The sequence below is a fragment of the Aulostomus chinensis genome, chromosome 4 (genome assembly GCF_037954235.1).
Source record: "Aulostomus chinensis isolate RoL2024-O1b breed Wild chromosome 4, RoL_Achi_v1.0, whole genome shotgun sequence".
NCBI lineage: Eukaryota > Metazoa > Chordata > Actinopteri > Syngnathiformes > Aulostomidae > Aulostomus > Aulostomus chinensis.
This window is the reverse complement of record NC_141323.1, coordinates 22,265,595-22,397,845: the sequence shown is the minus strand read 5'-3', so window position 1 is coordinate 22,397,845 and position 132,251 is coordinate 22,265,595. Positions and strand designations below refer to the sequence as shown.

The following is a 132,251-nucleotide window of genomic DNA, read 5'->3' as shown; positions in this document are numbered from 1 at the left end:
TGAAGAAGACAGATGGCAGATGCAGTACTTTTCTCTCGATGACATCAAAATTCTTTTGTTTTATTGACAGGACACCGATTTGGCGTGTGAAAAGACCCTGAGGCTGTTGCGCATCACTTTTTTTCTGAGGTTGTAAATTATGTGAAATGGATATAGAGCCCATGTGTGTCAGAGTCAAGGGCTTACGGCCATACCACTCTGAACACGCCCGATCTCGTCTGATCTCGGAAGCTAAGCAGGGTCGGGCCTGGTTAGTACTTGGATGGAAGACTGCCTGGGAATACCAGGTGCTGTAAGCTTTTTTGTTTCATTGTGAGGAAAGGGCAGCTTTGAGTGTTTGGGGACCAGCATGAGCGAGCTTCCCTCACACACCTTTTCTTGAAGCGCCCTCCACAGCTTTGGAATGGAATGTCATGCAGTGGTTAATTTGAAGTAGACAGATGGCAGATGCAGTACTTTTCTCTAGATGACATCAACATTCTTTTCTTTTATTGACAGGACACCTATTTGGCGTGTGAAAAGACCCTGAGGCTTTTGCGCTTCACTTTTTTTCTGAGGTTGCAAAGTGAGTGAAATGGATATAGAGCCCATGTGTGTAAGAGTCAAGGGCTTACGGCCATACCACTCTGAACACGCCCGATCTCGTCTGATCTCGGAAGCTAAGCAGGGTCGGGCCTGGTTAGTACTTGGATGGCAGACCGCCTGGGAATACCAGGTGCTGTAAGCTTTTTTGTTTCATTGTGAGGAAAGGGCAGCTTTGAGTGTTTGGGGACCAGCATGAGCGAACTTCCCTAGCACACCTTTTCTTGAAGCGCCCTCCACAGCTTTCGAATGGAATGTCATGCAGTGTGTAATTTGAAGTAGACAGATTGCAGATGCAGTACTTTTCTCTAGATGACATCAACATTCTTTTCTTTGTATTGACAGGACACCTATTTGGTGTGTAAAAAGGCCGTGAGGCTGTTGCACATCACATTTTTTTTGAGGTTGTAAAGTGAGTGAAATGGATATAGAGCCCATGTGTGTGAGAGTCAAGGGCTTACGGCCATACCACTCTGAACACGCCCGATCTCGTCTGATCTCGGAAGCTTAGCAGGGTCGGGCCTGGTTAGTACTTGGATGGAAGACCGCCTGGGAATACCAGGTGCTGTAAGCTTTTTTGTTTCATTGTGAGGAAAGGGCCGCTTTGAGACTTTGGGGACCAGCATGAGCGAGCTTCCCTCACACACCTTTTCTTGAAGGGCCCTCTGCAGCTTTGGAATGGAATTTCATGCAGTGGTTAATTTGAAGAAGACAGATGGCAGATGCAGTACTTTTCTCTCGATGACATCAACATTCTTTTGTTTTATTGACAGGACACCGATTTGGCGTGTGAAAAGACCCTGAGGCTGTTGCGCATCACTTTTTTTCTGAGGTTGTAAAGTGTGTGAAATGGATATAGAGCCCATGTGTGTGAGAGTCAAGAGCTTACGGCCATACCACTCTGAACACGCCCGATCTCGTCTGTTCTCGGAAGCTAAGCAGGGTTGGGCCTGGTTAGTACTTGGATGGGAGACCGCCTGGGAATACCAGGTGCTGTAAGCTTTTTTGTTTCATTGTGAGGAAAGGGCAGCTTTGAGTGTTTGGGGACCAGCATGAGCGAGCTTCCCTCACACACCTTTTCTTGAAGCGCCCACCACAGCTTTGGAATGGAATGTCATGCAGTGGTTAATTTGAAGTAGACAGATGGCAGATGCAGTACTTTTCTATAGATGACATCAACATTCTTTTCTTTTATTGACAGGACACCGATTTGGCGTGTGAAAAGACCCTGAGGCTGTTGCGCATCACTTTTTTTCTGAGGTTGTAAATTGTGTGAAATGGATATAGAGCCCATGTGTGTCAGAGTCAAAGGCTTATGGCCATACTACTCTGAACACGCCCGATCTCGTCTGATCTCGGAAGCCAAGCAGGGTCGGGCCTGGTTAGTACTTGGATGGAAGACCGCCTGGGAATACCTGGTGCTGTAAGCTTTTTTATTTCTTTGTGAGGAAAGGGCAGCTTTGAGTCTTTGGGGACCAGCATGAGCGAGCTTCCCTCACACACCTTTTCTTGAAGTGCCCTCCACAGCTTTCGAATGGAATGTCATGCAGTGTGTAATTTGAAGTAGACAGATTGCAGATGCAGTACTTTTCTCTAGATGACATCAACATTTTTTTCTTTGTATTGACAGGACAACTATTTGGTGTGTAAAAAGACCGTGAGGCTGTTGCACATCACATTTTTTTTGAGGTTGTAAAGTGAGTGAAATGGATATAGAGCCCATGTGTGTGAGAGTCAAGGGCTTACGGCCATACCACTCTGAACACGCCCGATCTCATCTGATCTCGGAAGCTTAGCAGGTTCGGGCCTGGTTAGTACTTGGATGGAAGACCGCCTGGGAATACCAGGGGCTGTAAGCTTTTTTGTTTCATTGTGAGGAAAGGGCCGCTTTGAGTCTTTGGGGACCAGCATGAGCGAGCTTCCCTCACACACCTTTTCTTGAAGCGCCCTCTGCAGCTTTGGAATGGAATTTCATGCAGTGGTTAATTTGAAGAAGACAGATGGCAGATGCAGTACTTTTCTCTCGATGACATCAACATTCTTTTCTTTTATTGACATGACACCGATTTGGCGTGTGAAAAGACCCTGAGGCTGTTGCACATCACTTTTTTTCTGAGGTTGTAAATTGTGTGAAATGGATATAGAGCCCATGTGTGTCAGAGTCAAAGGCTTATGGCCATACTACTCTGAACACGCCCGATCTCGTCTGATCTCGGAAGCTAAGCAGGGTCGGGCCTGGTTAGTACTTGGATGGAAGACAGCCTGGGAATACCAGGTGCTGTAAGCTTTTTTATTTCTTTGTGAGGAAAGGGCAGCTTTGAGTCTTTGGGGACCAGCATTAGCGAGCTTCCCTCACACACCTTTTCTTGAAGTGCCCTCCACAGCTTTCGAATGGTATGTCATGCAGTGTGTAATTTGAAGGAGATAGATGGCAGATGCAGTACTTTTCTCTAGATGACATCAATATTTTTTTCTTTTATTGACAGGACACCTATTTGGCGTGTGAAAAGACCCTGAGGCTTTTGCGCTTCACTTTTTTTCTGAGGTTGCAAAGTGAGTGAAATGGATATAGAGCCCATGTGTGTGAGAGTCAAGAGCTTACGGCCATACCACTCTGAACACGCCCGATCTCGTCTGATCTCGGAAGCTAAGCAGGGTTGGGCCTGGTTAGTACTTGGCTGGGAGACCGCCTGGGAATACCAGGTGCTGTAAGCTTTTTTGTTTCATTGTGAGGAAAGGGCAGCTTTGAGTGTTTGGGGACCAGCATGAGCGAGATTCCCTCACACACCTTTTCTTGAAGCGCCCTCCGCAGCTTTGGAATGGAATGTCATGCAGTGGTTAATTTGAAGTAGACAGATGGCAGATGCAGTACTTTTCTCTAGATGACATCAACATTCTTTTCTTTTATTGACAGGACACCGATTTGGCGTGTGAAAAGACCCTGAGGCTGTTGCGCATCACTTTTTTTCTGAGGTTGTAAATTGTGTGAAATGGATATAGAGCCCATGTGTGTGAGAGTCAAGGGCTTACGGCCATACCACTCTGAACACGCCCGATCTCGTCTGATCTCGGAAGCTTAGCAGGGTCGGGCCTGGTTAGTACTTGGATGGAAGACCGCCTGGGAATACCAGGTGCTGTAAGCTTTTTTTTTTCATTGTGAGGAAAGGGCAGCTTTGAGTGTTTGGGGACCAGCATGAGCGAGCTTCCCTCACACACCTTTTCTTGAAGCGCCCTCCACAGCTTTCGAATGGAATGTCATGCAGTGTGTAATTTTAAGTAGACAGATTGCAGATGCAGTACTTTTCTCTAGATGACATCAACATTCTTTTCTTTGTATTGACAGGACAACTATTTGGTGTGTAAAAAGACCGTGAGGCTGTTGCACATCACATTTTTTTTGAGGTTGTAAAGTGAGTGAAATGGATATAGAGCCCATGTGTCTGAGAGTCAAGGGCTTACGGCCATACCACTCTGAACACGTCCGATCTCGTCTGATCTCGGAAGCTTAGCAGGGTCGGGCCTGGTTAGTACTTGGATGGAAGACCGCCTGGGAATACCAGGTGCTGTAAGCTTTTTTTTTTCATTGTGAGGAAAGGGCCGCTTTGAGTCTTTGGGGACCAGCATGAGCGAGCTTCCCTCACACACCTTTTCTTGAAGCGCCCTCTGCAGCTTTGGAATGGAATTTCATGCAGTGGTTAATTTGAAGTAGACAGATGGCAGATGCAGTACTTTTCTCTCGATGACATCAACTTTCTTTTCTTTTATTGACAGGACACCTATTTAATTTGAAGTAGAAAGATGGCAGATGCAGTGTACTGGGCTTCTCTCTACTCCTCTCTCTCCTCCTATATGTGTCATACATTAATTATACTCATAGGTATTACTAACTTGTCTCCTTCTCTGGAGCCTTTTTGGCTCCTCTCATTCCAGATCTGGGTGCTGCTGGAGGAGGCTGCAGAGCTGAAGAGGCTCAAGCTGCCACCCGTAGCTCCACCTACTCACATCACCGTCTTTCCATCAGTCTCTCTCTCTCTTTATCTCTGTCCCTCTCTTTCCTTCTACATATCCGTCTTCCTCCATTATCTGTTTTGTTCCTGTTCTCTTTCCCCCCAATCGGTCAAAGCAGAAGGCCGTCCCCATTGAGCCTGGATCTGCTCGATGTTCCTGCCTGTTAAAAGGAAGGTTTTTGTCGCCGCTTTTGCAGGATGTGCTTGCTGATGGAGAATTGTTGGGTGTAGATTCATTGAAGCAGTTTGGTACTGGACCTGCTCTACCTGTAAAGTGTCATGAGATAAGTTTTGTTGTTATTTGGTGCAATATAAATAAAATTAACTTGACCAGTGTCATTTGTGGTCTTTCGTTAATTGCATGCCACATGAAATTATTATTAGTCACTTTTATCTCACATTTGACCTGCAGCTACAGTCTCACAGTGGCAAGACGAGAACACTTCTACTTCTGATGATAACAGTTTGTTCAACAATGAACTTCATCCAGTACCATGTTGTTAAACACTGGAACACCAGCATAGCACCTGAACAGGGACTTTAACCCTGGACCCTCAGATTAAAAGTCTGATGCTCTACCGTCTGAGCTACTCAGGCTCTTCCTTCAGCATTTAGACAGGAAAAGAAACACCTGTGAAGGTCAAACTGCTGCTTTCTTGACTTGTTCAATCCTCCATGTTCTAGTCCACCATGCTTTTGATTGGTTCTGATTCTCTGTGGCAAAATCCAACAAGAGGCTCCAAAAATGTCTTGAATGTCATAAGAATGCACAGGACAAGATGTTCGTTTCCTTCATGTCTGCAGTTCCTCCACTGGAAAGTAAAGTCAATGCTGTTCCTCTGCTGAAACCTGGGATCGGACCAGGGACCTTTAGATCTTCAGTCTAACGCTCTCCCAACTGAGCTATTTCAGCTCTGAGGGAGGGCCCTGCTTCTCTCATTTTATAATCTCTTCCACTCTCACTAGAACTTAGAGAGGATTTGAGCTTCTGAAGTCATGACACATTGAACAGTTCGACAGGACCATTTTTGATGAATGTCTGAATCAAACAAGCCTCTTTTGTTTGTCTTCTTCCCAGTTGCCTCAACATTGTGTGAGCCAATAATTCCACATCTGTACCAGACACACCTCTGGTTGGTGGGTTTTATGGATCTTTCTGTTCTAACAGTGTCTTTTATCTTAAATATGCCACTTTCACATGAAAACATCAATAACAGGACAATATCAAAACTATTATTGCTGCTGTTGCTGTTGTTGGTTGTGTGTCTGTCTTCCATCCCCCTGTCCCCCTGTCTTTCTCTCTGCTTGTCTTTCACCCTCATCTTGTTCCCATCTTTTTGTCATTCTCTCCCTCATTTCTCTCTGTCTTTTGTCTTTTCTTCTCTATATTTGTCTTCTGCTGCTCCAGGATCAGCTCCTATCACACAGTGGTCCAGAACCATTATGAAGCCTGATCATGAATGTGAGCAAAGCTCTTAGAACAGGCCTGCTGCCACCACAACTAAGATCCTGCAGGTCACTAGAAACTCCAGTGTCCAGCTGACAAGTGGACTTTCCTCTGATCTGTGGTGGTGCTGAGTTTAGCAAACATCTCCAACAAGAAGATGAAGGAGGCCATCAACTCCTCCAAGCTCAACATCTATACTGGCTTTACTGGGAGATCAGGAGGTCAAAGCAGATCTTCACCCTCCACCTCAGATGGTTTCTACTCACAGAGATGAGGGACCAGTTCAAACCAGCTACCTGGAGCTCCCTTAAGCCATTGTCCCCATCAGCTAACATCTGGATCTGGACCTGCACCGGTGCTGATTTGTGTCTTGAGTCCCCAGAGTTTGTTGAACCAGAGAAGCTTCAACTGGTGACGGTCGTACAACCAAGCGTGAAGGTGAGCCTGCATTGTCTGATCTGGAGCTAACAGGGGAATTAGCAAGTGCTCTGACTGTTCTAGAGTTGCTGCTTAGTTGAATTTGAATTTATTTGTTGAAATGTTCCAGTTTCTATGAGGTCAGGGAAGATTGGTGTGGATCTAAAGGTCCCTGGTTGGATCCCAGGACATTGTTTTGGCTCATTTGAACATTTTCAAACCCTCGTTGCTCAGATTTTACATGAATTTGATCATGACTTTTGGACAAATGTCTTGTTTATTAATTAAATAATCACTTCAGTTATGAATTTAGTGAGTCACCCAGACTTGGTCAATAACAAAAATAAGTCTGGTTATTATTCAGTTTCCAGTCAGTAGGGACACACGCACACACACACACACACACACACACACACACACACACACAGCCTGTCTTTGGTATAAAATGGTCTGTCACGTTCACGTTGGAAGATTTCTCTGACTCAATTGTGAATAAAGAGATTCTTCATCTGACACCTGAGTCTTGATCCACTGATTCCTCTGATCCACCTCTTTCTGCTCCAACAAGGCTGACATGGATCAGGTGGGTCCATGTCATCCAATCAGTAGGTTTCTCTTCTCAATTAATTTTCTTCATCCCAGTTTAGATTGATTCTTCTCAGCCTCATGAAGGAGCATCTGATCAGGTGTTTGACTGCTTGTTGGTTGTAATTCCATAGATTTTAATCTCAGATGTTATAGAATTAATAAGAACATCTTAAAGACCTTTGTCCAACACTTGAAACTCACCTGTCTGTGGAGGCCCAACTGGCCTTTGGTCGTGAGGTGGTGGATGCATGTGAATGAAATGAGGCTCGTGTTGCTGTGAGGAGCCACTAGAGGGAGACACCTGTCGTTCCTCCCAGCTGACAATGAGGCTTCACAGCTGCATTTGAAGCTGTCCTTTATGAGTCACAACTGTCTTGAGCTCAGGAGCCAAACTCACCGAAAAAATATGCAAGTGGCTTTGGACAAAAGCGTCTGCTCAATGAAATTGTAGGATTGTAGAATTCTATAAATGTATAATATAATTGTAGAAATGCTCTCTCTCACCACTCCCCAAAGTCTGTGCCAGGGTCTCTGGCCAGTGGTCAATGGCTCCTATCACCTGCCCAGGATGGATCCAGCTTGCTTGTCTTTGTAATTCTGCACTTATTAGAGACCTGGAAACAAAGGAATGCGGAAAAAGAGAAAATAGGACCTCACACAAATGGGCTTGTGACACAATTTTAAAGAGTTGTGTCAATGTGAATCTTTTACAAATGTGTGTGTGAATGTGGTTGTTGTGGCCGAGTGGTGAAGGCGATGGACTAGAAATCCATTGGGGTCTCCCTGCTCAGGTTGGAGTCCTGCCAACAACGTTAAAGTGTTGATGTTCTGGAGGAGACAACATCTGATCTTTTTAGATCCACGAGTCAAAGGTTTTCTTTAAAGTGCTGCAGCAGCTGAGGATGAGGGAGAGACAGAATTTCAAACCATCTTCGTGAGGACATTTTGAAAAATGATGATATTTGCCACAGTTATTATTGACTTGGAACACTGCAAAAATATCCCCTCTCCAAAAACCCTCCTCTTCAACTTTGTACCCAAGTTGTCTCCTCATCAGGCACCACAGTGTCCAGGATGTTCAGTCAAAAAGTCATTAATGATTTTAAAAATGTCCATCAAACACAAAATAAGGCTTCAAATAGGTAAAATCACCATCTGTAGACTGGACCAATATGCTGATGTGATCCTTTGATTAGTTTAGGATCAGTCAGAGATCAAAGACTGAAGCAGGAGATCAATGCTCAGAACCCAGAGATCAAAGACAGAATTCAGACATCAGAGAAAGAATTCAGACATCAAACACATACCTGATGGAGGCTCCACCCCCCCCAGACAGTTTCCATGTAAGTCGTAAGTTTTATTTTTAAAGCGCCAAATCACAACAAGTGTTATCTTCTTTTTATTCTTTTTATTAAAGATTGAAGCTCCATACAAGACAGTTTGTAGACAAGAACATCACAGCCTGGGAAGCTTTCACTTCTTTTGATGGACAGCTTTGATTTCAGGTTCTACCTCTGTAAAATTGAAAGTAAAGTAAATGAAGCACCTGTGAAGGTAAAACTGATGATGTCATGACTTGTTCAGTCCTCCAACGTTAAAGTCCAACAAGCTTTTGATTGTCTCTGATTCTCTGTGGCAAAATCCAACAAGAGGAAACAGAAAATCTTGAGGTTGTCTCACTTTTTTTTTTTAAAGAAACTCTGCATAGGACAGTGATAGGATGCTTGTTTCCTTGGATGAAAAAGTCTGGTACTCTCATCTTCTTAAACATTTACTTGTTCAATCAGGACAAGAGAATCTGAGCTTGGATGTCATTTTGTAGTAAAAGGTGAATTAAACTTGTAAACATCAGCTGGTGTTCACTCTGATGATGTGTCGATGGTCTGTATTCTGCCTTCTGTAGCACGATGCTGCTGGGAAGAAGCCTGATTATGTCAGAGTTGTGTTCAGTGGCTCCTGCTGGGTCCATTTCTGACAAATAGGCTCCAAAGAGTTCAGGTGTTTAAAAGCTCAGGGTTGCTGTCAGCAGACAAGGTGGCCGAGTGGTTAAGGCGATGGACTGCTAATCCATTGTGCTCTGCACGCGTGGGTTTGAATCCCATCCTCATTGTGAGCGACTCTGGTTTCTACTCCAACATTATGGAATTACTGTGAGGCTTTTAACTGACACAGATACCAGTTGAGTCAACTTCCCTTTCACAACCTGACCAAAACAACTCAGACACCCAGAGCTCACATGTGTCAATCACCTCTGTAGAAGGTCCCGCCCCCACAGAGCTATAAATCCTCCCATCAGTGAAGAAAACTGAAGACGCCTCTTGGATGAGAGCTGAAGCATCTTCAAGAAACCTGAAACAGTCCACTTGGTACATTTAAATAATTCTACAATTTCTTTCAGCTTTCGTCCAAAGCCACGTGCATGTATCACATGTATATAATATATATGTGATACTCTTTCATCTACTCATGAACCAAAAATGCAGTCTAATACCAGTAAATTTGTGCAGAAAAATGTCATTTGTGCTCCTTCTTTTATTTATTTGTTTATTTAGTATTTTTTAATGTATTTTCTTTCAATTCACATTTTGTCCATTAACTTCATAATCACTCTTCACAGTCGCCATCTCATCACATGACTAAAGTTTGGGTTCTGTATTGGTGGTAAAATATCCTTCCATGCCCCTCACTAGTTTGCACACAGAAAAGCATATTTTACTGGTTTCAAATCTCTTAGTGTGTTCTCTCTCTTAAACCAGCTGTGGCAGCTTTCATTGTGTGATTGATTTTAAAATATAAATATGGAACAGAACCATTGGAAGAAGATGTCAGGACATTTGAAGGAATGTAAATCTCCTCTTGAAATGTTGCAGTGTGCAGCTGAGACTCTCTGGCAGTGGCACAAGGAGCCACAATGGCAGAACCTGGACCCTCCTGGAGGAGAACCACAGGTGAGGGCCTTCTTGGCTCCAGATTGATGGAAATCAAGTGTCTGAGGCTGTTAGCAGCCATGAAGTTGATCTGGTTGGGCACTGGTATTTTTTCTTGCTGCAGCTCAGGAGTGATTCAGGAGAAGAGTTTCAGAACAGCCAAGGTTGGGGACTGGAATTTTCAAATTTCCCCTGGAACCAGACAAACTTGGGAGGTAAAACCTCCAATCATAGCCACTCAGATGCAGCAGCAGAAAGAAGCTGTCATCTACCCTGACAGTCAGAGCATCAAGTCAAGAAAACATCAACCATCTTGTAGTTCCAAACCTTCACCTGTCAGATTCAGCTACTTCTTATTGTGGGACTTTAAATTTGAACACAATGGAATTTGGACAAGGAGTTTTCCTTCAAGTCAGAACATCATCGTCCAGCCTCCAACCAGAGGTCCATCAGTTATCATGGGAGCCACATGTGGAGTCTGGATTCTTTTCTAGAATGTGACGGCAATGACAGTCCTGCCAAGTGACATCACTGACATGAATGGATGACTTCAGTCACATGAATGGATGACTTCAGTCACATGAATGGATGGCTTCAGTCACGTGACTGGATGACTTCAGTCACATGACTGGATGATTTGAAAATTTTGTTGTGGGCCTCTGGACCTTTTTTAAATCAGTAGTTGACCACAGGTAGCTTAGCCAACTGTTAACTAATTAACTTTTAGTCCAGACAAAGAATGTGGGTTGACAGTTATTCATACACAGTCTTTGGTTTCAGATGCAGCCTCAACTGAGACTCCTGGTTCAGAGGATGGGTTTGTTTGCTGTCAGGTTGCCACCTTTTAGAAATGAAAATCAGGGACGCCCACCACGGCTCCTGGGGGCCATGACCACCAGGGGCCTGACTCCCATGAGGTGGGTGCCCACAGCAGTGGTGTGTTTTATTTTGTAGGTGTTTTTAGTCAAGGGGTGATCAAGAAAGCAATTCCTCCTACTTAATGCTTGAAATGCTTTATCACCAATAAACACATTCTTTATTGTTCAACACTGAACTGCACATTTAAGTTTTAAAATACAAACTCAATAAATGGAGAACTTTATGTGACTTAAGTTCATAACACATCAGCAGGTTTCCCTCCCTTCTTTTTCCAAGTCTCCTTCTTGTTCCTCCTTGCAGCTCTGGGGAACTCTTGGTCTCTCAAAGCCCTGTTGGAAAACTCTGAACAGGACTGCTCAAAGTTGAGAGTGATCACTCCTTTGAGCTCCATGGAGCTCCTGTTCCTGCAGTCACTCCATTTCTGCTTTTCATTTTGTGTTTGTATTAAAGTTCTATTGCTGAAAAAAAAGAGAATTTTTTGCCTTTTTGTTGAAGTAAATATATGAGGGTCGAAACTGACCCATAACACCATGGATGTTACAATAGTTAATAATATTAAAATGAATAATAAATCAAACCAATCCATGTCAGAGATGTGTTCTAACACCCCTCAGTAATGGTCAGGAAACACAACAACATTTTGTTTATTTCTATGATTTTCTGGAGGTTCATTTGATCATTTTTTTAACTGAAATCGAGGGTTTACTGACTAAAAAAAGGTCCAGAGGCCCACAACAAAATATTCCAATCAATATTTCCATGGATAAGGAAGCCTAACAAGGTAACCGGGAGATGGGAAACAACTTGGATGATAGAAAATTGTTTTTAGTTTATTTGACAGCTGGTTGAAGACGAGGGTCAAAACTGACCTGTTAACATCAGAGATGGGAACAGAAAGCTAACACAAGAGGAAGGTTGAAGCTATGAAAAAGGAGTTTGATAAAAATCTTGAACTGACAGTAGAAATATCCTTTTGTATGTTTACCTTTGTTGACAGAAGTCACTTTAGCTTGGCAGTGAAAAGAATCTCTGCTAGCTTGACAAATAAGTGCACAAACTGGGTTCAAGCTGGACTTTGGACACTGGTATCTGCAACAACTCCCATCAACTCCTAATCTAGCATCTCTGCTGGGTCAAACTATTTTACAGAACATTTGACAGACCTGTGGAGCAGTGAGGACAGACATGAGTTGATGCACATGATCCACTGAAGCGCCATTTTACCCTGCCACTGAGGTCACCAACATGAGCTGGAGTTGGGACTCTTGAACTGAACCTGGGATCACAGCGACACCTACTGCTGCAAAATGGAACAGCAACATTGAACCCAAGTACAGGATTGGAGGGAGACTGATGGTCGCTGTTTGGGTTTTTGAAGAACAAGGAGGGCGTTGGTTCAAGCTGGATTCTCAGAGACTATTTCCCCAACCTCTACATTGGCATCTACACTGTCATCCAGTCATGTGACTGAAGTCATCCAGTCATGTGACTGAAGTCATCCATTCATGTGACTGAAGTCATCCATTCATGTGACTGAAGTCATCCAGTCATGTGACTGAAGTCATCCATTCATGTCAGTGATGTCACTTGGCAGGACTGTCATTGCCTTCACATTCTAGAAAAGAACCCAGACTCCACATTTCCTCCTATCTATTATTGTGTCCCACCCTCCTGGTCCTTACTCTGAATTCTCAGAGTTTATATCCAGTTCAGTCCTCAAAACAGATGAAGTCATGAGTGTAGATAAATTTCCTTTTCTCCACTGATTATATGTCAAGGTTTGTGTGTGGGGGTGGAGCCTATCCAAGCAGCCTTCGGACAAGAGGCGGGGTTCATCCTGGACATGTCACCAGTCCATCACAGGGCCAACACATACAGGCAGACAACCATTCACACTCACAGCCACACCTACGGTCAATTTAGAGTATCAATCAGCCTCGTCCCCTCTTGATGTCTTTGGACTGTGGGAGGAAGCTGGAGTACCAGAGAGAACCCACACAGACACAGGGAGAACATGCAGACTCCACACAGCTGGGGCTCGAATCTGGAACCTTCTTGCTGTGAGGCCACAGTGCTGACCACTGCACCATTGTGTCCCCTGAAAATGCCACCAGATCGTTTGGATTGTCTATAAAATCAAGTACACATGAACATGAAGAGGTTTTCACAGGGCTGGTGGTGCAATGGATAGCATGACTGACTACTGTCAGAAGATTCTAGCTTCAACTCCTGGCTTGCTCACTTAAAATTTTATACTCAGAAGCTTTCACACCTGAAGTGTGAACCACTGCTTAAAGTCCCTGAAATCCTCCAAGGTTTCCTCCTTGTCTGCTGTAAACATGAACACATGCATGGATCCTGCTACCTCTCACATGTTAAGCTGGCACTTGACAGTGACAGCAGGAGAACAAAAAATCCCAGTGTGTCATCAACATTTCCTGGAAACTAAATGACAGAAGCCAGTGGCGGCTGGTGAAAAAAATTCTTGGTGGGGCTGGTGTGCCAAAAACATTTCCGTGCCTAGTCTAGTATAATCATTCAAAAAGAGCAGCCGGACAATTATTAAATGTTTTAAAATAGTATTCACTTTCCTTCTTAAAATCGACAGTTTCAAAGACAAAAAAAACAACAACAATTTACAACTACAGTCAATTTTATGAGATCAAATATTATACAATGATGTTAACTTTACAGAAGGTGATTTGAGCTTAATCTATACGATACAAATCAACAATGTGTGTGTCTCTCTCTCTCTGTCTCTCTCTTTGTTCATCTGTGTCTGTCTCTGTCTCCTTCTCTGTGTCTCCGTCTTTGTGTCCTTTTCTCTGTGTCTCTATCTCTGTTTGTTTGTCTCTTAGTGTGTCTGTCTCTCTCTGTCTCTCTCTCTTTGTGTCCGTCTCTCTTTCTCTCTTCGTCTACCTGTCTCTCTCCCTCTGTCTCTCTGTCTATTTGTTTCAGTCTTTCTGGGTGTGTGTTCGAATTCAGCAGTCATTTGTACAGGAACTTTGCTCGTCTCTCTTTCTGGGAGGCAAATTTCTCAATGACCCTGGTGTTGAAACCAGGAATGTTTCGTGTCAGTTTTTTCTCAGTGGAGAGCATAGCCAGAGCGTTGAGCCGATCTTGTGCCATGGTATTTGTAAGAAAAGTTTTTATCCTCTTCAAAGTGGAGAAGCACCTCTCAGATTCTGACGTTGTCATTGGTGTGGTGATGAGGATGTTGAGCAGACTTACAGTTTCAGTGAACGTGTCTTGAAGGTTATTTTCCATCAAAACCTGATAGAGAGCCAGTGCACCACTGCAACTCTGAAACTCTTCGTTCCCGTAGATCAGAGACAGCTCTGTTTAAAGTCTGGCCTTGTCCAATGAGGGATAGGCTTCCACTGTGGTTTTCAGTGCTGAATCTGGGAACTTTCGGCTGTGCTGTGGGAACAGGTCTCCTTGCAGGAGTGTGGCGCTGACAAAATGCTTGGTGAAACTAAATCTCTCCTTGGCATGGCTCACAATGGTGTCACATACCTATGCAATGATATAATTATACAAAATAGGAATTATTGCATCTTCACTTGTCTTAATACATTGACCTGATGAGCTAGCCTACATTATGTAATAAACATACTGTAATGATTCACATCATCATAAAACAATATACATTTAAGTCTGGACCACTGTATCATTTGGCCAACATCTTATTTTGATTTTATTTAATAATGTGATTCAAATCACACTAAAAAGCAAGTTCTTACCTCCAGTGCCAAATGGTGCAGTGTGTCTTCTCCCAAGGTTCTGCGTCTCTTTGCGGGTGGCTCCTGAGCAGGTCCCCTGAACTCCTCATCCTCAGCCAGAGTAGGCACATCCTCCCTGACCCAACACATAAGTTTCATGAGTAAGTTCTAAAAACTGGTTAGGGATACATTAACAAAACCAAAGGTGGATGTCATTACTGTCAGTTATATTATACAGATAAATCAATTCTTTAAATAAGATGATATATAAGCATTTAAGTCTACATATACAGAGAAATTTAGGTTAGGCTACAAATTAATTAATTTAGCATACCTGATAGCCTGCATGTGGTCAATGAATGTCTGGGTGACTCCTGCCATGTAGACAGCATCAATGTTTCTCTTCTGCAGCTGGTTGTAAAGGATGTCCACATGTGGCATGATTTTGTGGAACAGGGCCAGTAAAAAACAAAAAGTTTCATCTTCCAGCATTCTCACATAGCCACCAGCTTCTCTCTTTGTCTGGCTATCAAACCCTTCACTGTTCCAGATAGCCTGAAAGCAATTCACCAGATCCTTCTTGTGCTCATAAACTGTGTTAACACGACTGTTGAAGTTCCAACGTGTTGATGATGCACTTGGAAGTCGGTGCGCAAACTTCTCATCAAGCACTGCAGTTCTCTTGCTTGACTTAGAGAAAAGAGAAGCAAATCCCCCCATGTCAGAAAAAAAGTGACTGATCTGAGGGATGTGGGAGGTTGCTTGCTGCAGTATCAGGTTTAACTGATGGGCATAGCAGTGAACATAGTGAGCGTTTGGATAGATGTCTTGTACCTTTCGCTGCACTCCTCCTTTGGCACCCCTCATCACAGCTGCCCCATCACAGGCCTGGGCAATCAGCTTCTTTTCTTGTCCCTCAGAAAGGATGCTGTGCAGCCTCTCCAATAAGGCACTGGCTATTGCATCCGCACAGGTGTTGGGCAGTTTCAGAAATTCAAAGAACCGCTCTTGAATATTGTGGCGGTCGTCAATGTATCTCAGAACTAAGACTAACTGACACTGTGTTGAAACGTCAGTAGTTTCATCAGCCTGGATCGCTAAAAAGTCTGCCGATTTAACTTCATCCAGGATCTGTTCTCTCAAAACTGCCAGCATACAGTCCAGGAGCTCGTTCTGTACTGTCTTCGAGGTGCCTTTAAAAACGGTTGCATTTTCAAGGTGCTCCCTCAAGTACCGATCAATGGATGCCATCAAGTCAACTGGACCTCTGAATATTCCAGCGTTGTCAGAGGAATCACTTTCGTCATGTCCCCGCAGAGCCAGTTCAAAAGCACCACGGAATTTAACAGTTAATTATCTTAGATAAGATGTTACGGTTCTTATCTACGTCATCATTGTGCTTCCTTACAGCGATGCGGTGACTGTCATCGAGCTGCGTTGCTATGCTAATCTTCCCAAGAACCGCTAGCTTCACGCAGTTTTCCATGTGAATTTTCGCTCTTTCGTGTTTCTTAATCCGCTCGGAGAGGTGCTTTAGGTCAGTGATTCCTGTCTGTGTCCATGCTGAATCACACCGGTCACTCCTGAAAGGGATGTAGGGGAAGCAAAAAAGTGCGTTGGCTGCTCCACAACCCGTCAGCCACGGCTTGCGCTGAAACCAGCTCCGGCAAAAAGTCCTGTTGTAGGACTGCTGGATGTTGATTTCAGGCTTGTCCGGTCCCAGCTCCTTAACGCGGATTTTTTCCGCCATGGTCCTCCTCGCAAAAGGGAAATTTAAAAGGGATCTCACCGAAATCGGTGGAAACTGCTGCTCTTGAACTTCGATCGTTGTTGTCGCCATTTTCTCTCTCACTCACTTCTCGCGGTATTTTTTTCGTAGGGATTCGGAAATCTGGGAATCTCACTACGCAAAAAGAATATCGCGGGCTCCTCAGCTAGCTTTAGCAATCCAAACCTTCACGCATTTTACGTTGGCGTAGGGGCGACTTTTCCAGCGCCCCTACGCCGTTAAATTTGGCGATGTTGATTGGCCAATTATTCATTATTTTTCCCTAGCAACCATACAGGATTGGCTAATTAATTGCAGGTCTGGGGCGCTTTGACGAGCGCCCCTAAAGACAAATTATACAGTCTATCAGAGTAAATTCACTATTAATTGAATGAGTCAGTTGGCGTAAATGTTGTTTAAATGACCCATATTGCATGTAGACACACACAATTAAGTAAGGCTGACACTGACGATACAAATTGTAAACATATGCACATATATATGTATCAATACATGTAGGGATTTTCCTCTCCACAGCTGGTGGGGCGGCGCCCCAGCGCCCCCTATGAGCCAGCCGCTACTGATACTGGCTTTACTGGGAGATCAGGAGGACAAAGCAGATCTTCACCCTCCACCTCAGATGGTTTCTCCTCACAGAGATGAGGGACCAGTTCAAACCAGCTACCTGGAGCTCCCTTAAGCCATTGTCCCCATCAGCTAACATCTGGATCTGGACCTGCACCGGTGCTGACTTGTGTCTTGAGTCCCCAGAGTTTGTTGAACCAGAGAAGATTCAACTGGTGACGGTCGTACAACCAAGCGTGAAGGTGAGCCTGCATTGTCTGATCTGGAGCTAACAGGGGAATTAGCAAGTGCTCTGACTGTTCTAGAGTTGCTGCTTAGTTGAATTTGAATTTATTTGTTGAAATGTTCCAGTTTCTATGAGGTCAGGGAAGATTGGTGTGGATCTAAAGGTCCCTGGTTGGATCCCAGGACATTGTTTTGGCTCATTTGAACATTTTCAAACCCTCGTTGCTCAGATTTTACATGAATTTGATCATGACTTTTGGACAAATGTTCTGTTTATTAATTAAATAATCACTTCAGTTATGAATTAAGTGAGTCACCCAGACTTGGTCAATAATAAAAGTTAGTCTGGTTATTATCCAGTTTCCAGTCAGTTAGGACACACACACACACACACACACACACACACACACACACACACACACACACACACACACACACACAGCCTGTCTGTGGTATAAAATGGTCTGTCACGTTCTCTCACATTGGAAGATTTCTCTGACTCCATTGTCAAAAAAGACATTCTGCATCTGACACCTGAGTCTTGATCCACTGATTCCTCTGATCCACCTCTTTCTGCTCCAACAAGGCTAACATGGATCAGGTGGGTCCATGTCATCCAATCAGTAGGTTCTCTTCTCAATTCATTTTCTTCATCCCAGTTTAGATTGATTCTTCTCAGCCTCATGAAGGAGCATCTGATCAGGTGTTTGACTGCTTGTTAGTTGTAATTCCATAGATTTTAATCTCAGATGTTATAGAATTAATAAGAACATCTTAAAGACCTTTGTCCAACACTTGAAACTCACCTGTCTGTGGAGGCCCAACTGGCCTTTGGTAGTGAGGTGGTGGATGCATGTGAATGAAATGAGGCTTGTGTTGCTGTGAGGAGCCACTAGAGGGAGACACCTGTCGTTCCTCCCAGCTGACAATGAGGCTTCACAGCTGCGTTTGAAGCTGTCCTTTATTAGTCACAACTGTCTTGAGCTCAGGAGCCAAACTCACCAAAAACATATGCAAGTGGCTTTGGACAAAAGCGTCTGCTCAATGAAATTGTAGGATTGTAGACTTCTATAAATGTAGAATATAATTGTAGAAATGCTCTCTATCACCACCCCCAACGTCTGTGCCAGGGTCTCTGGCCAGTGGTCAATGGGCTCCTATCACCTGCCCAGGATGGATCAAGCTTGCTTGTCTTTGTAATTCTGCACTTATTAGAGACCTGGAAACAAAGGAATGCTGAAAAAGAGAAAATAGGACCTCACACAAATGGGCTTGTAACATAATTTTAAAGAATTGTGTCAATGTGAATCTTTTACAAATTTGTGTGTGAATGTGGTTGTTGTGGCCGAGTGGTGAAGGCGATGGACTTGAAATCCATTGGGGTCTCCCTGCTCAGGTTGGAGTCCTGCCAACAACGTTAAAGTGTTGATGTTCTGGAGGAGACAACATCTGATCTTTTTAGATCCACGAGTCAAAGGTTTTCTTTAAAGGGCTGTAGAAGCTGAGGATGAGGGAGAGACAGAATTTCAAACCATCTTCGTGAGGACATTTTGAAAAATGATGACATTTTGCCACAGTTATTATTGACTTGGAACACTGCAAAAATATCCCTTCTCCAAAAACCCTCCTGTTCAACTTTGTACCCAAGTTGTCTCCTCATCAGGCACCACAGTGTCCAGGATGTTCAGTCAAAAAATCATTAGTGATTTTAAAAATGTCCATCAAACACAAAATAAGGCTTCAAATAGGTAAAATCACCATCTGTAGACTGGACCAATATGCTGATGTGATCCTTTGATTAGTTTAGGATCAGTCAGAGATCAAAGACTGAAGCAGGAGACCAATGCTCAGAACCCAGAGATCAAAGACAGAATTCAGACATCAGAGACAGAATTCAGACATCAAACACATACCTGATGGAGGCTCCACCCCCCCCCCCCCCCACAGTTTCCATGTAAGTCGTAAGTTTTATTTTTAAAGCGCCAAATCACAACAAATGTTATCCTCTTTTTATTCTTTTTATTAAAGATTGAAGCTCCATACAAGACAGTTTGTAGACAAGAACATCACAGCCTGGGAAGCTTTCACTTCTTTTGACAGACAGCTTTGATTTCAGGTTCTACCTCTGTAAAATATAAAGTAAAGTAAATGAAGCACCTGTGAAGGTAAAACTGATGATGTCATGACTTGTTCAGTCCTCCAACGTTAAAGTCCAACAAGCTTTTGATTGGCTCTGATTCTCTGTGGCAAAATCCAACAAGAGGAAAAAGAAAATCTTGGGGTTGTCTCACTTTTTTTCATAGAAACTCTGCATAGGACAGTGATAGGATGCTTGTTTCCTTGGATGAAAAAGTCTGGTACTCTCATCTTCTTAAACATTTACTTGTTCAATCAGGACAAGAGAATCTGAGCTTGGATGTCATTTTGTAGTAAGAGGTGAATTAAACTTGTAAACATCAGCTGGTGTTCACTCTGATGATGTGTCGATGGTCTGTATTCTGCCTTCTGTAGCACGATGCTGCTGGGAAGAAGCCTGATTATGTCAGAGTTGTGTTCAGTGGCTCCTGCTGGGTCCATTTCTGACAAATAGGCTCCAAAGAGTTCAGGTGTTTAAAAGCTCAGGGTTGCTGTCAGCAGACGAGGTGGCCGAGTGGTTAAGGCGATGGACTGCTAATCCATTGTGCTCTGCAAGCATGGGTTTGAATCCCATCTTTGTCCCAAGTGACTCTGGTTTCTACTTCTAGATTATTGAATTACTGTGAGGCTTTTTTTTTTTTGGAACTTATTTTTTATTTAACATACATACAGCACAGATAGAACATGACAGAGATGCGCAGACAAATATTCCAGACAAGTGTTCAGATACTTATTCCAAGACACACATGAAAAAAAAATAAATAAATAAAAAAATTTTAAAAAATGTTGATGTTTATAATTCCAATACTGTTTTCACTGGTGCCCATCTTTCAGCAAACTGTCCTGTTTTCAGCTGTAACCTTGCTGTGATTTTTTCCATGATGTATACATTTTTTACTCTATTCCTCCATTGTGATATGTTTGGAGGTTCTGGCTTTAGCAAGCAGGCTGTTATTGTCTTTTTAGCGATCAGAATCAAAATCCTCCACAAAGCAATCAGGTTTCTGTCTGTCAGATTCTCAGGTGGTATGCCAAGGATAAACATTGCTGCGTCCAAAGCAAAATTAATGTCCAAAATTTGCCCAATCTCCTTCCGACCATTCTCCCAGAAGTTCAACAGCTGTGGGCAATCCCAGAATATGTGCGTAAAATCTCCTATTAACTGACATCCTCTCCAACACAGTTCAGATGTGTTGCTATATTTTGAAGTCTTAGATGGAGTGTTGAAATATCTCATCTTCACCTTCCAGTCAAACTCCCTCCACATTGGGCTGCTTGTTAATTTGTGTCCTGCTCTGAATGTTTCCTCCCAATTTTCATCTGGTATAATCGTATTTGTTTCTAATTCCCATTTTTCCTTAACATCCAAATTGTTGTCCTTACTTTCATGTTGTAGTACTCTGTAGATTTTTGATATTAACCCCTTTTTAGTCTCCCCCTCCAAATACGACAACAGCAATTCCTCCAGCTTAGATGGTGTTCTACAAATATTTTCCCACTCTCTGTGCTTCTGAAGGTAGTGTCTTCATTGTAGAAATTTGTAGAAGTCATGGTTCGGTAAGTTAAACTCTTTTTTAAGTTGCTCAAACGACTTCATATACTGTCCATTGAAAACTTGTGCAATATAAATTAACCCCTTACTTCTCCATTTGTTGTACCCTGCATCCATAACAGATGGTAAAAAGTCTGGATTTCCTGCTTTTTTGGTGATTCTACTTATTGAGTTCGATATTTTCAGTTTTTTTCGCACTATTGACCATACTTTTATTGTTACCCTAATCCAGTCATTACGCAGCCCCTCTTTTTTCTGCATCTTCTCTTTCAAAAACGGGAGTACCTCCAAAGGTGTTTTCTGACAGGAATTTTGTTCCATTCCCACCCACATTGTGTCTGTCTCCTTCGTGATCCACGTAATAATCGCTCTAAGTTGTGCTGCCCAATAATAATTTTTTAGACCAGGTAAATTTAACCCTCCCTTCTCTTTTGGGCAAAGAAGGATTTTGTATTTGATTCTAGCTTTTTTATTTTGCCAAACAAATTTAGATATGATTTTGTCTAACATCTTAAAAGTTGAACTAGAGACCATAATTGGCAGTGACTCGAACAGAAACAACAATCTGGGTACAATGTTCATTCTCACTGTTTCGATTCTTCCCACCATCGACAGGGGCAATATCTCCCATCTGGCCAAATCCTTCTTTATTTCTGTAATCAGTTTTCCATAATTTTCTTTAAATAGCTGTGATATAATGGGAGTAATAATGATGCCAAGATATCTAAACCCTGTGGTGGTCCATTTGAAATTGAACTTTCCCTCTAATTCAGTTGGATATTTGCCTGAAAGCATCATTGCTACTGACTTAGATTCATTAGTTAAATAACCTGATGATTCTCCATATTCATTCAGATTGTTCAATAAAGCTGGTATAGTTAAGGAGGGTTCACTTAGATATGTTCATATATCGTCAGCAAATAAAGATATTTTATGCTCCACTCCCCCTTCACCTCTTATTCCCTTAATATCCTTATTTTGTCTTATTGATTCGGCTAATGGTTCAGTACTTAATGCCAACAGCAATGGACTCAGACAATCCCCTTGTCTGACCCCTCTTTTGAGGGGAAAGAAATCTGAACAGCATCCGTTAACTCTAATCCGTGATTTGGGGTTTTTATAAACCAATTTTACCCAATCTATAAATGTTGAATGAAACCCAAAAACTTCTAATGTCCGATATAGAAAGCTCCATTTTACCCGGTCAAATGCCTTTTGTGCATCTAAACTGAGCATCAAAGCGGGTTGTCTTTTGTTTTTAGTACATGATATAAGATTTAATGTTCTCCTAATATTGTTAGCTCCTTGTCTACCAGGGATGAACCCTGTCTGATCTGGTTTGATTAATTTTGTTATATATATCTGTATCCTATGTGCTAAAATATGAGTCAATATCTTCAGATCACTACATAACAAGCTGACAGGCCTGTATCCTTCACATGTGGTTGGGTCCTTTCCTTCTTTATGTATGACTGAGATAATGGCTTCTGACCAAGATGTTGCTGGGTCACCTGATGTCAGGGCATAATTAAATCCTTTGAAAAGGGCTGGTGTAATCTCCTTCGCAAAACACTTATAAAATTCTCCCGAGAGCCCATCCGTGCCAGGGGATTTATTATTTTTAAGTACCTTAATTGTATTAGCTATTTCCTGTACTGAGATTGGCCTAACCATTTCAGATGCCTCCTCTGTTAATAATGACGGTAAGTGCAATCTTTTGAGGAATGCCAGTGTTTTATTTTCTAGTGATTGCGAGTCAGGGTCATCATATAGATTTTTATAATATTCTGCAAACGCTGCTGCTATCTCCGTTGGCTTTATCATATATTTTTTAGAGTTAGGATGTCTTATTTTATTTATCGTCCTATTTGCCTGGGCTTTTCTAAGTTGAAATGCTAATAATCTGCTGGCTCTATTCTCCATCTCATAATATCTCTGATTCGTAAACCTTAAAGCCCCCTCTGCTTTGTAAGTTAATAGTTCATCGAGCCGTTGTTTGATTTTTTTCAGTTCGATAAGTGTTGAGTTACTTGATGTTCTTTTGTGTTCCAATTCCAACTCTCTAATTTTATTCTCTAACATATTTTGTTGCTTTAATCGGGCCTTTCTCATTCTGGAAGATATCTCTATTATTTTCCCTCTAATAACTGCCTTCCCCCCGTCCCATAAAATTGAAGGTGAAACTTCCCCATTGTCATTAGTTTGAAAGTATTCCTTTAAATTTTGTTTTAGTTCCTTGACCACACTCTCATCTGATAACAGAGATACATTAAGTCTCCAGTATTTGAAAAAAGATTCATTACCCATATCTACCGTTAGCGTAATAGGAGCATGATCACTTATAGTTATGGTGTCTCTGCCACAGTCCAGCACTTTATGCATATGTTGTTGTGAAACGCAGAAAAAATCTATCCTTGAATAACTCCCGTGTGGGTTTGAGTAAAAAGTCAAATCCTTCCCTCTAGGGTTATTTCTTCTCCATGGATCAGTAAGACCTCGCTCTCTTATGACATTATTTAGTACCTTCGATTTTTTTTGACACTTGGTCCCTGTTCTGGAGGCAATCTATCCAGCTTACCATTCTGCACTGTGTTAAAATCACCCCCAATCACTATCATCCCTTTCCCATTGTTGGCAATTACGTTGGCTATATTTTTAAAGAATGCCGCATTTTCCTCATTTGGGGCATAAACATTTAGTATGGATATTGTCATATCGCTTATGGAACCAACCATCATTATATATCTTCCCAGATGATCTTTTATCACTTTCTCTGTATGAAATTGCAGGGATTTATTTATTAATATGGCTACTCCCCTTCTTTTTCCAAAAGAAGCATGAAATACTTGGTTTACCCATTCCCTTTTCAGTTTGTTACATTCGTTGTCATCCAGATGTGTTTCTTGTGTCAAAGCTATTGAACATTGCATTTTTTTCAATTGACTCAGTATTTTCTTTCTCTTTATGGGGTGATTCAACCCATGGACATTATATGACACAAGGTTTAGCCTACTCATATTTGTTTAAGTGGAAACCCAGTAACTTTACATCTCTTATTAACTAATATAACTGTGCAAAAAGTAGCACAGCGAAAAAGACAAGTCTGCATCTCCTCAAGAACTAATACACAATAACAAGAAAAACAAGAAAAACAAGACTCCCAACTGTCCCCTGACCAGAGAATTGTGACGAAGGCCCTCTGGTGGTTCGCACTATGTGCACTTGCAACTTCTCGGATGTTGTGTAAAGTTGCCATTTGCTCCACAAAAGCAGTGATTTTGCTCCAAAATAGAACCAAAACAATATTTTGTCTGTTGTTTTTTTTTATTTTTTTTATAAGTAGTAAATTACCTCTTAACCAGCTCCATTTGTCTTCGTGTATGTCCTTTTTAACAGACACTTTTATTGATCATGTATATTTCAGGGCATCCTCTTCGTATGAAATACTTCACTTGATAAGGGCCCGTAGATCCGTCTCTGTGATGTTTGGCTGCTGTCTTCTCCCCCTCTGTCCCGTCATTATGGTCCAGCTGCCTTGCGCCATCACTCTCTGTAGTCTCTCGGTCTCGTCCTCCTCCTCCACCTGAATCCCCATATTCCTCAGCATGGGTGCAGCATCCATTAATGTGGCAAACGTCTTTGTCCCGTCTTCCAGAAAGACTTTCAGCTGTGCAGGATATGGAGATTGTGCCTTCACGTTCTTCTCCTTCAGTTTCTTTATGACTTCCCTTACTTGTTTCCTCTTTTTTTGTACTTCATTTGTGTAATCCTGGTTAAAGTAGACGTTACGTCCCTCATACGTGAGCTTTTTCTTCCATGCTTCTTGAATCAGCCGTTCTTTCACCCTGTAGTTGAGGAAGCGAACAATTATTGCTCGCGGGGGGGCCGTGTTTTCTCTCGGCTTCGTAGTCAGTGATCGGTGCGCTCTCTCGAAATGAACCGCCATTTTATCAGGGAAGTTCATTGAGGACTGAATAAAATGAGTCACAAATCCTATGGTGTCGTTTTTCTCAGCACCCTCTGGGATTCCGTGTATTCTTATGTTGTTTCTTCTTGACCTTGATTCCAAGTCCTCGCATTTCGCGGACAGCCTTGCCTCGTGTTGTAGTAGAAAAGTGACCATTCTTTCCAGCCTCGCCGTCCGGCCTTCCGTGTCGTTAATCCTCTCTTCCATCTCATCTGACCGCTGCTCCAACTGAGCCATTTTCTCCCCCATTTCAGCTATTTTAGCTTCTAGTCTTGCTAAGGCTCCTTTGTTTTCCGTCACCGCGTCTGCATGTTCTTGGCGTAGTTTACGGAGCTCCACTAATATCATCGATACCTCGTCTCCGGACATCGCCATCCCCGGTGCGGCGCTCCGCCGGCGCCTGTATCATTCGCATTTTCTTTCTTAGCTGACTTCCCTTTTTTGTCCATTTTATTTCTCTTATCTTTAGTCTCTGATTATCCGCGTCCTCGACCCCTTTCTGCTGCTAATATCACGTTAAAGAGCTATTTTTACATTAGTTTTCTCTTGGAGCAATTCTCCCTCGTGTCTTCTACATCATGGCGTCACCGGAAGTCCCTTCACATGATTTTCATTCAGAAACAATAGAATTGTCAAAAACCACAACAGTTTTCAGCTTGCTGGTAAACAACATACACACACACACACACACACACACACACACACACACACACACACACACACACAATAGTTTGTGTTTGTGAGAATATAAAAAAAATCTACTGCTTCGATGAAGATAAATTGTTGAATATCAATCCTCTACTCATGTTCATGGGAGTGTAGTTGTTGTGGCCGAGTGGTTAAGGTGATGGACTAGAAATCCATTGGGGTCTCCCCGCGCAGGTTCGAGTCCTGCCAACAACGTTAAACTGCTGTTCCAGAGGAGACAACATCTGCTCCTACTGTAGGTCCATGTGTCAAAGGTTTTCTTTCAAGGGCTGTAGCAGCTGATGATGAGGGAGAGAGAGAGAATTGGTAGCATGTTGTCTTGTCTCAACCATTCTGGTGTTGACCAAAATCTTTGTTGATACTCCAGTGGTGGTGAAGGTGATGGAAATGTTCCAAGTGGGACGGTTCCATGTTCAACCAGTTTCATCTGGAACTGAGGTGGAGCTTAGGGTTAAGTAGGAATTGGTTTGGTTTAGTCCCTGGGAATGTCAGTGTGTGTGTGTGTGTGTGTGTGTGTGTGTGTGTGTGTGTGTGTGTGTGTGTGTGTGTGTGTGTGTGTGTGTGTATACATGCAGACTTTCCCTTGTGACAGCTGATTTGGTTTGGAATCCATCTTAGTCAGGACATTTTGAGAAATTCTATCATGTCATTGTAGTTATTTTGATTTACAACACTGGAAAAAAAATCCCCTCCCCTCCAAAAACCCTCCTCTTCAACTTTGTACCCAAGTTCTACAATTCTACAATTCTACAATTTCATTTAGCAGACGCTTTTGTCCAAAGTGACGTACAACACAAGCAAGAATTTAGACTTAATTAAGGAAAAGTCCATAGGAAGCGCAAAAGTGCTTCAGTTGTGATTTGGTCACAAGTACCGCCATCTAGTGGCAGAAGAAGTGTCGCCCCCCCCTCCCTTTTTTTTTTTCTTTTTTTTGACAGACATACAACATCACACAACACAGTTAGTGCTACATAATCACTAAGTGCTGGGTCTTGGACCCTCTGACTTATTCTACCCCACAGGACAAAGAGGAGAAGAGTCAGGTCGAGTGCCTCGGTGCTCTCTGAACAATTGAGTCTTCAATTGTCTCTTAAAAGTAGAAAGGGACTCAGCAGAACGCACAGAGTTGGGTAGTTTGTTCCACCATTTGGGAACAACAGAAGAGAAGAGTCTGGCTAGAGATTTGGAGCAGCGCTGGGCTGGAAGCACCAGGCGTGCTGCTGCATTCTGGATCATCTGCAGAGGCTTGAATGAGCATGCAGGGAGGCCTGCCAGAAGAGAGTTGCAAATTGTCTCCTCATCAGGCACCACAGGATCCAGTAGGTTCAGTTAAAACAAGTCATTAGAGATTTAAAAAATGTCCATCAAACACAAAATAAGGCTTCAAATAGGTTTCCAATTTTACTTCATGTTGACACATTTTGTCCATTTAACATCAGGACTGCTCCCAGATCGTCTCCATGACCTCATCCCAGCACCAGAGACTTTGCTGTGACACAACAGCAGACAGCAACAAGGACTGCTGCAGTGCACTTGGTAATTGGATGCACTGAAGTCATCCAGTCATGTGACTGAAGTCATCCAGTCACGTGACTGAAGTCATCCATTCATGTCAGTGATGTCACTTGGCAGGACTGTCATTGCCGTCACTTTCTAGAAAAGAATCCAGACTCCACACGTGGCTCCCATGATAACTGATGGACCTCTGGTTGGAGGCTGGACGATGATGTTTGGTCTGGGGGGGGTTAAGATGGTGGGGGCTGTTTCAGTTCTTGTGCTGAAGGCTTTCACCATGACAGTCAGACTCTCAGCTGTCCCTCATGTTCCCTCAAATGTGCAGTGTGGACCTCACACTCTGAAATTTAGCCTGAAAACTCCTCATGAAAAGCAGGAGACTCAGAGTCTCTGTGGCTCAATCGGTCAGCGCGCTCGACTGTTAACCGAGAGGCTGGTGGTTCGAGCCCACCCAGGGACGATGAACAGGCTCTACTGGTTCTTAGGACTCTGTTGATCAGCTGCTGAGTTGCTACTTGATGTCAACATTGGTCTGTCTCATCCTGAGTAGTTTGATCATAGCAGAGATGTTGCATCAATGATCTGAATGTGGACGGACAGATTGACCCTCCACAGCAGACGCATGTGACAGATCTCTTGATGAGACACTTTGTGGTAAAGCCAGATTCTGCCAGTCCCACTGACATATTTCAATCACACATGTTCAGAGATGTTTTTTTTTTTTCCTGAATACATTTATTATTTTCTGATCACCTTGTGGATTTTTCATCATTCTCCTCATTACCATACTTTAGGTTGCAGTATGTACACCTGAGTTAGTCTTGGGTTTCAGAAATCATACAGCATACAAATAATAGTAGGTTGAAACATATTTATTTAAAAGAATTTAACATGGTCACACACACACACACACACACACACAGAGCCTGTCTTTGGTATAAAATGGTCTGTCACGTTCTCTCACGTTGCACAACAACAAAACAAACAAAGACGGCCATGTCCAGTGTGGTCCTGGATATGACGACTGGACTGCAGGGTCCCAGTATCACTGTGACAATTCTTTTACCAGCTATGACCTTGGACAAGAACTTCTCAGGAGGAAACTTATCATGGTGGCACAGTGAAGAAAACTAGACCTGAGCTGCCTGCTGAAATCTTGCAGGTGAAGGACAGAGCTCCACCTCTTTGACAGACACCACCACTGTTGGCTCATGTTGTCAAAAAATGAAGTGTGTCAGTTTTTGACACACACACATCTAAACACACACACACACACACACACACACACACACACATGCATGTTCTTGCACACAGAGACTTTTCCTCTGTTTTTGTTTTTTACTGGTTTTGAACCAGTAGTTGGTTTCTTTTGGTTTGATTTGCTTGACTGGTTGTTGTTTGTTTGACCTTGCAAATCCATATTTTGGGTTCTGGCTTGTTCTGCTTTTCATTTTGTGTTTGTATTATGTGAAAGTGGCATAATTAAGACAAAAGACACTGTTAGAACAGAAAGATCCAGAAAACCCACCAACAAGAGGTGTGTCTGGTACAGATGTGGAATTATTGGCTCACACAATGTTGAGGCAACTGGGAAGAAGACAAACAAAAAAGGCTTGTGTGATTCAGACATTCATCAAAAATGGTCCTGTAGAACTGTTCAATGTGTCATGACTTCAGAAGCTCAAATCCTCTCTAAGTTCTAGTGAGAGTGGAAGAGATTATAAAATGAGAGAAGCAGGGCCCTCCCTCAGAGCTGAAACAGCTCAGTTGGGAGAGCGTTAGACTGAAGATCTAAAGGTCCCTGGTCCGATCCCAGGTTTCAGCAGAGGAGCAGCATTGACTTTACTTTCCAGTGGAGGAACTGGATTGATGTTGAACATAAAAGTGACCCAGCTGATGGCGGCGAGCTGGTTGGTGGTGTAGTCAGAGAGCTCCCAGAACGGTCCGACATTTCCCGTTATAGAGAACCTAACGAGTTTATACCTGTGAACTCTTATGGGGAAATACCAATTGAGAAACGCTAAGACCACAACGAGTCCAAACGGTGAGGAAAACGAGCATATGGCGACAGGAGAAGTTGATTCAGGTGCAGCTCCCATGGACGCCCTACAAGCTAGCTTAGATGCTATCCGCGCCGACATAAAAGCAGGACACCAGGACATGAAAAAAGAATTGAGCGGATTTTGTGAGACAATCGAAAGAGATTTGAGAGAAGAGCTCAGAAACTTTAAAGAAGAAGTTAATCAGAAACTGAGCGAGATCGGGGCAGAACTCAAAAACACGGAGGTTAGGATGGAGGAGGTGGAGACGCGAGTGGCCGAAGTGGAGGAGTGGAGTGTGACCGCGAGGGACTCGCTTCTCCAGGCTTTGGAGGAGCAAGAGCGCATTGTGTCTAAACTAACAGATTTAGAAACAAGCTCCCGCAGAAATAATCTCCGCATCTTCGGGATCCCCGAGGGAGAGGAGGGAAACGATGCATGTGAGTTTCTGGAGAATTTCATTAAGTCGGAGCTGCGACTCCCTGACATTGACCTCAAAATACAACGTTGCCACCGGTCACTCGGACCAAAACCACCACCGCAAGCAGCCCCGAGATCCATGATCGCATATTTCCTCGTGTATAAAACCAAGGAACTTGTGCTCAGCAGCGCATGGAAAAAAGAGAGATACAGATCAAAGGGAAGAGAATTTACTTCGACCATGATTACCCAGCAGAAATCATCAAAAAGAGGAAGGAATATGCGCCTTTGAGAAAAGTGCTGAAAGAACGTGGACTCAGATTTCAAACACCTGCACCCGCTAAACTCCGAGTCTTTTATGATGGAGGACCCACCACATACAACAACGCGGATGAAGCGACGAAGGATATGCTGAAAAGGGGGATACTAACAGCTGACGAAGGAACCGACGCCAGCAATACACCCGACCAGAGCCGGCCCGCGGCATAGGCAGTATAGGCAAATGCTAAGGGCGCCATCCATCAGGGGGCGCCAGAAGGGGGATATATATATACTGTATAGCAAAGCCTATAACAATAACCTAATAGAAATGATTTTCCCTTTTCCCTAAGTCGCGCCCCCCCCCCCCCCCCACACACCCCACGCACGCGCCCCCAGTCCCCCCTCCTCCTCCGACTAATAACACCTTACCAACCTGCTCCATGGGGAACGGTCGTTTTTTGATACGTAATAAAAACATGTCAAAACGTCCCAAACTGTCTGGTGCCCAGGGGAGAAAAAAAAGGAGAGAAGAGGAGGAAAAACGCGATAAAGACAGAGGTAATGTAAATGTAAATGTTACAGTTAAGATGATGTCATGATATTATTTTTCTGTCGCGGAATGATGGATAATAACGTCATTAACCATCAGCATAGGATACCCAGATAGCGAGACTACATTGAAATCTCGGTCAACTATAAATCGATACAGTTGACCGGGAAATAAATATGATTGAAATTTCATCGATTTATAGTTGAGCGGGAATGCTTTCAATGACTCTTTGCCATCTTGGTAGTTAGCTTATCAATAAATAGCCAGCTAACTGTTCATCTTGACATCAGCTTATGTTATGAAAGGGTCTGAGCTGTTATGAAAAATAGTAATGTAACAACATCAACCTTACCTTCCTCAGGTAAATGTGTAAATATGAGATTTATTCAGCAGGCGTTATAATGTTAAATTTGCTTACATTCTGACGTATCGTTGGCTCACGTTTTCCCAGCTTGTAATAGTTCATCAAATTGCTGTTAATTTCCATCTCTTTTATATATTATAACTGTAAGCCTAGCTGTTTGTTAGTTCATATATTCTTAAGTGTGTTTATAGTGGTAAACTTTATATCAAAGTGCATCATCAATGTTAAGAGGAAAACATATATTATACTGCAGTTTACTGATACCTTTTCTTCTGCTAATTAGCATTTTACTGACATGACAATAAAACTGATATCATTAGTAATATATAAATTACTTATATCATTTGCACCTCTGAAAAAGTGCACTGTATATTACACAGTATAGTATAGTCTACATGCATGCATTTCTTAGGATTTTCATTTATATTATTTCATTTTATTTTATTCCATGAAATGTGTTATCAGACTGCTGTTTCCTACTCCTCTTCTCTTTTCAGATGCGCTGCTGCATTTATCTTATTAACTTATTTAATGATAAATTAAAAAACTTATCTGAGATCTTCTATGATGCAAGAAGGTCTCAGTGGACTTGCAATTATTAGTATTAACCATGTGGTCTCAAATCAGTTGCCTTATGATGATGTTGTCGATGACTTTGCTGCAAGGAAGACCAGGAGAGTAAAGCTGTAGCAGGTTGTGACTGAGGAGCTTGAATAGTTTAAGCTAAGGTAGTCACAGAAAACACCAATAGAGATCTTTGTAAGATCACCTTTTTATATATAGTTTTAATAAATCCTAGTAATTTTGTTGTGCACACTGGTTTCTTTATGCACTTTTGTACACTTTCTTATTTATATTGTAGTTAAGTTAATTTAGGTCACTTGTTAAGACTGTTTTTTGGGAGTCCTAAATCTAATACTTTATGCAAGTTATTTATGTTATATTTCATATATTCAGTTAATTTTATTTTTGTATTTATTTCATACTTACTTTTTATATTGAGTATTTTGAATGTGAAATTTCTTTATTTAAATAAAAAAAAGTCTAACAAAACTATTTAGTTCCTTGTGAGTATATGTACACTAGAAGTTGAATTTACTGTGATGCAAGGGGGCGCCACCTAAAATCTTGCCTAGGGCCTCAAAATGGCAAGGGCCGGGCCTGGGTGGTTGTGAGAACTGCAGGGAGAAGCTGAGACCTGGAGAGGAAGTCCTGGACACCAGCAGACCTCTCAACACCTGCAGCATTTTTTCAGCTCCACCAAACCCAACATTCACTGCGTCCTCATCATCTGGGCATCAAAAGCAGCTCAGACCTGCTGCAGCTCAGCAGACCTCAGCCATTTTTAGGATGTCTCAATGATTCTCCTTCACAGGATTTTCATTCAGAAACAATAGAATTGTCAAATACCACAACAGTTTTCAGCTTGCTGGTAAACAGTATTTCAACGTCCATTCCACTGTGTAATGGCAGTGACTGATGTGTACTATATGCAGTACTAATCAAGTACAGCCCTGACTGATACTTTATCTCCAATGCTAGGAAGGATAAGAATGTTGACATGGACCAAGCAGGAATAGAATCTCAAGTCATGTCTACTTTACTGAGCAGCACTCAGTTAATTTCAGGAAACACAAGACATTTTGACCACATGTCAATGAAGTAGTCAGCAAAATAAATATGACACTAAACAGTAGTTGAGGGAGAGCAGAGCTGGAAATAAGACATTACTGGAAGGGGAATAAATCTAAAACACGCAGAACCAGAACACAGCCACAGCTTTCTGTCATTTTCTGTCTCAAATACTTGACAAGTTTCAACTTGGTCCAAAACCTGCTCACCTCTCTGGGTGTCAAGTGTGTCTGCACCGTCTGATCAAACTGCATCAATTGTATGAGTCTTATTTCCTCAAATCAACTCTGGGCAGTGTCGATTGCAAAAAGAAAAAAAGTGGAAAAATAATGGAGTCTTTGCCAGAAGTTTCTTCTGGCTCAGGCCCTAAAAAGTGCTGTCAAGTAATGTTAGAACCAAGCTCTTTTGTTCTCCTGCTGTCACTGTCAAGTGCCAGCTTAACATGTGAGAGGTAGCAGGATCTATGCATGTGTTCATGCTTACAGCAGACAAGGAGGAAACCTTGGAGGATTTCAGGGACTTTTAGCAGTGGTTCACACTTCAGGTGTGAAAGCTTCTCAGTATAAAGTTTTAAGTGAGCGAGCCAGGAGTTGAACCTAGAATCTTCTGACAGTAGTCAGTCATGCTATCCGTTGCACCACCAGCCCTGTGAAAACCTCTTCATGTTCATGTGTACTTCATTTTACAGGAAATCCAAACGATCTGGTGGCATTTTCAGGGGACAAAATGGTGCAGTGGTCAGCAATGTGGCCTCACAGCAAGAAGGTTCCAGATTTGAGCCCCAGCTGTGTGGAGTCTGCATGTTCTCCCTGTGTCTGTGTGGGTTCTCTCTGGTACTCCAGCTTCCTCCCACAGTACAAAGACATCAAGAGGGGACGAGGCTGATTGATACTCTAAATTGACTGTAGGTGTGGCTGTGAGTGTGAATGGTTGTCTGTCTCTATGTGTTGGACCTGTGATGGACTGGTGACACATCCAGGATGAACCCCGCCTCTTGTCCGAAAGCTGCTGGGATAGGCTCCACCCCCACACACAAACCTTGACATATAATCAGTGGAGAAAAGGAAATTTATCGACACTCATGACTTCATCTGTTTTGAGAACTGAACTGGATATAAACTCTGAGAATTCAGAGTAAGGACCAGGAGGGTGGGACACAATAATAGATAGGAGTAAATGTGGAGTCTGGATTCTTTTCTAGAATGTGAAGGCAATGACAGTCCTGCCAAGTGACATCACTGACATGAATGGATGACTTCAGTCACATGACTGGATGACTTCAGTCACATGACTGGATGACAGTGTAGATTCCAATGTAGAGGTTGGGGAAATAGTCTCTGAGAATCCAGCTTGAACCAAAGCCCTCCTTGTTCTTCAAAAACCCAAACAGCGACCATCAGTCTCCCTCCAATCCTGTACTTGGGTTCAATGTTGCTGTTCCATTTTGCGGCAGTAGGTGTCGCTGTGATACCAGGTTCAGTTCAAGATTCCCAACTCCAGCTCATGTTGGTGACCTCAGTGGCAGGGTAAAATGGTGCTTCAGTGGATCATGTGGATCAACTCATGTCTATCCTCACTGCTCCACAGGTCTGTCAAATGTTCTGTAAAATAGTTTGAGCACAGCAGAGATGCTAGATTAGGAGTTGATGGGAGTTGTTGCAGATACCAGTGTCCAAAGTCCAGCTTGAACCCAGTTTGTGCCACTTATTTGTCAAGCTAGCAGAGATTCTTTTCACTGCCAAGCTAAAGTGACTTCTGTCAACAAAGGTAAACATACAAAAGGATATTTCTACTGTCAGTTCAAGATTTTTATCAAACTCCTTTTTCATAGCTTCAACCTTCCTCTTGTGTTAGCTTTCTGTTCCCATCTCTTATGTTAACAGGTCTGTTTTGACCCACGTCTTCAATCAGCTGTCAAATAAACTAAAAACAATTTTCTATCATCCAAGTTGTTTCCCATCTCTTGGTTTCCTTGTTAGGCTTCCTTATCCATGGAAATATTGATGGGAATATTTTGTTGTGGGCCTCTGGACCTTTTTTTAGTCAGTAAACCCTCAATTTCAGTTAAAAAAAATGGTAAAATGAACCTCAAGAAAATCATAGAAATAAACAAAAGGTTGTTGTGTTTCCTGACCATTACTGAGGGGTGTTAGAACACATCTCTGACATGGATTGGTTTGATTTATTCTTCATTTTAATATTATTAACTATTGTAACATCCATGGTGTTATGGGTCAGTTTCGACCCTCATATATTTACTTCAAGAAAAAGGAAAAAAAGTCTCTTTTTCAGCAACAGAACTTTAATACAAACACAAAATGAAAAGCAGAACAAGCCAGAACCCAAAATATGGATTTGCAAGGTCAAACAAACAACAACCAGTCAAGCAAATCAAACCAACAGAAACCAAATACTGGTTCAAAACCAGTAAAAAACAAAAACAGAGGAAAAGTCTCTGTGTGCAAGAACATGCATGTGTGTGTGTGTGTGTGTGTGTGTGTGTTTAGATGCGTGTGTGTGTGTGTGTGTGTTTAGATGCGTGTGTGTCAAAAACTGACACACTTCATTTTTTGACAACATGAGCCAACAGTGGTGGTGTCTGTCAAAGAGGTGGAGCTCTGTCCTTCACCTGCAAGATTTCAGCAGGCAGCTCAGGTCCAGTTTTCTTCACTGTGCCACCATGACAAGTTTCCTCCTGAGAAGTTCTTGTCCAAGGTCATAGCTGGTAAAAGAATTGTCACAGTGATACTGGGACCCTGCAGTCCAGTCGTCATATCCAGGACCACACTGGACATGGCCGTCTTTGTTTGTTTTGTTGTTGTGCAATGTGAGAGAACGTGACAGACCATTTTATACCAAAGACAGGCTGTGTGTGTGTGTGTGTGTGTGTGTGTGTGTGTGTGTGTGTGACCATGTTAAATTCTTTTAAATAAATATGTTTCAACCTGCTATTATTTGTATGCTGTATGATTTCTGAAACCCAAGACTAACTAAGGTGTACATACTGCAACCTAAAGTATGGTAATGAGGAGAATGATGAAAAATCCACAAGCTGATCAGAAAATAATAAATGTATTCAGGAAAACAAAATCATCTCTGAACATGTGTGATTGAAATATGTCAGTGGGACTGGGAGAATCTGGCTTTACCACAAAGTGTCTCATCAAGAGGTCTGTCACATGCGTCTGCTGTGGAGGGTCAATCTGTCCGTCCACATTCAGATCAATGATGCAACGACTCTGCTATGATCAAACTACTCAGGATGAAACAGACCAATGTTGACATCAAGTAGCAACTCAGCAGCTGATCAACAGAGTCCTAAGAACCAGTAGAACCTGTTCATCGTCCCTGGGTGGGCTCGAACCACCAGCCTCTCGGTTAACAGCCGAGCGCGCTGACCGATTGAGCCACAGAGACTCTGAGTCTCCTTCTTTTCATGAAGAGTTTTCAGGCTAAATTTCAGTGTGTGAGGTCCACACTGCACATTTGAGGGAACATGAAGGACAGATGAGGGTCTGACTGTCATGGTGAAAGCCTTCAGCACAAGAACTGAAAAAACCCCCACCATCTTAACCCCCCCAGACCAAACATCATCGTCCAGCCTCCAACCAGAGGTCCATCAGTTATCATGAGAGCCACATGTGGAGTCTGGATTCTTTTCTAGAATGTGACGGCAATGACAGTCCTGCCAAGTGACATCACTGACATGAATGGATGACTTCAGTCACATGACTGGATGACTTCAGTGCATCCAATTACCAAGTGCACTGCAGCAGTCCTTGTTGCTGTCTGCTGTTGTGTCACAGCAAAGTCTCTGGTGCTGGGATGAGGTCATGGAGACGATCTGGGAGCAGTCCTGATGTTAAATGGACAAAATGTGTCAACATGAAGTAAAATTGGAAACCTATTTGAAGCCTTATTTTGTGTTTGATGGACATTTTTTTAAATCTCTAATGACTTGTTTTAACTGAACCTACTGGATCCTGTGGTGCCTGATGAGGAGACAACTTGCAACTCTCTTCTGGCAGGCCTCCCTGCATGCTCATTCAAGCCTCTGCAGATGATCCAGAATGCAGCAGCACGCCTGGTGCTTCCAGCCCAGCGCTGCTCCAAATCTCTAGCCAGACTCTTCTCTTCTGTTGTTCCCAAATGGTGGAACAAACTACCCAACTCTGTGCGTTCTGCTGAGTCCCTTTCTACTTTTAAGAGACAATTGAAGACTCAATTGTTCAGAGAGCACCGAGGCACTTGACCTGACTCTTCTCCTCTTTGTGCTGTGGGGTAGAATAAGTCAGAGGGTCCAAGACCCAGCACTTAGTGATTATGTAGCACTAACTGTGTTGTGTGATGTTGTATGTCTGTCAAAAAAAAGAAAAAAAAAAGGGAGGGGGGGGGGGCGACACTTCTTCTGCCACTAGATGGCGGTACCTGTGACCAAATCACAACTGAAGCACTTTTGTGCTTCCTATGGACTTTTCCTTAATTAAGTCTAAATTCTTGCTTGTGTTGTACGTCGCTTTGGACAAAAGCGTCTGCTAAATGAAATTGTAGAATTGTAGAATTGTAGAACTTGGGTACAAAGTTGAAGAGGAGGGTTTTTGGAGGGGAGGGGATTTTTTTTCCAGTGTTGTAAATCAAAGTAACTACAACTACATGATAGAATTTCTCAAAATGTCCTGACTAAGATGGAGTCCAAACCAAATCAGCTGTCACAAGGGAAAGTCTGCATGTAACACACACACACACACACACACACACACACACACACACACACACACACACACACACACACACACACACACACACACACACACACCAACTGACATTCCCAGGGACTAAACCAAACCAATTCCTACTTAACCCTAAGCTCCACCTCAGTTCCAGATGAAACTGGTTGAACATGGAACCGTCCAACTTGGAACATTTCCATCACCTTCACCACCACTGGAGTATCAACAAAGATTTTGGTCAACACCAGAATGGTTGAGACAAGACAACATGCTACCAATCCTCTCTCTCTCCCTCATCATCAGCTGCTACAGCCCTTGAAAGAAAACCTTTGACACATGGACCTACAGGAGGAGCAGATGTTGTCTCCTCTGGAACAGCAGTTTAACGTTGTTGGCAGGACTCCAACCTGCACGGGGAGACCCCAATGGATTTCTAGTCCATCACCTTAACCACTCGGCCACAACAACTACACTCCCATGAGCATGAGTAGAGGATTGATATTCAACAATTTATCTTCATTGACGCACAGTAGATTTTTTTTATCTTCTCACAAACACAAACTATTGTGTGTGTGTGTGTGTGTGTGTGTGTGTGTGTGTGTGTGTGTGTGTGTGTATGTTGTTTACCAGCACGCTGAAAACTGTTGTGGTATTTGACAATTCTATTGTTTCTGAATGAAAATCATGTGAAGGGACTTCCGGTGACGCCATGATGTAGAAGACATGAGGGAGAATTGCTCCGAGAGAAAACTAATGTAAAAATAGCTCTTTAACGTGATATTAGCAGCAGAAAGGGGTCGAGGACGCGGATAATCAGAGACTAAAGATAAGAGAAATAAAATGGACAAAAAAGGGAAGTCAGCTAAGAAAGAAAATGCGAATGATACAGGCGCCGGCGGAGCGCGGAGCGCCGCACCGGGGATGGCGATGTCCGGAGACGAGGTATCGATGATATTAGCGGAGCTCCGTAAACTACGCCAAGAACATGCAGACGCGGTGACGGAAAACAAAGGAGCCTTAGCAAGACTAGAAGCTAAAATAGCTGAAATGGGGGAGAAAATGGCTCAGTTGGAGCAGCGGTCAGATGAGATGGAAGAGAGGATTAACGACACGGAAGGCCGGACGGCGAGGCTGGAAAGAATGGTCACTTTTCTACTTCAACACGAGGCAAGGCTGTCCGCGAAATGCGAGGACTTGGAATCAAGATCAAGAAGAAACAACATAAGAATACACGGAATCCCAGAGGGTGCTGAGAAAAACGACACCATAGGATTTGTGACTCATTTTATTCAGTCCTCAATGAACTTCCCTGATAAAATGGCGGTTCATTTCGAGAGAGCGCACCGATCACTGACTACGAAGCCGAGAGAAAACACGGCCCCCCCGCGAGCAATAATTGTTCGCTTCCTCAACTACAGGGTGAAAGAACGGCTGATTCAAGAAGCATGGAAGAAAAAGCTCATGTATGAGGGACGTAACGTCTACTTTAACCAGGATTACACAAATGAAGTACAAAAAAAGAGGAAACAAGTAAGGGAAGTTATAAAGAAACTGAAGGAGAAGAACGTGAAGGCACAATCTCCATATCCTGCACAGCTGAAAGTCTTTCTGGAAGACGGGACAAAGACGTTTGCCACATTAATGGATGCTGCACCCATGCTGAGGAATATGGGGATTCAGGTGGAGGAGGAGGACGAGACCGAGAGACTACAGAGAGTGATGGCGCAAGGCAGCTGGACCATAATGACGGGACAGAGGGGGAGAAGACAGCAGCCAAACATCACAGAGACGGATCTACGGGCCCTTATCAAGTGAAGTATTTCATACGAAGAGGATGCCCTGAAATATACATGATCAATAAAAGTGTCTGTTAAAAAGGACATACACGAAGACAAATGGAGCTGGTTAAGAGGTAATTTACTACTTATAAAAAAAAAAAAAAAAAAACAACAGACAAAATATTGTTTTGGTTCTATTTTGGAGCAAAATCACTGCTTTTGTGGAGCAAATGGCAACTTTACACAACATCCGAGAAGTTGCAAGTGCACATAGTGCGAACCACCAGAGGGCCTTCGTCACAATTCTCTGGTCAGGGGACAGTTGGGAGTCTTGTTTTTCTTGTTATTGTGTATTAGTTCTTGAGGAGATGCAGACTTGTCTTTTTCGCTGTGCTACTTTTTGCACAGTTATATTAGTTAATAAGAGATGTAAAGTTACTGGGTTTCCACTTAAACAAATATGAGTAGGCTAAACCTTGTGTCATATAATGTCCATGGGTTGAATCACCCCATAAAGAGAAAGAAAATACTGAGTCAATTGAAAAAAATGCAATGTTCAATAGCTTTGATACAAGAAACACATCTGGATGACAACGAATGTAACAAACTGAAAAGGGAATGGGTAAACCAAGTATTTCATGCTTCTTTTGGAAAAAGAAAGGGAGTAGCCATATTAATAAATAAATCCCTGCAATTTCATACAGAGAAAGTGATAAAAGATCATCTGGGAAGATATATAATGATGGTTGGTTCCATAAGCGATATGACAATATCCATACTAAATGTTTATGCCCCAAATGAGGAAAATGCGGCATTCTTTAAAAATATAGCCAACGTACTTGCCAACAATGGGAAAGGGATGATAGTGATTGGGGGTGATTTTAACACAGTGCAGAATGGTAAGCTGGATAGATTGCCTCCAGAACAGGGACCAAGTGCAAAAAAATCTAAGGTACTAAATAATGTCATAAGAGAGCGAGGTCTTACTGATCCATGGAGAAGAAATAACCCTAGAGGGAAGGATTTGACTTTTTACTCAAACCCACACGGGAGTTATTCAAGGATAGATTTTTTCTGCGTTTCACAACAACATATGCATAAAGTGCTGGACTGTGGCACAGACACCATCACTATAAGTGATCATGCTCCTATTACGCTAACGGTAGATATGGGTAATGAATCTTTTTTCAAATACTGGAGACTTCATGTATCTCTGTTATCAGATGAGAGTGTGGTAAAGGAACTAAAACAAAATTTAAAGGAATACTTTCAAACTAATGACAAAGGGGAAGTTTCACCTTCAATTTTATGGGACGGGGGGAAGGCAGTTATTAGAGGGAAAATAATAGAGATATCTTCCAGAATGAGAAAGGCCCGATTAAAGCAACAAAATATGTTAGAGAATAAAATTAGAGAGTTGGAATTGGAACACAAAAGAACATCAAGTAACTCAACACTTATCGAACTGAAAAAAATCAAACAACGGCTCGATGAACTATTAACTTACAAAGCAGAGGGGGCTTTAAGTTTTACGAATCAGAGATATTATGAGATGGAGAATAGAGCCAGCAGATTATTAGCATTTCAACTTAGAAAAGCCCAGGCAAATAGGACGATAAATAAAATAAGACATCCTAACTCTAAAAAATATATGATAAAGCCAACGGAGATAGCAGCAGCGTTTGCAGAATATTATAAAAATCTATATGATGACCCTGACTCGCAATCACTAGAAAATAAAACACTGGCATTCCTCAAAAGATTGCACTTACCGTCATTATTAACAGAGGAGGCATCTGAAATGGTTAGGCCAATCTCAGTACAGGAAATAGCTAATACAATTAAGGTACTTAAAAATAATAAATCCCCTGGCACGGATGGGCTCTCGGGAGAATTTTATAAGTGTTTTGCGAAGGAGCTTACACCAGCCCTTTTCAAAGGATTTAATTATGCCCTGACATCAGGTGACCCAGCAACATCTTGGTCAGAAGCCATTATCTCAGTCATACATAAAGAAGGAAAGGACCCAACCACATGTGAAGGATACAGGCCTGTCAGCTTGTTATGTAGTGATCTGAAGATATTGACTCATATTTTAGCACATAGGATACAGATATATATAACAAAATTAATCAAACCAGATCAGACAGGGTTCATCCCTGGTAGACAAGGAGCTAACAATATTAGGAGAACATTAAATCTTATATCATGTACTAAAAACAACAGACAACCCGCTTTGATGCTCAGTTTAGATGCACAAAAGGCATTTGACCGGGTAAAATGGAGCTTCCTATATCGGACATTAGAAGTTTTTGGGTTTCATTCAACATTTATAGATTGGGTAAAATTGGTTTATAAAAACCCCAAATCACGGATTAGAGTTAACGGATGCTGTTCAGATTTCTTTCCCCTCAAAAGAGGGGTCAGACAAGGGGATTGTCTGAGTCCATTGCTGTTGGCATTAAGTACTGAACCATTAGCCGAATCAATAAGACAAAATAAGGATATTAAGGGAATAAGAGATGAAGGGGGAGTGGAGCATAAAATATCTTTATTTGCTGACGATATATGAACATATCTAAGTGAACCCTCCTTAACTATACCAGCTTTATTGAACAATCTGAATGAATATGGAGAATTATCAGGTTATTTAACTAATGAATCTAAGTCAGTAGCAATGATGCTTTCAGGCAAATATCCAACTGAATTAGAGGGAAAGTTCAATTTCAAATGGACCACCACAGGGTTTAGATATCTTGGCATCATTATTACTCCCATTATATCACAGCTATTAAAAGAAAATTATGGAAAACTGATTACAGAAATAAAGAAGGATTTGGCCAGATGGGAGATATTGCCCCTGTCGATGGTGGGAAGAATCGAAACAGTGAGAATGAACATTGTACCCAGATTGTTGTTTCTGTTCGAGTCACTGCCAATTATGGTCTCTAGTTCAACTTTTAAGATGTTAGACAAAATCATATCTAAATTTGTTTGGCAAAATAAAAAAGCTAGAATCAAATACAAAATCCTTCTTTGCCCAAAAGAGAAGGGAGGGTTAAATTTACCTGGTCTAAAAAATTATTATTGGGCAGCACAACTTAGAGCGATTATTACGTGGATCACGAAGGAGACAGACACAATGTGGGTGGGAATGGAACAAAATTCCTGTCAGAAAACACCTTTGGAGGTACTCCCGTTTTTGAAAGAGAAGATGCAGAAAAAAGAGGGGATGCGTAATGACTGGATTAGGGTAACAATAAAAGTATGGTCAATAGTGCGAAAAAAACTGAAAATATCTAACTCAATAAGTAGAATCACCAAAAAAGCAGGAAATCCAGACTTTTTACCATCTGTTATGGATGCAGGGTACAACAAATGGAGAAGTAAGGGGTTAATTTATATTGCACAAGTTTTCAATGGACAGTATATGAAGTCGTTTGAGCAACTTAAAAAAGAGTTTAACTTACCGAACCATGACTTCTACAAATTTCTACAATGAAGACACTACCTTCAGAAGCACAGAGAGTGGGAAAATATTTGTAGAACACCATCTAAGCTGGAGGAATTGCTGTTGTCGTATTTGGAGGGGGAGACTAAAAAGGGGTTAATATCAAAAATCTATAGAGTACTACAACATGAATGTAAGGACAACAATTTGGATGTTAAGGAAAAATGGGAATTAGAAACAAATACGATTATACCAGATGAAAATTGGGAGGAAACATTCAGAGCAGGACACAAATTAACAAGCAGCCCAATGTGGAGGGAGTTTGACTGGAAGGTGAAGATGAGATATTTCAACACTCCATCTAAGACTTCAAAATATAGCAACACATCTGAACTGTGTTGGAGAGGATGTCAGTTAATAGGAGATTTTACGCACATATTCTGGGATTGCCCACAGCTGTTGAACTTCTGGGAGAATGGTCGGAAGGAGATTGGGCAAATTTTGGACATTAATTTTGCTTTGGACGCAGCAATGTTTATCCTTGGCATACCACCTGAGAATCTGACAGACAGAAACCTGATTGCTTAGTGGAGGATTTTGATTCTGATCGCTAAAAAGACAATAACAGCCTGCTTGCTAAAGCCAGAACCTCCAAACATATCACAATGGAGGAATAGAGTAAAAAATGTATACATCATGGAAAAAATCACAGCAAGGTTACAGCTGAAAACAGGACAGTTTGCTGAAAGATGGGCACCAGTGAAAACAGTATTGGAATTATAAACATCAACATTTTTTAAAATTTTTTTATTTATTTTTTTTTTTTCATGTGTATCTTGGAATAAGTATCTGAACACTTGTCTGGAATATTTGTCTGCGCATCTCTGTCATGTTCTATCTGTGCTGTATGTATGTTAAATAAAAAATAAGTTCCAAAAAAAAAAAAAGCCTCACAGTAATTCAATAATCTAGAAGTAGAAACCAGAGTCACTTGGGACAAGGATGGGATTCAAACCCATGCTTGCAGAGCACAATGGATTAGCAGTCCATCGCCTTAACCACTCGGCCACATCGTCTGCTTATGGCAACCCTCACCTTTTAAACACCTGAACTCTTTGGAGCCTATTTGTCAGAAATGGACCCAGCAGGAGCCACTGAACACAACTCTGACATAATCAGGCTTCTTCCCAGCAGCATCGTGCTGCAGAAGGCAGAATACAGACCATCGATACATCATCAGAGTGAACACCAGCTGATGTTTACAAGTTTAATTCACCTTTTACTACAAAATGACATCCAAGCTCAGATTCTCTTGTCCTGATTGAACAAGTAAATGTTTAAGAAGATGAGAGTACCAGACTTTTTCATCCAAGGAAACAAGCATCCTATCACTGTCCTATGCAGAGTTTCTATGAAAAAAAGTGAGACAACCCCAAGATTTTCTTTTTCCTCTTGTTGGATTTTGCCACAGAGAATCAGAGCCAATCAAAAGCTTGTTGGACTTTAACGTTGGAGGACTGAACAAGTCATGACATCATCAGTTTTACCTTCACAGGTGCTTCATTTACTTTACTTTCAATTTTACAGAGGTAGAACCTGAAATCAAAGCTGTCTGTCAAAAGAAGTGAAAGCTTCCCAGGCTGTGATGTTCTTGTCTACAAACTGTCTTGTATGGAGCTTCAATCTTTAATAAAAAGAATAAAAAGAGGATAACATTTGTTGTGATTTGGCGCTTTAAAAATAAAACTTACGACTTACATGGAAACTGTGGGGGGGGGGGGTGGAGCCTCCATCAGGTATGTGTTTGATGTCTGAATTCTGTCTCTGATGTCTGAATTCTGTCTTTGATCTCTGGGTTCTGAGCATTGGTCTCCTGCTTCAGTCTTTGATCTCTGACTGATCCTAAACTAATCAAAGGATCACATCAGCATATTGGTCCAGTCTACAGATGGTGATTTTACCTATTTGAAGCCTTATTTTGTGTTTGATGGACATTTTTAAAATCACTAATGATTTTTTGACTGAACATCCTGGACACTGTGGTGCCTGATGAGGAGACAACTTGGGTACAAAGTTGAACAGGAGGGTTTTTGGAGAAGGGATATTTTTGCAGTGTTCCAAGTCAATAATAACTGTGGCAAAATGTCATCATTTTTAAAAATGTCCTCACGAAGATGGTTTGAAATTCTGTCTCTCCCTCATCCTCAGCTGCTGCAGCACTTTAAAGAAAACCTTTGACTCGTGGATCTAAAAAGATCAGATGTTGTCTCCTCCAGAACATCAACACTTTAACGTTGTTGGCAGGACTCCAACCTGAGCAGGGAGACCCCAATGGATTTCTAGTCCATCACCTTCACCACTCGGCCACAACAACCACATTCACACACAAATTTGTAAAAGATTCACATTGACACAATTCTTTAAAATTATGTTACAAGCCCATTTGTGTGAGGTCCTATTTTCTCTTTTTCAGCATTCCTTTGTTTCCAGGTCTCTAATAAGTGCAGAATTACAAAGACAAGCAAGCTTGATCCATCCTGGGCAGGTGATAGGAGCCCATTGACCACTGGCCAGAGACCCTGGCACAGACGTTGGGGGTGGTGATAGAGAGCATTTCTACAATTATATTATACATTTATAGAATTCTACAATCCTACAATTTCATTGAGCAGACGCTTTTGTCCAAAGCCACTTGCATATGTTTTTGGTGAGTTTGGCTCCTGAGCTCAAGACAGTTGTGACTAATAAAGGACAGCTTCAAACGCAGCTGTGAAGCCTCATTGTCAGCTGGGAGGAACGACAGGTGTCTCCCTCTAGTGGCTCCTCACAGCAACACAAGCCTCATTTCATTCACATGCATCCACCACCTCACTACCAAAGGCCAGTTGGGCCTCCACAGACAGGTGAGTTTCAAGTGTTGGACAAAGGTCTTTAAGATGTTCTTATTAATTCTATAACATCTGAGATTAAAATCTATGGAATTACAACTAACAAGCAGTCAAACACCTGATCAGATGCTCCTTCATGAGGCTGAGGAGAATCAATCTAAACTGGGATGAAGAAAATGAATTGAGAAGAGAAACCTACTGATTGGATGACATGGACCCACCTGATCCATGTTAGCCTTGTTGGAGCAGAAAGAGGTGGATCAGAGGAATCAGTGGATCAAGACTCAGGTGTCAGATGCAGAATGTCTTTATTGACAATGGAGTCAGAGAAATCTTCCAATGTGAGAGAACGTGACAGACCATTTTATACCACAGACAGGCTGTGTGTGTGTGTGTGTGTGTGTGTGTGTGTGTGTGTGTGCGTGTGTGTCCTAACTGACTGGAAACTGGATAATAACCAGACTAACTTTTATTATTGACCAAGTCTGGGTGACTCACTTAATTCATAACTGAAGTGATTATTTAATTAATAAACAGAACATTTGTCCAAAAGTCATGATCAAATTCATGTAAAATCTGAGCAACGAGGGTTTGAAAATGTTCAAATGAGCCAAAACAATGTCCTGGGATCCAACCAGGGACCTTTAGATCCACACCAATCTTCCCTGACCTCATAGAAACTGGAACATTTCAACAAATAAATTCAAATTCAACTAAGCAGCAACTCTAGAACAGTCAGAGCACTTGCTAATTCCCCTGTTAGCTCCAGATCAGACAATGCAGGCTCACCTTCACGCTTGGTTGTACGACCGTCACCAGTTGAATCTTCTCTGGTTCAACAAACTCTGGGGACTCAAGACACAAATCAGCACCGGTGCAGGTCCAGATCCAGATGTTAGCTGATGGGGACAATGGCTTCAGGGAGCTCCAGGTAGCTGGTTTGAACTGGTCCCTCATCTCTGTGAGGAGAAACCATCTGAGGTGGAGGGTGAAGATCTGCTTTGTCCTCCTGATCTCCCAGTAAAGCCAGTATCAGTAGCGGCTGGCTCATAGGGGGCGCTGGGGCGCCGCCCCACCAGCTGTGGAGAGGAAAATCCCTACATGTATTGATACATATATATGTGCATATGTTTACAATTTGTATCGTCAGTGTCAGCCTTACTTAATTGTGTGTGTCTACATGCAATATGGGTCATTTAAACAACATTTACGCCAACTGACTCATTCAATTAATAGTGAATTTACTCTGATAGACTGTCTAATTTGTCTTTAGGGGCGCTCGTCAAAGCGCCCCAGACCTGCAATTAATTAGCCAATCCTGTATGGTTGCTAGGGAAAAATAATGAATAATTGGCCAATCAACATCGCCAAATTTAACGGCGTAGGGGCGCTGGAAAAGTCGCCCCTACGCCAACGTAAAATGCGTGAAGGTTTGGATTGCTAAAGCTAGCTGAGGAGCCCGCGATATTCTTTTTGCGTCGTGAGATTCCCAGATTTCCGAATCCCTACGAAAAAAATACCGCGAGAAGTGAGTGAGAGAGAAAATGGCGACAACAACGATCGAAGTTCAAGAGCAGCAGTTTCCACCAAATTCGGTGAGATCCCTTTTAAATGTCCCTTTTGCGAGGAGGACCATGGCGGAAAAAATCCGCGTTAAGGAGCTGGGACCGGACAAGCCTGAAATCAACATCCAGCAGTCCTACAACAGGACTTTTTGCCGGAGCTGGTTTCAGCGCAAGCCGTGGCTGACGGGTTGTGGAGCAGCCAACGCACTTTTTTGCTTCCCCTGCATCCCTTTCAGGAGTGACCGGTGTGATTCAGCATGGACACAGACAGGAATCACTGACCTGAAGCACCTCTCCGAGCGGATTAAGAAACACGAAAGAGCGAAAATTCACATGGAAAACTGCGTGAAGCTAGCGGTTCTTGGGGAGATTAGCATAGCAACGCAGCTCGATGACAGTCACCGCATCGCTGTAAGGAAGCACAATGATGAGGTAGATAAGAACCGTAACATCTTATCTAAGATAATTAACTGTTAAATTCTGTGGTGCTTTTGAACTGGCTCTGCGGGGACATGACGAAAGTGATTCCTCTGACAACGCTGGAATATTCAGAGGTCCAGTTGACTTGATGGCATCCATTGATCGGGACTTGAGGGAGCACCTTGAAAATGCAACCGTTTTTAAAGGCACCTCGAAGACAGTACAGAACGAGCTCCTGGACTGTATGCTGGCAGTTTTGAGAGAACAGATCCTGGATGAAGTTAAATCGGCAGACTTTTTAGCGATCCAGGCTGATGAAACTACTGACGTTTCAACACAGTGTCAGTTAGTCTTAGTTCTGAGATACATTGACGACCGCCACAATATTCAAGAGCGGTTCTTTGAATTTTTGAAACTGCCCAACACCTGTGCGGATGCAATAGCCAGTGCCTTATTGGAGAGGCTGCACAGCATCCTTTCTGAGGGACAAGAAAAGAAGCTGATTGTCCAGGCCTGTGATGGGGCAGCTGTGATGAGGGGTGCCAAAGGAGGAGTGCAGCGAAAGGTACAAGACATCTATCCAAACGCTCACTATGTTCACTGCTATGCCCATCAGTTAAACCTGATACTGCAGCAAGCAACCTCCCACATCCCTCAGAGCAGTCACTTTTTTTCTGACATGGGGGGATTTGCTTCTTTTTTCTCTAAGTCAAGCAAGAGAACTGCAGTGCTTGATGAGATGGTTGCGCACCGACTTCCAAGTGCATCATCAACACGTTGGAACTTCAACAGTCGTGTTAACACAGTTTATGAGCACAAGAAGGATCTGGTGAATTGCTTTCAGGCTATCCGGAACAGTGAAGGGTTTGATAGCCAGACAAAGAGAGAAGCTGGTGGCTATGTGAGAATGCTGGAAGATGAAACTTTTTGTTTTTTACTGGCCCTGTTCCACAAAATCATGCCACATGTGGACATCCTTTACAACCAGCTGCAGAAGAGAAACATTGATGCTGTCTACATGGCAGGAGTCACCCAGACATTCATTGACCACATGCAGGCTATCAGGTATGCTAAATTAATTAATTTGTAGCCTAACCTCAATTTCTCTGTATATGTAGACTTAAATGCTTATATATCATCTTATTTAAAGAATTGATTTATCTGTATAATATAATTGACAGTAATGATATCCACCTTTGGTTTTGTTCATGTATCCCTAACCAGTTTTTAGAACTTACTCATGAAACTTATGTGTTGGGTCAGGGAGGATGTGCCTACTCTGGCTGAGGATGAGGAGTTCAGGGGACCTGCTCAGGAGCCACCCGCAAAGAGACGCAGAACCTTGGGAGAAGACACACTGCACCATTTGGCACTGGAGGTAAGAACTTGCTTCTTAGTGTGATTTGAATCACATTATTAAATAAAATCAAAATAAGATGTTGGCCATATGATACAGTGGTCCAGACTTAAATGTATATTCTTTTATGATGATGTGAATCATTACAGTATGTTTATTACATAATATAGGCTAGCTCATCAGGTCAATGTATGAAGACAAGTGAAGATGCAATAATTCCTATTTTGTATAATTATATCATTGCATAGGTATGTGACACCATTGTGAGCCATGCCAAGGAGAGATTTAGTTTCACCAAGCATCTTGTCAGCGCCACACTCCTGCAAGGAGACCTGTTCCCACAGCACAGCCGAAAGTTCCCAGATTCAGCACTGAAAACCACAGTGGAAGCCTATCCCTCATTGGACAAGGCCAGACTTCAAACAGAGCTGTCTCTGATCTACGGGAACGAAGAGTTTCAGAGTTGCAGTGGTGCACTGGCTCTCTATCAGGTTTTGATGGAAAATAACCTTCAAGACACGTTCACTGAAACTGTAAGTCTGCTCAACATCCTCATCACCACACCAATGACAACGTCAGAATCTGAGAGGTGCTTCTCCACTTTGAAGAGGATAAAAACTTTTCTTACAAATACCATGGCACAAGATCGGCTCAACGCTCTGGCTATGCTCTCCATTGAGAAAAAACTGACACGAAACATTCCTGGTTTCAACACCAGGGTCATTGAGAAATTTGCCTCCCAGAAAGAGAGACGAGCAAAGTTCCTGTACAAATGACTGCTGAATTCAAACACACACCCAGAAAGACTGAAACAAATAGACAGAGAGACAGAGGGAGAGAGACAGGTAGACGAAGAGAGAAAGAGAGACGGACACAAAGAGAGAGAGACAGAGAGAGACACACACACTAAGAGACAGACAAACAGAGATAGAGACACAGAGAAAAGGACACAAAGACGGAGACACAGAGAAGGAGACAGACACAGATGAACAAAGAGAGAGACAGAGAGAGAGAGACAAACACACACATTGTTGATTTGTATTGTATAGATTAAGCTCAAATCACCTTCTGTAAAGTTAACATCATTGTATAATATTTGATCGCATAAAATTTACTGTAGTTGTAAATTGTTGTTGGTTTTTTTTGTCTTTGAAACTGTCGATTTTAAGAAGGAAAGTAAATACGATTTTAAAACATTTAATAATTGTCCGGCTGCTCTTTTTGAATGATTATACTAGACTAGGCACGGAAATGTTTTTGGCACACCAGCCCCACCAAGAATTTTTTTCACCTGCCACCACTGGCTTCTGTCATTTAGTTTCCAGGAAATGTTGATGACACACTGGGATTTTTTGTTCTCCTGCTGTCACTGTCAAGTGCCAGCTTAACATGTGAGAGGTAGCAGGATCCATGCATGTGTTCATGTTTACAGCAGACAAGGAGGAAACCTTGGAGGATTTCAGGGACTTTTAGCAGTGGTTCACACTTCAGGTGTGAAAGCTTCTCAGTATAAAATTTTAAGTGAGCGAGCCAGGAGTTGAACCTAGAATCTTCTGACAGTAGTCAGTCATGCTATCCATTGCACCACCAGCCCTGTGAAGACCTCTTCATGTTCATGTGTACTTGATTTTATAGACAATCCAAACGATCTGGTGGCATTTTCAGGGGACACAATGGTGCAGTGGTCAGCACTGTTGCCTCACAGCAAGAAGGTTCCAGATTTGAGCCCCAATTGTGTGAGTCTGCATGTTCTCCCTGTTCCTGTGTGGGTTCTCTCTGGTACTCCAGCTTCCTCCCACAGTCCAAAGACATCAAGAGGGGACGAGGCTGATTGATACTCTAAATTGACTGTAGGTGTGGCTGTGAGTGTGAATGGTTGTCTGCCTGTATGTGTTGGCCCTGTGATGGACTGGTGACCTGTCCAGGATGAACCCCGCCTCTTGTCCGAAGGCTGCTGGGATAGGCTCCACCCCCACACACAAACCTTGACATATAATCAGTGGAGAAAAGGAAACTAATCTACACTCATGACTGAATCTGTTTTGAGAACTGAACTGGATATAAACTCTGAGAATTCAGAGTAAGAACCAGGAGGGTGGGACACAATAATAGATAGGAGGAAATGTGGAGTCTGGGTTCTTTTCTAGAATGTGAAGGCAATGACAGTCCTGCCAAGTGACATCACTGACATAAATGGATTACTTCAGTCACATGACTGGATGACTTCAGTCACATGACTGGATGACAGTGTAGATGCCAATTTAGAGGTTGGTGAAATAGTCTCTGAGAATCCAGCTTGAACCAACGCCCTCCTTGTTCTTCAAAAACCCAAACAGCGACCATCAGTCTCCCTCCAATCCTGTACTTGGGTTCAATGTTGCTGTTCCATTTTGCAGCAGTAGGTGTCGCTGTGATACCAGGTTCAGTTCAAGAGTCCCAACTCCAGCTCATGTTGGTGACCTCAGTGGCAGGGGAAAATGGCGCTTCAGTGGATCATGTGGATCAACTCATGTCTGTCCTCACTGCTCCACAGGTCTGTCAAATGTTCTGTAAAATAGTTTGACCCAGCAGAGATGCTAGATTAGGAGTTGATGGGAGTTGTTGCAGATACCAGTGTCCAAAGTCCAGCTTGAACCCAGTTTGTGCACTTATTTGTCAAGCTAGCAGAGTTTCTTTTCACTGCCAAGCTAAAGTGACTTCTGTCAACAAAGGTAAACACACAAAAGGATATTTCTACTGTCAGTTCAAGATTTTTATCAAACTCCTTTTTCATAGCTTCAACCTTCCTCTTGTGTTAGCTTTCTGTTCCCATCTCTGATGTTAACGGGTCAGTTTTGACCCTCGTCTTCAACCAGCTGTAAAATAAACTAAAAACAATTTTCTATCATCCAAGTTGTTTCCCATCTCCCGGTTACCTTGTTAGGCTTCCTTATCCATGGAAATATTGATGGGAATATTTTGTTGTGGGCCTCTGGACCTTTTTTTAGTCAGTAAACCCTCGATTTCAGTTAAAAAATGATCAAATGAACCTCAAGAAAATCATAGAAATAAACAAAAGGTTGTTGTGTTTCCTGACCATTACTGAGGGGTGTTAGAACACATCTCTGACATGGATTGGTTTGATTTATTATTCATTTTAATATTATTAACTATTGTAACATCCATGGTGTTATGGGTCAGTTTCGACCCTCATATATTTACTTCAAGAAAAAGGCAAAAAAGTCTCTTTTTTTCAGCAATAGAACTTTAATACAAACACAAAATGAAAAGCAGAAATGGAGTGACTGCAGGAACAGGAGCTCCATGGAGCTCAAAGGAGTGATCACTCTCAACTTTGAGTAGTCCTGTTCAGAGTTTTCCAACAGGGCTTTGAGAGACCAAGAGTTCCCCAGAGCTGCAAGGAGGAACAAGAAGGAGACTTGGAAAAAGAAGGGAGGGAAACCTGTTGATGTGTTATGAACTTAAGTCACATAAAGTTCTCCATTTATTGAGTTTGTATTTTAAAACTTAATTTTGCATTTCAGTGTTGAACAATAAAGAATGTGTTTATTGGTGATAAAGCATTTCAAGCTTTAAGTAGGAGGAATTGCTTTCTTGATCACCCCTTGACTAAAAACACCTACAAAATAAAACACACCACTGCTGTGGGCACCCACCTCATGGGAGTCAGGCCCCTGGTGGTCATGGCCCCCAGGAGCCGTGGTGGGCGTCCCTGATTTTCATTTCTGAAAGGTGGCAACCTGACAGCAAACAAACCCATCCTCTGAACTTGGAGTCTCAGTTGAGGCTGCATCTGAAACCAAAGACTTTGTATGAATAACTGTCAACCCACATTCTTTGTCTGGACTAAAAGTTAATTAGTTAACAGTTAGCTAAGCTACCTGTGGTCAACTACTGATTTATAAAAGGTCCAGAGGCCAACAACAAAATTTTCAAATCATCCAGTCATGTGACTGAAGTCATCCATTCATGTCAGTGATGTCACTTGGCAGGACTGTCATTGCCGTCACATTCTAGAAAAGAACCCAGACTCCACATGTGGCTCCCATGATAACTGATGGACCTCTGGTTGGAGGCTGGACGATGATGTTTGGACTTGAAGGAAAACTCCTTGTCCAAATTCCATTGTGTTCAAATTTAAAGTCCCACAATAAGAAGTAGCTGAATCTGACAGGTGAAGGTTTGGAACTCCAAGATGGTTGATGTTTACTTGACTTGATGCTCTGACTGTCAGGGTAGATGACAGCTTCTTTCTGCTGCTGCATCTGAGTGGCTATGATTGGAGGTTTTACCTCCCAAATTTGTCTGGTTCCAGGGGAAATTTGAAAATTCCAGTCCCCAACCTTGGCTGTTCTGAAACTCTTCTCCTGAATCACTCCTGAGCTGCAGAAAGAAAAAATACCAGTGCCCAACCAGATCAACTTCATGGCTGCTAACAGCCTCAGACACTTGATTTCCATCAATCTAGAGCCAAGAAGGCCCTCACCTGTGGTTCTCCTCCAGGAGGGTCCAGGTTCTGCCATTGTGGCTCCTTGTGCCACTGCCAGAGAGTCTCAGCTGCACACTGCAACATTTCAACAGGAGATTTACATTCCTTCAAATGTCCCGACATCTTCTTCCAATGGTTCTGTTCTATCTTTATATTTTAAAATCAATCACACAATGAAAGCTGCCACAGCTGGTTTAAGTGAGAGAACACACTAAGAGATTTGAAACCAGTAAAATACTTTTCTGTGTGCAAACTAGTGAGGGGCATGGAAGGATATTTTACCACCAATACAGAACCCAAACTTTAGTCATGTGATGAGATGGCGACTGTGAAGAGTGATTATGAAGTTAATGGACAAAATGTGAATTGAAAGAAAATACATTAAAAAATACTAAATAAACAAATAAATAAAAGAAGGAGCACAAATGACATTTTTCTGCACAAATTTACTGGTATTAGATTGCATTTTTGGTTCATGAGTAGATGAAAGAGTATCACATATATATTATATACATGTGATACATGCACGTGGCTTTGGACAAAAGCTTAAAGAAATTGTAGAATTATTTAAACACACCAAGTGGACTGTTTCAGGTTTCTTGAAGATGCTTCAGCTCTCATCCAAGAGGCGTCTTCAGTTTTCTTCACTGATGGGAGGATTTATAGCTCTGTGGGGGCGGGACCTTCTACAGAGGTGATTGACACATGTGAGCTCTGGGTGTCTGAGTTGTTTTGGTCAGGTTGTGAAAGGGAAGTTGACTCAACTGGTATCTGTGTCAGTTAAAAGCCTCACAGTAATTCCATAATCTAGGAGTAGAAACCAGAGTCGCTCACGACGAGGATGGGATTCAAACCCACGCGTGCAGAGCACAATGGATTAGCAGTCCATCGCCTTAACCACTCGGCCACCTCGTCTGCTGACAGCAGCCCTGAGCTTTTAAACACCTGAACTCTTTGGAGCCTATTTGTCAGAAATGGACCCAGCAGGAGCCACTGAACACAACTCTGACATAATCAGGCTTCTTCCCAGCAGCATCGTGCTACAGAAGGCAGAATACAGACCATCGATACATCATCAGAGTGAACACCAGCTGATGTTTACAAGTTTAATTCACCTTTTACTACAAAATGACATCCAAGCTCAGATTCTCTTGTCCTGATTGAACAAGTAAATGTTTAAGAAGATGAGAGTACCAGACTTTTTCATCCAAGGAAACAAGCATCCTATCACTGTCCTGTGCAGAGTTTCTTTAAAAAAAAAAAAAAGTGAGACAACCTCAAGATTTTCTGTTTCCTCTTGTTGGATTTTGCCACAGAGAATCAGAGACAATCAAAAGCTTGTTGGACTTTAACGTTGGAGGACTGAACAAGTCATGACATCATCAGTTTTACCTTCACAGGTGCTTCATTTACTTTACTTTCAATTTTACAGAGGTAGAACCTGAAATCAAAGCTGTCCATCAAAAGAAGTGAAAGCTTCCCAGGCTGTGATGTTCTTGTCTACAAACTGTCTTGTATGGAGCTTCAATCTTTAATAAAAAGAATAAAAAGAAGATAACACTTGTTGTGATTTGGCGCTTTAAAAATAAAACTTACGACTTACATGGAAACTGTCTGGGGGGGGGGTGGAGCCTCCATCAGGTATGTGTTTGATGTCTGAATTCTTTCTCTGATGTCTGAATTCTGTCTTTGATCTCTGGGTTCTGAGCATTGATCTCCTGCTTCAGTCTTTGATCTCTGACTGATCCTAAACTAATCAAAGGATCACATCAGCATATTGGTCCAGTCTACAGATGGTGATTTTACCTATTTGAAGCCTTATCTTGTGTTTGATGGACATTTTTAAAATCATTAATGACTTTTTGACTGAACATCCTGGACACTGTGGTGCCTGATGAGGAGACAACTTGGGTACAAAGTTGAAGAGGAGGGTTTTTGGAGAGGGGATATTTTTGCAGTGTTCCAAGTCAATAATAACTGTGGCAAATATCATCATTTTTCAAAATGTCCTCACGAAGATGGTTTGAAATTCTGTCTCTCCCTCATCCTCAGCTGCTGCAGCACTTTAAAGAAAACCTTTGACTCGTGGATCTAAAAAGATCAGATGTTGTCTCCTCCAGAACATCAACACTTTAACGTTGTTGGCAGGACTCCAACCTGAGCAGGGAGACCCCAATGGATTTCTAGTCCATCGCCTTCACCACTCGGCCACAACAACCACATTCACACACACATTTGTAAAAGATTCACATTGACACAACTCTTTAAAATTGTGTCACAAGCCCATTTGTGTGAGGTCCTATTTTCTCTTTTTCCGCATTCCTTTGTTTCCAGGTCTCTAATAAGTGCAGAATTACAAAGACAAGCAAGCTGGATCCATCCTGGGCAGGTGATAGGAGCCATTGACCACTGGCCAGAGACCCTGGCACAGACGTTGGGGGGTGGTGAGAGAGAGCATTTCTACAATTATATTCTACATTTATAGAATTCTACAATCCTACAATTTCATTGAGCAGACGCTTTTGTCCAAAGCCACTTGCATATTTTTTCGGTGAGTTTGGCTCCTGAGCTCAAGACAGTTGTGACTCATAAAGGACAGCTTCAAATGCAGCTGTGAAGCCTCATTGTCAGCTGGGAGGAACGACAGGTGTCTCCCTCTAGTGGCTCCTCACAGCAACACGAGCCTCATTTCATTCACATGCATCCACCACCTCACTACCAAAGGCCAGTTGGGCCTCCACAGACAGGTGAGTTTCAAGTGTTGGACAAAGGTCTTTAAGATGTTCTTATTAATTCTATAACATCTGAGATTAAAATCTATGGAATTACAACCAACAAGCAGTCAAACACCTGATCAGATGCTCCTTCATGAGGCTGAGAAGAATCAATCTAAACTGGGATGAAGAAAATTAATTGAGAAGAGAAACCTACTGATTGGATGACATGGACCCACCTGATCCATGTCAGCCTTGTTGGAGCAGAAAGAGGTGGATCAGAGGAATCAGTGGATCAAGACTCAGGTGTCAGATGAAGAATCTCTTTATTCACAATTGAGTCAGAGAAATCTTCCAACGTGAACGTGACAGACCATTTTATACCAAAGACAGGCTGTGTGTGTGTGTGTGTGTGTGTGTGTGTGTGTGTGTGTGTGTGTGTGTGTGTGTGCGTGTGTCCCTACTGACTGGAAACTGAATAATAACCAGACTAATTTTTGTTATTGACCAAGTCTGGGTGACTCACTAAATTCATAACTGAAGTGATTATTTAATTAATAAACAAAACATTTGTCCAAAAGTCATGATCAAATTCATGTAAAATCTGAGCAACGAGGGTTTGAAAATGTTCAAATGAGCCAAAACAATGTCCTGGGATCCAACCAGGGACCTTTAGATCCACACCAATCTTCCCTGACCTCATAGAAACTGGAACATTTCAACAAATAAATTCAAATTCAACTAAGCAGCAACTCTAGAACAGTCAGAGCACTTGCTAATTCCCCTGTTAGCTCCAGATCAGACAATGCAGGCTCACCTTCACACTTGGTTGTACGACCGTCACCAGTTGAAGCTTCTCTGGTTCAACAAACTCTGGGGACTCAAGACACAAATCAGCACCGGTGCAGGTCCAGATCCAGATGTTAGCTGATGGGGACAATGGCTTAAGGGAGCTCCAGGTAGCTGGTTTGAACTGGTCCCTCATCTCTGTGAGTAGAAACCATCTGAGGTGGAGGGTGAAGATCTGCTTTGACCTCCTGATCTCCCAGTAAAGCCAGTATAGATGTTGAGCTTGGAGGAGTTGATGGCCTCCTTCATCTTCTTGTTGGAGATGTTTGCTAAACTCAGCACCACCACAGATCAGAGGAAAGTCCACTTGTCAGCTGGACACTGGAGTTTCTAGTGACCTGCAGGATCTTAGTTGTGGTGGCAGCAGGCCTGTTCTAAGAGCTTTGCTCACATTCATGATCAGGCTTCATAATGGTTCTGGACCACTGTGTGATAGGAGCTGATCCTGGAGCAGCAGAAGACAAATATAGAGAAGAAAAGACAAAAGACAGAGAGAAATGAGGGAGAGAATGACAAAAAGATGGGAACAAGATGAGGGTGAAAGACAAGCAGAGAGAAAGACAGGGGGACAGGGGGATGGAAGACGAACACACAACCAACAACAGCAACAGCAGCAATAATAGTTTTGATATTGTCCTGTTATTGATGTTTTCATGTGAAAGTGGCATATTTAAGATAAAAGACACTGTTAGAACAGAAAGATCCATAAAACCCACCAACCAGAGGTGTGTCTGGTACAGATGTGGAATTATTGGCTCACACAATGTTGAGGCAACTGGGAAGAAGACAAACAAAAGAGGCTTGTTTGATTCAGACATTCATCAAAAATGGTCCTGTCGAACTGTTCAATGTGTCATGACTTCAGAAGCTCAAATCCTCTCTAAGTTCTAGTGAGAGTGGAAGAGATTATAAAATGAGAGAAGCAGGGCCCTCCCTCAGAGCTGAAATAGCTCAGTTGGGAGAGCGTTAGACTGAAGATCTAAAGGTCCCTGGTCCGATCCCAGGTTTCAGCAGAGGAACAGCATTGACTTTACTTTCCAGTGGAGGAACTGCAGACATGAAGGAAACAAACATCTTGTCCTGTGCATTCTTATGACATTCAAGACATTTTTGGAGCCTCTTGTTGGATTTTGCCACAGAGAATCAGAGCCAATCAAAAGCATGGTGGACTTGAACATGGAGGATTGAACAAGTCAAGAAAGCAGCAGTTTGACCTTCACAGGTGTTTCTTTTCCTGTCTAAATGCTGAAGGAAGAGCCTGAGTAGCTCAGACGGTAGAGCATCAGACTTTTAATCTGAGGGTCCAGGGTTCAAGTCCCTGTTCAGGTGCTATGCTGGTGTTCCAGAGTTTAACAACATGGTACTGGATGAAGTTCATTGTTGAACAAACTGGTATCATCAGAAGTAGAAGTATTCTCGTCTTGCCACTGTGAGACTGTAGCTGCAGGTCAAATGTGAGATAAAAGTGACTAATAATAATTTCATGTGGCATGCAATTAACGAAAGACCACAAATGACACTGGTCAAGTTAAATTTATTTATATTGCACCAAATCACAACAAAACTTATCTCATGACACTTTACAGGTAGAGCAGGTCCAGTACCAAACTGCTTCAATGAATCTACACCCAACAATTCTCCATCAGCAAGCACATCCTGCAAAAGCGGCGACAAAAACCTTCCTTTTAACAGGAAGGAACATCGAGCAGATCCAGGCTCAATGGGGACGGCCTTCTGCTTTGACCGATTGGGGGGAAAGAGAACAGGCACAAAACAGATAATGGAGGAAGACGGATATGTAGAAGGAAAGAGAGGGACAGAGATAAAGAGAGAGAGAGACTGATGGAAAGACGGTGATGTGAGTAGGTGGAGTTACGGGTGGCAGCTTGAGCCTCTTCAGCTCTGCAGCCTCCTCCAGCAGCACCCAGATCTGGAATGAGAGGAGCCTAAAAGAATCCAGAAAAGGAGACAAGTTAGTAATACCTATGAGTATAATTAATGTATGACACATATAGGAGGAGAGAGAGGAGTAGAGAGAAGCCCAGTACACTGCATCTGCCATCTTTCTACTTCAAATAAAATAGGTGTCCTGTCAATAAAAGAAAAGAATGTTGATGTCATCGAGAGAAAAGTACTGCATCTGCCATCTGTCTTCTTCAAATTAACCACTGCATGACATTCCATTCCAAAGCTGCGGAGGGCGCTTCAAGAAAAGGTCTGTGAGGGAAGCTCGCTCATGCTGGTCCCCAAAGACTCAAAGCGGCCCTTTCCTCACAATGAAACAAAAAAGCTTACAGCACCTGGTATTCCCAGGCGGTCTCCCATCCAAGTACTAACCAGGCCCGACCCTGCTAAGCTTCCGAGATCAGACGAGATCGGGCGTGTTCAGAGTGGTATGGCCGTAAGCCCTTGACTCTCACACACATGGGCTCTATATCCATTTCACTCACTTTACAACCTAAAAAAAATGTGATGTGCAACAGCCTCACGGTCTTTTTACACACCAAATAGTTGTCCTGTCAATACAAAGAAAAAAATGTTGATGTCATCTAGAGAAAAGTACTGCATCTGCAATCTGTCTACTTCAAATTACACACTGCATGACATTCCATTCGAAAGCTGTGGAGGGCGCTTCAAGAAAAGGTGTGTGAGGGAAGCTCGCTCATGCTGGTCCCCAAAGACTCAAAGCTGCCCTTTCCTCACAAAGAAACAAAAAAGCTTACAGCACCTGGTATTCCCAGGCGGTCTTCCATCCAAGTACTAACCAGGCCCGACCCTGCTTAGCTTCCGAGATCAGACGAGATCGGGCGTGTTCAGAGTGGTATGGCCGTAAGCCCTTGACTCTCACACACATGGGCTCTATATCCATTTCACACAATTTACAACCTCAGAAAAAAAGTGATGCGCAACAGCCTCACGGTCTTTTTACACACCAAATAGTTGTCCTGTCAATACAAAGAAAAGAATGTTGATGTCATCTATAGAAAAGTACTGCATCTGCAATCTGTCTACTTCAAATTACACACTGCATGACATTCCATTCGAAAGCTGTGGAGGGCGCTTCAAGAAAAGGTGTGTGAGGGAAGCTCGCTCATGCTGGTCCCCAAAGACTCAAAGCGGCCCTTTCCTCACAATGAAACAAAAAAGCTTACAGCACCTGGTATTCCCAGGCGGTCTTCCATCCAAGTACTAACCAGGCCTGACCCTGCTAAGCTTCCGAGATCAGACGAGATCGGGCGTGTTCAGAGTGGTATGGCCGTAAGCCCTTGACTCTCACACACATGGGCTCTATATCCATTTCACTCACTTTACAACCTCAAAAAAAATGTGATGTGCAACAGCCTCACGGTCTTTTTACACACCAAATAGTTGTCCTGTGAATACAAAGAAAAAAATGTTGATGTCATCTAGAGAAAAGTACTGCATCTGCAATCTGTCTACTTCAAATTACACACTGCATGACATTCCATTCGAAAGCTGTGGAGGGCGCTTCAAGAAAAGGTGTGTGAGGGAAGCTCGCTCATGCTGGTCCCCAAACACTCAAAGCTGCCCTTTCCTCACAATGAAACAAAAAAGCTTACAGCACCTGGTATTCCCAGGCGGTCTCCCATCCAAGTACTAACCAGGCCCGACCCTGCTTAGCTTCCGAGATCAGACGAGATCGGGCGTGATCAGAGTGGTATGGCCGTAAGCCCTTGACTCTCACACACATGGGCTCTATATCCATTTCACACAATTTACAACCTCAGAAAAAAAGTGATGCGCAACAGCCTCAGGGTCTTTTCACACGCCAAATCGGTGTCCTGTCAATAAAAGAAAAGAATGTTGATGTCATCGAGAGAAAAGTACTGCATCTGCCATCTGTCTTCTTCAAATTAACCACTGCATGAAATTCCATTCCAAAGCTGCAGAGGGCGCTTCAAGAAAACGTGTGTGAGGGAAGCTCGCTCATGCTGGTCCCCAAAGACTCAAAGCGGCCCTTTCCTCACAATGAAACAAAAATGCTTACAGCACCTGGTATTCCCAGGCGGTCTTCCATCCAAGTACTAACCAGGCCCGACCCTGCTAAGCTTCTGAGATCAGACGAGATCGGGCGTGTTCAGAGTGGTATGGCCGTAAGCCCTTGACTCTCACACACATGGGCTCTATATCCATTTCACTCACTTTACAACCTCAAAAAAAATGTGATGTGCAACAGCCTCACGGTCTTTTTACACACCAAATAGTTGTCCTGTGAATACAAAGAAAAAAATGTTGATGTCATCTAGAGAAAAGTACTGCATCTGCAATCTGTCTACTTCAAATTACACACTGCATGACATTCCATTCGAAAGCTGTGGAGGGCGCTTCAAGAAAAGGTGTGTGAGGGAAGCTCGCTCATGCTGGTCCCCAAACACTCAAAGCGGCCCTTTCCTCACAATGAAACAAAAATGCTTACAGCACCTGGTATTCCCAGGCGGTCTTCCATCCAAGTACTAACCAGGCCCGACCCTGCTAAGCTTCTGAGATCAGACGAGATCGGGCGTGTTCAGAGTGGTATGGCCGTAAGCCCTTGACTCTCACACACATGGGCTCTATATCCATTTCACTCACTTTACAACCTAAAAAAATGTGATGTGCAACAGCCTCACGGTCTTTTTACACACCAAAAAGTTGTCCTGTCAATACAAAGAAAAGAATGTTGATGTCATCTAGAGAAAAGTACTGCATCTGCCATCTGTCTACTTCAAATTAACCACTGCATGACATTCCATTCCAAAGCTGTGGAGGGCGCTTCAAGAAAAGGTGTGTGAGGGAAGCTCGCTCATGCTGGTCCCCAAAGACTCAAAGCTGCCCTTTCCTCACAAAGAAATAAAAAAGCTTACAGCACCTGGTATTCCCAGGCGGTCTTCCATCAAAGTACTAACCAGGCCCGACCCTGCTAAGCTTCCGAGGTCAGACGAGATCGGGCGTGTTCAGAGTGGTATGCCCGTAAGCCCTTGACTCTCAGACACATGGGCTCTATATCCATTTCACTCACTTTACAACCTCAAAAAAATTTGATGTGCAACAGCCTCACGGTCTTTTTACACACCAAATAGTTGTCCTGTCAATACAAAGAAAAAAATGTTGATGTCATCTAGAGAAAAGTACTGCATCTGCAATCTGTCTACTTCAAATTACACACTGCATGATATTCCATTCGAAAGCTGTGGAGGGCGCTTCAAGAAAATGTGTGTGAGGGAAGCTCGCTCATGCTGGTCCCCAAAGACTCAAAGCGGCCCTTTCCTCACAATGAAACAAAAAAGCTTACAGCACCTGGTATTCCCAGGCGGTCTTCCATCCAAGTACTAACCAGGCCCGACCCTTCTTAGCTTCCGCGAACAGACGAGTTCAGAATGGTATGGCCGTAAGCCCCTGACTCTGACACACATGGGCTCTATATCCGTTTCACTCACTTTACAACCTCAGAAAAAAAGTGATGCGCAAAAGCCTCAGGGTCTTTTCACACGTCAAATAGGTGTCCTGTCAATACAAAGAAAAGAATGTTGATGTCATCGAGAGAAAAGTACTGCATCTGCCATCTGTCTACTTCAAATTACACGCTGCATGAGATTCCATTTCAAAACTGCAGAAAGGCGCTTCAAGAAAAGGTGTGTGAGGGAAGCTCGCTCATGCTGGTCTCCAAAGACTCAAAGCTGCCCTTTCCTCACAAAGAAACAAAAAAGCTTACAGCACCTGGTATTCCCAGGCGGTCTTCCATCCAAGTACTAACCAGGCCTGACCCTGCTTAGCTTCCGAGATCAGACGAGATCGGGCGTGTTCAGAGTGGTATGGCCGTAAGTCCTTGACTCTGACACAAATGGGCTCTATATCCATTTCACTCACTTTACAACCTCAGAAAAAAAGTGACGTGCAACAGCCTCACGGTCTTTTCAAACGTCAAATAGGTGTCCTGTCAATACAAAGAAAAGAATGTTGATGTCATCTCGAGAAAAGTACTGCATCTGCCATCTGTCTTCTTCAAATTAACCACTGCATGAAATTCCATTCCAAAGCTGCAGAGGGCGCTTCAAGAAAAGGTGTGTGAGGGAAGCTCGCTCATGCTGGTCCCCAAAGACTCAAAGCGGCCCTTTCCTCACAATGAAACAAAAAAGCTTACAGCACCTGGTATTCCCAGGCGGTCTTCCATCCAAGTACTAACCAGGCCCGACCCTGCTTAGCTTCCGAGATCAGACGAGATCGGGCGTGTTCAGAGTGGTATGGCCGTAAGCCCTTGACTCTCACACACATGGGCTCTATATCCATTTCACTCACTTTACAACCTCAAAAAAAATGTGATGTGCAACAGCCTCACGGTCTTTTTACACACCAAATAGTTGTCCTGTCAATACAAAGAAAAGAATGTTGATGTCATCGAGACAAAAGTACTGCATCTGCAATCTGTCTACTTCAAATTACACACTGCATGACATTCCATTCGAAAACTGTGGAGGGCGCTTCAAGAAAAGGTGTGTGAGGGAAGCTCGCTCATGCTGGTCCCCAAAGACTCAAAGCGGCCCTTTCCTCACAATGAAACAAAAAAGCTTACAGCACCTGGTATTCCCAGGCGGTCTTCCATCCAAGTACTAACCAGGCCCGACCCTGCTTAGCTTCCGAGATCAGACGAGATCGGGCGTGTTCAGAGTGGTATGGCCGTAAGCCCTTGACTCTCACACACATGGGCTCTATATCCATTTCACTCACTTTACAACCTCAAAAAAAATGTGATGTGCAAAAGCCTCACGGTCTTTTTACACACCAAATAGTTGTCCTGTCAATACAAAGAAAAGAATGTTGATGCCATCTAGAGAAAAGTACTGCATCTGCAATCTGTCTACTTCAAATTACACACTGCATGACATTCCATTCGAAACCTGTGGAGGGCGCTTCAAGAAAAGGTGTGTGAGGGAAGCTCGCTCATGCTGGTCCCCAAACACTCAAAGCTGCCCTTTCCTCACAATGAAACAAAAAAGCTTACAGCACCTGGTATTCCCAGGCGGTCTCCCATCCAAGTACTAACCAGGCCCGACCCTGCTTAGCTTCCGAGATCAGACGAGATCGGGCGTGTTCAGAGTGGTATGGCCGTAAGCCCTTGACTCTTACACACATGGGCTCTATATCCATTTCACTCACTTTACAACCTCAGAAAAAAAGTGAAGCGCAACAGCCTCAGGGTCTTTTCACACGCCAAATAGGTGTCCTGTCAATAAAAGAAAAGAATGTTGATGTCATCTAGAGAAAAGTACTGCATCTGCCATCTGTCTATTACAAATTAACCACTGCATGACATTCCATTCCAAAGCAGTGGAGGGCGCTTCAAGAAAAGGTGTGTGAGGGAAGCTCGCTCATGCTGGTCCCCAAACACTCAAAGCTGCCCTTTCCTCACAATGAAACCAAAAAGCTTACAGCAACTGGTATTTCCAGGCGGTCTCCCATCTAAGTACTATCCAGGCCTGACCCTGCTTAGCTTCCGTGATCAGACGAGTTCAGAATGGTATGGCCGTAAGCCCCTGACTCTGACACACATGGGCTCTATATCCATTTCACTCACTTTACAACCTCAGAAAAAAAGTGATGCGCAACAGCCTCAGGGTCTTTTCACACGTCAAATAGGTGTCCTGTCAATACAAAGAAAAGAATGTTGATGTCATCGAGAGAAAAGTACTGCATCTGCCATCTGTCTACTTCAAATTACACGCTGCATGAGATTCCATTTCAAAACTGCAGAAAGGCGCTTCAAGAAAAGGTGTGTGAGGGAAGCTCGCTCATGCTGGTCCCCAAAGACTAAAAGCTGCCCTTTCCTCATAAAGAACCAAAAAGTTTACAGCACCTGGTATTCCCAGGCGGTCTTCCATCCAAGTACTAACCAGGCCCGACCCTGCTTAGCTTGCGAGATCAGACGAGATCGGGCGTGTTTTTTTTTTTTTGTCTTTTATTATCAAAAATACATCATACATTTTTACCAACTGTACATTCTTATTTACATGACAAAATTTAACAATTATATAAAAAATAAATTCCTTCAGGAAAGAAATCTTACCAAAAAAAAAACCCCACCCTTGATACACCTCGAACTTGATGAAAACACCATCAGAGTTTTTTTTTTTTTTTTTTTTTTTTTTTAATTAAGTTAAATTTAGACAAATAAACCAACACTATGTGCCTACAGCCACTGGAGCAATGCAGGTCATTCCAAAAAAATAAATAAATAAAAATTAAAGAGAGACAAAAAAAACTCATGGGACTAAAAAGAACAAATTCCTGTCGTGAAGTGTCACACACACAAATTTTTTATTTTTTTTTTTTTAAATGAAATTTTATCAAAATGAAATGTTAAACACACCAAAAACATAAACCACCCAATTTGCTCACCCCTTTATTAAATTTGAAAAATACTTTGCTTTATAAAAAAAAGAGACTACTTAGCTGGGAATTTGAAGAGAAAACATACCATTGTCAATCTTGTTTATTTCAATTTTGCCATTTGCTATGTTGAAAAATGTGTTTTTCCTGCAGAAAGTGTTTTCAAAAATATCCTTGTCCATGTCATGTAAGATTTGTAGGTGCGTCAAGAGTGTTGTGTAAAAAACCCCAAATATGTTTATTTTCTTCTTTTCATAGAGAGCGTAGTTTCTAGTTGTCCATATGGATTTTTTTGCAAAAGTGAGTATGGTATTTATGAGAGTCCTGTTCTGATCCTTTTGTTTCAGTGTTGTACCAAAGAGAAAAGTCCATGTCCATAGTGTTTCATCTGTCAAACTGAAATTGCAGTGCTCTTGCAGTAGCATCCTTATGAAATTCCTGAATTTATCCGATTCCTTGCAGTTGATGAATAGATGCTCCTGGTCTTCCGGTTCTTTATTGCAGATTTGGCATGTCCTACTGTAGTTTTCCTTATTAATCTGGTGTAATTTGATTCCTGTGAAAATTCTCCTGTGTCTGATATTGAATTCTAGCTTGAAAGTATTGCTGTCCATGTAAGGTATGTTAAGGTTTTGCCAGATTTTTCCTATCGGTATTCCCTTGAATAATTGTGCCCAGTGTTTTTCTGCTTTTGGAGTGCGTTTAATTGAGTTAATCCCTATGGTGTACCAGTCCTTTGTTTTCACCTGTGACAGCTCTTTCCCTGTGTACTGTGTGACAAGCTCAAGCGGTGGGAGTTCGGGGTCTGCTCTCGATTTGTCCGTGATGATTAAGTTTCTCCACAGTGAGGTTATGTTTCTGTTGATTTTGTTACCTAGTCCATTTAGGTAATCCTTTCTGCACGGTGTCCCTGTTTTTTTGAGTTGCGTTGTGACTTTCCTGAGACTGAACAGACCCCTTTCCCCCACCACTTGACCGACCCTTGTTATATTATGTTGCTGAAGTGCCCTGCATTTAAGTGTCCTACCATTGTGTGTGAAAAAGGTGCTTTCGAGAAAAGGTAACTGCAGCACATGACTTTTCTGACTGCACTTAGGCCTGAGGTGGGGCAGGAATTTGCCCCATGCCTCTAGCACCTCCTGGTAGAACATCGGTAGCGAGCCATGGCTTTTCCCAGGAAGGAGGTGATAAAGAGGGAGTTTCTCCCCCTCCCCGTACTCAGCCAGGTAGCCCGCCATTGTGTCCTCCCAGGGGTACTGCCTGTTCGAATCGAGAAAATTTCTAACTAATTTGGCCCTGAGTGCATCTTTTTTTGCACTGATGTCAATTAGTCCTAATCCCCCCTCCCTTTTATTAGCAATTATCACCCGATGAGCGATCGAATTTCCCTTTCCCCTCCAAAGGAAGGAGGAGATCGCTTCATTGAGCGAATTTAGTGCCCACTGCGGTAGCTCACAGGCCCCCAAAACATGATTAATTTTTGACAGTATTAAGGCATTGATGACAATTACCTTTCCTCTCAGGCTTAAACCCCTACTTCTCCATAAATTAAGTGTATTTTCTACCTTTTTTACAAGTTCTCTCCACCCTAAGTCCCTGGCTTCCCCTTCATTTTTACCAATGTATACACCCAGTATTTTCCTGTATTCTTTAGTGCTAAAACCCCAATTATTTTTTAAACTATTTTTACCGAATTCCATCATTTCTGACTTATTTCTGTTAACCTTAGCTCCTGATGCTTTTTCATATCTTTCTAGATGTTTTATAATATAATTTAAATTTTCTTCATTTTTAAACATTATATTGATATCATCCGCAAATTGTGCTATTTTAACGACTTTGTCTCTATATGTTTTTATACCTATAATATTTGTATCATTCATTATACTTAAAGCTAGTGGCTCAGCAACAATACTGTATAAAAGAGCTGAAAGCGGGCATCCTTGCCTTACCGATCTTTTTAATTTGATCTTTTCTGTTAGTTGTCCATTTATCTTTATTTGACTGTATGCGTTATCGTATAATAATTTAATCCATCTAATAAAGCCTTCACCGTATCCAAATCTTTTTAAAGTTTTATATAAGAAAAGATGTTCTACTCTGTCGAATGCTTTCTCCAAATCAATTCCGAGCAGATACCCCCCCTGTGCTGCCATTGTCCTGACGGTATCCTTTATTGTAAGGATCGTATCTATGATGTCTCTATCTGGTATGCCGTATGCCTGTGTATTACCAATAATGGTTCCTATTGTAAGTTTAAGCCTGTTTGCCAGTGTTTTGGTCAGTATCTTGTAATCTGTATTGAGTAAACTTATTGGTCTATAGTTTGTTATATCCTGTTTTGAACCTTTATTTTTGTAGATAAGTGAAATTATTCCTGCAGTGAATGTATTGGATGTTCTCTGTTCCCGTTCCATTGAGTGGTACAATGACAGCAACAGGGGAGCTATCTGCTCTTTGAAACAAATATAAAATTCTGCTGTTAAACCATCTACCCCTGGACTTTTGTTTTTATTTAAGCTATCTATTGCCGTCTTTATCTCATTAATAGTAATTTGTGCATCAGACCATTCCTTATCCTCCACTGAAATACTAGTTTGGATATTTGATAACAACTTGTCTACCTCTTCGCTATTGCTATATCCATTATCAAATAATTCTTTATAAAACTCTGTAGTTACTCTTAGTATATTTTCTTGATCGTCATATTCTTTTCCAGTTATATCGTTGATTTTTTCTATTATAGTTTTGTTTTGTTTTTGCTTTTCGAGCCCCAAAAAATATGCGGTGCATTTTTCTCCTTCTACTAAATTTTTAACTCTGCTTCTTATCATTGCACCTCTGCATTTTATTTTTTCTATGTTTCCTAGTTTTGCTTTATATAATTCATAGTTTTCTGTGTTTCTGTTAGGTTCTTTATCAAATAATGCTATTTCATGATTGATTAATTTTCTTAGTCGATTTTCTTCCAGCTCCTCTCTCCACTTTTTCTCTTTACTATAATTTATACTACTTCTTTTAATTCTTTGCTTTAGAATTTCCCACTTTTCTATAAAATTATTTTCTATTTTCATTTCTATTTTTGCATAATCAAGCAGTTTTGTGATTTTTTTAACGTAAGTTGAATCTGCCAGGAGGCTGGAGTTGAGGCACCAGGTACCTCCCCCCCTGAAACCTCCTGCAGCACCCAAGTAACACTCAATTGTTGCGTGATCACTCCATGCGTTATAATTATATTGTATTTTATTGATCTGTTTTGTTGCTTCAGGGGCCGCTAGACATAAATCTATTCTGGCTTGTTTCATTTTTCCCTGCACAACCTGTCTTCTGGAGTACTCTTTCTTGAATGGGTTGTGAATTCTCCATACATCTGTCAAATTGTGAATATTCATTAAATTATATAGCTCAGTTCTGCTTGTGTCATTCTTGTATACATTGTTAATTGATATATCATCCTTAGTTAATGCGATATTGAAATCGCCTATTATTATGGTTCTATGATCTATCCATCTGCTTATACTATTTAGAAACATTTTCCTTTCCTTTTCACAGTTACTGGCATATATGTTAACAATTCTGTATGTTCTATTGTTTATGCAAACATCTATAATAAGTATTCTACCTTTCTTGTCATGATATATTAACTTGCTATTGGTACTTATAGTCTTTTTTACTAAAATAGCTACGCCACAAGATTTACTTGTGCCGTTGCTAAAAAAGACATCTCCTTCCCACATTTTGCTTGCTGCCGCCACGCTATCCCCTTCCCACCTTGTCTCCTGTAAGCAGAGAATGTCACACTTGCTTTTAAGTAAAATGGCGGTCATCCTGCCATAAGTGCGGAGTCCATTGACATTAAGGGAGTGCAGCAGAAACATGGTCAGACCAAAAAAACCTTTAAACAGCCAATTTTCCCTCAAGATTTTTTACCTCTCCCTCCTTCTTTCTTCTGTTTTTTCTTCATCGCAGCATCTTTTATTGAGGTGTGCTTTTTCCGAATATTTTTTATTGTGGCAAAGTCCATTTCCGAGTCACTGTTTGATCTACTCTGAGGAGGGAAGGTGGAGGGCACATTTAAGGTAGGTACCCTGGTGGATGTGGCTGCCGCCGGCTGCAATTCTCTTGGGGTATCCCCCACCTCCATTGATTCCAGGAGTTGAGAAGGCTCCGGCTCCTTTTCGGACCCGTTTCCTCCTCCATCCTTTCCTCTCTGCTGTGGGCCTGAGTCAGTGCTCATGTCATTCAGACTTGAACCAAGCCTTGTGCCTGGGCTCTGCACCACTTTAGGAGGGCTCTGGGTTCTCTGAGGGGCGTAACCCTCACCAGCAGCCTGCTTGGCGGCGCCACTACCCACCTCATCATCTTCCTCCTCATCCTCCGTTCCTCCCTCACTTAAACCTTCCATCTCACTGTACAGCTCCTCAGATCCAGATTCCACCACAATATCCTCATCACTATAATTACAATTACATTCATCAATTTTGTTCCAACACACCTCACATTTCTGTATCTTATTAGGTTTCCTGTTGCACTCCCTTGCATAATGCCCCTGGACACCACACTTATGGCAGGAGAACTCAGGACAGTCCCTTAGGATGTGCCCCGGCTGGAGGCACATCCTACACACCCTAGCCTGCCTATCATGTATGACCCTGAAATATTCCGGTCCCATTGCTGTGTCAAACCGTGCTGAATAAGGCAGAGATTGGACTTTATCTGTAAACTTTACTTTGAGAAACCGCGTCCCATCAGCAATTTGCGTACCCGGCCACATCCTCCTCCTTATAGTTGATGCAGCTGAGACTCCCCACCCTTCTAGCTTTTGTAAAATTTCCTCATCTCTGATGTAAGCTGGTAAGCTTAAAAAAGAAACCATGAGTTCATCATTACACAGATCTTTGACATGCACTGTGTTGTCCCCAATTTTGAAACCATCTAGGATTCTCTCTTTCCCTTTGATGTGTGACATGGTAATTTCATATTTCTGCGGCCCTGTCGCCCTACAGGCTATTAAACCTCCACACAGTGCTCTTATGCATCTCATTAATTCGAGAACTGGGACTTCATCCTGCCCAGTTACCTCGACACTGACCGTCAGTTCTCTGTCATACTTGTGGTCGCCACCCGCAGATTTCGCCGCTCCATGTCCCTGCTGCAGCTGCCTTTCCCCACCAGACGCCGCATCTCTTTCCGCCGCCAATTCTCTCTCACTCTCCGTCGCCTCTCCAGTAGCTCCTCGCTGCCCAGGTCTTCTCGGAACCACGTCTTCAACTCTGTTCTTCAGGCCACCAGCTCTCGTTGCCTGTGGACCGTCTCCAGCGCTCCTTCCACACATCTCCTCTGAATCAGCCGCTGCTCGCCGTCTTTCCCCCGCTGTCGCTGCGGAAGCCGCTCTCGCATTTCCCTCCGGCAGTTTTCCTTCCGACTTCTTCATGTTTCGTTTCTGATTGTTTCTTTTAACAAGCAACCATTTTTCATTTTCTTCACCTGTTTGTGCGTTTTTGTCAAGTCCGTTTTCCATGCTCGTAATCTGAAATCCGTTTGCAGAGTTCAAATCCATTTGGTCCGTCCGAAAGTTTTCCATTAGGAAAAAAAAACTCAAATTGACCTCCCCCGATCAGTATAAAAACTGTCGGGGGGAAAAAATGTTCACTCTAAAAACGAACCAAAAATGCACGGAAAATAAGGAAGAACAATGAAAAAAGGCTGAAAAAAAACGAAAGAAATGGGAAAAGCGGAGTCCGCGACCTCCGTGTGTCGTGCTGTCAGCGTACCGTCTGATTGGCGCATGCGTGTTCAGAGTGGTATGGCCGTAAGCTCTTGACTCTCACACACATGGGCTCTATATCCATTTCACACACTTTACAACCTCAGAAAAAAAGTGATGCGCAACAGCCTCACGGTCTTTTCAAACGTCAAATAGGTGTCCTGTCAATACAAAGAAAAGAATGTTGATGTCATCTAGAGAAAAGTACTGCATCTGCCATCTGTCTACTTCAAATTACACGCTGCATGACATTCAATTTCAAAGCTGCAGAAAGGCACTTCAAGAAAAGGTGTGTGAGGGAAGCTCACTCATGCTGGTCTCCAAAGACTCAAAGCTGCCCTTTCCTCACAAAGAAACAAAAAAGCTTACAGCACCTGGTATTCCCAGGCGGTCTTCCATCCAAGTACTAACCAGGCCTGACCCTGCTTAGCTTCCGAGATCAGACGAGATCGGGCGTGTTCAGAGTGGTTATGGCCGTAAGCTATTGACTCTCACACACATGGGCTCTATATCCATTTCACACACTTTACAACCTCAGAAAAAAAGTGATGCGCAACAGCCTCAGGGTCTTTTCACACGCCAAATCGGTGTCCTGTCAATAAAACAAAAGAATGTTGATGTCATCGAGAGAAAAGTACTGCATCTGCCATCTGTCTTCTTCAAATTAACCACTGCATGAAATTCCATTCCAAAGCTGCAGAGGGCCCTTCAAGAAAAGGTGTGTGAGGGAAGCTCGCTCATGCTGGTCCCCAAAGTCTCAAAGCGGCCCTTTCCTCACAATGAAACAAAAAAGCTTACAGCACCTGTTATTCCCAGGCGGTCTTCCATCCAAGTACTAACCAGGCCCGACCCTGCTAAGCTTCCGAGATCAGACGAGATCGGGTGTGTTCAGAGTGGTATGGCCGTAAGCCCTTGACTCTCACACACATGGGCTCTATAACCATTTCACTCACTTTACAACCTCAAAAAAAATGTGATGTGCAACAGCCTCACAGTCTTTTTACACACCAAATAGTTGTCCTGTCAATACAAAGAAAAGAATGTTGATGTCATCTAGAGAAAAGTACTGCATCTGCCATCTGTCTACTTCAAATTAACCACTGCATGACATTCCATTCCAAAGCTGTGGAGGGCGCTTCAAGAAAAGGTGTGTGAGGGAAGCTCGCTCATGCTGGTCCCCAAAGACTCAAAGCTGCCCTTTCCTCACAAAGAAATAAAAAAGCTTACAGCACCTGGTATTCCCAGGCGGTCTTCCATCCAAGTACTAACCAGGCCCAACCCTGCTTAGCTTCCGAGATCAGACGAGATCGGGCGTGTTCAGAGTGGTATGGCCGTAAGCCCTTGACTATTACACACATGGGCTCTATATCCATTTCACACACTTTACAACCTCAGAAAAAAAGTGATGCGCAACAGCCTCAGGGTCTTTTCACACGCCAAATCGGTGTCCTGTCAATAAAACAAAAGAATGTTGATGTCATCGAGAGAAAAGTACTGCATCTGCCATCTGTCTTCTTCAAATTAACCACTGCATGAAATTCCATTCCAAAGCTGCAGAGGGCCCTTCAAGAAAAGGTGTGTGAGGGAAGCTCGCTCATGCTGGTCCCCAAAGTCTCAAAGCGGCCCTTTCCTCACAATGAAACAAAAAAGCTTACAGCACCTGGTATTCCCAGGCGGTCTTCCATCCAAGTACTAACCAGCCCCGACCCTGCTAAGCTTCCGAGATCAGACGAGATCGGGCGTGTTCAGAGTGGTATGGCCGTAAGCCCTTGACTCTCACACACATGGGCTCTATATCCATTTCACTCACTTTACAACCTCAAAAAAAATGTGATGTGCAACAGCCTCACGGCCTTTTTACACACCAAATAGTTGTCCTGTCAATACAAAGAAAAGAATGTTGATGTCATCGAGAGAAAAGTACTGCATCTGATATCTGTCTACTTCAAATTACACACTGCATGACATTCCATTCGAAAGCTGTGGAGGGCGCTTCAAGAAAAGGTGTGTGAGGGAAGTTCGCTCATGCTGGTCCCCAAACACTCAAAGCTGCCCTTTCCTCACAATGAAACAAAAAAGCTTACAGCACCTGGTATTCCCAGGCGGTCTCCCATCCAAGTACTAACCAGGCCCGACCCTGCTTAGCTTCCGAGATCAGACGAGATCGGGCGTGTTCAGAGTGGTATGGCCGTAAGCCCTTGACTCTTACACACATGGGCTCTATATCCATTTCACTCACTTTACAACCTCAGAAAAAAAGTGAAGCGCAAAAGCCTCAGGGTCTTTTCACACGCCAAATAGGTGTCCTGTCAATACAAAGAAAAAAATGTTGATGTCATCTAGAGAAAAGTACTGCATCTGCAATCTGTCTACTTCAAATTACACACTGCATGACATTCCATTCGAAAGCTGTGGAGGGCACTTCAAGAAAAGGTGTGTGAGGGAAGCTCGCTCATGCTGGTCCCCAAACACTCAAAGCTGCCCTTTCCTCACAAAGAAATAAAAAAGCTTACAGCACCTGGTATTCCCAGGCGGTCTTCCATCCAAGTACTAACCAGGCCCGACCCTGCTTAGCTTCCAAGATCAGACGAGATCGGGCGTGTTCAGAGTAGTATGGCCATAAGCTTTTGACTCTGACACACATGGGCTCTATATCCATTTCACACAATTTACAACCTCAGAAAAAAAGTGATGCGCAACAGCCTCAGGGTCTTTTCACACGCCAAATCGGTGTCCTGTCAATAAAAGAAAAGAATGTTGATGTCATCGAGAGAAAAGTACTGCATCTGCCATCTGTCTACTTCAAATTAACCACTGCATGACATTCCATTCCAAAGCTGTGGAGGGCGCTTCAAGAAAAGGTGTGTGAGGGAAGCTCGCTCATGCTGGTCCCCAAACACTCAAAGCGGCCCTTTCCTCACAATGAAACAAAAAAGCTTACAGCACCTGGTATTCCCAGGCGGTCTTCCATCCAAGTACTAACCAGGCCCGACCCTGCTAAGCTTCCGAGATCAGACGAGATCGGGCGTGTTCAGAGTGGTATGGCCGTAAGCCCTTGACTCTCACACACATGGGCTCTATGTCCATTTCACTCACTTTACAACCTCAAAAAAATTGTGATGTGCAAAAGCCTCACGGTCTTTTTACACACCAAATAGTTGTCCTGTCAATACAACGAAAAAAATGTTGATGTCATCTAGAGAAAAGTACTGAATCTGCAATCTGTCTACTTCAAATTACACACTGCATGACATTCCATTCGAAAGCTGTGGAGGGCACTTCAAGAAAAGGTGTGTGAGGGAAGCTCGCTCATGCTGGTCCCCAAAGACTCAAAGCTGCACTTTCCTCACAATGAAACAAAAAAGCTTACAGCACCTGGTATTCCCAGGCGGTCTCCCATCCAAGTACTAACCAGGCCCTACCCTGCTTAGCTTCCGAGATCAGACGAGATCGGGCGTGTTCAGAGTGGTATGGCCGTAAGCTCTTGACTCTCACACACATGGGCTCTATATCCATTTCACACACTTTACAACCTCAGAAAAAAAGTGATGCGCAACAGCCTCAGGGTCTTTTAACACGCCAAATACGTGTCCTGTCAATAAAAGAAAAGAATGTTGATGTCATCGAGAGAAAAGTACTGCATCTGCCATCTGTCTTCTTCAAATTAACCACTGCATGAAATTCCATTCCAAAGCTGCAGAGGGCGCTTCAAGAAAAGGTGTGTGAGGGAAGCTCGCTCATGCTGGTCCCCAAAGACTCAAAGCGGCCCTTTCCTCACAATGAAACAAAAAAGCTTACAGCACCTGGTATTCCCAGGCGGTCTTCCATCCAAGTACTAACCAGGCCCGACCCTGCTAAGCTTCCGAGATCAGACGAGATCGGGCGTGTTCAGAGTGGTATGGCCGTAAGCCCTTGACTCTCACACACATGGGCTCTATATCCATTTCACTCACTTTACAACCTCAAAAAAAATGTGATGTGCAACAGCCTCACAGTCTTTTTACACACCAAATAGTTGTCCTGTCAATACAAAGAAAAGAATGTTGATGTCATCTAGAGAAAAGTACTGCATCTGCAATCTGTCTACTTCAAATTACACACTGCATGACATTCCATCCGAAAGCTGTGTAGGGCGCTTCAAGAAAAGGTGTGTGAGGGAAGCTCGCTCATGCTGGTCCCCAAACACTCAAAGCTGCCCTTTCCTCACAATGAAACAAAAAAGCTTACAGCACCTGGTATTCCCAGGCGGTCTCCCATCCAAGTACTAACCAGGGCCTACCCTGCTTAGCTTCCGAGATCAGACGAGATCGGGCGTGTTCAGAGTGGTATGGCCGTAAGCCCTTGACTATTACACACATGGGCTCTATATCCATTTCACACAATTTACAACCTCAGAAAAAAAGTGATGCGCAACAGCCTCAGGGTCTTTTAACACGCCAAATACGTGTCCTGTCAATAAAAGAAAAGAATGTTGATGTCATCGAGAGAAAAGTACTGCATCTGCCATCTGTCTTCTTCAAATTAACCACTGCATGAAATTCCATTCCAAAGCTGCAGAGGGCGCTTCAAGAAAAGGTGTGTGAGGGAAGCTCGCTCATGCTGGTCCCCAAAGACTCAAAGCGGCCCTTTCCTCACAATGAAACAAAAAAGCTTACAGCACCTGGTATTCCCAGGCGGTCTTCCATCCAAGTACTAACCAGGCCCGACCCTGCTAAGCTTCCGAGATCAGACGAGATCGGGCGTGTTCAGAGTGGTATGGCCGTAAGCCCTTGACTCTCACACACATGGGCTCTATATCCATTTCACTCACTTTACAACCTCAAAAAAAATGTGATGTGCAACAGCCTCACGGCCTTTTTACACACCAAATAGTTGTCCTGTCAATACAAAGAAAAAAATGTTGATGTCATCGAGAGAAAAGTACTGCATCTGCAATCTGTCTACTTCAAATTACACACTGCATGACATTCCATTCGAAAGCTGTGGAGGGCACTTCAAGAAAAGGTGTGTGAGGGAAGCTCGCTCATGCTGGTCCCCAAAGACTCAAAGCTGCCCTTTCCTCACAAAGAAATAAAAAAGCTTACAGCACCTGGTATTCCCAGGCGGTCTTCCATCCAAGTACTAACCAGGCCCGACCCTGCTTGGCTTCCGAGATCAGACGAGATCGGGCGTGTTCAGAGTAATATGGCCATAAGCCTTTGACTCTGACACACATGGGCTCTATATCCATTTCACACAATTTACAACCTCAGAAAAAAAGTGATGCGCAACAGCCTCAGGGTCTTTTCACACGCCAAATCGGTGTCCTGTCAATAAAAGAAAAGAATGTTGATGTCATCGAGAGAAAAGTACTGCATCTGCCATCTGTCTTCTTCAAATTAACCACTGCATGAAATTCCATTCCAAAGCTGCAGAGGGCGCTTCAAGAAAAGGTGTGTGAGGGAAGCTCGCTCATGCTGGTCCCCAAAGACTCAAAGCGGCCATTTCCTCACAATGAAACAAAAAAGCTTACAGCACCTGGTATTCCCAGGCGGTCTTCCATCCAAGTACTAACCAGGCCCGACCCTGCTAAGCTTCCGAGATCAGACGAGATCGGGCGTGTTCAGAGTGGTATGGCCGTAAGCCCTTGACTCTCACACACATGGGCTCTATATCCATTTCACTCACTTTACAACCTCAAAAAAAATGTGATGTGCAACAGCCTCACGGTCTTTTTACACACCAAATAGTTGTCCTGTCAATACAAAGAAAAAAATGTTGATGTCATCTAGAGAAAAGTACTGCATCTGCAATCTGTCTACTTCAAATTACACACTGCATGACATTCCATTCGAAAGCTGTGGAGGGCACTTCAAGAAAAGGTGTGTGAGGGAAGCTCGCTCATGCTGGTCCCCAAACACTCAAAGCTGCCCTTTCCTCACAATGAAACAAAAAAGCTTACAGCACCTGGTATTCTCAGGCGGTCTCCCATCCAAGTACTAACCAGGCCCGACCCTGCTTAGCTTCCGAGATCAGACGAGATCGGGCGTGTTCAGAGTGGTATGGCCGTAAGCCCTTGACTCTGACACACATGGGCTCTATATCCATTTCACACAATTTACAACCTCAGAAAAAAAGTGATGCGCAACAGCCTCAGGGTCTTTTCACACGCCAAATCGGTGTCCTGTCAATAAAAGAAAAGAATGTTGATGTCATCTAGAGAAAAGTACTGCATCTGCCATCTGTCTACTTCAAATTAACCACTGCATGACATTCCATTCCAAAGCTGTGGAGGGCCCTTCAAGAAAAGGTGTGTGAGGGAAGCTCGCTCATGCTGGTCCCCAAAGACTCAAAGCTGCCCTTTCCTCACAAAGAAATAAAAAAGCTTACAGCACCTGGTATTCCCAGGCGGTCTTCCATCCAAGTACTAACCAGGCCCGACCCTGCTTAGCTTCCGAGATCAGACGAGATCGGGCGTGTTCAGAGTGGTATGGCCGTAAGCCCTTGACTCTCACACACATGGGCTCTATATCCATTTCACTCACTTTACAACCTCAAAAAAAATGTGATGTGCAACAGCCTCACGGTCTTTTTACACAACAAATAGTTGTCCTGTAAATACAAAGAAAAAAATGTTGATGTCATCTAGAGAAAAGTACTGCATCTGCAATCTGTCTACTTCAAATTACACACTGCATGACATTCCATTCAAAAGCTGTGGAGGGCACTTCAAGAAAAGGTGTGTGAGGGAAGCTCGCTCATGCTGGTCCCCAAAGACTCAAAGCTGCCCTTTCCTCACAAAGAAATAAAAAAGCTTACAGCACCTGGTATTCCCAGGCGGTCTTCCATCCAAGTACTAACCAGGCCCGACCCTGCTTGGCTTCCGAGATCAGACGAGATCGGGCGTGTTCAGAGTAGTATGGCCATAAGCCTTTGACTCTGACACACATGGGCTCTATATCCATTTCACACAATTTACAACCTCAGAAAAAAAGTGATGCGCAACAGCCTCAGGGTCTTTTCACACGCCAAATCGGTGTCCTGTCAATAAAAGAAAAGAATGTTGATGTCATCTAGAGAAAAGTACTGCATCTGCCATCTGTCTACTTCAAATTAACCACTGCATGACATTCCATTCCAAAGCTGTGGAGGGCGCTTCAAGAAAAGGTGTGTGAGGGAAGCTCGCTCATGCTGGTCCCCAAACACTCAAAGCTGCCCTTTCCTCACAATGAAACAAAAAAGCTTACAGCACCTGGTATTCCCAGGCGGTCTTCCATCCAAGTACTAACCAGGCCCGACCCTGCTAAGCTTCCGAGATCAGACGAGATCGGGCGTGTTCAGAGTGGTATGGCCGTAAGCCCTTGACTCTCACACACATGGGCTCTATGTCCATTTCACTCACTTTACAACCTCAAAAAAATTGTGATGTGCAAAAGCCTCACGGTCTTTTTACACACCAAATAGTTGTCCTGTCAATACAACGAAAAAAATGTTGATGTCATCTAGAGAAAAGTACTGAATCTGCAATCTGTCTACTTCAAATTACACACTGCATGACATTCCATTCGAAAGCTGTGGAGGGCACTTCAAGAAAAGGTGTGTGAGGGAAGCTCGCTCATGCTGGTCCCCAAAGACTCAAAGCTGCACTTTCCTCACAATGAAACAAAAAAGCTTACAGCACCTGGTATTCCCAGGCGGTCTCCCATCCAAGTACTAACCAGGCCCTACCCTGCTTAGCTTCCGAGATCAGACGAGATCGGGCGTGTTCAGAGTGGTATGGCCGTAAGCTCTTGACTCTCACACACATGGGCTCTATATCCATTTCACACACTTTACAACCTCAGAAAAAAAGTGATGCGCAACAGCCTCAGGGTCTTTTAACACGCCAAATACGTGTCCTGTCAATAAAAGAAAAGAATGTTGATGTCATCGAGAGAAAAGTACTGCATCTGCCATCTGTCTTCTTCAAATTAACCACTGCATGAAATTCCATTCCAAAGCTGCAGAGGGCGCTTCAAGAAAAGGTGTGTGAGGGAAGCTCGCTCATGCTGGTCCCCAAAGACTCAAAGCGGCCCTTTCCTCACAATGAAACAAAAAAGCTTACAGCACCTGGTATTCCCAGGCGGTCTTCCATCCAAGTACTAACCAGGCCCGACCCTGCTAAGCTTCCGAGATCAGACGAGATCGGGCGTGTTCAGAGTGGTATGGCCGTAAGCCCTTGACTCTCACACACATGGGCTCTATATCCATTTCACTCACTTTACAACCTCAAAAAAAATGTGATGTGCAACAGCCTCACAGTCTTTTTACACACCAAATAGTTGTCCTGTCAATACAAAGAAAAGAATGTTGATGTCATCTAGAGAAAAGTACTGCATCTGCAATCTGTCTACTTCAAATTACACACTGCATGACATTCCATCCGAAAGCTGTGTAGGGCGCTTCAAGAAAAGGTGTGTGAGGGAAGCTCGCTCATGCTGGTCCCCAAACACTCAAAGCTGCCCTTTCCTCACAATGAAACAAAAAAGCTTACAGCACCTGGTATTCCCAGGCGGTCTCCCATCCAAGTACTAACCAGGGCCTACCCTGCTTAGCTTCCGAGATCAGACGAGATCGGGCGTGTTCAGAGTGGTATGGCCGTAAGCCCTTGACTATTACACACATGGGCTCTATATCCATTTCACACAATTTACAACCTCAGAAAAAAAGTGATGCGCAACAGCCTCAGGGTCTTTTAACACGCCAAATACGTGTCCTGTCAATAAAAGAAAAGAATGTTGATGTCATCGAGAGAAAAGTACTGCATCTGCCATCTGTCTTCTTCAAATTAACCACTGCATGAAATTCCATTCCAAAGCTGCAGAGGGCGCTTCAAGAAAAGGTGTGTGAGGGAAGCTCGCTCATGCTGGTCCCCAAAGACTCAAAGCGGCCCTTTCCTCACAATGAAACAAAAAAGCTTACAGCACCTGGTATTCCCAGGCGGTCTTCCATCCAAGTACTAACCAGGCCCGACCCTGCTAAGCTTCCGAGATCAGACGAGATCGGGCGTGTTCAGAGTGGTATGGCCGTAAGCCCTTGACTCTCACACACATGGGCTCTATATCCATTTCACTCACTTTACAACCTCAAAAAAAATGTGATGTGCAACAGCCTCACGGCCTTTTTACACACCAAATAGTTGTCCTGTCAATACAAAGAAAAAAATGTTGATGTCATCGAGAGAAAAGTACTGCATCTGCAATCTGTCTACTTCAAATTACACACTGCATGACATTCCATTCGAAAGCTGTGGAGGGCACTTCAAGAAAAGGTGTGTGAGGGAAGCTCGCTCATGCTGGTCCCCAAAGACTCAAAGCTGCCCTTTCCTCACAAAGAAATAAAAAAGCTTACAGCACCTGGTATTCCCAGGCGGTCTTCCATCCAAGTACTAACCAGGCCCGACCCTGCTTGGCTTCCGAGATCAGACGAGATCGGGCGTGTTCAGAGTAATATGGCCATAAGCCTTTGACTCTGACACACATGGGCTCTATATCCATTTCACACAATTTACAACCTCAGAAAAAAAGTGATGCGCAACAGCCTCAGGGTCTTTTCACACGCCAAATCGGTGTCCTGTCAATAAAAGAAAAGAATGTTGATGTCATCGAGAGAAAAGTACTGCATCTGCCATCTGTCTTCTTCAAATTAACCACTGCATGAAATTCCATTCCAAAGCTGCAGAGGGCGCTTCAAGAAAAGGTGTGTGAGGGAAGCTCGCTCATGCTGGTCCCCAAAGACTCAAAGCGGCCATTTCCTCACAATGAAACAAAAAAGCTTACAGCACCTGGTATTCCCAGGCGGTCTTCCATCCAAGTACTAACCAGGCCCGACCCTGCTAAGCTTCCGAGATCAGACGAGATCGGGCGTGTTCAGAGTGGTATGGCCGTAAGCCCTTGACTCTCACACACATGGGCTCTATATCCATTTCACTCACTTTACAACCTCAAAAAAAATGTGATGTGCAACAGCCTCACGGTCTTTTTACACACCAAATAGTTGTCCTGTCAATACAAAGAAAAAAATGTTGATGTCATCTAGAGAAAAGTACTGCATCTGCAATCTGTCTACTTCAAATTACACACTGCATGACATTCCATTCGAAAGCTGTGGAGGGCACTTCAAGAAAAGGTGTGTGAGGGAAGCTCGCTCATGCTGGTCCCCAAACACTCAAAGCTGCCCTTTCCTCACAATGAAACAAAAAAGCTTACAGCACCTGGTATTCTCAGGCGGTCTCCCATCCAAGTACTAACCAGGCCCGACCCTGCTTAGCTTCCGAGATCAGACGAGATCGGGCGTGTTCAGAGTGGTATGGCCGTAAGCCCTTGACTCTGACACACATGGGCTCTATATCCATTTCACACAATTTACAACCTCAGAAAAAAAGTGATGCGCAACAGCCTCAGGGTCTTTTCACACGCCAAATCGGTGTCCTGTCAATAAAAGAAAAGAATGTTGATGTCATCTAGAGAAAAGTACTGCATCTGCCATCTGTCTACTTCAAATTAACCACTGCATGACATTCCATTCCAAAGCTGTGGAGGGCCCTTCAAGAAAAGGTGTGTGAGGGAAGCTCGCTCATGCTGGTCCCCAAAGACTCAAAGCTGCCCTTTCCTCACAAAGAAATAAAAAAGCTTACAGCACCTGGTATTCCCAGGCGGTCTTCCATCCAAGTACTAACCAGGCCCGACCCTGCTTAGCTTCCGAGATCAGACGAGATCGGGCGTGTTCAGAGTGGTATGGCCGTAAGCCCTTGACTCTCACACACATGGGCTCTATATCCATTTCACTCACTTTACAACCTCAAAAAAAATGTGATGTGCAACAGCCTCACGGTCTTTTTACACAACAAATAGTTGTCCTGTAAATACAAAGAAAAAAATGTTGATGTCATCTAGAGAAAAGTACTGCATCTGCAATCTGTCTACTTCAAATTACACACTGCATGACATTCCATTCAAAAGCTGTGGAGGGCACTTCAAGAAAAGGTGTGTGAGGGAAGCTCGCTCATGCTGGTCCCCAAAGACTCAAAGCTGCCCTTTCCTCACAAAGAAATAAAAAAGCTTACAGCACCTGGTATTCCCAGGCGGTCTTCCATCCAAGTACTAACCAGGCCCGACCCTGCTTGGCTTCCGAGATCAGACGAGATCGGGCGTGTTCAGAGTAGTATGGCCATAAGCCTTTGACTCTGACACACATGGGCTCTATATCCATTTCACACAATTTACAACCTCAGAAAAAAAGTGATGCGCAACAGCCTCAGGGTCTTTTCACACGCCAAATCGGTGTCCTGTCAATAAAAGAAAAGAATGTTGATGTCATCTAGAGAAAAGTACTGCATCTGCCATCTGTCTACTTCAAATTAACCACTGCATGACATTCCATTCCAAAGCTGTGGAGGGCGCTTCAAGAAAAGGTGTGTGAGGGAAGCTCGCTCATGCTGGTCCCCAAACACTCAAAGCTGCCCTTTCCTCACAATGAAACAAAAAAGCTTACAGCACCTGGTATTCCCAGGCGGTCTCCCATCCAAGTACTAACCAGGACCAACCCTGCTTAGCTTACGAGATCAGACGAGATCAGGCGTGTTCAGAGTGGTATGGCCGTAAGCTCTTGACTCTCACACACATGGGCTCTATATCCATTTCACACACTTTACAACCTCAGAAAAAAAGTGATGCGCAACAGCCTCAGGGTCTTTTCACACGCCAAATCGGTGTCCTGTCAATAAAACAAAAGAATGTTGATGTCATCTAGAGAAAAGTACTGCATCTGCAATCTGTCTACTTCAAATTACACACTGCATGACATTCCATTCGAAAGCTGTGGAGGGCACTTCAAGAAAAGGTGTGTGAGGGAAGCTCGCTCATGCTGGTCCCCAAAGACTCAAAGCTGCACTTTCCTCACAATGAAACAAAAAAGCTTACAGCACCTGGTATTCCCAGGCGGTCTCCCATCCAAGTACTAACCAGGCCCAACCCTGCTTAGCTTCCGAGATCAGACGAGATCGGGCGTGTTCAGAGTGGTATGGCCGTAAGCTCTTGACTCTCACACACATGGGCTCTATATCCATTTCACACACTTTACAACCTCAGAAAAAAAGTGATGCGCAACAGCCTCAGGGTCTTTTAACACGCCAAATACGTGTCCTGTCAATAAAAGAAAAGAATGTTGATGTCATCGAGAGAAAAGTACTGCATCTGCCATCTGTCTTCTTCAAATTAACCACTGCATGAAATTCCATTCCAAAGCTGCAGAGGGCGCTTCAAGAAAAGGTGTGTGAGGGAAGCTCGCTCATGCTGGTCCCCAAAGACTCAAAGCGGCCCTTTCCTCACAATGAAACAAAAAAGCTTACAGCACCTGGTATTCCCAGGCGGTCTTCCATCCAAGTACTAACCAGGCCCGACCCTGCTAAGCTTCCGAGATCAGACGAGATCGGGCGTGTTCAGAGTGGTATGGCCGTAAGCCCTTGACTCTCACACACATGGGCTCTATATCCATTTCACTCACTTTACAACCTCAAAAAAAATGTGATGTGCAACAGCCTCACAGTCTTTTTACACACCAAATAGTTGTCCTGTCAATACAAAGAAAAGAATGTTGATGTCATCTAGAGAAAAGTACTGCATCTGCAATCTGTCTACTTCAAATTACACACTGCATGACATTCCATCCGAAAGCTGTGTAGGGCGCTTCAAGAAAAGGTGTGTGAGGGAAGCTCGCTCATGCTGGTCCCCAAACACTCAAAGCTGCCCTTTCCTCACAATGAAACAAAAAAGCTTACAGCACCTGGTATTCCCAGGCGGTCTCCCATCCAAGTACTAACCAGGGCCTACCCTGCTTAGCTTCCGAGATCAGACGAGATCGGGCGTGTTCAGAGTGGTATGGCCGTAAGCCCTTGACTATTACACACATGGGCTCTATATCCATTTCACACAATTTACAACCTCAGAAAAAAAGTGATGCGCAACAGCCTCAGGGTCTTTTAACACGCCAAATACGTGTCCTGTCAATAAAAGAAAAGAATGTTGATGTCATCGAGAGAAAAGTACTGCATCTGCCATCTGTCTTCTTCAAATTAACCACTGCATGAAATTCCATTCCAAAGCTGCAGAGGGCGCTTCAAGAAAAGGTGTGTGAGGGAAGCTCGCTCATGCTGGTCCCCAAAGACTCAAAGCGGCCCTTTCCTCACAATGAAACAAAAAAGCTTACAGCACCTGGTATTCCCAGGCGGTCTTCCATCCAAGTACTAACCAGGCCCGACCCTGCTAAGCTTCCGAGATCAGACGAGATCGGGCGTGTTCAGAGTGGTATGGCCGTAAGCCCTTGACTCTCACACACATGGGCTCTATATCCATTTCACTCACTTTACAACCTCAAAAAAAATGTGATGTGCAACAGCCTCACGGTCTTTTTACACACCAAATAGTTGTCCTGTCAATACAAAGAAAAAAATGTTGATGTCATCGAGAGAAAAGTACTGCATCTGCAATCTGTCTACTTCAAATTACACACTGCATGACATTCCATTCGAAAGCTGTGGAGGGCACTTCAAGAAAAGGTGTGTGAGGGAAGCTCGCTCATGCTGGTCCCCAAAGACTCAAAGCTGCCCTTTCCTCACAAAGAAATAAAAAAGCTTACAGCACCTGGTATTCCCAGGCGGTCTTCCATCCAAGTACTAACCAGGCCCGACCCTGCTTGGCTTCCGAGATCAGACGAGATCGGGCGTGTTCAGAGTAATATGGCCATAAGCCTTTGACTCTGACACACATGGGCTCTATATCCATTTCACACAATTTACAACCTCAGAAAAAAAGTGATGCGCAACAGCCTCAGGGTCTTTTCACACGCCAAATCGGTGTCCTGTCAATAAAAGAAAAGAATGTTGATGTCATCGAGAGAAAAGTACTGCATCTGCCATCTGTCTTCTTCAAATTAACCACTGCATGAAATTCCATTCCAAAGCTGCAGAGGGCGCTTCAAGAAAAGGTGTGTGAGGGAAGCTCGCTCATGCTGGTCCCCAAAGACTCAAAGCGGCCATTTCCTCACAATGAAACAAAAAAGCTTACAGCACCTGGTATTCCCAGGCGGTCTTCCATCCAAGTACTAACCAGGCCCGACCCTGCTAAGCTTCCGAGATCAGACGAGATCGGGCGTGTTCAGAGTGGTATGGCCGTAAGCCCTTGACTCTCACACACATGGGCTCTATATCCATTTCACTCACTTTACAACCTCAAAAAAAATGTGATGTGCAACAGCCTCACGGTCTTTTTACACACCAAATAGTTGTCCTGTCAATACAAAGAAAAAAATGTTGATGTCATCTAGAGAAAAGTACTGCATCTGCAATCTGTCTACTTCAAATTACACACTGCATGACATTCCATTCGAAAGCTGTGGAGGGCACTTCAAGAAAAGGTGTGTGAGGGAAGCTCGCTCATGCTGGTCCCCAAACACTCAAAGCTGCCCTTTCCTCACAATGAAACAAAAAAGCTTACAGCACCTGGTATTCTCAGGCGGTCTCCCATCCAAGTACTAACCAGGCCCGACCCTGCTTAGCTTCCGAGATCAGACGAGATCGGGCGTGTTCAGAGTGGTATGGCCGTAAGCCCTTGACTCTGACACACATGGGCTCTATATCCATTTCACACAATTTACAACCTCAGAAAAAAAGTGATGCGCAACAGCCTCAGGGTCTTTTCACACGCCAAATCGGTGTCCTGTCAATAAAAGAAAAGAATGTTGATGTCATCTAGAGAAAAGTACTGCATCTGCCATCTGTCTACTTCAAATTAACCACTGCATGACATTCCATTCCAAAGCTGTGGAGGGCGCTTCAAGAAAAGGTGTGTGAGGGAAGCTCGCTCATGCTGGTCCCCAAAGACTCAAAGCTGCCCTTTCCTCACAAAGAAATAAAAAAGCTTACAGCACCTGGTATTCCCAGGCGGTCTTCCATCCAAGTACTAACCAGGCCCGACCCTGCTTAGCTTCCGAGATCAGACGAGATCGGGCGTGTTCAGAGTGGTATGGCCGTAAGCCCTTGACTCTCACACACATGGGCTCTATATCCATTTCACTCACTTTACAACCTCAAAAAAAATGTGATGTGCAACAGCCTCACGGTCTTTTTACACAACAAATAGTTGTCCTGTAAATACAAAGAAAAAAATGTTGATGTCATCTAGAGAAAAGTACTGCATCTGCAATCTGTCTACTTCAAATTACACACTGCATGACATTCCATTCAAAAGCTGTGGAGGGCACTTCAAGAAAAGGTGTGTGAGGGAAGCTCGCTCATGCTGGTCCCCAAAGACTCAAAGCTGCCCTTTCCTCACAAAGAAATAAAAAAGCTTACAGCACCTGGTATTCCCAGGCGGTCTTCCATCCAAGTACTAACCAGGCCCGACCCTGCTTGGCTTCCGAGATCAGACGAGATCGGGCGTGTTCAGAGTAGTATGGCCATAAGCCTTTGATTCTGACACACATGGGCTCTATATCCATTTCACACAATTTACAACTTCAGAAAAAAAGTGATGCGCAACAGCCTCAGGGTCTTTTCACACGCCAAATCGGTGTCCTGTCAATAAAAGAAAAGAATGTTGATGTCATCTAGAGAAAAGTACTGCATCTGCCATCTGTCTACTTCAAATTAACCACTGCATGACATTCCATTCGAAAGCTGTGGAGGGCGCTTCAAGAAAAGGTGTGTGAGGGAAGCTCGCTCATGCTGGTCCCCAAACACTCAAAGCTGCCCTTTCCTCACAATGAAACAAAAAAGCTTACAGCACCTGGTATTCCCAGGCGGTCTCCCATCCAAGTACTAACAAGGACAAACCCTGCTTAGCTTCCGAGATCAGACGAGATCAGGCGTGTTCAGAGTGGTATGGCCGTAAGCTCTTGACTCTCACACACATGGGCTCTATATCCATTTCACTCACTTTACAACCTCAAAAAAAATGTGATGTGCAACAGCCTCACGGTCTTTTTACACAACAAATAGTTGTCCTGTAAATACAAAGAAAAAAATGTTGATGTCATCTAGAGAAAAGTACTGCATCTGCAATCTGTCTACTTCAAATTACACACTGCATGACATTCCATTCAAAAGCTGTGGAGGGCACTTCAAGAAAAGGTGTGTGAGGGAAGCTCGCTCATGCTGGTCCCCAAAGACTCAAAGCTGCCCTTTCCTCACAAAGAAATAAAAAAGCTTACAGCACCTGGTATTCCCAGGCGGTCTTCCATCCAAGTACTAACCAGGCCCGACCCTGCTTGGCTTCCGAGATCAGACGAGATCGGGCGTGTTCAGAGTAGTATGGCCATAAGCCTTTGACTCTGACACACATGGGCTCTATATCCATTTCACACAATTTACAACCTCAGAAAAAAAGTGATGCGCAACAGCCTCAGGGTCTTTTCACACGCCAAATCGGTGTCCTGTCAATAAAAGAAAAGAATGTTGATGTCATCTAGAGAAAAGTACTGCATCTGCCATCTGTCTACTTCAAATTAACCACTGCATGACATTCCATTCCAAAGCTGTGGAGGGCGCTTCAAGAAAAGGTGTGTGAGGGAAGCTCGCTCATGCTGGTCCCCAAACACTCAAAGCTGCCCTTTCCTCACAATGAAACAAAAAAGCTTACAGCACCTGGTATTCCCAGGCGGTCTCCCATCCAAGTACTAACCAGGACCAACCCTGCTTAGCTTACGAGATCAGACGAGATCAGGCGTGTTCAGAGTGGTATGGCCGTAAGCTCTTGACTCTCACACACATGGGCTCTATATCCATTTCACACACTTTACAACCTCAGAAAAAAAGTGATGCGCAACAGCCTCAGGGTCTTTTCACACGCCAAATCGGTGTCCTGTCAATAAAACAAAAGAATGTTGATGTCATCTAGAGAAAAGTACTGCATCTGCAATCTGTCTACTTCAAATTACACACTGCATGACATTCCATTCGAAAGCTGTGGAGGGCACTTCAAGAAAAGGTGTGTGAGGGAAGCTCGCTCATGCTGGTCCCCAAAGACTCAAAGCTGCACTTTCCTCACAATGAAACAAAAAAGCTTACAGCACCTGGTATTCCCAGGCGGTCTCCCATCCAAGTACTAACCAGGCCCAACCCTGCTTAGCTTCCGAGATCAGACGAGATCGGGCGTGTTCAGAGTGGTATGGCCGTAAGCTCTTGACTCTCACACACATGGGCTCTATATCCATTTCACACACTTTACAACCTCAGAAAAAAAGTGATGCGCAACAGCCTCAGGGTCTTTTAACACGCCAAATACGTGTCCTGTCAATAAAAGAAAAGAATGTTGATGTCATCGAGAGAAAAGTACTGCATCTGCCATCTGTCTTCTTCAAATTAACCACTGCATGAAATTCCATTCCAAAGCTGCAGAGGGCGCTTCAAGAAAAGGTGTGTGAGGGAAGCTCGCTCATGCTGGTCCCCAAAGACTCAAAGCGGCCCTTTCCTCACAATGAAACAAAAAAGCTTACAGCACCTGGTATTCCCAGGCGGTCTTCCATCCAAGTACTAACCAGGCCCGACCCTGCTAAGCTTCCGAGATCAGACGAGATCGGGCGTGTTCAGAGTGGTATGGCCGTAAGCCCTTGACTCTCACACACATGGGCTCTATATCCATTTCACTCACTTTACAACCTCAAAAAAAATGTGATGTGCAACAGCCTCACAGTCTTTTTACACACCAAATAGTTGTCCTGTCAATACAAAGAAAAGAATGTTGATGTCATCTAGAGAAAAGTACTGCATCTGCAATCTGTCTACTTCAAATTACACACTGCATGACATTCCATCCGAAAGCTGTGTAGGGCGCTTCAAGAAAAGGTGTGTGAGGGAAGCTCGCTCATGCTGGTCCCCAAACACTCAAAGCTGCCCTTTCCTCACAATGAAACAAAAAAGCTTACAGCACCTGGTATTCCCAGGCGGTCTCCCATCCAAGTACTAACCAGGGCCTACCCTGCTTAGCTTCCGAGATCAGACGAGATCGGGCGTGTTCAGAGTGGTATGGCCGTAAGCCCTTGACTATTACACACATGGGCTCTATATCCATTTCACACAATTTACAACCTCAGAAAAAAAGTGATGCGCAACAGCCTCAGGGTCTTTTAACACGCCAAATACGTGTCCTGTCAATAAAAGAAAAGAATGTTGATGTCATCGAGAGAAAAGTACTGCATCTGCCATCTGTCTTCTTCAAATTAACCACTGCATGAAATTCCATTCCAAAGCTGCAGAGGGCGCTTCAAGAAAAGGTGTGTGAGGGAAGCTCGCTCATGCTGGTCCCCAAAGACTCAAAGCGGCCCTTTCCTCACAATGAAACAAAAAAGCTTACAGCACCTGGTATTCCCAGGCGGTCTTCCATCCAAGTACTAACCAGGCCCGACCCTGCTAAGCTTCCGAGATCAGACGAGATCGGGCGTGTTCAGAGTGGTATGGCCGTAAGCCCTTGACTCTCACACACATGGGCTCTATATCCATTTCACTCACTTTACAACCTCAAAAAAAATGTGATGTGCAACAGCCTCACGGTCTTTTTACACACCAAATAGTTGTCCTGTCAATACAAAGAAAAAAATGTTGATGTCATCGAGAGAAAAGTACTGCATCTGCAATCTGTCTACTTCAAATTACACACTGCATGACATTCCATTCGAAAGCTGTGGAGGGCACTTCAAGAAAAGGTGTGTGAGGGAAGCTCGCTCATGCTGGTCCCCAAAGACTCAAAGCTGCCCTTTCCTCACAAAGAAATAAAAAAGCTTACAGCACCTGGTATTCCCAGGCGGTCTTCCATCCAAGTACTAACCAGGCCCGACCCTGCTTGGCTTCCGAGATCAGACGAGATCGGGCGTGTTCAGAGTAATATGGCCATAAGCCTTTGACTCTGACACACATGGGCTCTATATCCATTTCACACAATTTACAACCTCAGAAAAAAAGTGATGCGCAACAGCCTCAGGGTCTTTTCACACGCCAAATCGGTGTCCTGTCAATAAAAGAAAAGAATGTTGATGTCATCGAGAGAAAAGTACTGCATCTGCCATCTGTCTTCTTCAAATTAACCACTGCATGAAATTCCATTCCAAAGCTGCAGAGGGCGCTTCAAGAAAAGGTGTGTGAGGGAAGCTCGCTCATGCTGGTCCCCAAAGACTCAAAGCGGCCATTTCCTCACAATGAAACAAAAAAGCTTACAGCACCTGGTATTCCCAGGCGGTCTTCCATCCAAGTACTAACCAGGCCCGACCCTGCTAAGCTTCCGAGATCAGACGAGATCGGGCGTGTTCAGAGTGGTATGGCCGTAAGCCCTTGACTCTCACACACATGGGCTCTATATCCATTTCACTCACTTTACAACCTCAAAAAAAATGTGATGTGCAACAGCCTCACGGTCTTTTTACACACCAAATAGTTGTCCTGTCAATACAAAGAAAAAAATGTTGATGTCATCTAGAGAAAAGTACTGCATCTGCAATCTGTCTACTTCAAATTACACACTGCATGACATTCCATTCGAAAGCTGTGGAGGGCACTTCAAGAAAAGGTGTGTGAGGGAAGCTCGCTCATGCTGGTCCCCAAACACTCAAAGCTGCCCTTTCCTCACAATGAAACAAAAAAGCTTACAGCACCTGGTATTCTCAGGCGGTCTCCCATCCAAGTACTAACCAGGCCCGACCCTGCTTAGCTTCCGAGATCAGACGAGATCGGGCGTGTTCAGAGTGGTATGGCCGTAAGCCCTTGACTCTGACACACATGGGCTCTATATCCATTTCACACAATTTACAACCTCAGAAAAAAAGTGATGCGCAACAGCCTCAGGGTCTTTTCACACGCCAAATCGGTGTCCTGTCAATAAAAGAAAAGAATGTTGATGTCATCTAGAGAAAAGTACTGCATCTGCCATCTGTCTACTTCAAATTAACCACTGCATGACATTCCATTCCAAAGCTGTGGAGGGCGCTTCAAGAAAAGGTGTGTGAGGGAAGCTCGCTCATGCTGGTCCCCAAAGACTCAAAGCTGCCCTTTCCTCACAAAGAAATAAAAAAGCTTACAGCACCTGGTATTCCCAGGCGGTCTTCCATCCAAGTACTAACCAGGCCCGACCCTGCTTAGCTTCCGAGATCAGACGAGATCGGGCGTGTTCAGAGTGGTATGGCCGTAAGCCCTTGACTCTCACACACATGGGCTCTATATCCATTTCACTCACTTTACAACCTCAAAAAAAATGTGATGTGCAACAGCCTCACGGTCTTTTTACACAACAAATAGTTGTCCTGTAAATACAAAGAAAAAAATGTTGATGTCATCTAGAGAAAAGTACTGCATCTGCAATCTGTCTACTTCAAATTACACACTGCATGACATTCCATTCAAAAGCTGTGGAGGGCACTTCAAGAAAAGGTGTGTGAGGGAAGCTCGCTCATGCTGGTCCCCAAAGACTCAAAGCTGCCCTTTCCTCACAAAGAAATAAAAAAGCTTACAGCACCTGGTATTCCCAGGCGGTCTTCCATCCAAGTACTAACCAGGCCCGACCCTGCTTGGCTTCCGAGATCAGACGAGATCGGGCGTGTTCAGAGTAGTATGGCCATAAGCCTTTGATTCTGACACACATGGGCTCTATATCCATTTCACACAATTTACAACTTCAGAAAAAAAGTGATGCGCAACAGCCTCAGGGTCTTTTCACACGCCAAATCGGTGTCCTGTCAATAAAAGAAAAGAATGTTGATGTCATCTAGAGAAAAGTACTGCATCTGCCATCTGTCTACTTCAAATTAACCACTGCATGACATTCCATTCGAAAGCTGTGGAGGGCGATTCAAGAAAAGGTGTGTGAGGGAAGCTCGCTCATGCTGGTCCCCAAACACTCAAAGCTGCCCTTTCCTCACAATGAAACAAAAAAGCTTACAGCACCTGGTATTCCCAGGCGGTCTCCCATCCAAGTACTAACAAGGACAAACCCTGCTTAGCTTCCGAGATCAGACGAGATCAGGCGTGTTCAGAGTGGTATGGCCGTAAGCTCTTGACTCTCACACACATGGGCTCTATATCCATTTCACTCACTTTACAACCTCAAAAAAAATGTGATGTGCAACAGCCTCACGGTCTTTTTACACACCAAATAGTTGTCCTGTCAATACAAAGAAAAAAATGTTGATGTCATCTAGAGAAAAGTACTGCATCTGCAATCTGTCTACTTCAAATTACACACTGCATGACATTCCATTCGAAAGCTGTGGAGGGCACTTCAAGAAAAGGTGTGTGAGGGAAGCTCGCTCATGCTGGTCCCCAAAGACTCAAAGCTGCCCTTTCCTCACAAAGAAATAAAAAAGCTTACAGCACCTGGTATTCCCAGGCGGTCTCCCATCCAAGTACTAACCAGGCCCGACCCTGCTTAGCTTCCGAGACCAGACGAGATCGGGCGTGTTCAGAGTGGTATGGCCGTAAGCCCTTGACTCTGACACACATGGGCTCTATATCCATTTCACACAATTTACAACCTCAGAAAAAAAGTGAAGCGCAACAGCCTCAGGGTCTTTTCACACGCCAAATAGGTGTCCTGTCAATAAAAGAAAAGAATGTTGATGTCATCTAGAGAAAAGTACTGCATCTGCCATCTGTCTACTTCAAATTAACCACTGCATGACATTCCATTCCAAAGCTGTGGAGGGCGCTTCAAGAAAAGGTGTGTGAGGGAAGCTCGCTCATGCTGGTCCCCAAAGACTCAAAGCTGCCCTTTCCTCACAAAGAAATAAAAAAGCTTACAGCACCTGGTATTCCCATGCGGTCTTCCATCCAAGTACTAACCAGGCCCGACCCTGCTTAGCTTCCGAGATCAGACGAGATCGGGCGTGTTCAGAGTGGTATGGCCGTAAGCCCTTGACTCTCACACACATGGGCTCTATATCCATTTCACTCACTTTACAACCTCAAAAAAAATGTGATGTGCAACAGCCTCACGGTCTTTTTACACACCAAATAGTTGTCCTGTAAATACAAAGAAAAAAATGTTGATGTCATCTAGAGAAAAGTACTGCATCTGCAATCTGTCTACTTCAAATTACACACTGCATGACATTCCATTCAAAAGCTGTGGAGGGCACTTCAAGAAAAGGTGTGTGAGGGAAGCTCGCTCATGCTGGTCCCCAAAGACTCAAAGCTGCCCTTTCCTCACAAAGAAATAAAAAAGCTTACAGCACCTGGTATTCCCAGGCGGTCTCCCATCCAAGTACTAACCAGGACCAACCCTGCTTAGCTTACGAGATCAGACGAGATCAGGCGTGTTCAGAGTGGTATGGCCGTAAGCTCTTGACTCTCACACACATGGGCTCTATATCCATTTCACACACTTTACAACCTCAGAAAAAAAGTGATGCGCAACAGCCTCAGGGTCTTTTCACACGCCAAATCGGTGTCCTGTCAATAAAACAAAAGAATGTTGATGTCATCGAGAGAAAAGTACTGCATCTGCCATCTGTCTTCTTCAAATTAACCACTGCATGAAATTCCATTCCAAAGCTGCAGAGGGCGCTTCAAGAAAAGGTGTGTGAGGGAAGCTCGCTCATGCTGGTCCCCAAAGACTCAAAGCGGCCCTTTCCTCACAATGAAACAAAAAAGCTTACAGCACCTGGTATTCCCAGGCGGTCTCCCATCCAAGTACTAACCAGGCCCAACCCTGCTAAGCTTCCGAGATCAGACGAGATCGGGCGTGTTCAGAGTGGTATGGCCGTAAGCTCTTGACTCTCACACACATGGGCTCTATATCCATTTCACACACTTTACAACCTCAGAAAAAAAGTGATGCGCAACAGCCTCAGGGTCTTTTCACACGCCAAATCGGTGTCCTGTCAATAAAACAAAAGAATGTTGATGTCATTGAGAGAAAAGTACTGCATCTGCCATCTGTCTTCTTCAAATTAACCACTGCATGAAATTCCATTCCAAAGCTGCAGAGGGCCCTTCAAGAAAAGGTGTGTGAGGGAAGCTCGCTCATGCTGGTCCCCAAAGTCTCAAAGCGGCCCTTTCCTCACAATCAAACAAAAAAGCTTACAGCACCTGGTATTCCCAGGCGGTCTTCCATCCAAGTACTAACCAGGCCCGACCCTGCTAAGCTTCCGAGATCAGACGAGATCGGGCGTGTTCAGAGTGGTATGGCCGTAAGCCCTTGACTCTCACACACATGGGCTCTATATCCATTTCACTCACTTTACAACCTCAAAAAAAATGTGATGTGCAACAGCCTCACAGTCTTTTTACACACCAAATAGTTGTCCTGTCAATACAAAGAAAAGAATGTTGATGTCATCTAGAGAAAAGTACTGCATCTGCAATCTGTCTACTTCAAATTACACACTGCATGACATTCCATCCGAAAGCTGTGTAGGGCGCTTCAAGAAAAGGTGTGTGAGGGAAGCTCGCTCATGCTGGTCCCCAAACACTCAAAGCTGCCCTTTCCTCACAATGAAACAAAAAAGCTTACAGCACCTGGTATTCCCAGGCGGTCTCCCATCCAAGTACTAACCAGGCCCGACCCTGCTTAGCTTCCGAGATCAGACGAGATCGGGCGTGTTCAGAGTGGTATGGCCGTAAGCCCTTGACTCTGAAACACATGGGCTCTATATCCATTTCACACAATTTACAACCTCAGAAAAAAAGTGAAGCGCAACAGCCTCAGGGTCTTTTCACACGCCAAATAGGTGTCCTGTCAATAAAAGAAAAGAATGTTGATGTCATCTAGAGAAAAGTACTGCATCTGCCATCTGTCTACTTCAAATTAACCACTACATGACATTCCATTCCAAAGCTGTGGAGGGCGCTTCAAGAAAAGGTGTGTGAGGGAAGCTCGCTCATGCTGGTCCCCAAACACTCAAAGCTGCCCTTTCCTCACAATGAAACAAAAAAGCTTACAGCACCTGGTATTCCCAGGCGGTCTCCCATCCAAGTACTAACCAGGCCCGACCCTGCTTAGCTTCCGAGATCAGACGAGATCGGGCGTGTTCAGAGTGGTATGGCCGTAAGCCCTTGACTCTTACACACATGGGCTCTATAACCATTTCACTCACTTTACAACCTCAGAAAAAAAGTGAAGCGCAAAAGCCTCAGGGTCTTTTCACACGCCAAATAGGTGTCCTGTCAATAAAAGAAAAGAATGTTGATGTCATCTTGAGAAAAGTACTGCATCTGCCATCTGTCTACTTCAAATTAACCACTGCATGACATTCCATTCCAAAGCTGTGGAGGGCGCTTCAAGAAAAGGTGTGTGAGGGAAGCTCGCTCATGCTGGTCCCCAAACACTCAAAGCTGCCCTTTCCTCACAAAGAAATAAAAAAGCTTACAGCACCTGGTATTCCCAGGCGGTCTTCCATCCAAGTACTAACCAGGACGGACCCTGCTTAGCTTCCGAGATCAGACGAGATCGGGCGTGTTCAGAGTGGTATGACCGTAAGCCCTTGACTCTGACACACATGGGCTCTATATCCATTTCACACAATTTACAACCTCAGAAAAAAAGTGATGAGCAACAGCCTCAGGGTCTTTTCACACGCCAAATACGTGTCCTGTCAATAAAAGAAAAGAATGTTGATGTCATCTAGAGAAAAGTACTGCATCTGCCATCTGTCTTCTTCAAATTAACCACTGCATGAAATTCCATTCCAAAGCTGCAGAGGGCGCTTCAAGAAAAGGTGTGTGAGGGAAGCTCGCTCATGCTGGTCCCCAAAGTCTCAAAGCGGCCCTTTCCTCACAATGAAACAAAAAAGCTTACAGCACCTGGTATTCCCAGGCGGTCTTCCATCCAAGTACTAACCAGGCCCGACCCTGCTAAGCTTCCGAGATCAGACGAGATCGGGCGTGTTCAGAGTGGTATGGCCGTAAGCCCTTGACTCTCACACACATGGGCTCTATATCCATTTCACTCACTTTACAACCTCAAAAAAAATGTGATGTGCAACAGCCTCACGGTCTTTTTACACACCAAATAGTTGTCCTGTCAATACAAAGAAAAAAATGTTGATGTCATCTAGAGAAAAGTACTGCATCTGCAATCTGTCTACTTCAAATTACACACTGCATGACATTCCATTCGAAAGCTGTGGAGGGCACTTCAAGAAAAGGTGTGTGAGGGAAGCTCGCTCATGCTGGTCCCCAAACACTCAAAGCTGCACTTTCCTCACAATGAAACAAAAAAGCTTACAGCACCTGGTATTCCCAGGCTGTCTCCCATCCAAGTACTAACCAGGCCCAACCCTGCTTAGTTTCCGAGATCAGACGAGATCGGGCGTGTTCAGAGTGGTATGGCCGTAAGCTCTTGACTCTCACACACATGGGCTCTATATCCATTTCACACACTTTACAACCTCACAAAAAAAGTGATGCGCAACAGCCTCAGGGTCTTTTCACACGCCAAATCGGTGTCCTGTCAATAAAAGAAAAGAATGTTGATGTCATTGAGAGAAAAGTACTGCATCTGCCATCTGTCTTCTTCAAATTAACCACTGCATGAAATTCCATTCCAAAGCTGCAGAGGGCCCTTCAAGAAAAGGTGTGTGAGGGAAGCTCGCTCATGCTGGTCCCCAAAGTCTCAAAGCGGCCCTTTCCTCACAATCAAACAAAAAAGCTTACAGCACCTGGTATTCCCAGGCGGTCTTCCATCCAAGTACTAACCAGGCCCGACCCTGCTAAGCTTCCGAGATCAGACGAGATCGGGCGTGTTCAGAGTGGTATGGCCGTAAGCCCTTGACTCTCACACACATGGGCTCTATATCCATTTCACTCACTTTACAACCTCAAAAAAAATGTGATGTGCAACAGCCTCACAGTCTTTTTACACACCAAATAGTTGTCCTGTCAATACAAAGAAAAGAATGTTGATGTCATCTAGAGAAAAGTACTGCATCTGCAATCTGTCTACTTCAAATTACACACTGCATGACATTCCATCCGAAAGCTGTGTAGGGCGCTTCAAGAAAAGGTGTGTGAGGGAAGCTCGCTCATGCTGGTCCCCAAACACTCAAAGCTGCCCTTTCCTCACAATGAAACAAAAAAGCTTACAGCACCTGGTATTCCCAGGCGGTCTCCCATCCAAGTACTAACCAGGCCCGACCCTGCTTGGCTTCCGAGATCAGACGAGATCGGGCGTGTTCAGAGTAGTATGGCCATAAGCCTTTGACTCTGACACACATTAGCTCTATATCCATTTCACACAATTTACAACCTCAGAAAAAAAATGATGCGCAACAGCCTCAGGGTCTTTTCACACGCCAAATCGGTGTCCTGTCAACAAAAGAAAAGAATGTTGATGTCATCTAGAGAAAAGTACTGCATCTGCCATCTGTCTACTTCAAATTAACCACTGCATGACATTCCATTCCAAAGCTGTGGAGGGCGCTTCAAGAAAAGGTGTGTGAGGGAAGCTCGCTCATGCTGGTCCCCAAACACTCAAAGCTGCCCTTTCCTCACAATGAAACAAAAAAGCCTACAGCACCTGGTATTCCCAGGCGGTCTCCCATCCAAGTACTAACCAGGACCAACCCTGCTTAGCTTCCGAGATCAGACGAGATCGGGCGTGTTCAGAGTGGTATGGCCGTAAGCTCTTGACTCTCACACACATGGGCTCTATATCCATTTCACACACTTTACAACCTCAGAAAAAAAGTGATGCGCAACAGCCTCAGGGTCTTTTCACACGCCAAATCGGTGTCCTGTCAATAAAACAAAAGAATGTTGATGTCATCGAGAGAAAAGTACTGCATCTGCCATCTGTCTTCTTCAAATTAACCACTGCATGAAATTCCATTCCAAAGCTGCAGAGGGCGCTTCAAGAAAAGGTGTGTGAGGGAAGCTCGCTCATGCTGGTCCCCAAAGACTCAAAGCGGCCCTTTCCTCACAATGAAACAAAAAAGCTTACAACACCTGGTATTCCCAGGCGGTCTTCCATCCAAGTACTAACCAGGCCCGACCCTGCTAAGCTTCCGAGATCAGACGAGATCGGGCGTGTTCAGAGTGGTATGGCCGTAAGCCCTTGACTCTCACACACATGGGCTCTATATCCATTTCACTCACTTTACAACCTCAAAAAAAATGTGATGTGCAACAGCCTCACGGTCTTTTTACACACCAAATAGTTGTCCTGTCAATACAAAGAAAAAAATGTTGATGTCATCTCGAGAAAAGTACTGCATCTGCAATCTGTCTACTTCAAATTACACACTGCATGACATTCTATTCGAAAGCTGTGGAGGGCGCTTCAAGAAAATGTGTGTGAGGGAAGCTCGCTCATGCTGGTCCCCAAACACTCAAAGCTGCACTTTCCTCACAATGAAACAAAAAAGCTTACAGCACCTGGTATTCCCAGGCGGTCTCCCATCCAAGTACTAACCAGGCCCAACCCTGCTAAGCTTCCGAGATCAGACGAGATCGGGCGTGTTCAGAGTGGTATGGCCGTAAGCTCTTGACTCTCACACACATGGGCTCTATATCCATTTCACACACTTTACAACCTCAGAAAAAAAGTGATGCGCAACAGCCTCAGGGTCTTTTCACACGCCAAATCGGTGTCCTGTCAATAAAACAAAAGAATGTTGATGTCATTGAGAGAAAAGTACTGCATCTGCCATCTGTCTTCTTCAAATTAACCACTGCATGAAATTCCATTCCAAAGCTGCAGAGGGCCCTTCAAGAAAAGGTGTGTGAGGGAAGCTCGCTCATGCTGGTCCCCAAAGTCTCAAAGCGGCCCTTTCCTCACAATCAAACAAAAAAGCTTACAGCACCTGGTATTCCCAGGCGGTCTTCCATCCAAGTACTAACCAGGCCCGACCCTGCTAAGCTTCCGAGATCAGACGAGATCGGGCGTGTTCAGAGTGGTATGGCCGTAAGCCCTTGACTCTCACACACATGGGCTCTATATCCATTTCACTCACTTTACAACCTCAAAAAAAATGTGATGTGCAACAGCCTCACAGTCTTTTTACACACCAAATAGTTGTCCTGTCAATACAAAGAAAAGAATGTTGATGTCATCTAGAGAAAAGTACTGCATCTGCAATCTGTCTCCTTCAAATTACACACTGCATGACATTCCATCCGAAAGCTGTGTAGGGCGCTTCAAGAAAAGGTGTGTGAGGGAAGCTCGCTCATGCTGGTCCCCAAACACTCAAAGCTGCCCTTTCCTCACAATGAAACAAAAAAGCTTACAGCACCTGGTATTCCCAGGCGGTCTCCCATCCAAGTACTAACCAGGCCCGACCCTGCTTAGCTTCCGAGATCAGACGAGATCGGGCGTGTTCAGAGTGGTATGGCCGTAAGCCCTTGACTCTTACACACATGGGCTCTATATCCATTTCACTCACTTTACAACCTCAGAAAAATGTGAAGCGCAAAAGCCTCAGGGTCTTTTCACACGCCAAATAGGTGTCCTGTAAATAAAAGAAAAGAATGTTGATGTCATCTAGAGAAAAGTACTGCATCTGCCATCAGTCTACTTCAAATTACACGCTGCATGACATTCAATTTCAAAGCTGCAGAAAGGCGCTTCAAGAAAAGGTGTGTGAGGGAAGCTCGCTCATGCTGGTCCCCAAACACTCAAAGCTGCCCTTTCCTCACAAAGAAACAAAAAAGCTTACAGCACCTGGTATTCCCAGGCGGTCTCCCATCCAAGTACTAACCAGGCCTGACCCTGCTTAGCTTCCGAGATCAGACGAGATCGGGCGTGTTCATAGTGGTATGGCCGTAAGCCCTTGACTCTGACACACATGGGCTCTATATCCATTTCACACACTTTACAACCTCAGAAAAAAAGTGATGCGCAAAAGCCTCAGGGTCTTTTCACACGCCAAATAGGTGTCCTGTCAATAAAAGAAAAGAATGTTGATGTCATCGAGAGAAAAGTACTGCATCTGCCATCTGTCTTCTTCAAATTAACCACTGCATGACATTCCATTCCAAAGCTGCAGAGGGCGCTTCAAGAAAAGGTGTGTGAGGGAAGCTCGCTCATGCTGGTCCCCAAACACTCAAAGCTGCCCTTTCCTCACAAAGAAACAAAAAAGCTTACAGCACCTGGTATTCCCAGGCGGTCTCCCATCCAAGTACTAACCAGGCCCGACCTTGCTTAGCTTCCGCGATCAGACGAGTTCAGACTGGTATGGCCGTAAGCCCCTGATTCTGACACACATGGGCTCTATATCCATTTCACTCACTTTACAACCTCAGAAAAAAAGTGATGCGCAACAGCCTCAGGGTCTTTTCACACGTCAAATAGGTGTCCTGTCAATACAAAGAAAAGAATGTTGATGTCATCGAGAGAAAAGTACTGCATCCTCCATCTGTCTACTTCAAATTACACGCTGCATGAGATTCCATTTCAAAGCTGCAGAGGGCGCTTCAAGAAAAGGTGTGTGAGGGAAGCTCGCTCATGCTGGTCCCCAAAGACTCAAAGCTGCCCTTTCCTCACAAAGAAACAAAAAAGCTTACAGCACCTGGTATTTCCAGGCGGTCTCCCATCCAAGTACTAACCAGGTCCGACCCTGCTTAGCTTCCGAGAACAGACGAGATCGGGCGTGTTCAGAGTGGTATGGCCGTAAGCCCTGGACGCTGACACACATGGGCTCTATATCCATTTCACTCACTTTACAACCTCAGAAAAAAAGTGAGGCGCAACAGGTTCAGGGTCTTTTCACACGCCAAAGAGGTGTCCTGTCAATACAAAGAAAAGAATGTTGATGTCATCGAGAGAAAAGTACTGCATCTGCCATCTGTCTACTTCAAATTACACGCTGCATGACATTCAATTTCAAAGCTGCGGAAAGGCGCTTCAAGAAAAGGTGTGTGAGGGAAGCTCGCTCATGCTGGTCCCCAAAGACTCAAAGCTGCCCTTTCCTCACAAAGAAAAAAAAAAGCTTACATCACCTGGTATTCCCAGGCTGTCTCCGATCCAAGTACTAACAAGGCCCGACCCTGCTTAGCTTCCTAGATCAGACGAGTTCAGAATGGTATGGCCGTAAGCTCTTGACTCTTACACACATGGGCTCTATATCCATTTCACTCACTTTACAACCTCAGAAAAAATGTGACGTGCAACAGCCTCACGGTCTTTTCACACGCCAAATAGGTGTCCTGTCAATACAAAGAAAAGAATGTTGATGTCATCTAGAGAAAAGTACTGCATCTGCCATCTGTCTACTTCAAATTACACGCTGCATGACATTCCATTTCAAAGCTGCAGAAAGGCGCTTCAAGAAAAGGTGTATGAAGGAAGCTCGCTCATGCTGGTCCCCAAAGACTCAAAGCTGCCCTTTCCTCAAGCTGAAGTTAAAAGAATTGCAAATTAATCCTTCACAGGTACTTGTTCACAGAGATGGATGAAATAAAAATTGAATATATTCTAGTATTATAAAAATACAATGAACAAAATTATTAACAATGAGTAAGAGGATTTTCAAAACAAAACAAACAGTGTCTTTCTTGGTTCTGAACTTTCGTTTCACTGAAAATAAAAATCTTTTTTAGTTAGATAGTTTCACATAAAATACCCTCAAGTCATCCTTAACACCTCAATTGTAAGGAAAAAAAGTTTCCTCTACAAAAGATAACCCTTTTGTTTTTTTTAAATATACATCATATTTAATCCCTTTCAGAATCCTTAAGTTACCTTCTAAAACGGTATTCTTTAATTTACAACAACTAAAACTCAATATTTTACCTGTGGGCACACACACATTCATATGAAACACCTTAAATTTAATTTTTACCTGTTTCAGGCCTGTTTATTGAAGCTCGTGTGCGGTCGGGGCTTCACAACTGTAATGGCCGCTTCACTCGCAGCTGAGCACACAATAAAAGCAAGTGCATGTGTATGTTAGTCCTCACAAATCCAGGGTTTCATTAGAAGGGGGAGAACGGGAATGGAGGATGAGAGTCTGAATGGTAATGGCAATGGCGCTGGCAGTCACAATCCAAACACTCACACGCAATGGCGGGACAGCGAAAGTCACGAAGAAGAAAACACAGCAGGACAGGGCACAGCAGAACAGCAGAGCCATCGGATGGAAACCCGTCTCTCTCTCTCCAATGTCCGTCTCCTTCAAGCATATTATCTTAATTTAGCCACAATTATCAAACATTATCTCGTGTCGAATTCGCATTACCTTTACTTTCGCTCCAAACATATTACAACGCTAAAGCTACGATCTGCAGGCACATTAGCACGGAATGCTATCCCTAGCTAGCACGTCGCTAACCATGTACACATCCAGTCTCTTTTCACTATAACAGTTCGATAAAGCGCAAATACAGGCATAAATATTCACCTCTCGAAGGTCACACAGAAGTTTACATCAGGACCACCAGTCGTCGACCTCCAAAATAAACTTAAATGCTCTCCACACAAACGATGCCTCCCCTCTTAACTCTCTGATCATTGCCTCTGTTTCTCTCCCCATGCGCGCTAACTACTCACCTCACAAACCTGCGCCACTAGTCCCACCCCTTACACAGTAACTTTCCTCTCATTGGCTTTTGCGGTCTTAATACACCCAAAGATAAGACAGGAATGAAATGATTGACAGGTAACAATTGAGGTTACATATAAACACGGCTTCTTCCCCTCTCCTTATTCTCAGATCACTGATCTTTTACAGACTCAGAGAACTTAAAGACCTTTATATGAATTTATTTTTTAACTGTAAATAGTTTTACTTTTTAAATGTTACATATTATATTTATGCTTTTAACCTGCTCACATTATAACCAATTTTAAAGATCATGAACTCTATTTATTTTTGAACTTTTTAACACATCTTTTTATGCTTTTTATGCGATGTAATTTATTTGATTTTTGTACAGGGCTACATGTTGTATGATAACAAGAGTGTATATTGTTTACAATGTGTTACAGTCAATGGGTGGCACGGTGGTACCGTTGTTAACAGTGTCGCCTCAAAGCAAGTTCAAGTCCTGGCTCGAGCACAGGTTCTTTCTGTGTGGTGTGTGCATGTTCTCTCCGTGCCTGCGTGGGTATTCTGTCTGCAATGGACTGGCTACCTGTCCAGGGTGAAACCTGCCTCTCACCTGAAAGCCACTGGGAAAGGCTCCAGCCTCCCCCTGCAACCCTTAACAGAAATAAGCTGGGATGCATGGAAGTATAGAAAGCGGATACAATGAAGCGCATACAAATTTTTCGAACGCACGAAAAAGTCTCACCTTTTGTTTTTTTCATTTTGGTTAGTTTGGAAGCATGGAATTTCTGACAAAGCCTAAGTTTGTATTGTTTATTCACTGATTTTTCTGACAATTTACAAACAAAGCTTTCAAAACTGAGAGGACAAGCAGTGGTGTTTAAGATCAACACCCAACATGGGGCTTGAACCAACAACCCTGAGACTAAGAGTCTCATGCTCGACTGACTGAGCTAATCAGGTTACATCAGTGTAAGTCCCATAGCATGAAGCGGTCAGAGTGAGACACTCACAGTCCTGTGAGTGATCACCCACCCATCTATCCATCCGTCCATCCATCCATCCATCCATCCATCCATTTTTCCGCTTATCCTGTTAAGGGTCACAGGGTGGGGCTGGAGCCTATCCCAGAAGGGACATTACCTTGGACAGGTCAGTGGTCCATCGCAGTCCACCGCAGCCAACAAATATTGACAGACAACCATTCACACTCACAGCCATACCTACGGTCAATTTAGAGTTGCATTTCCATTTGCATGTCTTTGGACTGTGGAAGGAAGCTGGAGTACCTGGAGAGAACCAGCACAGGGAAAACATGCAGACACTCTCAGGATTTATTCCAATGAAGCGCCTAAAAAAGGAGTGTTGGAACTCACTCAGATGAATGAGACATTATAAGCCATCAAATATATACATGTAGATGTAGTGTTGGAGATCCAAGAAAACAGGGAGAAAAGAGAAGAGAAGAAGAAGAAGAAAAAAACAGCTTCTTTGACCAGATAACATAGTTGTCTATTTCAATGTTTGAGGTCTGAAAAAATAACTGATTAACTGTGAAATGTGATGGACAGGCAAGTACTTACTAGGATCAGGGCAGCTGGAAAATAGGCTCCTGCATCTGTAGGCAATATCAGAGACAAAGAAAAATCAACACAAATGAGCAGGCACTTGAACGATGCTAAAACCACTCTTTTTTAAACAAATACAACCACAGCTTCTGCTCTATGGCCTTAACTACACTGTAATCATGCCATCAGACAGACTCATGCCAGAGCAGTAGCCTAGCACAAGATGGAGGAACGTAATTGCATGTAAACACAGTCAGTGTGCACTCATCTTAATATGAACCGACTTAACTGTTGTGTGACACGTATATTGTGTGTACTGTAAAATGGTTCAGACTATCAGAAAGCTTCATGAATTCACAGGCAAAATACAGATGTCGCACACATTAATTTGCGGAGGCTCGAGATGTAAAAAGTAAAGTCAACTCTCTGTGTTTTTTGGATTAATTTGCAAGCATTTTCAACATTTTGGCTAGCTGCTAAATCTGGCTAGCATGATGTGCACCGAGTGTAATTATCAATGCAAATGTGGCAGGATGAGAGGTCCCATCCTAGCAGTGAGACTGGTTGGTGATGCCTGACTTGGCTTGTACCATCATTAGCCAACCAGTGTGAGGCGCTGCTCTATAAATAGGGGCAGCATCTACCTGGTCAATCTCTTGCTCTTGGGGTCCGCGGTCCTCCCACTTCCTGGTCACCTCGCTTCCGCCTCTGATCGCCTCACGTCTGCCTTCTCGCCACCGTCTGTGCTGGTATGTAGCAGTAGCTCCCTGTAGCTCGTGTTGCATGCTGATCATGCACGTTTTTCATATTCACGTGTTTAATTGTAGGCGTCCGGCTTTTGGGACACGGTCCCTTAATCGCCGCTAGTGGGGAAACACCCCCCCCCCCCCCCCCCATCTGACGTGCAGAGGCTGTTTGCCACAGCATACTAGCTGTGAAACCCTTTGCTCTGCATGCGTGCGATCTACACCTGATTGGCACAGCTGGTGAGCCGTGACACTGAGGAAGAACTAGCTGCTGCTTTGCTACCGGGCGCTGTCTTGCCAGACTATCCTGCTTTGCTAGATGCTCCTGCTTTGCTCTGGCTGCTGTTTGGCTACAGACTACCCTGCTTTGCGCTGGCTACTGTTTTGCTACAGACTATCCTGCTTTGTTACAGGCTCCTGCTCTATTAGCCCGCCCTGCTACTAGCCTGTTCTGCGACCTACTGGCCATCTACACATGTTTTGCTTGTTTGTTTGTTCACTGTTTACTGTGTTCACTGGAGTGCTCTGCTTCTGTGTTAACGAATTGGAATCCGCTGTGTGTTGAACTGGAGGTTGTTTCAGTAATTCATCTTGTTTAACCAGAGTCTGCCAGATCCTGATGTCCACCGTGTGGCGCCACTGAACTGTACTTCATGGTGCTCTGAAGGTTTGGATCTGCATTGTTTCCCATTCCTCCGCTTGGGCTTCAGGGTGTAGCAAGCTGCTGGACGGCTATCTGTTAGCTCCCTGGTCTAGCAATGGAGAAATGAACTAGTTTATGGTTATTTTGGGTTGTATTATTTTTCCTTGCTAATTTGTGTTTAATAATTAAATCTTGTTTCTCAAATTAATTTTTAAATTGTGGTTTGAGTTTGGTTCTGGTTTTTGTGTTTTTTTTGTTTAGTTTTGGTGTTAAATTATAATTCTTGTCATTTCGTTTCAGGTACTGGAAGCTCACGGTCCTGGCGTCGCTTTTCCTCTTGTGTGCTGTGCACCCCTGTTTTGCTTTAATCATGTGTGTTTTTTTTTTAAATGTGATGTCCCAATTGATCAGGGTGTCTTCTACCTTGGGATCCCTCACCCCCACTGGTAAGCTCCAGACTTGTTTAGATTCATTCTTGTACTCTTTTTAATCTGCTGGCCTGTTTACAATAAAATATTTTTGTCATGGAACCACGTCTCCTGCCAATTAGTAAATGAACCTGTGAGTGCCTTTTGGTCGGTACGGTAACTATTTCCTTGGGCGAAATTCCCAAGGTGGCGTTGTCCGGCTTTGGTCACTATTATATTTTAATAAGTGCACCCCCCACTCGTGTGTCGCCACACAAACTGGAAACTTCACTTAGCCTCCACTGGCCTACAGACTTTGCGCCAGTGTCTACAATAAATGCAATCGCTACTCACCAAATGACTGAGATTGAGATGGATGGCGTAAACCAAGGCTCTGGCCTCACGTGCAGATCAGGAGATTCTCCTTGCGTCCATAAGGCAAAGATACTGCATGATACTATTTTATTTACAGTGAAGTACTGTATTTTAGCATTACAGCATAGTTCTGTTAAACAGTCATGGGGTGTAATTTAACAGATTCCTATTAGAATTAACGGCAAAGTACTGTATTTTTATAAACGGTGATACTATTGAAATCTTGTAGTAAATTTACAGCAGTTGCTTGCAGTGTACAAGTCCCACCGCTTTCATAAAATTCATCACTGGATTCAGGACGACCCCTGCTACTCGGCCCCGGTGGGCGGGAGGAGGCTCAGGCCCAAACAACGCTGACTGCAGCTTTAATTTAATCCTAGGTTGATGTAATACTCTGATAGATCAGTGGTATTTATTTCATGATTTTCACAGGAATAAATTAAGAATAAAATGCCAGTTCATGGTTAACTTAAAATTTACATAAATAAGTATTATGAAGAAGATATTAAAATGTAAAAATTTGTTTAAAATTAGTAACTTTCAAAAAAACATCATTTCATGGGGTGTGAATGTCTTTAAAAAATGTTAAAGTAATTCTATTAAGTTAGGTTACGTGCGTGAGTTCATGACCTTTAGTGTTTACACTTCCGGGAGAAACGAGCGCGAGGAAGGAGCATCGTGTGAATGGCGTAACGTTATCGGAGTTTGGAGACTGTGTGTCGTCGGAGAGGAGTTTTTATCGGTAACGGACTGTGAACTGTAATTGACCGACGTGATCGGAGTGCGTGAGTCGGATTCTCCGCCACCAATTGTGTTTTGAGCACCAGGCAAGTCCAGTTACAGAAGCTAGCGGGAGCTAGGCTAAGGCTGTCCACGCTGAAGGGAGACGACGCTGCACGGACGGGACAGGAGCTTCGGATAGTCGCCTCGGCAGAGAGTCGTTAACGGAAGACGCGTCACTGCTGCCGACGGAGTCAGAGGATGTGCCGCTGCTGCCGAGTCACGGAGGTCTGTTGCTGCGGGCTGCTGCGAGCGGGACGGTTGCTGCCACAACGAGCGAGGGATTCATCGGCTGCGGTCCGGTATTGTTGACTTCACCGACACATGGGGGGATCTGGTAAAGGTTTCCATCATGAGCTCCAACTAAAGCGCGCCAACGAAAGTAAACATGAGTGCACTCGAAATAAAATTAGACAGTTGAAAAAAAGACAAACAATATACCCCGGGGTTCTTTTTATTTTCTATAGTCTTGTTTATTCAAGGTTTGAATGTGTTTTTCTGCAAGCTTTTAATACATTTTCTAAACTGAAATCTTGTGTTGTTTCATTGAATTTGTGTGTTGTTACTGAAGTTTTACAGCAGAGTTTAAAGGTCAAGTGTACTCCCCATAGCCTCCATTTGAATATTTAAGAGTGAGAATCATACATTGCCCGAGATTGATATTAATTATTCCAGATGGGACTTTTACCATACAAGATATTTGAAATGAGTTAAAGTGTTCCCTGTAAGCCTAAGGTGGGTTTTAATATTGGAGCCGGTGGTAAAAGGGTTACATTTAGAAATCTAAACCCCTGCTACCATGAGCACACATGGAAATAAAGACTCAACTGACCGCTCGGTCTACTTCAGCTAGCACACTGAACAATACTGTTGTTTACTTGCTAGCTGATAAGTGAGCAGCTGATGTTTGCAATAACATTGAAATAAACTAAAAATAGAGTCAATAGCTCAAATCCTATCACCACCAAAGGAGCCACGTCTTTAACACTTCAATCTCATAGCGACTCCTCAGGATTTCTTCTCTCCATTGCATTTTGTAGGAGGCTCCTGCCGGTCCACACTGCCTTCCCCCTAACAGATTCAGCTACTGAGACTAAAGTTCGTTAGTGAGCTCAATGCATTAAAGTGACTTAATATTTGTTGAAAACTAAATAGGCGTGAAGCTGTAACCTCACATGAACACTCGAAGTCTAGATTTCAGCTGCATGTGAAGAAATCAGCATAAAATCCTTGTGTTGGTGTTTAAACCTGGACTACCAGAACCAGGCTAAGAGGTGTTTGTCTGTTAGCTGTGAAGCAAACTGAAACATGAAGGCTTTGAGGGTTTGTTCTCAACACAAAGAAAGATTCAATGCTCAAACTGCCAACTCTGTAAAAAAAAAAAAAAAAAAAGTTTTACAAATCTCAGTTTATTTCTTCATGAAGATCTTAATGAGGCAATCAGCACCAGAGCACTAAAGTTAAAATTAGTAACACCGTCACTAACGATGCATTTATTTGACCCAATGTAGTTTTCCTGATCAAATATAGTTTTCATCAAAATATAGTATTTTTTTTATAATTAATTATTTCCCAATATGCAACGTCACATAAATGAAAAAATGGAGGACCCTATAAAATGACCTGACGTCAGTGTTCAAGGGTGAAGTCATTTTTGGAATGAAGAAGAGTTCATCCAGCTTTTTTTGCCTCGTGTCTCTGAACCAGCTCATTTGTTGTGTCCACGCAGAGACAGAGAGGATAAATGTGATCGTGGAGAAGTCCTTTTGTTCTTCAACTTGTCCAACTTGATGGTGAGTCTCCCTTTATCAAGGATTACTGAATGCTTGTGTTATTCATGGCATTGTTCACACTTTATAAACCCTTCATTCAGAGCTGTAAAGAACCTTTAACCTCATATCCCAGACATCAAAGTGGGCCACTAACTGGTGAGATGAAGCTATGCTATGCTGCTACATTCTGAAGAGGTAAAGTAGCAGGTTCTGAGAGTGATGGCTAACCTGGATGTGTTCATCTCCTACTTTAATATCAGCGTCCCAACTTGGAGCTCTGACCACCTCCAGCTTTTGGTTCCTGTTTCTGCTTCAGTCAACAGGGAACTCAAACCTGCAATAGAATCATCAACAACAATGGAATAGAAAACAGAGGAAGACAAAATATCATAAACTTACAAAGCTGAGAAATGTTCATGAAGAATAAATGCACACATTATGATTGAGGCCAGAAAGTAAAACTCCACACCAAATGTGTTTTGACATGTAGGGATAATGAACTTGAATGTGTTGAAATAGCAGATAAATGAATCCACTATCACACAACAAGATGATGACCCACTATCACAAGATGGCGTCACAGATCCTGATGCTCTGAGCAGGAAACACCGAGCAAAACATGACTAAAAAGCTCCTGTTGTTCCCTCCATGAAAAACTGTGGCACTGATGAGAAGAAGGATCCCAGCGTCCTCTGAGGATCCATCGCCGCACCATTCGGTAGAAGGATGATAGGGTCGGCACCAGGAGAAACCCTTGTGTCTCCGATGCAGGGAAGATGGAGCACTGAAGAGGCCACATTGTGGCGTCCTGAAGAGGACATTTGGTGGAGCCTGAGACAGCAAACATCATGCCGCCCTTCATCAGAAGAACCACAGCACCAGAAGAAAGAATCCTGGCAGTGACGACAGGGAGGATCAGGGTGTCCTCCTCACCACCACCTTTAAACCTTCAAATGAACTTTCAAAAGCTTCAGAGTGGTGAATGATTTTTTTAAACCTTTTTTTTTGTTGTTTTTCCTTTAATTCTCATTTGTGCGATTGTCTGATTCATTAGAAATAAACACTGTCTGCTGGGTTTAAGTTGACTGTGATTCTCTTTTTGCATGCAAGTTGAAAGTTATGCCAATAAAAACCGCAAGTATTTGAAGACCAAAGGAAGAACCCCCAAAGTCAGGACCCTGAGTTCAAAGTGAGCGCTCTGATCTCAGAGGTTTGGGATATTTAATCTGGAGTTCCATGATTTCCTTGTGGTTCATGTTCCTTTTGGCAATGTAGTCTGGAACAAGAGCAAGATGAACCTCCAAATAGCAACAGTTTGGATTGCAGGTGATGTCAAGTTGTATTTTGAGGAAACTCCTCCTTGTGTTTGGTTCCATGGTGAAATGGTGAGCACTCTGGACTCTGAATCAGTGATCAGAGTTCAAGTCTCAGTGGGACCTTCCTGTCTGGAATGTGCCCCATGGAACAAACTGATAAAGAGATATTATGTGGTTCTAATGTTCTGGTTCATTTCTTGTCCTTTAGAAAAATTAAATTCATTTCTTACTGCCATGAACACAGACTGTGTGTTTAATGTTAACAATAAATACAACAACTCAGGAGCCAGTCGCTCCTGTGGAAAAGTTCTACTTTGTCAATGAATTAATTCATTTCATATTGCAGTCTGCAACTATAAGTTTCTGTCAGGATGGCCGAGCGGTCTAAGGCGCTGCGTTCAGGTTGCAGTCTCTCCTGGAGGCGTGGGTTCAAATCCCACTTTTAACGAAGGATGTTTTCTCCACATTCCTATGCATCCACAATGGAAACTTCCAAACTAAGTTGAAGCTGCTCTCCACTGATGGGAGTGAGTGGTCGTCTGCCAAAGTGGGTTGAACTGGCAGCAGAGGAGGCAAACGAGTTTCCCTGTGACGTTCCAACATTGGCCTGGTTTCCTCCAACATGGAGCAGCCACCAAAATCTAACTACAAATGTTGGATCAAAGTCTACTGAAGAAATGCATTTTCTTTCAATTCACATTTTGTCCATTAATTTCATAATCAGAGTCACCATCTCATCACATGACTAAAGTTTGGGTTCTGTATTGGTGGTAAAATATCCTTCCATGCCCCTCACTAGTTTGCACACAGAAAAGCATATTTTACTGGTTTCAAATCTCTTAGTGTGTTCTCTCACTTAAACCAGCTGTGGCAGCTTTCATTGTGTGATTGATTTTAAAATATAAATATGGAACAGAATCATTGGAATAAGATGTCAGGACATTTGAAGGAATGTAAATCTCCTGTTGAAATGTTGCAGTGTGCAGCTGAGGCTCTCTGGCAGTGGCACAAGGAGCCACAATGGCAGAGCCTGGACCCTCCTGGAGGAGAACCACAGGTGAGGGCCTTCTTGGCTCCAGATTGATGGAAATCAAGTGTCTGAGGCTGTTAGCAGCCATAAAGTTGATCTGGTTGGGCACTGGTATTTTTTCTTGCTGCAGCTCAGGAGTGATTCAGGAGAAGAGTTTCAGAACAGCCAAGATTGGGGACTGAAATTTTCAAATTTCCCCTGGAACCAGACAACCTTGGGAGGTAAAACCTCACATCATAGCCACTCAGATGCAGCAGCAGAAAGAAGCTGTCATCTACCCTGACAGTCAGAGCATCAAGTCAAGAAAACATCAACCATCTTGGAGTTCCAAACCTTCATCTGTCAGATTCAGCTACTTCTTGTTGTGGGACTTTAAATTTGAACACAATGGAATTTGGACAAGGAGTTTTCCTTCAAGTCCAAACATCATCGTCCAGCCTCCAACCAGAGGTCCATCAGTTATCATGGGAGCCACATGTGGAGTCTGGATTCTTTTCTAGAATGTGACGGCAATGACAGTCCTGCCAAGTGACATCACTGACATGAATGGATGACTTCAGTCACATGACTGGATGACTTCAGTCACATGACTGGATGACTTCAGTCACATGACTGGATGATAATGTAGATGCCAATGTAGAGGTTGGGGAAATAGTCTCTGAGAATCCAGCTTGAACCAACGCCCTACTTGTTCTTCAAAAACCCAAACAGCGACCATCAGTCTCCCTCTAATCCTGTACTTGGGTTCAATGTTGCTGTTCCATTTTGCAGCAGTAGGTGTCGCTGTGATACCAGGTTCAGTTCAAGAGTCCCAACTCCAACTCATGTTGGTGACCTCAGTGGCAGGGTGAAATGGCGCTTCAGTGGATCATGTGGATCAACTCATGTCTGTCCTCACTGCTCCACAGGTCTGTCAAATGTTCTGTAAAATAGTTTGACCACAGCAGAGATGCTAGATTAGGAGATGATGGGAGTTGTTGCAGATACCAGTGTCCAAAGTCCAGCTTGAACCCAGTTTGTGCCACTTATTTGTCAAGCTAGCAGAGATTCTTTTTGACAAGAATTTTTCCTTTCGTTTTAGTTATCGTCAGTCATCGAAGACTGGATTCAGTTAAATTCCCATCTTCGCCTTTTAGTTTAGAAAAGTTTTAGTTTAAATTTAGTCTTTTGTCTTAAGTTTTAGTCTCATTTTTGTCTGAAGCAATGTTTTATTTTCCTGAGATGTTGCAAAGGGATATGTGATGTTCTATAAAACTCCATACAAAGCAAACATGAAACTGTCATTTAAACTGAGATTGAAGCACATTGCTCTTGTCAATAAGGATCATGATCATAATAATGAAACGTCAGAAGCCTGTTAGAAAAAGTGCAAGTTCTTGTTTATTTTCTGTATTTGACTGACAAGCCACAAGAGTAAAGCTCCAGCTGCGGGATGGCGGGCCTTCAGGTGTCTTTTCAAACTGGTCGTGTTTTTTCCACTAATCTAAGATCCACAACGCTCCCCATCCTTGTCAGGAACAACACACTCCGTCTTCTTTTCAGCAGGATGATAACAGAAATGCGTCCATAAATCCGCTCGTCTTTTTCTTCCAACTTTCCACGCTGCCGCCACAGGTGAAGGTCTGCTGCTCGTCTACACAGCGTCTCTGCAACGTGCACTGAAACACCACGGAGGGCGGGGCGGGTGTGGGGTCGGGGCCGCCAATCAAAAAGTCGGACTGAGAGTTCAAATTTGTTTTGAGATGATTTATTGGTTCAAAAGAAAAGAAATCAAGGCATTAAGGATGGTTGTAACCCTGAGAGTCCGACCGGCCGCCGTCATCCTTTTCATCACGTTTTTACTCGTCAGCTTATAGTGAACAGCGATTTTGTTTTAATGTTCGTTGTCAGTACTTATTAGTATAGTATAGTCCATCCACTGTCATCTTCCACTTATTCCTACACATTAAGGGTAGCGGGGGGGCTGGAGCCTATCCCAGCGTCAACGGGCGAGAGGTGGGGTTCACCCTGGACAGGTCGCCAGTCCATCGCAGGGCCAACATAGAGAGACCTTTTTTTAGTCAGTAAACCCTCGATTTCAGTTAAAAAAATGATAAAATGAACCTCAAGAAAATCATAGAAATAAACAAAAGGTTGTTGTGTTTCCTGACCATTACTCAGGGGTGTTAGAACACATCTCTGACATGGATTGGTTTTATTTATTATTCATTTTAATATTATTAACTATTGTAACATCCATGGTGTTATGGGTCAGTTTCGACCCTCATATATTGACCTCAACAAAAAGGAAAAAAGTCTCTTTTTCAGCAAATGAACTTTAATACAAACACAAAATGAAAAGCAGAACAAGCCAGAACCCAAAATATGGATTTGCAAGGTCAAACAAACAACAACCAGTCAAGCAGATCAAACCAACAGAAACCAACTACTGGTTCAAAACCAGTAAAAAACAAAAACAGAGGAAAAGTCTCTGTGTGAAAGAACATGCATGTGTATGTGTGTGTGTGTTTAGATGTGTGTGTGTGTCAAAAACTGACACACTTCATTTTTTGACAACATGAGCCAACAGTGGTGGTGTCTGTCAAAGAGGTGGAGCTCTGTCCTTCACCTGCAAGATTTCAGCAGGCAGCTCAGGTCTAGTTTTCTTCACTGTGCCACCATGATAAGTTTCCTCCTGAGAAGTTCTTGTCCAAGGTCATAGCTGGTAAAAGAATTGTCACAGTGATACTGGGACCCTGCAGTCCAGTCGTCATATCCAGGACCACACTGGACATGGCCGTCTTTGTTTGTTTTGTTGTTGTGCAGGTCGATGGGAAAACGAGGCCAAATGAGAATCCCCTGAAGCTCCCATGACTGGGAGAGGAGCTGCTGTCAGTGGGTTGCTGACAGTGCACTTCTGACTTCAGGTTTGGCTCTAATTGTTGCTTTATCATCTTATTTTGATCACTGGGTCAAAACCGATACTTACTCTTTTATAATTTAGTGACAAACATTTTTTTGCTTTATTTTTTTGAACTGGAGCTTCCTGACAAAGTCAAAAAGCAATAAACAAATTGATGTGCTTCTTTGATGCATTTAAAACCTCCAAACAGGTCACACAGGAGGAAGGTTAAATCATGTGACCATCATTCTAACAGCTGTTGACCTTGTTTGAACTATTTGATGGTGCTAAATATTGCCAGCTTGCTAACGTTAACTAGCTAACGTTAGCTAGCTAGCTAATATTATTTTCTAACTTCAGGCCTAAATTTGGGATTGATTGTGAAAATTGTTCACCTCACCTTTGTCAGCACCAGGTTTTTTCTTGATGATGTCATTGTAACTGCCTTTCTGATTCTAAAATATAATGCATCCAAGAATAAAAATGTAAAACTGCCCCTCCATGGAAATATCATATTTAATATATTGCAATATTCTTTTCCAGTATACTTCACTATATTTTTGTTTTATCAGAGAGACTTTAATGTCTGTCTTTGGTTTCTAAACTCTGACTCTCCTGTTATTGGTGCTGACTGAATTCTACCACCTGACAGACTGGGAAGGCTCATATTTGTGATGGATCCATAAATATAGGAAGGTCTTGTTTCAATGAATTGGTGTGAAATAACTTGTTATTTTGTTTGTGGTTGTCATGGTGACTCGTGGTGTCGGGGCTCCATTGATGATGGCGTTTTGTCGTGGTTGTGCACGTGTGCAACTCAAGGTGAACGTACTCACAGTTGATGGAAGCAACTCAGATCAGCTGTTCTGGAACCAGATACTCAGAGTTTCCCATCTCAGAGTGTCAACTCAGGAGTGATTGAGGAGAAGAGTTTCAGAACAGCCACAGTTGGGGGACTTCCATCCAGCCATCCATTTTCTTTACCTGTAAGGGAGTTCAGGGATCTGGAGCTGCTTCGTTCAGGTGGATCCAGAACACAAGATGGGTGTCAGTCAGGACACCAGAAGGAGACCAGCATCTGGAAGGTGAAGTGCTTTAATCTGACACCGTTGTGTCAACAGTTCTGAAATAAGAACAAAAATAAACAGTATTATTTCCACCTCATACTCCTGCATATATTCAAGTGAACAGGGAACACCAATTCATGCACAACTTCTCCTGTGTGTTCATCCACAGTCACTAAACAACAACCAAACCAAACAAAAGGGGGTTTGCTAGCGTGGCGTGCTGAGGTAGAAAGGAGCTGTACAAATTGAGTCCTTTTACCATTTCTTTCCTGGCTGCTTCTAGCAGCGCTGTCGTCACTTCCTGTGACCGTGGGAGGAAAGGGGTCCCCCTTCAGAATAAGTTTTATATCATTATGTTACTTCCTCTTCAACATGCCTTTAGCAGACCAACTCCCTGAATAGCACAGTGAGGTAGTGTGGCCGAGCGGTTTAAGGCGCTGGATGAAGACTCCAGTCTCTGAGGAGACACAACTTCTTGCATGTTGGTGCCCCATCACACACAACAGGTGCACTTGTACTCTTTTCACCTCTGACCCACAAACATTCCACCAGTGAACGTCCAGAAATTGAAGCATAAACAGTTCAGCAACAATGAATTCTTCAAATCCTCCTCTGAAATAAGAGATGAATCTTTACCTGCTGAGGCCTGCTTCAGAGCAAATTATGAAACCTTCAACACTCACATTCCTGTTCTTGTCACAATCCTGCTCTCCTCAATTAAGGCCTGTTCAATGAATGGTAGAGCAGAGTGGAGCAGAGGAAGCGTGCTGGGCCCAGAACCCAGAGGTTGATGGAACAAAACCATTCTCTGCTGAAAGAAAGGAGCAAAATAAACCTGATTGTTTTGAAATGTGAATCTGTTAAAAAGAGGTAGAAATGGTGATGTAGTCAGTTGTTCCTTTTGTTTTATGACAGAGGCCTCATTGTTAATGAAATAATTTTAATTCTTTACTTGAAGTTTCATGCTGTTTCGACTGAAAAAGGCGAGTTCCTGGAGAAGATCTTCCAGGGCGTCCAGGTTAAAGCGGTGCCCCAGCTGGCACCAGGCACTGACCCAGGTCCTGCATGTGAGATACTGTCAGTTCTGTTCTGCCCTGCTCACAACCACAGGCTGGTGTTGAGGCCTGCAGCAACCAGGGCCCCAGTCACCAAGTGTATAAAGGCTGGTCATTGTGGCAGTGGGAGGAGTCAAAATGAAGACAGACCAATGTGAGCAGGACTTGACTGCAAAAGTAAGAAGAACTTGACCATGTTTCCTACAGTACCCAGGAGGCTTGGTAGTTGTTGAAGGAAGCTCCAAAAGCAAAGAGCAGACAGCAGGATATAAAAAGAAAAGATCCAGACACTAAAACTACAAGTAGAAACAAGATGAAATACTAAAAGCTTTGGAAAGATACTACAAGGTTGTATATACATTATTATATACACTACTATTCTCCATGACTCCTAAAGAGGGAAAGGAAAAATTAGAATGTGGATCAGATCAGCTGATTTTAGTGTTAAGTCCATCCCTCCATCAACTTTCTATTCTTATTCAGATGAAACAAGAGTCTCCAGATCAAAGTCAGAATTCCTGATGATGTCATCAGGGCTTTGACAGTACCGAGAATTCTGTCTTTGATCTCAGGAGGACATGAAAGAAACACAATTGAGGAAAGTAGAAGAGAGCACATTCAGCTTCATTAGAAACACTTGAACTGTTTAACAGTAGAATTTGTTTGAAACAGTTTCCTACACTGAGTGACAGGATTGAAGAGGAAAGATTTTTCTACTTGAAATTTAGTTCTAATTTCAAAGTCAAGTCAAGTCAATTTTATTTAAAAAGTGCCAAATCACAACAGAAGTTATCTCATGACACTTTACAAGTTTATCTAATGAGATCGGTACCCTGGAAGGTATCACCTTGGCCCACAACACGACCCTAAGGAACCTAGGAGTTCTCTTTGATGAGGATCTGTCCTTTAATGCCCACATTAAGCAAATTTCAAGGACTGCTTTCTTTCATTTGTGAAACATTGCTGAGATCAGACACATCCTGTCTCAAAAAGATGCAGAAAAACTAGTCCATGCCTTTGTCACTTCCAGGCTGGATTACTGCAATTCCCTCCTATCAGGCTGCACCAGTGGGTCCCTAAAGACTCTCCAGCAGGTCCAAAATGATGCTTCCCGCGTGTTGATGAGAACTAGTAGAAGAGACCATGTCTCTCCTGTTCTGGCTTCTCTGCATTGGCTCCCTGTTAATTTAGAAGAGAATTCAACATTCTCCTTCTAACATACAAAGTCCTCAACAGTCAGGCTCCTTCATACCTGACAGAGCTCCTAGTCTCCTATTATCCAGCTAGAACCCTTCGCTCCCAGGATGCAGGGTCACTGGTGGTTCCTAGAGTTCTAACAGTAGACTGGGAGCCAGAGCCTTCAGCTATCAGGCTCCCCTCCTGTGGAACCGTCTCCCAGTTTCGGTCCAGGATGCAGACACCCTCTCGACCTTTAAGAGCAGACTAAAGACCTTCCTTTTTGATCAGGCTTATAGTTGGGCTGCTTAGGCTGGCCCTTAGATATGCTGCTATAGGCTTTGACTGCTGGGGGATCTCCCATGGTGCACTGGGCTTCTCTCTACTCCTCTCTGTCCTCCTATATGTGTCATACATAAATCATACTCATACATATTAATAACTCGTCTTCTTCTCCGTAACCTTCAGGCTCCTCTCATCCCAGATCTGGGTGCTGCTGGAGGAGGCTGCAGACCTGAAGAGGCTCAAGCTGCCACCCGTAGCTCCACCTGCTCACCGTCTGTCCATCAGTCTCTTCCCTTCTCTTGCTCTTTATCTCTGTCCCTCTCTCTCCTTCTGCATATCTGTCTTCCTCCATTATCTGTCTTTGTCTCTGCCCCGCTCTCCTGCTCTCTTTCCCCCCAACCGGTCAAAGCAGAAGGCCGTCCCCATTGAGCCTGGATCTGCTCGATGTTCCTGCCTGTTAAAAGGAAGGTTTTTGTCACCACTGTTGCAGGATGTGCTTGCTTATGGAGAATTGTTGGTGTAGATTCATTGAAGCAGTTTGGTACTGGACCTGCTCTACCTGTAAAGTGTCATGAGATACGTTTTGTTGTGATTTGGTGCAATATAAATAAAATTAACTTGACCAGTGTTATTTGTGGTCTTTTGTTAATTGTATGCCACATGAAATTATTGTTGGTCACTTTTCTCTCACAGTGGCAAGACAAGAACACTTCTACTTTTGATGATGACAGTTTGTTCAACACTGAACTTCATCCAGTACCATGTTGTCAAACACTGGAACATCCACAGCACCTGAACAGGGACTTGAACCCTGGACCCTGAGATTAAAAGTCTGATGCTCTACCGTCTGAGCTACTCAGGCTCTTTCTACAGCATTTAGACAGGAAAAGAAACACCTGTGAAGGTCAAACTGCTGCTTTCTTGACTTGTTCAATCCTCCATGTTAAAGTCCACCATGCTTTTGATTGGCTCTGATTCTCTGTGGCAAAATCCAACAAGAGGCTCCAAAAATGTCTTGAATGTCATAAGAATGCACAGAACAAGATGTGAGTCTCCTTCATGTCTGCAGTTCCTCCACTGGAAAGTAAAGTCAATGCTGTTCCTCTGCTGAAACCTGGGATCGGACCAGGGACCTTTAGATCTTCAGTCTAACGCTCTCCCAACTGAGCTATTTCAGCTCTGAGTGAAGGCCCTGCTTCTCTCATTTTATAATCTCTTCCACTCTCACTAGAACTTAGAGAGGATTTGAGCTTCTGAAGTCATGACACATTGAACAGTTCTACAGGACCATTTTTGATGAATGTCTGAATCACACAAGCCTTTTTTGTTTGTCTTCTTCCCAGTTGCCTCAACATTGTGTGAGCCAATAATTCCACATCTGTACCAGACACACCTCTTGTTGGTGGGTTTTCTGGATCTTTCTGTTCTAACAGTGTCTTTTATCTTAAATATGCCACTTTCACATGAAAACATCAATAACAGGACAATATCAAAACTATTATTGCTGCTGTTGCTGTTGTTGGTTGTCTGTCTGTCTTCCATCCCCCTGTCCCTCTGTCTTTCTCTTTGCTTGTCTTTCACCCTCATCTTGTTTCCATCTTTTTGTCATTCTCTCCCTCCTTTCTCTCTGTCTTTTGTCTTTTCTTCTCTATATTTGTCTTCTGCTGCTCCAGGATCAGCTTCTGTCACTCAGTGGTCCAGAACCATTCTGAAGCCTGATCATGAATGTGAGCCCAGCTCTTGGAACAGGCCTGCTGCCACCACAACTAAGATCCTGCAGGTCACTAGAAACTCCAATGTCCAGCTGACAATTGGACTTTCCTCTGATCTGTGGTGGTGCTGAGTTTAGCAAACATCTCCAACAAGAAGATGAAGGAGGCCATCAACTCCTCCAAGCTCAACATCTATGCTGGCTTTACTGGGAGATCAGGAGGTCAAAGCAGATCTTCACCCTCCACCTCAGATGGTTTCTACTCACAGAGATGAGGGACCAGTTCAAACCAGTTACCTGAAGCCATCCCCCCCCCCCCAACACACACACACACACACACACACACACACACACACACACACACACACACACACACACACACACACACACAATTTCTGCAAATGCGGCTTCAGTTTCTTTGATTCTAGTTTCTTATTTCATGGTTCAGTTGTTGACACTCAGTCTTTTCCCAGCGTTCCTGTTATCTTGTCTCTCCTGCTTCATGTAAATTAAAAGAATATTTTTCAAGTTGATCTGAAACTAAGCTGAGACTAGTTAGACTGTGGAGGACCGACACTCTCTGGGTTTAGCAGCAGCTCAGCCACCTCATGTGATTGAACTACTGTGTTTGTACCAGCACACTACAACTGGAGAACAGTCCATTTATTTGACTTCTTGACATACGGAATACAGACCATCAGAGCAGTTGAGGGCCGACTGGAGCAAACAGTGAGGGAGTCAATCCAGAAATGCAGCTGCTGCCTCCAGGACATGAGCCAGTTGATTCGAGCCGTTTCAAACACACGTCTATCTGAACCATGCAGATCAACAACACCTCCAACAGGAAGCCTACCTGAGCTCCACAGCACCAGCAGCACCAGCAGCACCAGCAGCACCCTGCCATCCATGTCCAGTGTCAAGCTCCTCCGATCGTCTGCTACTAGTTTCTTCACTCTTATTTCCTCATCAGGACTCTTAAGTGCAGCTTTTCATGTCCGTGTCAACAGCTCCTGATGTGCTGAAGTGATACAAAGATAAAGCTGAGGGTCGGACACGTCATCCACATCAGAGTTACACTCATGATCTTCTGATCAGATGAGCAGTTTCCTCTCCTTCACTGCTGCAGACGCACCAGATTGTCAGCACCACATCTCCTGTTTCCTGATATAAAACGACACCTACTTCATAAAACAAGCCTGACCAACTTAACACATTTCATGTCAACTGCATTTAACAACACAGAGATGTTTTGTTAAATCCTACTAGAGGTGAATCTCATCCATGATTCTCCAGACATTTTTTAGGACGTCTGACAGTTTCAGCATCTGAGGAGGCAGACGACAGCGTGTCTGAAACAGAGGGTTTCAAAGTGAAGTCCTCAGATAAATTAGCTGAGTTTCACTGGACTGCTAACGAAGGTCAGAGGAGAGAGAGAGAGAGAGATGAAAGATTGATGGATAGAACAAGCAGTGTACATAAGAATGAAATTTCATTCCAGAGGCAAAAACACAACACTGGAAACAAAACAGTGAACCCTCCTGAGCTCAGGATGAAAGCAAGCTTTTCCCAGGCATTTAATAGAAGTAAAATCTGACAAAATCTCTGATCTGACTTTTAAATCCATTTATTAAAATGACACTTTTACTGACTTCAGGTGATTTCCTTGCTGTCGTTACTTCTCATTTTTAGGGAGTTTCTTGATCGTCACTCAGGACTTCATCCCCCATGTTTGTGAAGGAAACAGGAAAAAAAGACTGAAAACTGACACACATTCCTGGAATATTAATCACAAACCTGCCAGAGGAATCATGAATAGAACAGACAGGAAAAAAGTTAATTCACTTTAATGATAGTTCTGAGTGTCAACTCACTGATCCTGGATCAGATTTGAGTTTAAAGGATAAAAGCAACTGGACTTGCTTGAATGTCTTGAAGAGGCTTCATCATCCAGGTACTTCTTATCTTGTAGTAACTGCAGTACTTCAACCTTTAACTTGGTCATGTTCACACATTGTCACCACATATTTCAAAGCAGGGAAACTGAACTGGTGATTTCAGGCCTGTTAAAAGAACCCTGCAAGTGAATGTGTTGGTCAGACCAGCAGATTGAGGGCCAAGTGTTTCCATGTATTTCTGTGTGAGAAGCAGCGTTGCACCACAGGCTTGTATTTTTGTGTCAAATCTACAAATCTTTGTTCAGTCGTAGAAGCAGGAGGAAGGGGAGGACATTGGGTGAGAGTGAGAGTCAGAGGCTGATAGAGAGGAGGGGGGAGGCCGGTGGAGACAAACCACAATCATGAGACGTTTATCAGCACAGACGTGCAGCATTTAGAGAGACGACCTGATAGAAACCTGTTTTTGCTCTTAACTTGCTTTTGCTGGTCTACAATGTTGGAGAGAAGAGAGAGAAATCCACAACACTGGACCGGGCTGATACCAGCGGAACCAGAGCTCCGCTCCTCCAACCTAAAATTAACTTGAGGTCACTTGGTGTATTTTGCTGCTTCCTAACTTGATCTTTTGAAACACATCAGCTTCATCAGGAGAGTGAACAAGAAATGAAATGGTCTCCCTACAAGAGTCACCTTCAAGCTGCTGAGGCAACATGGCTGCTGATCTCTGGTCCTTTTGCTTGAAGCACCGTTGCTTCCTTGACCGGCTGTTTTACTGCACTCCTGGACTTTGTCTGATAGAACAGAAATATTCAGCCCCCTTTTCCATCATGGAAGCGCTCCTGTTAAAGTTCAACAAAACTACAAAGGACAACAGTGAAACAAAAACACTGATAAAGAAGAAGGTTTACTATTTTTGAATTTGTGTCCCATCCTATGAATCCAAGTCATTGTCAAACTGGCATTTTCATTGACTGATGGTTTTAATGACTGTTATTTTGTATTTTCACATCTGCTTTGATGATCAAGTTGAACATTGTAGCAGACTTAAAAATATGAATCAAGGTACTACAGCATTACATCACATTACATTAGACAGTAACAAAGCCATCAAACCAAATATTACAATGTTGACAACTCCAGTTTTTCAGAGGGAACTCTTAAATATTCAGTCTTGTAAAGTAAAACCCCAAAGTTCTAGAAATTAAAACTGCTGACATCATCATCTCCAGGTTTCCCCAGTAAGCCATTTTCTACCATCCACACACAAGAGGTAAAAAAAAATTTAAATTTTCAATCTACTTTTAAGACAAAGTGATGAGGTTTGTGTGAGTGGAGATGGTGTTGAATGATCTAAAGGAGACAAATCTAGAAACAGACATGTTTGTGAAACTCCATTTTTATGGCTGCGTCCATTTTGTTATTTTTCCACAAAGTAGTTCAAATCATTGAGATTTCATTTTCAGTCTTTCAAGTAACCTGTATTTAATAACTGAACATGTTACAGAAATGTGACCCAACTCTGTCACTGCAGTCCAGATTTCATTAACATGTCAAGTTAAGCTGCATCAGAGAAAATGTGTTTCTGACTGTTTGTTAACAGCAAAGCTTCATAATGACCCCTGCCTTCATCACCTACGTCTGGATTGGCTTCCAGGAGTTCAAGGAGGACATCTTCCTCCACTGCTGCCTCAGTCTCATCAAAAATGTCAAGTTCAGCTGCGCTGGGAATCCACAACTGTTTTTTTAACTACAGGAAGAAAGCATTTAACAAGATAAAGCTGGATTAAGTTTAAAAATGTTTCAAATGAAGAACTGCTTCAGCAGCTTTTAATCCCCACAATAAATGCAAAATGTACCATTGCAGTAACTTGTTCACAGTTACATCATGAATTTGTATCTTGTCCATTACCAATATTAGTGGATAATAAAAAAAACTTTCTCATTCAAGCTGAAACCTGTAAGAGGAAGCAGACAAGGTCAAATTAATTTGACACATCAAACTAAACAACAATAAGGTGCATACTGCCCTCTACTGACTCAAGCTGATAATGCTACCATGAACTCTCAGGAAAAGAGAAGCACAAATTAAACAAAATAATACAGGACATTCACACCCCCCCCCCCAAAAAAAAAGAAAAAGAAAAAAGAAATTCAACAGTTTAATGTCCTCAAATAGTGAAGTTTCATCAAACCTTGTGTCTGTATGTTGTGATAGTATTTTATACACAAAATGAGACTAAACTCACCTCCATGTTTGATGCAGTAGAGAAAAAGAACATAGTTCCCTTTATTCTCCTGCCATTAAAGTTCATAAACTAGCAAGAATGTTAGGTAGCATTAGCATTAACTTCAGCTAAAGTCTACCAGCTTCAGGTGCCTTTAACAATCGCCTTCCTCGCTACTTAAGGCTTTATACGCGGCGTATATAAAGTTTTAGAACCTGTAGAAGTTCATACACTTAGTTTTTTTTTCTTTGTCAAAAGAAACGTTGGAGCGACTTTGTTTTTAAAGTTATTCTATATTTGTAAAGATATTTATATTTTTACGAAAGACAGTACTTTAACTTGAACTTACCTTGTTTCATGATATGAACTTCATTGTAAACAGCTGAGTGATGGCTTCATATTTAATAGAAGTAATCAATGTTTAATATCATTTATTGTGAAGCCATGAGTGAAAGTGGAGTGTTGAAATTGTCTAACAGGAATCTTTATGAGATCCTTGTTTCTGTGGGGAACATATAGTAGAAGGTACATAAACAGTCTGCACTGTCTGTCAACTGTTGAGAAAGTAGTGCTTTATTACTCCTGGTGCTCTGCAACAAACCTCATCTGTCAGAGGTGAGACACCAGCACCCAATATTACACATTTCTTTGGTAAAGCACAAGATTGGACATTAAATGCTTAAAATAGAACAATGTCTGAAACTGTCATTCACCTTAAATGTGGGCATCATTATAACCATATACAGGACACAGAGCATGGAAGAAAAGATGAGGACAAGTCTCTGCTACAGTCAGTGGGAATTCATCAGGAATAAATTTGTTTTCAGATAAAACAAGGACAACAGCTGTTATAGTGATGGTCACATGATTTAAAAGATTAAAAACAACTCTCTGTATCAAGGTGAGATAGAGTTACATAAATGAATAGAACATTACTCACTGACTGAAAATTGAAAAAGCACCAGACTTTGGTCCAGAGCTTGGTTCTAACGTGACTTGACAGAACTTTTTTCTACTTTTTTTTCTTCTTGCAATCAACACTGCCCAGAGTTGATTTGAGGAAATAACACTCACACATTTGATGAAGTTTGGTCAGACGGTGCAGACACACTTGACACCCAGAGAGGTGAGCAGGTTTTGGACCAAGTTGAAACTTGTAAAGTATTTGAGACAGAAAATGACAGAAAGCTGTGGCTGTGTTCTGGTTCTGCGTGTGAACACTTCGGCCCCTAAAGGTAGCGTCTGCTCCTGCTGACTCAGGGCAACATTGAAGAATGTGGATGCCCCTGATAGAGGAGCAGGTCATGATGATGCCAGATGAACTTGCGGAGCAGAACAGTTGCCAGTCCCACTTGTCTGGCTTGTTGGCAGTGGATTGGTGGAGAGAGCAGCCCTGGTTCTTCAATGAGCAACCATGACCTCATGCACACTGAGCTGATAAGCTGATGGTATCTGGTGATATCTGATGGTATCTGGTGATATCTGATGGTATCTGATGGTATCTGATGGTATCTGGTGGTATCTGATGGTATCTGGTGGTATCTGATGGTATCTGGTGGTATCTGGTGGTATCTGATGGTATCTGGTGGTATCTGGTGGTATCTGATGGTATCTGATGGTATCTGATGGTATCTGGTGGTATCTGATGGTATCTGGTGGTATCTGATGGTATCTGGTGGTATCTGGTGGTATCTGATGGTATCTGGTGGTATCTGATGGTATCTGGTGGTATCTGATGGTATCTGATGCTGACTACTTCATTGACATGTGGTCAAAATGTCTTGTGTTTCCTGAAATTAACTGAGTGCTGCTCAGTAAAGTAGACATGACTTGAGATTCTATTCCTGCTTGGTCCATTTCAACATTCTTATCCTTCCTAGCATTGGAGATAAAGTATCAGTCAGGGCTGTACTTGATTAGTACTGCATATAGTACACATCAGTCACTGCCATTACACAGTGGAATGGAAGTTGAAATACTGTTTACCAGCAAGCTGAAAACTGTTGTGGTATTTGACAATTCTATTGTTTCTGAATGAAAATCACGTGAAGGAGAATCATGGAGACATCCTAAAAATGGCTGAGGTCTCTGAGCTGCAGCAGGTCTGAGCTGCTTTTGATGCTCAATTAGGGGTTCAGTCTATTACTCAAGGACACTTTGACATGGTCACCGGGGGAAATGAGGATCAAACCAGCCACCCTTTGGTTGCCAGACGGCCATGCTACTCCTGAGTCATGTGACCTGGATAAGATGGTGAACAACAGCTGATCGCCATGCTAGCAAACCCCCTTTTGTTTGGTTTGGTTGTTGTTTAGTGACTGTGGATGAACACACAGGAGAAGTTGTGCATAAATTTGTGTTCCCTGTTCACTTGAATATATGCAGGAGTATGAGGTGGAAATAATACTTGTGGGAGAATGAGAGTTAAGTCTCATCGCTATGACCTGTGCTGACACTTCAACATGTCAGCCCACATAACAAAGATGGCAGTCATCTGGGAAAGCAAGTACACCACACATACACATGGTAAAGAGACGCCACACACAGGCAGCCAAGGTCCAAGATAAGTGTAATCGGGGAATGTCCCATTCCTTTCTGGTCCTTGAAGATAGTGTGAAGGCCATCACATCACACAAACACACACACACACACACACACACACACACACACAGCCTGAGTACAGTATAAAAAGCTATGTCATATTCTGTATCAGTGGGAGGACATCTTTAACTGCACTGCTCGGAGGGATCGTCGCTAAGAATAAAGAGAACCCCCATCTGGCACCTGAGACTCAGTCCTCTGATTCCTCTCATCCACCATTTTCCACCACGACATGCTGTTTATTTTTGTTATTTTTGCAGAACTGTTTCCACTCCCTTACAGGTAAAGAAAATGGATGGCTGGATGGAAGTCCCCCAACTGTGGCTGTTCTGAAACTCTTCTCCTCAATCACTCCTGAGTTGACACTCTGAGATGGGAAACTCTGAGTATCTGGTTCCAGAACAGCTGATCTGAGTTGCTTCAATCAACTGTGAGTACGTTCACCTTGAGTTGCACACGTGCACAACCACGACAAAACGCCATCATCAATGGAGCCCCGATACCACGAGTCACCATGACAACCAAGAACAAAATAACAAGTTATTTCATGACAGTGGAGTTGGAGCACCACTGCTGCAGCGAAGGAGAGAGAATCGGCATGAGAGAAAGGAGCTACCTGAGTCAAGGCAGAAGTTTGAATGTACTTTTCCATTGATTTAACATTTAGCTGTAAGAGGTTGTAGCTTACACTTGTAGATATTAATAGGAATAAAATCTGATTTTCATTCTGGTGCCATCCAACAGGGGAGGAGTGGACTGGGGAGAAGTTAAAATGAAACATAAAAACACCTTTCAAAAGGTAAGCTGTATTTTGCTGGGCAATGATTGTACCTCACTTTGATTTTATTTTTTTAAAGATACTTAAGCGATGAAGTAAATATTAATTCAGTGGCTACTTCAAGTACTGATTTAAACCCCTAAAAAATGTTGTTTTAACATCACTTGATACCCACTTAGTAGATTGTACATCATACAATGTTGACACATTTTTATTGACGTCATATAAAAAGTGACGATGTGTAAACGAAAAAAACAAAATCAACTAACATAACAAAAGATTAGCATTTGAGGCCTGTGTGAATGAGATTACACTGTAAAGCGCTTTGAGTGCAGATAAGGTCGAAAAATAAAATTGAGTCCATTTACCATGAAGTTGATCTGGTTGGGCACTGGTATTTTTTCTTACTGCAGCTCAGGAGTGATTCAGGAGAAGAGTTTCAGAACAGCCAAGGTTGGAGACTGGAATTTTAAAATTCACCTGGAACCAGACAACCTTGGGAGGTAAAACCTCAAATCATAGTCATAGACCTCTGGTTGGAGGCTGGACGATGATGTTTGGACTTGAAGGAAAACTCCTTGTCCAAATTCCATTGTGTTCAAATTTAAAGTCCCACAATAAGAAGTAGCTGAATCTGACAGGTGAAGGTTTGGAACTACAAGATGGTTGATGTTTTCTTGACTTGATGCTCTGACTGTCAGGGTGGATGACAGCTTCTTTCTGCTGCTGCATCTGATTGGCTATGATTGGAGGTTTTACCTTCCAAGGTTGTCTGGTTCCAGGGGAAATTTAAAAATTGAAGTCCTTCAACCTCAGCTTTTCTGAAACTCTTCTCCTGAATCACTCCTGAGTTTTTGTTAAGAGCTGAAAATGAGCTGCATCAAGAAAAAATACCTGTGGTTCTCCTCCAGGAGGGTCCAGGTTCTGCCATTGTGGCTCCTTGTGCCACTGCCAGAGAGCCTCAGCTGCACACTGCAACATTTCAACAGGAGATTTACATTCCTTCAAATGTCCTGACATCTTATTCCAATGGTTCTGTTCCATCTTTATATTTTAAAATCAATCACACAATGAAAGCTGCCACAGCTGGTTTAAGAGAGAGAACACGCTAAGAGATTTGAAACCAGTAAAATATGCTTTTCTGTGTGCAAACTAGTGAGGGGCATGGAAGGATATTTTACCACCAATACAGAACCCAAACCCAAACACAAAGTCATGTGATGAGATGGCGACTCTGATTATGAAGTTAATGGGCAAAATGTGAATTAAAGAAAATACATTAAAAAAACAACAATTCTTCAGTAGACTTTGATCCAACATTTGTAGTTAGATTTTGGTGGCTGCTCTCACAGCAAATTTAGGATTCGGGAATAAACTCTCTGTGAGTTAAAATCAACTCAATCTGAGTGTACATGTGAGACCAGCGAATAAACGCTTGGGCTGTGTTAAAGTAACTCTTTTCTGAGAGTTGATCTTTTAACTCCTATCAGGAGTTAAAACTGAACATGTACAGGTGTTAAAAAACAACTCCCATTCAGAGTACAATTAACTCTTATATTTAGTTACATTTATGTTAACTCTTTTTTAGTGTTAACAGTCAACTATTAATATGTGTTGTATTTTACACTCATGGAGTTAATATTTCAAGACACTAAAATGTTTTTTTTAGGTAAAATAAATATGAAATACACCAAATAAATTACTTTAATGCCTCTCTTTATTTAAAACATTGAGACATTAGGTCAGCAACACTTCGCTGCATGAATACATACTTGTGAACCAAGTTATATTTTGGTAAAATCATTTATCTAACAATGAGCTTTGTTCAACAACATCGTTCTTCAAGTAGAAAATAAGGTAAAACCTCAAATCAAAAGACACTGTTATTATGGCAGCTTAACAGTTGCAAAACGGTGTTATAAAATGTAAGTCAAATAAAAAACAAAATGTTATCCAAAAACATATTTCAATTTTTCAACAAATAATCTCAACTAGATTTCTACAAATTCTTTGGAGAAAATCCATCCAGTGCAAACTTTGTCAAAAACCTTGACATATTGAACACATTTAACAAATGTGACTTCCTTGTAATGCAGGATTGCAGACATAATGTAAACAGTTCAACTCATCATTAAGCACAACACGTGTACATACAAGTCAAGATCAATTCCACTCAGTTTCCTTTATCAAACATTTTGACACTTCAAATAATACAACTCTCTGACACAACATAAAAACATGAATCACACCCACAGGACATTTGGGCATCAAAAGCTTTGAAGTGTCTTCAGGCCCTTCTTTCCAGAACCAGAATCTTATTTGGGTTGATTTCATTTACTTGGAAAGCAAGAAAATGGTCATGGAAACAAGTTTCATGTTCCATCAGAACAAAAAACACTTCACCTTTATCCAAGATAATAGTGGTTATTTTGCTGAACAAAGGCGTGTTTTCATCAGTGCCTATGCAAACAAAAAGGCCAACATGATATTCAACTCCATCACACTTTACCCAGTTTGTCAGGTTGACAATGGACTGTGGGTCAGTGTGAAGGTATGCAGATACATCTTGATGTTTCAAGTAAACACATTTTGATTGGACCAGACTTGACTGCTTTTAAGGCCAAGCATTCCCAATGATAGGCTACAGCAAACTGATGTTTTCTTGCAAGTGAGACAGTCAAATTCTTGAAGTTCTTATCACAGTCCTTGAAAAATGTATGTTTAGCTTTGAATCTCATTGTCCAGATATGAATAAGTGGTCCTATTTTTCGGAAGCACCGAGGATAGCGGACCATGAAGTGGTGTTTTGGGATCAAGGTTTTTGATGAGTAAAGTTCTTTGAAGAGTTGGTGATGTTCGATAATAAGATGCTTTAGATACACACTCATCCCTTCAGTGATCGGGTATGAAAACACAACGTCAATAATGTTCAGCAACAAAAGCATCAAATGCCAGTGCAAATCATCCTCTGGTACCAGGTCACCAAATATTAAGGGTATGTTTGTGATCAAATACAGACTTTGGGATGTGTTTAACCCGAGTCCATGTCCCACACAGTCAAGCTTAACATTGGTTGGCTTGTTTTTCTTTTCCAAATAGCCATACTTGAAAGCATAGATCCTCTTCAACAGGCTTTCTTTAGTGATGAAATGTTTCATCAGGTATTCAAAAAGTAACCTGGCCTCATATTGACCAACCCCCTCCAAAATGTCATGCATGATGTCAACAGCATAATTTTCTGAAATACTGCAAAGTGTTCAGAATGCTGTTCCGCTTAATGCCAAATAAGGAGGTTATTGTTGGATCATTTTCCAGAGCAGTAAAATGTTGGTCATTCAAAACTGCAGATCTTAAAGTCAAACACGGGTCATCTTCTGAGAAAACTGACTTTTGACAAACCCACAGAAATGATTTGCACTAAATGACTCCATGAATCCAAGAATGCTGTGCATACCCACGTTATCACCAGTCATTTGTGCAAGAGTGCCACGAACACAGACTTCAGAAAATGGAACAGCAACTCCAGCTGTTTCTAATATTTTCAGGTCTCTTACTAAGGGTTTCAATATTTCATCAATACCATATTTCTTAGCATCTTGTGCATGGAACAATGATACCAGATGAATGTTCATCAAGGCTGAATTCACCCTGGGTGGAAGATTCCTTAAAATGAAGTAAAGACAGACAACTTTATGGATACCTTTTTTTGAACCTGGCGGATTTGCGCGCTCCAATTCAACAAAGTACAACTGGAGAGCAAACTTTTCACTTGAAAACAGGGGATGATTTGTGAAGTAGCTTCCATCACACAAGTCCTCATATTTGTCACAGCTAGTAGATTTTTGCATCAATTCACAAATACTTTCATTTGTGAAAATGAACTGCAGTGTTTTAACTATTGAATACAGATCAATTTGTCAATGATTGGAACTTGCTCCTAGTTTCCAGTTTTGGTGTTTCGTCTGGTATCAAATCTTACACCTAGGCGCTTTTCAACTGCTTGCATGATATCCCATTTTTCTGTGAAATATTTTTCCAACTTGCTATTTGAATTTAAATGGCTGAAAGGATTGTCTGTGTGTTTAAACAACTCTTCAATGGCCGATCTGGCGGGATTGGTGGCTGGTATTAAGTTCAGCACTTGTTCCTGTATATTAGTTTGCAAGTCTCCAACAAGTCTCCAAGTTCTCAACGGTAGAAAGTACGACAGTATTTGGTACACCACTTCCTAAAAGTTCGGCAATAATTGATGCACACATGTCCTTGCTGCTTAGTGGCACTGGAGAGCCTTCTTCAATATTTTGGTGTTGTGATGAAGCAGAGGGGGTTTCATCATTGAAGCACTTCAAATTATCGTGCTCTTCAGTGTCATGGCTGACAGGGGTCTGATCTGTCAGACATGGACTGTCAAATGGTGCATGTATCTTAATGAGGTGCCTTCTAAATCCAGAATAACTTGAGAACTGCAAGCAGCATCCTATTTGACCACGTTTTCAGCTTAAATTTTTCCCTGGATACATTCCATGAATTAGTTTGAGGTGCCTGAACAAGAGCAGAGCTGGACCAAAGGATGACGCACAGAGGAAACATCTCAGCATTTTAGCGACTGCTTGTTCAACAACTTTGCTCTTAACTCTTTGACTCTTGGAGTTTCTTCTGTTGTGCCAATGTCAATGTTGGACAGTGTAGTCTGCAAAAATGTGTACAGGCTGGAGAGAGCATCATCATATTTCAGACTGAAAACAAAATGAGACTTGAACGGCTCATCAAATGCACCCAAAGATGTACTTGACTGACATGGAAGAAGCTTTCCATCCAAGACTATGTAGAAGCTGAGAACCTGTGCTCGTGAGGTTCCTCTGGCCAAAAGATATGGCTGGGGGTTTCGCTCTGTGGTAAGGTGGCCCTCCAAGCTCTGGCACGCCTGAAACACAATGAGAAGCACTGTCACATAAGCAGTTAACTAGAAAAAAATGTTACAAAATACTGGAAAAGATCACGTGGCTTTTACAAACCTTCTGAAATAGAACTAAATGATCTGCAGCCTCTGCAACACTGATCTTTTTTGGCCGCTTACGTCCAGCTGGTTGAGGTGTAAGCAGATGCAGCAAGACAAGAAGGGAGGCCATGTCACTGTCCCACTCTGCAGACAAAAATCAACATATATTTTACCTAAGAATATCTTTCTCTACATTTTAAAAGAAAAACAGGCGGCAGTAATAATCAGATATACTCCCATTTGCTTAAAAATGTATGCTAACTTATGATATCGCAAACAAACCCTTAACAACATACGACCTGGCTCATCATCAGCAGTGTCAGACTCTTCATTTAGGGCAGAGTTGAGGTGTTTTTTCAGAAGAGGTGTCTGTCTCAGGCTCCTGGCCTCTCGGATGATCTTGTCTTTAAAGCAGGTGGTCCACTTTTCCAGGAACCTGGATGGAATCTCTCATCCAAACATCAGCAAGAAATCCTGCAAAATCTAATGTAAAGCGGAGGGAACAACCATTACAATCATATCAATTGAATAAAATTTATTTTAAGAAATATTATTCAAATCGTATTTGTTTCCTACCAGTCCTTTAGTGTCCAAGAAACGAGGGAACATTTGGAGAATGTCTGCTGACTGCTGTGGATCATGGATCATCTGTTGGCGATAGAGGAATGTTTCTCTCATCTTCTGGAAGACTAAGTCACAGTCAGTTGTGTGGTGAAGATGAGACATTGCTTCCGTGCAGCCATCTCCTGATTGCTGGTCATCAATGGGACCAACTGTCCTT

The 132,251-nt window shown here is 43.1% G+C and overlaps 2 long non-coding RNA genes, 90 other non-coding genes and 9 pseudogenes across 92 annotated transcripts in view; 16 read left to right on the top strand and 85 right to left on the bottom strand.

Annotated features, from left to right (window-relative positions):
• LOC147263668 (uncharacterized) overlaps positions 1-4,673 on the top strand; it is a 58,464-nt gene extending 53,791 nt beyond the window's left edge. Inside the window, exon 4 of the long non-coding RNA XR_015112637.1 lies at positions 4,489-4,673. This is a non-coding gene — a long non-coding RNA (uncharacterized LOC147263668). The remainder of the gene's footprint in view (positions 1-4,488) is intronic.
• Positions 181-299, top strand: LOC147263678 (5S ribosomal RNA). Its single transcript, XR_015113242.1, has one exon. It is a non-coding gene; the product is annotated as a 5S ribosomal RNA (ribosomal RNA).
• LOC147263677 (5S ribosomal RNA) lies at positions 609-727 on the top strand. The gene has a single exon (XR_015112888.1). It is a non-coding gene; the product is annotated as a 5S ribosomal RNA (ribosomal RNA).
• On the top strand, positions 1,038-1,156 carry LOC147263676 (5S ribosomal RNA). Its single transcript, XR_015113751.1, has one exon. It is a non-coding gene; the product is annotated as a 5S ribosomal RNA (ribosomal RNA).
• On the top strand, positions 1,466-1,584 carry LOC147263675 (5S ribosomal RNA). Its single transcript, XR_015112794.1, has one exon. It is a non-coding gene; the product is annotated as a 5S ribosomal RNA (ribosomal RNA).
• LOC147263674 (5S ribosomal RNA) lies at positions 1,894-2,012 on the top strand. The gene has a single exon (XR_015114511.1). It is a non-coding gene; the product is annotated as a 5S ribosomal RNA (ribosomal RNA).
• Positions 2,323-2,441, top strand: LOC147263673 (5S ribosomal RNA; annotated as a pseudogene).
• LOC147263672 (5S ribosomal RNA) lies at positions 2,751-2,869 on the top strand. Its single transcript, XR_015115302.1, has one exon. It is a non-coding gene; the product is annotated as a 5S ribosomal RNA (ribosomal RNA).
• Positions 3,179-3,297, top strand: LOC147263671 (5S ribosomal RNA). The gene has a single exon (XR_015115209.1). It is a non-coding gene; the product is annotated as a 5S ribosomal RNA (ribosomal RNA).
• Positions 3,607-3,725, top strand: LOC147263670 (5S ribosomal RNA). Its single transcript, XR_015113750.1, has one exon. It is a non-coding gene; the product is annotated as a 5S ribosomal RNA (ribosomal RNA).
• On the top strand, positions 4,036-4,154 carry LOC147263669 (5S ribosomal RNA). Its single transcript, XR_015114885.1, has one exon. It is a non-coding gene; the product is annotated as a 5S ribosomal RNA (ribosomal RNA).
• Positions 4,674-5,429: 756 nt separating the features above from the next.
• Positions 5,430-5,502, bottom strand: trnaf-gaa (transfer RNA phenylalanine (anticodon GAA)). The gene has a single exon. It is a non-coding gene; the product is annotated as a tRNA-Phe (tRNA).
• Positions 5,503-18,482: 12,980 nt separating this feature from the next.
• Positions 18,483-18,564, top strand: trnas-uga (transfer RNA serine (anticodon UGA)). Its single transcript has one exon. It is a non-coding gene; the product is annotated as a tRNA-Ser (tRNA).
• Positions 18,565-25,623: 7,059 nt separating this feature from the next.
• On the top strand, positions 25,624-25,705 carry trnas-aga (transfer RNA serine (anticodon AGA)). The gene has a single exon. It is a non-coding gene; the product is annotated as a tRNA-Ser (tRNA).
• A 3,072-nt stretch (positions 25,706-28,777) lies between these two features.
• Positions 28,778-28,850, top strand: trnaf-gaa (transfer RNA phenylalanine (anticodon GAA)). The gene has a single exon. It is a non-coding gene; the product is annotated as a tRNA-Phe (tRNA).
• Positions 28,851-53,802: 24,952 nt separating this feature from the next.
• Positions 53,803-53,884, bottom strand: trnas-gcu (transfer RNA serine (anticodon GCU)). The gene has a single exon. It is a non-coding gene; the product is annotated as a tRNA-Ser (tRNA).
• A 3,588-nt stretch (positions 53,885-57,472) lies between these two features.
• trnaf-gaa (transfer RNA phenylalanine (anticodon GAA)) lies at positions 57,473-57,545 on the top strand. The gene has a single exon. It is a non-coding gene; the product is annotated as a tRNA-Phe (tRNA).
• Positions 57,546-57,788: 243 nt separating this feature from the next.
• On the top strand, positions 57,789-57,861 carry trnak-uuu (transfer RNA lysine (anticodon UUU)). The gene has a single exon. It is a non-coding gene; the product is annotated as a tRNA-Lys (tRNA).
• A 959-nt stretch (positions 57,862-58,820) lies between these two features.
• LOC147263660 (5S ribosomal RNA) lies at positions 58,821-58,939 on the bottom strand. The gene has a single exon (XR_015113085.1). It is a non-coding gene; the product is annotated as a 5S ribosomal RNA (ribosomal RNA).
• A 309-nt stretch (positions 58,940-59,248) lies between these two features.
• Positions 59,249-59,367, bottom strand: LOC147263659 (5S ribosomal RNA). The gene has a single exon (XR_015115629.1). It is a non-coding gene; the product is annotated as a 5S ribosomal RNA (ribosomal RNA).
• Positions 59,368-59,677: 310 nt separating this feature from the next.
• LOC147263658 (5S ribosomal RNA) lies at positions 59,678-59,796 on the bottom strand. The gene has a single exon (XR_015115108.1). It is a non-coding gene; the product is annotated as a 5S ribosomal RNA (ribosomal RNA).
• Positions 59,797-60,106: 310 nt separating this feature from the next.
• LOC147263657 (5S ribosomal RNA) lies at positions 60,107-60,225 on the bottom strand. Its single transcript, XR_015115471.1, has one exon. It is a non-coding gene; the product is annotated as a 5S ribosomal RNA (ribosomal RNA).
• A 309-nt stretch (positions 60,226-60,534) lies between these two features.
• On the bottom strand, positions 60,535-60,653 carry LOC147263656 (5S ribosomal RNA). Its single transcript, XR_015115314.1, has one exon. It is a non-coding gene; the product is annotated as a 5S ribosomal RNA (ribosomal RNA).
• A 310-nt stretch (positions 60,654-60,963) lies between these two features.
• Positions 60,964-61,082, bottom strand: LOC147263655 (5S ribosomal RNA). Its single transcript, XR_015115313.1, has one exon. It is a non-coding gene; the product is annotated as a 5S ribosomal RNA (ribosomal RNA).
• A 308-nt stretch (positions 61,083-61,390) lies between these two features.
• On the bottom strand, positions 61,391-61,509 carry LOC147263654 (5S ribosomal RNA; annotated as a pseudogene).
• A 309-nt stretch (positions 61,510-61,818) lies between these two features.
• On the bottom strand, positions 61,819-61,927 carry LOC147263653 (5S ribosomal RNA; annotated as a pseudogene).
• Positions 61,928-62,238: 311 nt separating this feature from the next.
• On the bottom strand, positions 62,239-62,357 carry LOC147263652 (5S ribosomal RNA). The gene has a single exon (XR_015114629.1). It is a non-coding gene; the product is annotated as a 5S ribosomal RNA (ribosomal RNA).
• Positions 62,358-62,667: 310 nt separating this feature from the next.
• Positions 62,668-62,786, bottom strand: LOC147263651 (5S ribosomal RNA). The gene has a single exon (XR_015115628.1). It is a non-coding gene; the product is annotated as a 5S ribosomal RNA (ribosomal RNA).
• Positions 62,787-63,096: 310 nt separating this feature from the next.
• On the bottom strand, positions 63,097-63,215 carry LOC147263650 (5S ribosomal RNA). The gene has a single exon (XR_015115627.1). It is a non-coding gene; the product is annotated as a 5S ribosomal RNA (ribosomal RNA).
• A 310-nt stretch (positions 63,216-63,525) lies between these two features.
• On the bottom strand, positions 63,526-63,644 carry LOC147263649 (5S ribosomal RNA). The gene has a single exon (XR_015113419.1). It is a non-coding gene; the product is annotated as a 5S ribosomal RNA (ribosomal RNA).
• Positions 63,645-71,046: 7,402 nt separating this feature from the next.
• LOC147263648 (5S ribosomal RNA) lies at positions 71,047-71,166 on the bottom strand (annotated as a pseudogene).
• A 309-nt stretch (positions 71,167-71,475) lies between these two features.
• On the bottom strand, positions 71,476-71,594 carry LOC147263647 (5S ribosomal RNA). Its single transcript, XR_015114390.1, has one exon. It is a non-coding gene; the product is annotated as a 5S ribosomal RNA (ribosomal RNA).
• Positions 71,595-71,904: 310 nt separating this feature from the next.
• On the bottom strand, positions 71,905-72,023 carry LOC147263646 (5S ribosomal RNA). The gene has a single exon (XR_015115520.1). It is a non-coding gene; the product is annotated as a 5S ribosomal RNA (ribosomal RNA).
• A 309-nt stretch (positions 72,024-72,332) lies between these two features.
• LOC147263645 (5S ribosomal RNA) lies at positions 72,333-72,451 on the bottom strand (annotated as a pseudogene).
• A 310-nt stretch (positions 72,452-72,761) lies between these two features.
• Positions 72,762-72,880, bottom strand: LOC147263644 (5S ribosomal RNA). Its single transcript, XR_015113408.1, has one exon. It is a non-coding gene; the product is annotated as a 5S ribosomal RNA (ribosomal RNA).
• Positions 72,881-73,190: 310 nt separating this feature from the next.
• Positions 73,191-73,309, bottom strand: LOC147263643 (5S ribosomal RNA). Its single transcript, XR_015114589.1, has one exon. It is a non-coding gene; the product is annotated as a 5S ribosomal RNA (ribosomal RNA).
• A 309-nt stretch (positions 73,310-73,618) lies between these two features.
• LOC147263642 (5S ribosomal RNA) lies at positions 73,619-73,737 on the bottom strand. Its single transcript, XR_015113749.1, has one exon. It is a non-coding gene; the product is annotated as a 5S ribosomal RNA (ribosomal RNA).
• Positions 73,738-74,047: 310 nt separating this feature from the next.
• Positions 74,048-74,166, bottom strand: LOC147263641 (5S ribosomal RNA). The gene has a single exon (XR_015113289.1). It is a non-coding gene; the product is annotated as a 5S ribosomal RNA (ribosomal RNA).
• A 309-nt stretch (positions 74,167-74,475) lies between these two features.
• LOC147263640 (5S ribosomal RNA) lies at positions 74,476-74,594 on the bottom strand. The gene has a single exon (XR_015113748.1). It is a non-coding gene; the product is annotated as a 5S ribosomal RNA (ribosomal RNA).
• Positions 74,595-74,904: 310 nt separating this feature from the next.
• LOC147263639 (5S ribosomal RNA) lies at positions 74,905-75,023 on the bottom strand. The gene has a single exon (XR_015112896.1). It is a non-coding gene; the product is annotated as a 5S ribosomal RNA (ribosomal RNA).
• A 309-nt stretch (positions 75,024-75,332) lies between these two features.
• LOC147263638 (5S ribosomal RNA) lies at positions 75,333-75,451 on the bottom strand. The gene has a single exon (XR_015113747.1). It is a non-coding gene; the product is annotated as a 5S ribosomal RNA (ribosomal RNA).
• A 310-nt stretch (positions 75,452-75,761) lies between these two features.
• Positions 75,762-75,880, bottom strand: LOC147263637 (5S ribosomal RNA). Its single transcript, XR_015114914.1, has one exon. It is a non-coding gene; the product is annotated as a 5S ribosomal RNA (ribosomal RNA).
• A 309-nt stretch (positions 75,881-76,189) lies between these two features.
• On the bottom strand, positions 76,190-76,308 carry LOC147263636 (5S ribosomal RNA). Its single transcript, XR_015113746.1, has one exon. It is a non-coding gene; the product is annotated as a 5S ribosomal RNA (ribosomal RNA).
• A 310-nt stretch (positions 76,309-76,618) lies between these two features.
• On the bottom strand, positions 76,619-76,737 carry LOC147263635 (5S ribosomal RNA). The gene has a single exon (XR_015115253.1). It is a non-coding gene; the product is annotated as a 5S ribosomal RNA (ribosomal RNA).
• Positions 76,738-77,046: 309 nt separating this feature from the next.
• Positions 77,047-77,165, bottom strand: LOC147263634 (5S ribosomal RNA). The gene has a single exon (XR_015115626.1). It is a non-coding gene; the product is annotated as a 5S ribosomal RNA (ribosomal RNA).
• A 310-nt stretch (positions 77,166-77,475) lies between these two features.
• On the bottom strand, positions 77,476-77,594 carry LOC147263633 (5S ribosomal RNA). The gene has a single exon (XR_015114337.1). It is a non-coding gene; the product is annotated as a 5S ribosomal RNA (ribosomal RNA).
• Positions 77,595-77,903: 309 nt separating this feature from the next.
• On the bottom strand, positions 77,904-78,022 carry LOC147263632 (5S ribosomal RNA). Its single transcript, XR_015113744.1, has one exon. It is a non-coding gene; the product is annotated as a 5S ribosomal RNA (ribosomal RNA).
• A 310-nt stretch (positions 78,023-78,332) lies between these two features.
• LOC147263631 (5S ribosomal RNA) lies at positions 78,333-78,451 on the bottom strand. The gene has a single exon (XR_015113178.1). It is a non-coding gene; the product is annotated as a 5S ribosomal RNA (ribosomal RNA).
• A 309-nt stretch (positions 78,452-78,760) lies between these two features.
• Positions 78,761-78,879, bottom strand: LOC147263630 (5S ribosomal RNA). The gene has a single exon (XR_015113743.1). It is a non-coding gene; the product is annotated as a 5S ribosomal RNA (ribosomal RNA).
• A 310-nt stretch (positions 78,880-79,189) lies between these two features.
• On the bottom strand, positions 79,190-79,308 carry LOC147263629 (5S ribosomal RNA). The gene has a single exon (XR_015112895.1). It is a non-coding gene; the product is annotated as a 5S ribosomal RNA (ribosomal RNA).
• Positions 79,309-79,617: 309 nt separating this feature from the next.
• On the bottom strand, positions 79,618-79,736 carry LOC147263628 (5S ribosomal RNA). The gene has a single exon (XR_015113742.1). It is a non-coding gene; the product is annotated as a 5S ribosomal RNA (ribosomal RNA).
• Positions 79,737-80,046: 310 nt separating this feature from the next.
• Positions 80,047-80,165, bottom strand: LOC147263627 (5S ribosomal RNA). The gene has a single exon (XR_015114913.1). It is a non-coding gene; the product is annotated as a 5S ribosomal RNA (ribosomal RNA).
• A 309-nt stretch (positions 80,166-80,474) lies between these two features.
• Positions 80,475-80,593, bottom strand: LOC147263626 (5S ribosomal RNA). Its single transcript, XR_015113741.1, has one exon. It is a non-coding gene; the product is annotated as a 5S ribosomal RNA (ribosomal RNA).
• Positions 80,594-80,903: 310 nt separating this feature from the next.
• On the bottom strand, positions 80,904-81,022 carry LOC147263625 (5S ribosomal RNA). Its single transcript, XR_015115242.1, has one exon. It is a non-coding gene; the product is annotated as a 5S ribosomal RNA (ribosomal RNA).
• A 309-nt stretch (positions 81,023-81,331) lies between these two features.
• On the bottom strand, positions 81,332-81,450 carry LOC147263624 (5S ribosomal RNA). Its single transcript, XR_015115625.1, has one exon. It is a non-coding gene; the product is annotated as a 5S ribosomal RNA (ribosomal RNA).
• A 310-nt stretch (positions 81,451-81,760) lies between these two features.
• Positions 81,761-81,879, bottom strand: LOC147263623 (5S ribosomal RNA). Its single transcript, XR_015114335.1, has one exon. It is a non-coding gene; the product is annotated as a 5S ribosomal RNA (ribosomal RNA).
• A 309-nt stretch (positions 81,880-82,188) lies between these two features.
• On the bottom strand, positions 82,189-82,307 carry LOC147263622 (5S ribosomal RNA). The gene has a single exon (XR_015114859.1). It is a non-coding gene; the product is annotated as a 5S ribosomal RNA (ribosomal RNA).
• Positions 82,308-82,616: 309 nt separating this feature from the next.
• LOC147263621 (5S ribosomal RNA) lies at positions 82,617-82,735 on the bottom strand. The gene has a single exon (XR_015115192.1). It is a non-coding gene; the product is annotated as a 5S ribosomal RNA (ribosomal RNA).
• Positions 82,736-83,044: 309 nt separating this feature from the next.
• Positions 83,045-83,163, bottom strand: LOC147263620 (5S ribosomal RNA). The gene has a single exon (XR_015113740.1). It is a non-coding gene; the product is annotated as a 5S ribosomal RNA (ribosomal RNA).
• Positions 83,164-83,473: 310 nt separating this feature from the next.
• LOC147263619 (5S ribosomal RNA) lies at positions 83,474-83,592 on the bottom strand. The gene has a single exon (XR_015112894.1). It is a non-coding gene; the product is annotated as a 5S ribosomal RNA (ribosomal RNA).
• A 309-nt stretch (positions 83,593-83,901) lies between these two features.
• Positions 83,902-84,020, bottom strand: LOC147263618 (5S ribosomal RNA). Its single transcript, XR_015113738.1, has one exon. It is a non-coding gene; the product is annotated as a 5S ribosomal RNA (ribosomal RNA).
• Positions 84,021-84,330: 310 nt separating this feature from the next.
• LOC147263617 (5S ribosomal RNA) lies at positions 84,331-84,449 on the bottom strand. Its single transcript, XR_015114912.1, has one exon. It is a non-coding gene; the product is annotated as a 5S ribosomal RNA (ribosomal RNA).
• Positions 84,450-84,758: 309 nt separating this feature from the next.
• On the bottom strand, positions 84,759-84,877 carry LOC147263616 (5S ribosomal RNA). Its single transcript, XR_015113737.1, has one exon. It is a non-coding gene; the product is annotated as a 5S ribosomal RNA (ribosomal RNA).
• Positions 84,878-85,187: 310 nt separating this feature from the next.
• Positions 85,188-85,306, bottom strand: LOC147263615 (5S ribosomal RNA). Its single transcript, XR_015115231.1, has one exon. It is a non-coding gene; the product is annotated as a 5S ribosomal RNA (ribosomal RNA).
• Positions 85,307-85,615: 309 nt separating this feature from the next.
• On the bottom strand, positions 85,616-85,734 carry LOC147263614 (5S ribosomal RNA). Its single transcript, XR_015115623.1, has one exon. It is a non-coding gene; the product is annotated as a 5S ribosomal RNA (ribosomal RNA).
• Positions 85,735-86,044: 310 nt separating this feature from the next.
• LOC147263613 (5S ribosomal RNA) lies at positions 86,045-86,163 on the bottom strand. The gene has a single exon (XR_015114334.1). It is a non-coding gene; the product is annotated as a 5S ribosomal RNA (ribosomal RNA).
• A 309-nt stretch (positions 86,164-86,472) lies between these two features.
• On the bottom strand, positions 86,473-86,591 carry LOC147263612 (5S ribosomal RNA; annotated as a pseudogene).
• Positions 86,592-86,901: 310 nt separating this feature from the next.
• On the bottom strand, positions 86,902-87,020 carry LOC147263611 (5S ribosomal RNA). Its single transcript, XR_015114333.1, has one exon. It is a non-coding gene; the product is annotated as a 5S ribosomal RNA (ribosomal RNA).
• A 309-nt stretch (positions 87,021-87,329) lies between these two features.
• On the bottom strand, positions 87,330-87,448 carry LOC147263610 (5S ribosomal RNA). Its single transcript, XR_015114858.1, has one exon. It is a non-coding gene; the product is annotated as a 5S ribosomal RNA (ribosomal RNA).
• Positions 87,449-87,757: 309 nt separating this feature from the next.
• LOC147263609 (5S ribosomal RNA) lies at positions 87,758-87,876 on the bottom strand. Its single transcript, XR_015115081.1, has one exon. It is a non-coding gene; the product is annotated as a 5S ribosomal RNA (ribosomal RNA).
• A 309-nt stretch (positions 87,877-88,185) lies between these two features.
• Positions 88,186-88,304, bottom strand: LOC147263608 (5S ribosomal RNA). Its single transcript, XR_015113736.1, has one exon. It is a non-coding gene; the product is annotated as a 5S ribosomal RNA (ribosomal RNA).
• A 310-nt stretch (positions 88,305-88,614) lies between these two features.
• On the bottom strand, positions 88,615-88,733 carry LOC147263607 (5S ribosomal RNA). The gene has a single exon (XR_015112893.1). It is a non-coding gene; the product is annotated as a 5S ribosomal RNA (ribosomal RNA).
• Positions 88,734-89,042: 309 nt separating this feature from the next.
• Positions 89,043-89,161, bottom strand: LOC147263606 (5S ribosomal RNA). Its single transcript, XR_015113735.1, has one exon. It is a non-coding gene; the product is annotated as a 5S ribosomal RNA (ribosomal RNA).
• Positions 89,162-89,471: 310 nt separating this feature from the next.
• On the bottom strand, positions 89,472-89,590 carry LOC147263605 (5S ribosomal RNA). The gene has a single exon (XR_015114910.1). It is a non-coding gene; the product is annotated as a 5S ribosomal RNA (ribosomal RNA).
• A 309-nt stretch (positions 89,591-89,899) lies between these two features.
• LOC147263604 (5S ribosomal RNA) lies at positions 89,900-90,018 on the bottom strand. Its single transcript, XR_015113734.1, has one exon. It is a non-coding gene; the product is annotated as a 5S ribosomal RNA (ribosomal RNA).
• Positions 90,019-90,328: 310 nt separating this feature from the next.
• On the bottom strand, positions 90,329-90,447 carry LOC147263603 (5S ribosomal RNA). The gene has a single exon (XR_015115220.1). It is a non-coding gene; the product is annotated as a 5S ribosomal RNA (ribosomal RNA).
• A 309-nt stretch (positions 90,448-90,756) lies between these two features.
• On the bottom strand, positions 90,757-90,875 carry LOC147263602 (5S ribosomal RNA). The gene has a single exon (XR_015115622.1). It is a non-coding gene; the product is annotated as a 5S ribosomal RNA (ribosomal RNA).
• Positions 90,876-91,185: 310 nt separating this feature from the next.
• LOC147263601 (5S ribosomal RNA) lies at positions 91,186-91,304 on the bottom strand. Its single transcript, XR_015114332.1, has one exon. It is a non-coding gene; the product is annotated as a 5S ribosomal RNA (ribosomal RNA).
• A 309-nt stretch (positions 91,305-91,613) lies between these two features.
• Positions 91,614-91,732, bottom strand: LOC147263600 (5S ribosomal RNA; annotated as a pseudogene).
• Positions 91,733-92,042: 310 nt separating this feature from the next.
• Positions 92,043-92,161, bottom strand: LOC147263599 (5S ribosomal RNA). Its single transcript, XR_015112755.1, has one exon. It is a non-coding gene; the product is annotated as a 5S ribosomal RNA (ribosomal RNA).
• Positions 92,162-92,470: 309 nt separating this feature from the next.
• LOC147263598 (5S ribosomal RNA) lies at positions 92,471-92,589 on the bottom strand. Its single transcript, XR_015112768.1, has one exon. It is a non-coding gene; the product is annotated as a 5S ribosomal RNA (ribosomal RNA).
• Positions 92,590-92,899: 310 nt separating this feature from the next.
• LOC147263597 (5S ribosomal RNA) lies at positions 92,900-93,018 on the bottom strand. The gene has a single exon (XR_015114857.1). It is a non-coding gene; the product is annotated as a 5S ribosomal RNA (ribosomal RNA).
• A 309-nt stretch (positions 93,019-93,327) lies between these two features.
• LOC147263596 (5S ribosomal RNA) lies at positions 93,328-93,446 on the bottom strand. Its single transcript, XR_015112998.1, has one exon. It is a non-coding gene; the product is annotated as a 5S ribosomal RNA (ribosomal RNA).
• A 309-nt stretch (positions 93,447-93,755) lies between these two features.
• Positions 93,756-93,874, bottom strand: LOC147263595 (5S ribosomal RNA). Its single transcript, XR_015113732.1, has one exon. It is a non-coding gene; the product is annotated as a 5S ribosomal RNA (ribosomal RNA).
• A 310-nt stretch (positions 93,875-94,184) lies between these two features.
• On the bottom strand, positions 94,185-94,303 carry LOC147263594 (5S ribosomal RNA). The gene has a single exon (XR_015113396.1). It is a non-coding gene; the product is annotated as a 5S ribosomal RNA (ribosomal RNA).
• Positions 94,304-94,612: 309 nt separating this feature from the next.
• Positions 94,613-94,731, bottom strand: LOC147263593 (5S ribosomal RNA). Its single transcript, XR_015113385.1, has one exon. It is a non-coding gene; the product is annotated as a 5S ribosomal RNA (ribosomal RNA).
• Positions 94,732-95,040: 309 nt separating this feature from the next.
• On the bottom strand, positions 95,041-95,159 carry LOC147263592 (5S ribosomal RNA; annotated as a pseudogene).
• Positions 95,160-95,468: 309 nt separating this feature from the next.
• LOC147263591 (5S ribosomal RNA) lies at positions 95,469-95,587 on the bottom strand. Its single transcript, XR_015113731.1, has one exon. It is a non-coding gene; the product is annotated as a 5S ribosomal RNA (ribosomal RNA).
• A 310-nt stretch (positions 95,588-95,897) lies between these two features.
• Positions 95,898-96,016, bottom strand: LOC147263590 (5S ribosomal RNA). The gene has a single exon (XR_015114706.1). It is a non-coding gene; the product is annotated as a 5S ribosomal RNA (ribosomal RNA).
• Positions 96,017-96,325: 309 nt separating this feature from the next.
• LOC147263589 (5S ribosomal RNA) lies at positions 96,326-96,444 on the bottom strand. The gene has a single exon (XR_015113730.1). It is a non-coding gene; the product is annotated as a 5S ribosomal RNA (ribosomal RNA).
• A 310-nt stretch (positions 96,445-96,754) lies between these two features.
• Positions 96,755-96,873, bottom strand: LOC147263588 (5S ribosomal RNA). Its single transcript, XR_015113316.1, has one exon. It is a non-coding gene; the product is annotated as a 5S ribosomal RNA (ribosomal RNA).
• A 309-nt stretch (positions 96,874-97,182) lies between these two features.
• LOC147263587 (5S ribosomal RNA) lies at positions 97,183-97,301 on the bottom strand. Its single transcript, XR_015113154.1, has one exon. It is a non-coding gene; the product is annotated as a 5S ribosomal RNA (ribosomal RNA).
• Positions 97,302-97,610: 309 nt separating this feature from the next.
• LOC147263586 (5S ribosomal RNA) lies at positions 97,611-97,729 on the bottom strand. Its single transcript, XR_015114654.1, has one exon. It is a non-coding gene; the product is annotated as a 5S ribosomal RNA (ribosomal RNA).
• Positions 97,730-98,039: 310 nt separating this feature from the next.
• Positions 98,040-98,158, bottom strand: LOC147263585 (5S ribosomal RNA). The gene has a single exon (XR_015112997.1). It is a non-coding gene; the product is annotated as a 5S ribosomal RNA (ribosomal RNA).
• Positions 98,159-98,467: 309 nt separating this feature from the next.
• On the bottom strand, positions 98,468-98,586 carry LOC147263584 (5S ribosomal RNA). Its single transcript, XR_015113729.1, has one exon. It is a non-coding gene; the product is annotated as a 5S ribosomal RNA (ribosomal RNA).
• Positions 98,587-98,896: 310 nt separating this feature from the next.
• LOC147263583 (5S ribosomal RNA) lies at positions 98,897-99,015 on the bottom strand. Its single transcript, XR_015113374.1, has one exon. It is a non-coding gene; the product is annotated as a 5S ribosomal RNA (ribosomal RNA).
• A 309-nt stretch (positions 99,016-99,324) lies between these two features.
• On the bottom strand, positions 99,325-99,443 carry LOC147263582 (5S ribosomal RNA). The gene has a single exon (XR_015114239.1). It is a non-coding gene; the product is annotated as a 5S ribosomal RNA (ribosomal RNA).
• Positions 99,444-99,752: 309 nt separating this feature from the next.
• Positions 99,753-99,861, bottom strand: LOC147263581 (5S ribosomal RNA; annotated as a pseudogene).
• Positions 99,862-100,171: 310 nt separating this feature from the next.
• LOC147263580 (5S ribosomal RNA) lies at positions 100,172-100,290 on the bottom strand. The gene has a single exon (XR_015114622.1). It is a non-coding gene; the product is annotated as a 5S ribosomal RNA (ribosomal RNA).
• A 960-nt stretch (positions 100,291-101,250) lies between these two features.
• Positions 101,251-102,142, bottom strand: LOC147263579 (uncharacterized). The gene is made up of 3 exons (XR_015112636.1): positions 102,014-102,142; positions 101,672-101,785; positions 101,251-101,528 (listed from the first exon to the last, which is right to left on the bottom strand). It is a non-coding gene; the product is annotated as an uncharacterized LOC147263579 (long non-coding RNA).
• Positions 102,143-118,366: 16,224 nt separating this feature from the next.
• Positions 118,367-118,439, bottom strand: trnaf-gaa (transfer RNA phenylalanine (anticodon GAA)). Its single transcript has one exon. It is a non-coding gene; the product is annotated as a tRNA-Phe (tRNA).
• Positions 118,440-132,251: the final 13,812 nt, after the last annotated feature.